Here is a 113,300-nt window from a genome sequence, read left to right as displayed (position 1 = left end):
AACCTTTATTCTGAAAATAAAATGAATAAAATATGCATATGTCAAATGAGTTTACTGATTACTGTATGTGTGTATATACAGGCAAGCATGACATTTCACTGCTTTAGCCTGGAGGGTTTATATAGAGGTTCTTCTTGAGAGCAGATCTGTATGGCAGACACATTCAGTTTGCACCAGTCTCTCATTTGTAATTTGTTTTTCTTGGATCAGGACGTTTTTTTGGACATGGGACATTCTTTTGAGAAAGGCACACCACTCTTTATCCTTTTAAAGAAGAAGAATGAATGAGTGGGAACTGTGCTTGCAAGACATGAATAAGCTTACTCAACCGATGCTTGGTGACTTTTAAAATCAGGACCCACATAGTAACATTTTAAAGTAACCATAGAACAGTTTTTTTAGTGCAGCTTATCAATAAGGTTGATTGTTCCCATGAACTTGATTGTGGTTTAGATCAGTGACTTGGAATAGAAATGGGTACTGGTATTTTACAAATTTCACCTGAATGTTGAGTAATTTGCATCATTAATAGGCTACTTGTTTTGCCCTCATAAGATTTCCTACAAGGACAAGTAATCACAGAGCTCTATCCAAATTCAAATCACTGGATGAAATGTATCATTGTGAAGTTTTTATACATCAAAACAACTTTATGACAGCATAAAGTATACACTGCTTTCACTTCCAACAAGCAAAAAGTTACCTTTCCATCCTTGAATCAAATATTTTTATTTTGGATGTGAATAAGGTTCCATTGTATTCAATAACATTCAATTCAATTCAGTTTTAATTATATAGCACCAAATCACAACAACAGGCACTTTATATTGTAAGGTAAACCTGGACAATAATACAGAGAAAACCAAAAGTCAGACAGCCCCCTATGAGCAAGCACTTGGTGACAGTAGGAAGGAAAAACTCCCTTTTAACAGGAAGAAACCTCCGGCAGAATCTGGCTCAGGAAGGGGCAGTCATGTGACTGGGGTGAGGGGAGGGAGACAGGGCAAAAGACATGCTGTGGAAGAGAACCAGGGATTAATAACTCATGATTAAATGCAAAGTGGTGTATAAACACAGAGAAAGTGAAGAGCGGTGAGGAAAGAAGATCTTAGCATCATGGGGTCCCCCCAGCAGCCTGGGCCTATTGCAGCATAACTAAGGGAGGGTTTAGAGTAACCTGATCCAGCCCTAACTATAAGCTTTATCAAAAAGGAAAGTTTTAAGCCTAATCTTAAAAATAGAGGGTGTCTGTCCCCAAAATTCAAACTGGGAGCTGGTTCCACAGAAGAGGGGCCTGAAAGCTGAAGGCTCTGCCTCCCATTCTACTCTTAAGTATCCTAGGAAGCCAGCAGTCTGAGAGCAAAGTGCTCTATTGGGGTGATATGGGACTATGAGGACTTTAGGATAAGATGGGGCCTGATTGTTCAAGACCTTATACAGGGGTTGGACAATGAAACTGAAACACCTGGTTTTAGACCACAATAATTTATTAGTATGGTGTAGGGCCTCCTTTTGCGGCCAATACAGCATCAGTCCGTCTTGGGAATGACATATACAAGTCCAGCACAGTGGTCAGAGGAATTTTAAGCCATTCTTCTTGCAGGATAGTGGCCAGGTCACGACGTGATGCTGGTGGAGGAAAACGTTTCCTGACTCGCTCCTCCAAAACACCCCAAAGTGGCTCAATAATATTTAGATCTGGTGACTGTGCAGGCCATGGGAGATGTTCAACTTCACTTTCATGTTCATCAACCCAATCTTTCACCAGTCTTGCTGTGTGTATTGGTGCATTGTCATCCTGATACACGGCACCACCTTCAGGATGCAATGTTTGAACCATTGGATGAACATGGTCCTCCAGAATGGTTCTGTAGTCCTTGGCAGTGACGCGCCCATCTAGCACAAGTATTGGGCCAAGGGAATGCCATGATATGGCAGCCCAAGCCATCACTGATCCACCCCCATGTTTCACTCTGGGCATGCAACAGTCTGTGTGGTACACTTCTTTGGGGCTTCTCCACACCGTAACTCTCCTGGATGTGGGGAAAACAGTAAAGGTGAACTCATCAGAGAACAATACATGTTTCACATTGTCCACAGCCCAAGATTTGCTCTCCTTGCACCATTGAAACCGACATTTGGCATTGGCACGAGTGACCAAAGGTTTGGCTACAGCAGCCCAGCCATGTATATTGACCCTGTGGAGCTCCCGACAGACAGTTTTGGTGGAAACAGGAGAGTTGAGGTGCACATTTAACTCTGCCGTGATTTGGGCAGCCGTGGTTTTGTGTTTTTTTGGATACAAAAACCACAAAACCACAAAACCACCCGAACAGTCCTTTCAGACAGCTCCCTCTTGCGTCCACAGTTAATCCTGTTGGATGTGGTTCGTCCTTCTTGGTGGTATGCTGACATTACCCTGGATACCGTGGCTCTTGATACATCACAAAGACTTGCTGTCTTGGTCACAGATGCGCCAGCAAGACGTGCACCAACAATTTGTCCTCTTTTGAACTCTGGTATGTCACCCATAATGTTGTGTGCACTGCAATATTTTGAGCAAAACTGTGCTCTTACCCTGCTAATTGAACCTTCACACTCTGCTCTTACTGGTGCAATGTACAATTAATGAAGATTGGCCACCAGGCTGGTCCAATTTAGCCATGAAACCTCCCACACTAAAATGACAGGTGTTTCAGTTTCATTGTCCAACCCCTGTATGTGAAGAAGGATTTTAAATTGAATTCTGGATTACGGAAGCATTAAATTATGATAGGACTTCTTTGTGCAGTCTTGTATGAATGGGGTCTAAAAGACATGTTGATGGTTTGGAAGAAGCAGCTATTGGATTTAACTCAGAAAGATCAATCAGAGAGAAAGAGTCTAAATAAATATCAGTGGTACTGAAAGTTGCTGTAGATACGTCTGTGAGATTGTTATGAATAATTTTTTCTCTATTGGTTAAAATTGTATTTGTGACGAAATTCATGAAGTCACTAGTTAAAGTTACAGGAATACTTGGCTTTACAGAGCTCTGACCCGTCAGCCTGGCTACAGTGCTGAAAAGAAACCTGAGGTTGTTCTTATTTTCTTCAATCAGTGATGAATAGTAAGATTTCCTAGCTTTAAAAGGGGCTTTTTTTTTTTTTTTTTTCTACAGAGCAACAAACATTTTTTCTAAACTTAAATGAAGAGCTTTCAAATTAGAGATGCCATTTCCTCTCCAGCGTACGGGTTATAAAACAGGACAGAAAAAAAAACAGATATGGCTCTCTAAGCTCATCACCACTGAAAACATGCTGCACTTTAGGTCTTTAGATCTTTAGATGTTGCAAAATTATGACAGTTAATTTGTTAAAAAGGACACAGTGATTTTTTTTTTTTTTGTATCTGTACCTTGTCTGTTGGACCATTTTCAATAAATCTGAGTTCAAATGTGTTCTTCACAGAAAATTAGTACAGTTGGGGTTAGAAAAAGCCACAAAACTGCAGAATCAGTCTAAATATATTTTGGTTGCTCTATAGTTGCATGTGCATTGTATGGATGTAAGTCACATATGTCATATGGTATGACATACGATTAAAGTAACCTGTTTGCTTTTTAAATTCCTTAACACAAAAGTGATATGAGTACATGTGGCTGACCAGGTTAGATGTCTACAGCCTTCTGTTGCTCTGCTGTTTGCTTCAGGCTGACACAAACACTTGGTTTCTTGGTAATAACAGGGTCACAGGTGTGGATTCCTCCTATCTACATGATGAAACACTCCTGCCTTGTCTGTGGCTCATTCTTCACAGTGGTTATGGTCTACATTACTAAGCAGGTGTCGACACTGCAACAGTAAGTCAGTCATTCAGTGTTCGTCATATTGCCTGGACGGATGTGAAATGCAGTGTGTCTCAAAATACAAGGTACCTCCTGTCACTGAGCTGGTCAGTGATGCTCAGCGTCAGTAACAGATTCCCCAGAAAACTTAGGTTACAGAGACAGAATGATATGGCTCTCTGTCAGTAAAGGACTGAAGGATCAGTCTTTCTAGGACACATTCCTGCTCTCTGGGATATAGAACATTGCATAGAGGCAGTTCACAAACCACAAGACCCACAGAGCAGATGTCAGTGGCCTCTGAGACAGTTTGGCACAATGTGACTTGTGCGGTACATAATATTCCACATCACTTACAAAAACAGAAACAAAAACAAAAACCCCACTCGTGCCTCAAAAGCTTCTGTATATTGGCACTCAAGGTAGTTGTTTTATAGATCTTTTGGATATACTTTGGAGTTTAAACGTGCCAACACACATGCACAGAGAGAGAAAGAGAGAGAAGAAGAAGAAAGAATAACAAATCTTAAACACATAGCCTAGGGTAGTCCTGAATCCCTGATGGCTGTAATATCATTGGTATTCACTGCCCTCTAGTGGTGAAACCGAGGACCCCATTTCAGTCCTGTGATAACTTCTGATGAGTACTTTTACAGAATAATCATAATAAATTATATTCGTTCTCTGGTACACGCATTTACTGAGTACACATTTTATATACACTTTACATAATTTCAGTGCAAATAATCTCGACTACATAAATATTCACATTACAAAAAACTGAACAGATTTTTAGAGGTATCAGTCTTGGTGTTGTCTGTACTGATGATGTAAGAATAAATCCGTATAATAAACTGTCAAAAAAAAGTCCAGTTACTTTTCCTGAAATGTGTGGCTCTGTTTCCTGTTTACTCCAAGAAAACATAACAGCGTTTAAAATGTACTCGTTACTAGTAAAATTTCATTATCAGTGATTTACTAGTGAGTCGTGTAGTGCATACTGTGACCACTAGAGGGTATTGTTTCACTCACGCTAGAGTTAAAGCACACACTGTATCGCTACGTTTTTCGATAATCACTTCAAAGGAAAGCCTAAGTAATTACTAAAAACTGTTATAACATCAATTCCAAGTGAGGAGGCAGACTTAAAAAGAAGAAATTAGAAAATATATTTATAAATGTACAGAGTGATCTTTTTTTTATCACTTTTCTAATATATGCAAATATTTTTAATACTTATCTGATAGGGACTTTTAAAATAAACCTTACAAAATTAGAGCAAAATTAATTAGATGCATGCAACTAGTGTGGGATAATTTAGTTTAGAGTGTAATATTAGTTCCTCAAGTGCCCAAGTTCAGGCTTTGTATTCAGGGCTTTTATTTTGAAACACTTGCTGCGTGTGTGATTCTTCCTGATGTGAGGAGTCTGGGACTGAATGACTGACATGTTCAGTGTTTAGCTAGTTAGAAGAGCTTTCTCTGGTCTCTGTTTGCTTTCTTAACAGATAAGTCGGTCTCTGTTATGCTATTGCTAGCTTAACCCGGCAGTCCAGCTATGTCGTCCCTCAGCAGCGCTGCTGGAGGGATCCAAGGGCTCCTTCTGAAACTTCACGAATCACTTGCAGACGAAGACATCCGAGCGGCAGCCTTGAAATGTCACGATATTATCGGTGATTTGGGACACGAGTGCATGGTAACACCAACCGAGAATGAGCTCGGTAAGACACAAAGTCCATGAAGTGCTCGCTTTGTTGTCCGCGCCGAACTCCCTTAACAATATGGCAATTTCATGTTTCTGGTGCTTCTGTTGCTGATGAGCGTCAAGCATGTTGCAATAGGGGTTTATTGAGGGGTTTAAATGGTGCTTATCTGTTCGTCATACAGACAGTGCTTAAGAAATATCAATAACTTTATTTTATCAGCCAATTTAATGCAAACTCTTCCGGCAAAACTCTGGTGGGAGTCCAAACACAATAAAGAAAACACGCGATTCTTTGACGCTAAAGACGGTTTCCAGGTGCACTGCAGCTCAGATGCACGTGTTCATTATTAAAGCTACGGATTTTAAATGTTACAGAATTACAAGGAAAAGAAAAGAGTCAGTTGTTTTGCAGCACAGTTCAGAGGTCTGCAGGATGTCGGTGTGACCACAGATTCCCTCCCGTGCTCTTTATTCCTCTCGGGGATTCAATGTTTTGTTCAAACACAGGAAAACATATAGCTGATGTTCTTACAAAACAGCCACAATCTTTGACCCTGGTCATCTCTCAGTCTGGGCTCCAGTCGCAGCGTCCTACCAGGGTTTAACTGCCAGTAACTACCTTGCACATGTTCTGCAGCAGAACATTTAAAACTGCATAGATATGATTAATATTTGAAGTTAAGTGCTGTTTCACACGTGCATATTTCATTATGATGGACCTGCTGTATCAATACAAGTATTAAGATTTCGGATTCCATCTTTGCATCTTCATCTCATCAAGCACTGCAGACGTCTTTATTGTTCTCCAAAGACTACGGGCTGCTCGCCTTCCTCAGGAAGTCCCTGGCTTTGGATGAGGTGGGTTTCATGAAATATCCAGTAAATAATTAACTATGCAAGTGAGTGCTAAGTTCTTATGTTGGCAGAAACATCTGTTTTTCAGCTGCGGGACACTCGGGTTGAGATCTTGGGATTTTTGGAGAAGTTCTTAGACAAAGTCTCACCAACGGTCAAAGGTTGGGAGAAGACTTACGCCACTGACATAAGAGTAAGTTGTCCATTTAGAACCAGAGGAGCATCACTGATTTATTTATTAATGTATTTTTTACATGTATGTCTTTATTGTGTGTTACATGATAAAGACAGGGCTGTTACTGATGAGAGAACAGGCATCATTGCTATATTAGCATTATTACTAGTACAGATTTGCTTTTATGTGTTTAAATATGTCATAAATTCTTTGCTTTCCAAGGATATGTGCATTGTCGTGTACACAAAGGAAAAAGTGGCCAAATCTAGGACCCCAGTGCTGGAGCTCCTTATTAAGGTTGGTTTCTAGTGGCAGATGATGTATTTTTTTCCCACAGGAACTGCCCTCAAACCTGAGGACAAGAGCCATTATAAACTGCAAGTGTTGCTCTTAATGGACTTTGTAATATAACAAGACTTAAAACTAGATGTACTTTTGTTCTTCTTAAAGATCGTCCTTGTTAATGTGTCTCTTTAGGTTCTCCAAACTACAAAGGCCTCCAGCGTTGCTGCAGACTTTAGAATCTCTGAAATATTTAACAAATATTACAGCGAACTTTGCCAGAAGAGCAAATTGCCAGATTCAGGTGAGTGTTCCTTTAATATTAAACTTTGGTTCGCAGGTCAGATGGAGGCAATAAAAATGAAAAGTGCTTTGAGTCATTCATTATTTTAATTTACTTTTTTGTGAGCTTTGTTATAGTTCTTGGAAAAATCTACGAGTTGCTGGGAGTTCTTGCGGAAGTTCATCCCAGTGAGATGGTCAACAACTCAGACAAACTCTACAGGGCCTACCTAGGAGAACTGAAAGATCAGGTATGAGGCATTAATGCAGAAAAGTGAAGGCAAAGTTAGGACTAATTAATTGCTGTCATGCACAGGGATTATTTCTCTTTCATTCCATAACTGAGCTACAGTTTTTTTTAATTTTCTGAGCATGACAGCAGCTGCTGGGGGTTTTTTTTGGTTGTTTTTTTTGGCAGATGACCTCTAAAACAAAGGAACCCAAGCTCTTAGTTGTTGCTGGATGTCTGAGAGGAGTCACTGCCCTAATGGTCAACTTCAGTAAAACCATGGAAGAAGGTGGGCGCTTGTGTGCTTCTGCTTAGATTCATAAGAACTCATCAGAACGATTTCTGTATTACTAGTAATTGTTTCTGATTCGCAGACCCGGCAACATCAAAGGAAATTTTTCAGTATGCCTTCAAGTCAATTAGTCCCCAGGTAATTCAATGAGGACAGTTTTTTTTGCCTGTCAGGGTTGGAGAAAGTTTATCATGGCGCAGCTGTTTTTTGACTGCCTATTTATTTATTTGTTGTAGATGGACATGACTCGCTATGCAGTCACATTTGGTAAGGCTTGGCATTTTTTTGTGAAAATGCTGATAAAAGTTTTGAAAAAAAATAGTCTCTCGCTGATCTGTTTCTTTGACAGCTGGGCTCAGGCTGTTCACCAGACACGCCTCTCAGTTCAGCAGCTGCCTCATGGACAACTACAAAGCTTTATTTGAAATCATGTCCAAGCTCTGTGGACACATCAACGGCGAAATGAAGAAGACAAGTTACTATGCGCTCGAGGCCTTCCTCAAACAGGTACAACACCTCAGGTCATAACCACAAAGGCACAACTGGAGTGACAAGTTTGTACAATGATTAAAAATAGCCTCCTTTTATATCCTGCTATTGTTATTTAGTGTATGTCTCTGCATGTGCCCACAGAGGTTAAGAGTCTAAATATTTCTCAATTCCATGCGGTGCTTTTGTGATCATTTTTTTCAGGTTGCAATGTTGGTGGCTGATAATATTGAGGAGCATAAAACCAAGCTGAAGTTCTTCATGCACAAGTTCTGCGGCATCATTAAGACCATGGACTCAACACATAAAGAGCTTTCGATCGCCATACGAGGATATGGATTCTTTGCAGCTGTATGTAAATGCAAAACATTTAAGTAGCAAATACAAAAAGTCTATCTCTGTCCACATTAATGAATTGTATTGTTATAATCTAAAAATCTGCCTGCATATAGTCTTTGCCTAAACAGTGCTTCACATTTGTCTTCTACAAGCTGTGGAGTACTCTTAAAGTGGACCTATGTGCACCAAAGCCCAGCATGAGATAAATCAATTAGTAGTATTTTGAACTGTTAATCGTGCAAAGCTACTCTGGTAATCTTTCAGCTGCTGTTCATCCATAGCCTTAAGTTCTTATTTATTTTGAAAAACCTTTTCTTGTAGCCGTGCAAGAAGGTTTGTCCACAGGACGTGGACTTGATGTACACAGAGCTGATTCAGCGCTGTAAGCAGATGTACCTGACAGAGTCTGATGGGGAGGATGACAGCTTCTACCAGCTTCCCAGCTTTCTGGACTCTATAGCCAGTGTTATTATTCACCTGGACAAGGTAAATAAAAAAAACAAACAGTTCCATTGCAGTTTCACTTGGTGTTAAACAGCAACACGAGAGGGCTTGTCTAAGGGGAACACTTCTCAGGGAAGGAAGAAAAGACTAACTGCACTGTAAATGGCTGTCTCCTGAGCTTCTGTTTGTTTCAATGGCCCCAGATTCCAGAGGTATATACGCCACTGCTGGAGCGCCTCCTTGTGGTGCAGATTGACAGCTTCCCTCAGTACAGCGAGAGAATGCAGATTACTTCCAGCAGGTCCATCCTTAAGGTGCTCGTTGCCATTGCCTCTAAAGGGCCTGTCCTGTGGAGTTTCATTAGCTCTGTGGGTATGTTGATCATGAGCGAATCAGACCTGCACCAAACACCTTTGACCATGAAATGCTGTCCTTTAGTGATTTATTGCTTCTTTTTCAGTGCACCAAGGCTTGATTCGTGTGTGTTCAAAACCCCTCACGCTTTCTGAGGTCAGGTTTATGTATATGTATACATAAATACCTGCTTGAGTGTCTTATTTGATGTGAAAATTATTTCCTCTTAAATAATAATGTGCCTTTTACATGTTAATAAAGGAGATTTCTCTGTCTTTGTACAGGACGCTGTGAGTGGTTCCTCTGAGTCCTCCATAGTTCGCACTGGGAAGTGGAAAGTTCCAGCTAGTCACGACTACCTTTCTCTGTATAAAGCACTTTTAGACTGTGATCAGTTGAAGGTACATTTATGTTCTTAGGTGTCATCATTTTAATAACATTTGCCTGTAATAATACACATTACATTCTATTTATATATTACATCTTGAAGACAGCGTTTACACATTCCATATTGGAAATGCCTCCCAAATTAATTTGTATCTTCTTCTGTCCTACTGTTAAACTACATTAAGTTCTGATGGTCAGTAATTAAAATTGTACAGAAGTACTTTCAAAGCCTCATATGTTCACTTTTGTCAATATTCAGATAGATTTTATTTTGAGGTGTGCTGTATTTGCTATTAACAGTCAAACTGTCTCTGTGGCTAGAAAACGTCGATTCAATAATCTGCATTTTATCTGAAGTCTCGTTCATTTGTCTCGTCCTCTGTAGGATTCCGGTTTTTTGGATGGAGCGTTTGAAAGTCAGAATGCAGCTCTCGGGTCTTTGAGCCGTCTCCTGTATGATGAGCTGGTGAAGTCGATCCTGCGCATTGTGGAAAAACTGGACTTGTCAGTGCAAAAAGTAACAACAGGAGAGGAGGTGGGGTCTCTAATGTTACATGTAAATGTGTTTTTCTGATATTAACTGATAGAAGGGGGGATTTAAGCATCAGTTTAAATACTGTTTCTGCTGGTTAACCCTCAGTCCCTGTCACTTGTCTCTTTCTCGGCCAGGCTCCAGATGATGCAGCCCACATGCTGCCCTCCTCCGACCCCACAGCTCATCTGTTGCCCAATAAGGTCAAAGACTTCACCGCCTTTATCAATCTGGTGGACTTCTGCAGGTAACTGAGGCAGAATTTCCACATCTCTTCCATATTTTCCACATGGTAACATAACTGTGTGGGATTCCTTTTATTTGTCTTTTTTTTTTTTTTTTTTTTTTTAACCGCTGGTGTAAAACTGGCTTTGAAATTTGGATCTTGTTACCTTAGACTGCACCTTGTTGTCTTGTTCACCTTACATCGTGATATGAAGAACAGACACCCACATCTTTTTGTAAGTTTACAGCTCCTCTTAAAAGAACTGAGGTGAAAACAGTTTTCTTTCCTGCCTCCACAGTGAGTTGTTGCGGAATAAACACATGGAGTATTTTCAGTCTTGGATGTATCCCCTAAGTCATGAGCTCATCCTCCACTCCATAAGAAATCCTCTCGTCAGTGGCTTTTACAAGCTGCTTTCTGTCACCATGAAAATTGCCAAGAGACTGAAGTACTACCAGGTAATGTCTCCTGTCTTTGTTGTTGTTAAAATCCATTTCAGGAGACCTTATAGGTCAGATAATTTGATTATTTATTTATTATTCGTTAGGCGTGTGATGATTGCTGAACTGAAAGAGAAAATTAATTGAAAAGTGCTGCAGTGTCTACAGTACAAATAATGCATATCTGCTTTTGAACAGGGAGTTGGGCTGAGAAACTCTACGTCCCCCCAGAGTGACTCAGTGAAAACTGCTTGTTTTGCACTCTTCTCTAAGTTTGGAAAAGAGGTAGCTTCTCATTACAGTGCATTTGCAGGAATGTGGTAAACATTCTTGCTGGGGCCATAACTTGAAATAGAGGTTTACTGAAAACTTTACAGGTGACATTATTTATTTATGTGTTTTATTTATGTGTTTTTCTTCCAACTAGGTGTGTGTCAGAATGAAGCAGTACAAAGATGAGCTGCTGGCATCCTGCTTGACATTTGTCCTCTCATTGCACCACAACATTGTAGCTCTGGACATCAAAGCCTATTGTCCTGCTCTTGAGGTGGGATTCTTTTTTTTTTTTTCCCCATGATATTTATGTGCAAAAAATACAAATGTACAGTAGGTGCAGTGATACTTGGGAGGGCATGGGAATATTGAGGACTAGCTTTTACCGCCTCAATTATCAGCAATACCAAATCAAACTAAGCATTGACTGAAAAAGATGATAACATCTGCTTTTAGATCCACTTTTATGTCATCAGGGAAAAAGCATATTTAAAAGTCAGGTTGCCTTTGCACCTTTTTGGGTGGTGCCAGTAAGGCTTTCTTATTTCCTCTGACAGGCCTGTGAGGGTAAACAAACTAGGTTGGAATACACTGGTTCAGTTTCACTGGTTTAATTTCTAAATTAATTAATTGCCATTTTTGCCATGTTTGCTGCCTGATTCTGAAAGCATACACACGTGTGTCTGTGTGCTCGTGAATGGGTCTAGAATGCTCTGAAACTGGGTCTGAGCCACGTTCCTTTGGCCAACGCTGCCTTAGATGCTCTTGAGGACTGGTCCTCCCACATTCCTCTGGAGACGATGCAGCCCTGCTACACCAGCATTCTTCCTCTTCTGGATGGATACCTGAAAACCTCCTGCACTGACAGTAAGATGGATGATAGCTGAGACAAATTACAGGTCGTCAACTGGACATATCATAAACAGTGTAAATTGGATGTTGTTTGCTTTAGACAAAGATGAGAGCAACTGGGAGGTGATGTCTTCTTCTTCTTCAAAAAGTGAGAGAGGATACAGCAGAGTGATGAGGAGGCTTCTGAAGAAATCCAATCAGCTTTCTATGGTAACTGATGAGAGAAACCTCTTTCCTTATTTTGGAAGCAGCTTGCTCATAAAATACTGGTACATTGTGTTTTTTCTTAGCCTGGTCTTGACTATGACTATTTCATTTTTGTTACATTCATAAAGTAGAATGAGCACAGTTTAACCTCTACAGTGTTTGATTGTGACAACCAAAACTCCAAAAGTAAGATTCAAATTTGAGTAAGAAGTTGTGTTTTTATTTATATGTCAACTACCATAACAGTTGTAGTTAATATACAGTCTGGTTAATTCAGTTCCATAGAGTAGTCTTTGTATTTTTATCTACCAATGCAAAACTAAGCGGTCAGGATGATTTCTGTTGAACTACTTTATATGTAGTACTGAGTCCAAACACTTTATGTTCCTGAGAACAATAAAAGTGTTGCATTTGAGCTCACTGGTAACTTTTGATTGCAGGAAGATGCTCCTCTTGTCAAGGTGAGGCTGAGGGTGGTGAAGCTGCTTGGTCACCTGGGAGGAAAGTTAAATAGAAACCTTGTAACTGGTAAGGATTTCAAAAACCACCTCATAGTTTTCTTCTTTCTTTTTTTTTTTTTGCATTGACTTGTTATGGCGCCGTGGGCGCTTTTTGTTGATCTTAAGCTTTTGTTTTGCCATTTAGTGGTCTCCTCAGAGGAGATGATGAAGAAATTTGTCTCCTGGGATGCTGAGAAAAGACTCAGCTTTGCAGTGCCGTTCAGGGACATGAAGCCAGTCGTCTACCTCGACCCATTTCTGCCTCGCATCAGTGAACTGGCGTTGTCCACAAGTGACAGACAAACTAAAGTATGCCATCTAACTTTTGTTTCTGAAGATGTTCCCTCATTACTCAGGGTAAAAAAAAAAAACGTAAAAGATATGTCTCATCTGCCCTCCTCGTCTTTGATGCAGGTAGCAGCTTGTGAGCTTCTTCACAGCTTGGTGGTCTACATGATTGGGAAGAGTGCTCAGATGGTTGAAGGGGAGAATAGTTTGCCACCAATGTACAAGCTACACAAAAGGCTGTTTCCTGTTCTACTGCGTCTGGCCTGTGATGTTGATCAGGTATTTTTTTTTTTTGCTCCATCAAATTTTCTTGATGGCAATCCCAGATACTGTTTTCATTGTCCATACTGAACTAAATATTAAGCACACTTGTTTACTGACTTTTTAACTGAGCCAAGGAGGTTATGCTGTTGGTAGCGTTTACATGTGTGCCTGTCATTTTGTCTGTAAACACGATGGCTCGAAAAGCTTTTGGAATGAATTCTGATCAAACTTTGTAGGGGTGTAGAGTGGGGTCATGTTAATAATCCATTCAAATTTGGCCTACATCCACCAGAGTTTTCAAAGCCTTAAAACATGGAAACTATGATCTCTTCAAGTGTGGCCTGTACCGGCATGTCAGACAAACATGTCAGATTTGACCTCTGAGCTACATTTCACATCTACCTTTCCTTCAGGTTGACCCCAAAATGTGTTATATCGTTACAGAAAGTGCTGTCAAGAGAAAGAGAATGAAGCTGCATGTATAAAGAATAAAAAAATTTTTTTACTTTACTGCACTACAAGCTTCTTAAAGTGTGTTTAAAAAGAACAAAGAAAACTAAATAAATGTATACAAAACAATAATATTCCCTTAAAAGTAAATACTGCCAGAGAGTGAGCTGCTGTATACTCCGGAGTGCTTCTTGTTAAACATTTTTTCTTTCAAATGTCTCTTTATTGATTACTGAAAATATATTGACAGATACAATACAAAGCCATGTGTAGTAATCAAATTTTAACAGATTTTAACCCACAAACAAAACCCCAGACTTGTTAAACATTTTTAAACATTGTTTTTCTTCTGCCATTGCATGTTGTGTATAATGCACTAGTTCTTGTTGGTTTGGTTTTATTCTGAGAATGATATTGTGTTTATTTCGCTGATACACTGATGTATCTAAGCCAGCAATTCACATGAACAAATCAGTGAACATGGAGAGAATGTTCTTTCCTGCAGCAACTTGTGCGCAAGGTATGTTATACATCTTTCTGAATGTTTTTCCCAGGTAACCAGACAGCTGTTTGAACCACTGGTTATGCAGCTCATTCACTGGTTCACAAATAACAAGAAGTTTGAGAGCCAGGACACAGTTGCTGTGCTAGAGGCCATCCTGGTAAGCTTTCCAATTCTACTGAAGGATTTCTAGGGTAAACACAAATGTGAGACTGCGCATCTATAAATATCACTACACTGCTCTCAGATTGATCACATAGAGTTGTTTCACTATAATAATTTAATTCCCTGTCTCACTTGGTTGCTTATCTTCAGGATGGTGTGGTTGACCCAATGGACAGCACTCTCAGAGACTTCTGTGGCCGCTGCATTGAAGAGTTTGTCAAATGGTCTATCAAGCAAACCACCCCCAAGCAGCAGGAGAAGAGCCCCACCAACATGAAGTCTTTGTTTAAGCGCATCTACAGCCTGGCTCTCCACCCCAATGGCTTCAAAAGACTTGGTGCTGCCTTAGCATTCAATAGCATCTACAGACAGTTCAGGTAGAAAACATTGCTGCCTACTTAAATTTTCCCACTAAACTGTTACCGCGGCAGTTAACTGGGTCCTTTGAATTTAAGGATATTTTGCTGTCCTGAATGCTGTCATCTTTGTCTCTCTCCAGGGAGGAGAATTCATTGGTGGAACAGTTTGTCTTTGAGGTTCTTGTCATATTTGTCGAAAGTCTGGCTCTTGCACACTCAGATGAGCGATCTATGGGTAATTGTTCTTTCACAACAGCCTTGCAGATAATCTCTATATCATAAGACTGATTATGTAAGAACTCTATTTTTAGGTTAGGGTGTCAGCTACAGTGCTGTAAGCAACAATTGGTGTGCAGCTTTCAATTATTGCTTAACGTGTTCTGCTTAGTAACATTGTTTGTTTATTTATTATTTTATGCCAGAATTTGCTGAAACTGATTTGGGGTTTACATGTTAGTGTGTTACTGAATATTCCTATAAATGTGTGCAATACTTGCACATATTTATACAAAGTATATTTCAAGTAAATGTGGAAAAAAATGCTTGTATTTAAATTTGGCCAAATAAGGTTAAGGGTATATTTGAATATTTATGAAGCTTTTCTTACTACTCCTTCATACTCAGGTACATTGCAGCAGTGTGGCAGTGCCATTGACCATCTAAAAAGAATAATCAAACACAAGGCCCCCAGTCTCAATCAGCACAATGCAAAGAGGCGCATCCCAAGGTTGGTACTATGTATGCATATCAGTCTCCAAGCTGTTGCTAACCTCCAGGCTCAGGCCAAGTAAAAATGCTTCCTACTTTTTTTTAAGTTATGCTCCCGCGCAAATAAAGCATCCGTCTGTACATCAGGTTTTACTTTTCAAGTCTAGAGACTCCAAATCTACAAGGAGTAAAGCCATGAAATTTGGCACGTGTTTTTTACACTTCAGATATATGAAACACGATATTCATATTCCTGGATGTTTAGTACGCTTTGTACACTTTGGCTGTATTTATCTGAAGTGGGGAGTAAACAACATGGAGGATTCCAGCCTGCTAATGCTATGATAATAAATGCTAATAATATGCAGCCTCTTTCTCATTCCTGATTGGCTTAGCCTAATCCTGTGCTCGTATTGTGTTGTGTGATTGGCTATACGTATTTGACCATTAGTGACAGCAATGGAGAAAGTGGGAATTCCCCATATTTAGTAGCTGACCTAGGTCACTGAACAGCTGACTTCTACATTTATTTTATATTTTCATTAATCACGGGAGGATATCCCCATGAGTGGTGGATCTTGTTGCTTTTATTAATTGTATATTCAATTTAGTACTTCAGTGATGTACATATTGCAGTATATCACACTATGACCTAATATTTCAATACTAACAGTTTCTGCCTTCTCCATATGAAAATGTAAAGAGGTGAACATAAAATAATTAAGGAAAAAAATTGATAGACTAATACATTTCACACACTTGTGTTCGTTCTTTTTTTCTCTCCCTCGTCTTTCAGGGGCTTTCCACCAGATGAAAAGCTTTGCCTGTCAGACGTGGTTTTATGGCTTTTGGAACAATGTGGCCGCCCTCAGACCGAGTGTCGCCACAGATGCATGGCGCTCTTGTATGAGTTTATCCCCCTCCTCCCAGGTGAGAACCAAGAGCTTAATTTTGTGAAGGTAGCCTGAAAATAGAAAAATGGTACACACAAAAAAAACCAAAAAAAACCCACTTTCTTATAAAATTAAATTTTGATTATCAGGTTAAAATAACTTAGTAGCAGAGAATTAGTGAATAGCTTTGACAGCAATAATTCATAACAAGTGTTTCAGCTATACTGCTGTTCTAAATTAACTTTTGCCAGACATAATATAAGTGAAATCTTGAATGTGTGACTTAGGGAAGAAATCTCCACCTCAGTGGTTGGATGGCATGCTGAAGGATCATGGCACAGATTTCCTGATCTCACGGTTTGAGGGCGGAGGTCTCTCGTCCCAGCCAACGCTCAGGGACCTGACAGGCCCGTTCAGTGTCAGAGCCACCCTGCAGTGGATGGACCTCCTGCTGGCTGTTCTGGACTGCTACAACACTTTCATCAGCCTACACATCATCAAGCCTCAGTACATTCTTAGTAAGTCTGTATTTGTGCAAAAATGGGATGATGATTAAAAAAAAATAGCTTGTTCAAGTTCAGTGGTGTAAATAACATCAAATGAAAACAAAAGCTTTCATTTTGACATCAGTGTTGATTCCGATTATTCCAGTTAACTTTATTTCATTTTCAAGGCTCAAAAGACCAATCGAGCTTTCTGAAAGCGGTGCATTTTTTTCTGACGGAGCTGGCCACTCATGAACTGGTAGCAGCAGAGAGCTGTTTCCCACTTGGTGAGAAGACCTCTCACTTCAGCCCAAGAGAGGTGGAGCAGTACAGCTACAGCAAGTGCACCATCATTGTCCGGCTGCTGGAGTTCACCACAATGATTCTTCTCAAAGGAGACAAGGAGCTTTGGAAGGTATCGTGGAATTATGAGCACTGACAACAAGAAACTCAGTCCTGATTCTTTCATTTCAAGGTTTTTACTTACTGTGTCCTAATTTTTATTCACAGTTTCTGGAACAAGATTTTTTTTGCTCAGTTTTTTTTGAGTTGACTGCGATGGTGGTGTGTGAGCCGTCCGGTGTAGGTTTCAACATGGCAGATGTGGAGGTAATGAAGAACCTACCAGAAGTGTGTGTTCCTCTTCTCAAGGCCCTGCTGGCCTCACCTTACCGCGGTCATCTTGAAAGCAGCTTGAGGACAAAAATCTCACGTAAAAGGTGTGTGTGTGCGTATGTGCTCTTTCACTTGGAGTTTGCTGTTAGAGGAAAAAGATATGGGGCTTTAATATTAATCGGATTATCAGACGCTTCAGTGAACATGAATACTAGTGCAATTATCAACACCACTAATGTTTTTTCCCTCTTAAATTTCTTTAATAAACACCGCAGTGTAGAGGATTTGTGCACTGTAGACCTGTACCATTCCAGCACTCTCAGCCACCATGACCAGATGGAGATGGTTCTGTCTTCCTGTAAGCAGATTAACAAAGCTGGCTTCCTCAGCTCCATCCTGCACAGCCAGGTATGAACATTAAACTAAAGTTAAACCATTCAGTAATCCTGTAGTCAAAACACAGAAGTTCCTTTGATTTATGTGCTGACATATTAGCTTATACATTTTTTAGAATACTTATTGCATCACCTTTAATGAAGGCACTGACATAAACTCTTTTGTGTATTAAGGATTCATCTTATGCCAAAAAACTTGGGTCCCAGCTTCTAATGACTGTGTATAAAGGCATAGCACCAGGAGAAGATAGGAAGGCACTTCCATCATTGGATGTAAACACCAGAAGGGTTGCAGATGGTCTGCTTCAGCTTGCCTTTTCTCTCAGTCAGCAGGTCAGTGCTGCCGCTGTAGGTGGGTCTGATAAAATCTGATGATAGTGAATCAGTCAACGGAGTCACTGGACTAGAGAGCAGATGTGAAGGTAACTAGTGTTTTACTGCTTCCTACTGTTGTACATTATTGCTATTTCTTTGCAGAGTGAGCAGTTGGTGGATTTGCTCTTGAACACCATCATGCTTTCTGTGCCCGTATCCGGAAGTCACAGCCACAACTTCCTGAGCTTCTCGCATGGCGAGTACTTCTACAGCCTGTTCCAGTTGACCATCAACACAGAGCTGCTGAGAAGTCTGAACACAACAGTGCCACGCCTGATGAAAGCTTCTTCTCAAAATCCCAGCATGGTAGTTTCGATTTTTAGTTAGTTTAAGATAAGGCAATAGCTATGGGCATGGAAAGAAGGATAACTGTTATTCCAAACATGAATTTTTTTTTTTTTTCCTGGTGTTCAGGTGAGCGTGTTGCTAAATGGTATGTTGGACCACAGCTTTAGAGAAAGATCAGTGAGGAAGACTCAGGGAAAGCAGCTGGTTGAAGAGGTGCTAAAGCGATGGATGAGTCTGCAGTCATGGTGGGAGGGAGATTCTTCCACTCCAGAGAGCAAAACTGCCATTCTCCTGCTGCTCTCCAAGCTTCTGCAGGTATCAAGAAGTTAACGTTACTGCTGCCTCCCCCCTGCCACAAAGCACTAAAATAGAATTGTTTAAATATATTAAGACCCTTCTAACAGTAACCATCAGGCTGTTGTCCAGTGCAGTAAAAATCCCTTCCTATACTGGTGTTTATCTACTGATGATGAATATTATTTTTTTTTTTGATTCGCTTTAAACAGATTGACTCATCTGTCTGCTCCAACATCAGTCATGAAGCGTTCAGACCAGTGTTTTCCACTTTCACTATGCTGCTGGTTGACATGAATCTGCCACTGAATCTCAAGGTAATAACATAGTTGATTTACTTTAAGCAATGGGACAGTTTTTAGCCTCTTATGTATTAAGTTCTCTTTAAATCAGTGAATCTTTGTCAGTTGTCTTGAATTTCCTCAACTTTTCAGAGCCAGGCCCTTCTGGTGTTGCCCTTCTTCACAACACTCCCAGAGGAGCCACTAGCTGAGCTGCAGGTGGCTCTTGACACCCTGGTAGCCTCGCACTTCCCCATGCAGTCTGATGAGTTTGCTAAGGGCTCCCTTCACCGCAACAACTACATGGACTGTATCCGTAAGGTAAGCCTAGGGCTTTAGAAAGTAAGGATGATAATCACTGACCAAAGGTTGTGCGTGCGTGAAATACCCTATTTGTCTTGACTATATAAGATTGGTTAAACTGGCAGTTTGCTTTCATTCATTTTCTTTCTTTTAGTTGCTGGATGCCCTGGAGCTTTCTCAGAGCCCACTCCTACTCAAACTGCTTGCAGGAATTTTGTGTCGAGACACAAAGCACATCATGGAGGAGCAATTCCAAACCTGTTTCCAAAGAATTGCCAAGCGGTTAGTAAAAGTCTGTGGGAGCTTACACAGAGCTTGAGGTTTCTGCTTTTTCTTTAGGTGTAGACACGCATTACAGCAGTGACTCTGACCTTCACTGTTCCATTATAGGGAGATGTATTAGTTGCTTTCACCATGTTAATGTCTGTTTAGGGCAAACGGTGAGCGGCAGCTCCAGCTGCTGTGTACAGTTTATGGGGTGATTCAGCAAGGTGATGTGCCAGTGAGCTCCATGCTGCAGGCCATGATGGAGAGAGTGCTGCTGCCTCTGGCCTCTCACTGCAGCACCAAGGCCCTGAATGACTTCTTTGTCGCAAATGTCTTTGACATCATTTCCTTCCTGCTCAGTCGCTTCACCAAGGTTCGCCTCTTAGCACAAGTTGTGTTGTTATATCAAATTGGTGCATGATTATTCCGTGGGTTCTTCTTTTCCCTCCAGACCCTCAAAAATGCATAATCTGTTCTATGTATTGGTTAGTATTATGATCAAGCTGCTGTGAAAGGAAATGCTATTAAATGTGTCTCATTGGCAAAATAAAAACTAAAATCATAGTGATTGACTATATTTTAAATGACTGACAGTGAGAAAGTCTATGCAACCTCTGTCCCATTCTGTTTTTGTTTCCCATATCATCATTATTTCATAAGTTGAAGAATCAGAGTGACATTTGCTCAAAAGATCATTTATTTATTCTTTAAGTCAAATGAGACAACCTTTGAGACCCAGTTGCTGAAGAAGAATGGCTGCTACAAGCTGATGGAGCTCCTGTATTCACGGCTTCCCAAAGAAGAGGTTTACTCGAAAGAGTCCCGCATTAATCAAGCCTACTGTCGCGCTGACAAACCAGAGGGAAATGAGATGTCCAAGACTTTGATCAAGTAGGACCTCCAACGCTTTGGCTGATTTTGTTCCTTTTTATTTCACGAATCAATGATTCATGGAATCATCACATTCATTTTATTTCAATTAGGTCGTGCTTTGAAGCCTTCACTGAGAACATGGCCGGCGAGACTCAGCTCCTTGAACTGCGGAGACACTATCACTGCGCCGCGTACAACTGCGCCGTCGCCGTCATCAGCTGCAGCTTCAGCGAGCCCAAATTCTACCACGGATTCCTCTTCAGTGAAAAACCAGAGAAGGTAGTGCATTGTTTGTGCTGTATAGACACAGTTTAGTACAAAGCAGCACAATTAATTACAGGCTTAAGTATATTTTTCATGTGCTGTAATCCATGTAAAATGGAGAATGGTAGAAAGTTTACTGTAAGGGAGTTAAGAGGACCTTATTGGCTGTTTTTTTTTTTTTTTTCTCCGGTTTTCCAGAATCAGTTCATTCTCGAAAACATCATCGACATTGAAAGGACTTACAGCTTTCCGATTGAAATTGAGGTATTATCTTTTTTTTTTTCCTTATGTGTACCTTGAGTTTTAGTCAGGATTTATTCATTTATTTTTTAAACATTGCAGGTCCCACTTGCAAGAAAGAAGAAATACATTATGATTCGAAAAGAAGTAAATGAAGAGAATGGAGGTAAGAAGCGCTCCCAGGCAGGGTTTAAACTTTCTGTCAGAGAGCAGCTTAAAAATGGATCTTACTGCACGTTCTGCCTCTTTTAAAAGCTGATGGTGTTTGTTTTCTGTGATTTATGTTGTGGTTTCTCCAGAAGCTCCAGTCTATCTGTCCTCCCAGTCGTACATGGCTGACAGCAGCCTGAGTGAGGAGATGAGTCAGTTCGACTTCTCCACGGGAGTCCAAAGCTTTTCCTTCAGTTCCCAAAACCCGGAAGGACAAAAACAAGCTGTTTCAAAAAGAGTTAGTTTTTCCTCTCTCTCTCTCTCTTGTTGTCTTTTAAAATGGGAAAACTGAGTCTAAAACGACTCTCACATCACAGGCCAAACATTTTTAAAAGCCTCGATGGAAAGCAGTGTACATATGTTAAGGAAAATGAATTTGCTGTTTTCAAATAGCTCTGGTTTTGTGGTCATCTGGAAGGTCTGTTGACATGTTTGTACATGTAGGAGACACCGGAGACGAGTCCATCCCAGGATGCAATGGTTGATCTAGAAATGGATGAGCTAAACCAGCACGAGTGCATGGCGACCATGACTGCTCTCATTGGGCACATGCAAAGGAGCAATATAACCCCCAAAATTGAACAGGTGAGGGGCAAAGTACAGCTGGCTTTCATTATCTGAACAGGTGACACTGGACAGGAGTCTGAAGGCCTTTCCTTCAAATCCAGTATTTTTTATATGCAATTACAATGATCTTATCAGTTTATGTGATCAGTCTGTGGTCAATACTGAGGTGCTTGTGTCAATCCAGACGTTCTCTCTTTGTAAATCAGGGAACTGTGCCTAGTGAGCTTCCTCCATGGATGAAATTTCTACATGGAAAACTGGCAAATCCAGCAACACCTCTGAATATTCGACTCTTCATCTCAAAGCTGATCATTAACACAGAGGAGGTGAATGTCCCTCACCGAATGCTTTCAAATACAGTGTTTGTTAATAAAATAGTTTGTAAGACTCACTTTGTTTGTTTTTTACTTCTTTGTTTGTATATTTTTTTGGCAGGTGTTTCAGCCTTATGCCAAGTACTGGCTTGGGCCGCTTCTGCAGCTTGTTGTCTCTGGAAACAATGGAGGAGAGGGGATCCATTTTATGGTGGTGGATGTTGTGGTTACAGTGCTGTCGTGGACAAGCCTGGCCAGCCCCAAAGTTGGTCATAGTTCCATTTTAAAAATGAAAATTTGAACATGTGCTAACAAATCAGTTGGAATTCAAGGATTTTTGCAGGATTTGTTGCCAGCTATAAGTCTTTTTCTTGTTTGTTGCCTTTTATGATATAATACATATCTTAAAATAAGTCTGTCATTAGTAACTTTTATCATCTAAGGGTAACCCCAGAGATGAAGTCCTTGCCAACCGGCTGCTGGAGTTCCTGATGAAGCACAGCTTTCACTCTAAGAGGGCCGTTTTCCGCCACAACCTGGAGATCATCCGCACTCTGGTAGAGTGCTGGAAAGACTGCCTGCACGTGCCTTACAGGTACTACCGACACAAGCTTAGTGCAGATGGCACATGTAGTACAAGATGCTGTTCTCAAGTTCAGGAGAGGAGGCATGGGTGATCAGTTATGAATATGATGTTCGATAATTATATGAATTTCATTTGGGAGAAAGGAGAAACTCTGTGCTCCTAACTATTATCAATGCAAAGAACCTAAAGTTCCTGCTCATAAAGCTTCTGAGTTGCCAGAGTACAACACTCACTGATTATCATGTCAGTGATTTTTGTCTCAGATGAAGTCCAGATAAAGTTAACAGTAATCAACACTACTGGATTATTTAAGCTGCTGGCATCCTATCCATATACATCAAAATCTGCATCTATTTACCAACATTTTTTACATAGGCTGTGGTGTAGACAGTGGGACTGAAGTGTGATGAACAGAAAAATGTGTGTGTTTTTGAATCGATCTGTGATCCTTGGCTTTATCTCTTCTCTTGCCTTCTCAGTCTGATATATGAGCGATTTTCTGGCACTGACGCTAACAGCAAAGACAACTCTGTTGGGCTTCAGCTGCTGGGAATCATCTTAGCAAACAACCTCCCTGCTTACGATGCGTCGTGTGGAATTGAATATGAGAGGTAAAATTTTCATGTTGGAAAATGCAAGTTGATGTCAAGTAAATCAGCAGCTGGGGGGGCGAAGGGCAGAGTTGGGTATATTTTTGGCAAATCCACCTGGAGGACATCCATCCATCCACAGTTCTCCTGCAGTATTGGTCACAATTTAATCAAACTTGCTGACATTCTGGTCTCGTATGTTGTAGCATACACATCACAGATGTGCTATGTTGCAAAAATATAATTTCTGCATGTGTGTGTTTTGTTTTTCCCGTTCTCCTTCAGTTACATCCAGTCTCTCACCAACAACATGTCCTTTGTAAGATACAAAGAAGTTTACTCGGCTGCTGCTGAAATCATCGGCCTCATCCTGAAGAGTATGAGTGAAATCGGCGAGGTATGAACTTCCTCTGGTTTTGGTGGAATTACAGTTAGATCTCATTTATGTTTATGGCTCACCCACCTATTAGATTTAGTTTGACATGTCTAGGTGGTGTAAGCAGGTGTTACTCCTGATGTTAAAATGTTAAATGTTTTTCCCTCGTAAGTATGACTTTGATTTTTTTTTTTTTTTTTTTTAATGTTCGTTGCTCAGCAACATCAAGAACTTCTCAGTCTTGCTGCAAGTAAGATAACAAACCTGAAGAAAAAAGAGCAGGATGACAAGTTCATTATTTGCTTGAACAAAGTGTCAAAGCACTTTCCTCCATTTATGGATCGGTAAGTTTACATTTCAAGTGTATTTATTGTATTCGTTTTTTTATAAATTTTCCTTTCACCGTACCACAGGCTTAGTTTAATTTTCTAAATTATTATGTTACCTTCCAAGCTATTGTTTTTATTTTTTTTTTTTTTTTCTTTTTCAGGTTTGTCAATTATGTGTTCTTCCTCCTGCCAAAGTTACACGGCATCCTAAAGACTAATTGCTTGGAGTGTGTTCTGAGCCGAGCTGATGTCATTCCAGACATCTTTCTGCAGCTGAAGACCACCGGCTTCATTCAGATGATGAGCCACAGGTGAGTTCCTTACTGGTCTTCATAGTCGCTGCCTCTGTTTATTTCCTATTTCTTTTCTTTCTTTCTTTTTTTCTTTTTTTTTTTACACATTTTTACGCCAGCAGAGCCAAAGTTTTGAATGTGTTTGAGGACTCAAGTAAAAATCATTTAAAAAAGCATTGGGAGAGCAAAGGGAATTTGACATTCAGGACATTCTGTCCTTAATTTGTGGATTAAATAATTATAAAAGCAGGTGCTGATAGAGCTCAATGGGTTAAGCAGGTGATCCATATGCCAAAAGGCTACTGCAGGGTCCTGGGTTTGATTCCCACTGTTCTCTGTCCAGGCCAAAAATAAATATTTTTAAAAAATGTGTAAATTAATAGCACATAAGAGGACTGAACTGTGTTCCTCCACATTTCTGTGTTCAGGGATGAAGCGAGGCAGAGAGCCTGCCTCGATATCATCCACAAGATTCTTGCCCGTCTGTCTCCGGTTGAGCTTCAAGAGCTTCTGGGCTCTGTGACGGCTTTCGTCTCTCATCCTTCTCCAGTTTGCAGAGAGAGGATGTACGACATCCTCATGTGGATCCAGGACAACTATGGGTGAGTCTTTTTGGCTTCCTGTCTCAAATAGATCATAGTTTATGACTTTTGTGTGTTACTACTTATTCGTGCCTTATTGTTTAAGGTAGTGTTTTCAGCTTTTGGCCCACTTGCTTTTTCAGCAGGGTCAGTTGACCGTATTATTTATGTGACTTTTTTCTCCAGTGATGATGAAAGCATGGAAGACAGCATATCACTGGAGATTTTCAATGCAGCTAAAGAAACACTGCTTCAGGGATTGTCAGAAGAAAATCAAGGCCTTCAGTAAGTAGAATTACTAGGTTTCAATTTCATTATTTCCAAGCTTATATAAAAACAGAGGATCTTTGTATTGTTTTATTTCATACATCTCTATTTAGTTCATCTTTTCTTTCCCCTTTGATGTTGTGTACTACAGTATATAAAATGCTCACTTGTTTTATCTTTACAGGCTTTATGTTTGTAACTTCTGGAGTCAGGAGAAGCGCCTCCCCACTGCTACCCTTGAGCGAATGTTGATGGTGCTTCATTCTCTGTACTCCTGCAAAATAGAGAGGTCTTTTTTAAGCTTGGTCACCAATCTGCTCCTGGAAATGACAAGCCAGAGTCCCGACTTCAAACGGAACATGTTTGAGTATCCGCTGTCCGAGTGCACCTTCCAGGTTGGGATATAATTTTCTTGGATTTCTCAAAAAAGAAGGAGCTTGAGTTTTACTTGCATGTTACTAAGGAGCCTGATTTGTGAATGACATTTTGATTTCACTCTATAGGACTATGTGATTGATTCCAACTGGCGCTTCAGGAGCACAGTAATGACCCCCATGTTTGTTGAAACCCAAAGCTCTCAAGGCCCAGAGAGCGTGGCAGCATCTCAGTCTGGCACGATGAAGGGAAAGCTCAGAGCCACACAGACTTCATTAGAGTTCAGCCAGACCCAAGCAGAAGGTAGTGCTGTGTTTCAGTGTCCCCGCATTGAACTGTCAGCTTAATCCAGAATTTGGTGTCAACACAACAAATATGAGTGTGGAAGTTAACACAGCTACGTTTTTCCCAGGTCGTCGTACTGCATATAACTGGCTGACAGGCAGCAGTGTGGACACGCTGGCAGAGTACACACTTGGCTCCGAGTCTCTGTCGTCTTTGCTGGTGTTTGATAAGAAGGCAGAGAGGCAAACCGCAGCAAGAAGACCAGTAGGAGAAGGCTTTGGCCTGAGGCGCCTCACTGCATCAACAGATGAGGTGGACAGTCGCACTAAAGGTTAGTTCCTTTAAAAAAAAAAAAAACCTGCATTATTAACTAAATTCATTTTCCATATTTGAACTAAAAAAGTTGTATATTAAATAAGCACCACCACAAACACATTTTGTTTTAGTAAGAAGAGACTAAAGTTTCACTCAGTGAAAAGCTTTAAATGTAAATTGTACTGTTTGTCAACAGCAGCAAATGAGCAGCGTGCTAACATCCTGAGACTGAGACGCAGATTTCTGAAGGATCGGGAGAAAGTCAGTTTAAGTTTTGCCCAAAAGGAGATCCAGCAACAAAGGCAGAAAAAGGTATCCTGCAGGCTCGGGTTCAACCAGGAGCCACTCAAACCAATATGCTGATTTTCTGTTTGCTGTCACTGACTTTCCCAGCCTGTGAGTGTCTCTAAGAGTTAGTGGGTCTGTTGTGTTTCCCACAGGAAGAAAAAGCCAATCAAGCCCTGAGAAAAGAGGCTCAGGTGACTTTGTATCGTAACTACAGAGTGGGAGACTTTCCAGACATCCAAATCCCATACAGTAGCCTCATCGCTCCCCTTCAAGCTCTAGCACAGGTAAGACTGCCACCGCCCTCTGTTTGCATCCAAAGTAGTATGTTGTATCAGTAATATTTTTTTTCTTGCCCTTACTAGAGAGATCCAATTTTAGCCAAACAGCTGTTCAGCTCCCTTTTTACTGGTATACTGCAAGAAATGGACAAACAAAAAAGGCCAGAGGAGAGCGCGAGGATTAAAGAGGAGCTGCGGTGCAACATGAACTCATTCCTGAGCAAGAGTACACTCTGCTTCCCTCCATTCATATCATGTGTGCAGGTAAGAAGCTGTTTTAATAGTTTAACTTCCGCTAAAAAATATTGAAAAATGACTTAATCCTCTGTTGTTTTGTTTTGTTTTGTTTTTTTGTTCTAGGATATGTGCTACCAGCATAAGGAGCTGCAACAGCTCAACCCAGCTGACATCAGCTCCACCTGCCTCATGAGTCTCCAGCAGCCATCGGGTATCCTGCTGCTGGAAGAGGGCTTGCTACATGCTGATGGCCCCACTGAGCGTCCTGCCAAACGGTCACGAGGACGCAAAGAAATCCCCCCAGACACCAATAAATGGATTAACCTCGCAAGGTATTGCTGTATAATTACTGCCTTACAGCTTTCATTTTCAATGTGTTTGATGGCTTTGAATACCACACTACTGAAAGATTCATCACTGTCACTGACAGTGGAATATTAACTGTGCTGTTTGCATCCTCTGTTATCCAGGCTTTACAGATCCTTGGAAGATTATGATGTTGTGCGTGGAATCTTTGGTGGTAAAGTTGGGACCAAGTCCATCACTTGTGCTGCACTCCAAGCTGAAGCCAACACGGACTTCGCAGAGGCTGTGAAGCTTTACAATGAGGTTTGGCATTTTCCCATGACAGTAGAAGCTGGTGGTTGAATTCCATTGTATACAATATGTAAATAATTGTATTGTAGAAGAACAATAAAGAAGTGTAGCATACAGCTAAGGTGGCTAGTGCACATACATTGGTACATTTTTACCAGATTGTTTGCAGTTTGTTTAAACGCTCTTCCTTACTGTCAGGCTCTAAACACTGAGAACTGGTCTGACGGTGAGCCCACAGACGCCGAGAAGGACTTCTGGGATAGAGCTGCTATGGAGGCATATAGTCATCTGACCGAGTGGAAGTCTCTTCAGTACTGTTCCACTGTGAACATAGATGAAAACAACCCACCCAACCTGGAGATGATGTGGTCAGAGCCTTTCTACCAGGTAACCCAAATGATTTTACAGTTTTGAAATTGCCATTTCCCTACCATTGAAGCCTGCATTCTTCCTCTATTGTAATGGCTCAAATTGAAAATCTACATTTTACATTCACAGCATTTGAATTTCCATTGCTTTCCATACCTGAAGAAAACAATCAATGTTTAGTTACTTTAGAATGAGCCCTTTATATCTACAGAAGAAGCAGACCCTTTAGCACAGACTCGGTTGTGTTGCACCACTTTATTTCTACAGTCGCCCTGATTACACAGACTATATAGTGGCTCTAGAGGGTCTCTTTTACTTTTTTAGCACCTGTAGGTTTTTCTACGTGTTTGTAAAGGAGACTAAGGGGTTATGCAGTTGGGTGCAATCTTCAACCTCACCACTAGATGTCACTAAATCTTGAAAACTGTGTCTTTAAAATTTAAAAGAATGGTATAGGTAGGATAACAGTGTGTAATAAAAGGCTTCACGGCATGTAGTGACATTTTTGGTCATGCTTGAATTGTTTTGCTTACATGGCTCTTGCATTTGTCCTAGGAAATGTACCTGCAGCACATGATACGCAGCATGTTGAAGCAGCTGCAGCTGGGCGAGAGGGACCAAACACTTCTCAGCTTCATCGACAATGCCATGAAGTTGGAGGAGCGCAAAAAGCTGCTGGAAAGCCATTACAGTCAGGAGCTTAGCCTGCTCTACATCCTACAGGAGGACTATGACCGCGCCAAATACTACACAAACTATGCCATGCAGCTCTTTATGGAGGTTTATTCTCACACTCATCTCTTTGTCCATTGCCTTTGAGTCTTAGATCAAAGGAGATCACTATTATTTCATAAAAGAAATGCAAAAAAACCTTGATTATATATGTACAGTTTATTGTTTTTAACTGTATAAGCAGAAAAAAATGTGTTATCTAGATTTAATTATTGCACATACTTAATCTGTTTGCCTCATACAGAGTTACTCCAGTGTGGATACGCTCCTGACTAACAGCCGGCTGACCATTCTGCAGTCAGTGCAGGCCTTGACTGAGATCCAGGACTTCCTGTTGTTCATTAAAGGAGAAGGTAAGTGGTTAATAGCTATTAAATGCAAATAATAAATATCCTAATTCCCCATCTCCTCCTTTTTTTTAAAACAATAATTGGGAATATTTTTTCTACAGCTGTCTTTATTTGAATTTTTTTTAAATATTTTTTGTCATGCTCTTAAAAATTTTGCAATATTTATTTATTAGTGTCTGTGAGCTCCCTCAAGTACCTCGTCAAATTATGGACTGAGCGGTATCCTGATGCTAAAGTGGATCCAGTGAATGTATGGGACGATATTATTACATCTCGGTAAGAATGCTCGGCTTGCAAATCTTTTAAATACATAAAGACAAATAACAAAACTTGATACAGCCTCAAATTTCATCTCTGTGTTTCAGGTGTTTCTTTTTGGATAAGATAAGGGAAAAGCTGAGAGGCCATGCTCTCTCTGACAGCATGGAGGTGGACGGTTCAGATGACCCAGCGGGTGACATTGAGACATTAGTAAATGACTGCAAGTTCAACATGAAGCTACGCATGGCTGATGGAGCCCAGAAGCAGGTGAAGAAACAAGTGTGGAAGTTACTTTATCTGTGCTGTCACACGCTATTCCAGCAAACTCACCCTGGACGACTAAATGCTGTTTTCAGAATAACTTCCCTGTGGCTGTGAAGCTGCTGAAGGAACTTCACAGAGAAGCCAAAACAAACAGAAGACAGCTGCTGCGGTGGGTCCACAGTTTTAGTCGCTATAGCCATAAACGGAGTCAGGCCCAGGGTCCTGTGGAGCAAATCAATACCATGGTGAAGACCATCCCGCTCCTCGGTAAGAAGGGAAAAGAGTGCCACACGTGTTAAGGGTATTCAGCTCTTAAAGGCTTTTGGCTTTTTCTCTCTCCAGAGGACCTTCAAGCTGACTGTCAGAGTGCTACAGCTAAAGTATTCAGATACCAAAAGATACTCCAGGGTACATCTTTTGACATCTTGGCCACAGCTGTAGGCAGAAGCCCCTCAGTCCTAGCAACTGTCGATGCTGACAAAGCAGAGAAAGTTGTGAAGCTTTCTGGAGCTGCTTGGCCCAGCGCAGATCCAAAGGTACTCTACTTTTTCCGAAAAAATACTAATTGTAGTGTCTGGCTAGAGACACTGGTGGTAAAAATATTTGTATGTAAAATGTTCTGCATGATTATTGTACTTTATATGAGAAATGGAAAATCTCAACTTTATTCCACAGCAGATTGTCACACTAAGCCTTCTTTGTAAGTGAATAAAAAAGATGAAACAACTAAATCACAAAGGATGTTTTTCCTGCAGAAAGTGGAAGTGGGATTGCAGTTAAAGGCACTAAAGTTACTGTGTGAAGCGACCAGAAAGGCTGATGAGGAGGTCCAGTCTTATTCTCAGAAGTTTGTGGAGACCAGCAGCATCATAAAGACGTACATGGCTTTGGCTAACTTCTGTGACAAACGGCTACGAGAGGAGGAGCAGAGAGATACTGGTGAGTAATGACATTACCTAAGTGTGCCATCTGTAGATATTTATTCAGATTAATGCAAATAAGCTAACAGTGATCTTAATGTGATTAATTACTTGGTATGAACAGTATAACTGTGTCCTAAAGAATGGTCATTGCCATTGTTTATGCTCACAGAAAGCCAATTTCCTGACCTTCTGGTATTGCCCGTGCATGTGGTGGAAAACATGTTGAAAGCACTGAAGATGAATTCAGAGGAGGCTCGCCTCAAGTTTCCACGTCTGCTACAGATCATTGAATTGTACCCATCCGAGACGCTGGACCTCATGACAAAAGAGGTTAGTTTATCTGAATATGCAGGAATTTTAATCTTCTTCTAGGGCCTGTAGAAATTTACCCAAAGTTTGTTTTTAGGCTTTGAGAATGTCTTTAATATTTAAAAGGTAATCCTGCAGATGCTAAAGGATAATAAACAACAAATATTACATCTCCACTCGACAGTAAGGCTGTGGAAACTGTTACCAATACCAGTACTTTGAAGCTCTGGAAGCATGTGTTTTAGTTGTAAACAGCGATGCCATCTATCTGTATTTAGATGATGTCTGTTCCCTGCTGGATGCTGATAAGCTGGATCAGTCAAATGGTTGCCCTACTGGACAAGCCAGAAGCTGTGGCAGTACAGCATTGCATAGGGCAGATAGCGGAGTGCTACCCTCAGGCACTGGTTTATGCACTAATGATCAGCAGTGAGAGCTACCAGTTTGAGGACTCAGCTACTGGACACCAGCAGCAGGAATTTGTCAACAGGTAAAAGTTTTGACTGGCAAACAAAGAAAAAAAATTCCACGTTGCTCAATGTTAAAAATATGTTTTCAAAAGCTTTGGTTAATTTTATGAACACCGTGCATCAACAGGCTCAGGAGCCTGCTGGACAAGGGAGGAGCTGTGAAGAACTTTGTGGAAGCTCTCCAGCAGCTGACAAATCCCGAGATGATTTTTAGGGTAATGAGAGAAACTTCCATCCACGAATTCAATCAAGCTGCCACATTTTGGTTTTTGGACCGACACTGACTGTTTTCATTTGGTCCGCACAGGATTGGTGGGATGGTGTGAAAATTGAATTGGAAAAGCCGACCTTTAACAAGAAGCAGATGGGTGACATGTATGAGGAGATGCGCTCTTTGCTCGGGGATCGTAACACAAATGGTCACGGGATGTTTCGCAAGAAATTTATCCAAGTTTGTCATTTCCTTTTTTGTCTCTTGATCTACTTCATAATTTATTTTTAAAAAGCTTCAAATGTAAATCCCTAATAATTTGTCATTCTGCACTTCTGTGTGTCTACATAATACATTTGGCTTCATTCTCATAAGCAGAAATGAGGAAGCTAATAGTTACAGCATTCACTGGAGACAAAACTGTGCTTTGGGAAACACTCAACAATGTGGATCTTCTACGCAAGGAAGTGTAATATCGTGCTCTTCCTTGCAGAAATTTTCCAAAGAGGTGGATAAACTGCTGGGACCTAACGGCAGCAAGCTGTTTGAAAAAAGGAAAGACAAACCCTTTTTGCGGCAAGTGGATGATCTGCTTTCATCCATGCGTGAATTTCGGGAATCTCAAAAGGAACCAGGGAACCTGAAGGAATACTCACCTTGGTTGAATGGATTTAAAGCAGATCCATTCAGAAATGAGCTGGAGATCCCAGGTTAGTAGCTGTACTCAAATTGATGTTTGATTTATATCAAACAAGCTCGTGCGTTGTGGTTTAATGGCCCATTACAGCTATTCTGTCCATTGATGAGGCTGTGTTCTTTCATCTTATTGTAGGACAATATGATGGACGATCTAAACCACTGCCCGAGTATCACGCAAAGATAACTGGCTTTGATGAGAGGGTACGCGTTTGTCAGAGTTCACGTTAAAACAGGAAAAGTTAAATGGTTTATTATTCTGAAAGCTCTTTGGGGTCTTCCAGGTGAAGGTGATGTCTTCTATTCGTCGTCCCAAGCGTCTCATCATTCGCGGGGATGATGAGCGGGACCACCCCTTTCTGGTAAAGGGTGGGGAGGACCTCCGACAGGACCAACGTATTGAGCAGCTTTTCGCCGTCATGAACATTCTGCTGAGCCGTGACACATCCTGCTTGCACAGAGGCTTGCAGCTCCGCACATATCAAGTCATTCCTATAAACACAAGGTAGTGGGCATGTCTGTCAGTCAGTATGTGTCCCTTAACACTAATCCTCATACTGGTTCACTGATTGAAGGTTGAATAAACTTTTTTCTATTTTCTTTGATAGGAAGAATATTCATCTTTTTATATATATTTTTTTTAGTATCTGCGCCTGATAATTGGTCCCATACTGACAGCTATACAAAATACTAACTAACAAAGCAAATTAATGTTTACAGAATTGGTCTGATTGAATGGATGGAAAATACCTGTACTCTAAAGGAGTTTGTGCACAACACAATGACTGGTGAGGAGCAGCAAAGTGCAAAGAGGTACTGTAAAAAAATGTATTGAGTTAATGTAATGCAGCATTGTTTAGATTATGTGATAAGTATGATGATATGATGGCTGTAATTTCTTTGTCTTGAAGATCTGCGAATGAATACAACTCCTGGCTCTCATCGTTTGCTCAAAAAGAGGGGAATCCTATCGCATTTTATGGACTGGCCTATAAGTGAGTTGAATTTTTACCAATATATAGCACGGGGTTCAACCAATTTGAATAATTTTATTGTTATCTTAAACAATACTTCAAGATTAGGCACCAGCAGGGTGGGAAAACGGTCAGTCTTGAGTTTACACTCACGCTGTATTCTCTGCCAGGAAAGCTAAACGTGACGATGCTGTGAGGAACTTTCTGAAAGTACTGCAGTATGTGCCCAGAGATTTGCTGAAGTAAGTTGTTTGTGTGTGTATAGCATAACTCCTCAGGATGGTTAACACTTGGAATAAAAACTTCTTTACTCTCTGTTATTTTCTAGGAGAGCTTTTCTGAAGATGTGCAACAGTCCGGAGGCCTTTCTGTCCTTGCGATCCCACTTCGTTAGCTCTCATGCTTTGCTGTGTGTGAGCCACTGGATCCTCGGGATTGGAGATCGCCATCTCTCCAATTTCATGATCAATATGGAAACAGGAGGCATGATTGGCATTGACTTTGGTCATGCATTTGGCTCAGCCACCCAGGTGTGTTCAGTGAAAGGAGCCTGTGAAAGCAAAATGTGATTAAAATGAGCAATAAGGGATTAATTTTCATGTGTTTAGGTTGGGAGAATGGATCATAGGCATCATCTGGTTTAGCTGTATGATTCTTACTGTTATGGTGACCAGCTGTATGAATGTGAAGCATGTTGGAACAGTCATCACCTATAAAGATAAATCTCTTTCTGTGCTGTCCTGTATCTTCTCCCAGTTCCTCGCTGTGCCTGAGCTCATGCCTTTCCGGCTGACTCAACAGTTTGTGAATTTAATGCAACCCTTGAAGGAGTCCGGTTTGATCCAGAGCATCATGGTTCACTCACTGCAGGCCTACAGGGCTGCGCCAGACCTTCTGCTTAACACCATGGATGTGTTTGTAAAGGAGCCTTCCCTGGACTGGAAGGTAACCATTGAATTATGGGTTGTATTCTGGATAGTATTCATTTAGAAAAAGGAAAAAAAACTCAAAAGAAGCTAAATTGTAGCTTGTGGTTTTGAGAGAACACTTACAGTTAAATACAGTTAAAGTCTGCTCAGCTGTGATTAGTCACAAACATTGAGACTACAGGTTGGCTACAAAGTGGAAACTAGAAAGCTTCTTAACCTTTACCTTCATACGTAGATATGTGTTTACTGAAATATACAGTCATGAAATGAACGTTTCACAGGACTCTGTAAAATTGCTGAGACTTCTACTCCTGGGAAGCTTGTGGCATTGTGTTAGCACACACCTGAATGCTCCAGACCATTAAGTTGCCAAAACTTCTGCTTTTATAGAGGTGCTCACGCTCGCTGATGATCAGTTAATCAAGTGAATCCAATTAGGAGCACCTAGCTGCTGTTTACCCTCTTAATTCATATGGAAGCAGTAAGGATGTATTTACATAGAGTCCTGTGAAAACAGGATGTGAGGCTGGATCATAAGCTGCTCGGTTATTTTTATACCTGTGCACAAAAATCAAACATTATCCAGGTTTCTGATTATCTCGGTCACTGGTATTGTTACTAGTGAGAGTGTGATTGTGTGTAGCTGCGGGATGCAGACAGCACATGCTGAATTTTTGATAATAGATCCAGACTGCATTGTTACATAGAGTCTGTGCTGTGATCCGGTTCATTTGTGGCTCTTGGTCATAATTTTGCTTGTGAAACTGAATAAATGTTGCTTCCTGCTACGCAGTAATTTTTCAAAATACTGTACAAAGAAATTGTGTTTTTGTTACCACGCAGAACTTTGAGGTGAAACAACTGAAGAAAGGAGGCACATGGAGAGAGACTGTGAACACCAGAGAAATCAACTGGTATCCCTTGCAGAAGGTTAATTTTGCCAAGAGAAAACTGGAAGGAGCAAATCCAGCTGCTATAACCAGGTATATCATTAAATCAGAATATGGAAGGCCAAATAGGACTTCATTATTGTTCTATGCTATTACATAAAGACGAAGAAACCCTGTGTTGGCATCCATGATGGTGGAAAGTCCCAATACTCAACTAATAGTGTCACTTTATCGAGTGAGTGTTGATAGAACAGGCATGTTATGGCAAATCAGAAACCTTTATAGCACAGTGTTCATGTTGTTATGACAGGGATCTTTCATAGCTCTCCAGTAAAGACCTGCATTGTATCCATTCCATCTTTATGTTATTGCTCTCTATTTTATTTTGGTTGTGACTGGATGTTTTGGGTTTATTTTGTCAGTGAGGAGCTGAAGCTGGGTTTTGAGAAAGATGCTGCCTTCCCGGGGATGCAGTCAGTGGCTCTGGGGACTGAGCAGCACAACATTCGTGCTAAACTTCCAGCCGAAGGCCTGTCAGTGGAGAAGCAGGTGGACTGTCTGCTTGACCAGGCCATGGACCCAAATGTGCTCAGCAGGGTTTGGGTAGGCTGGGAACCGTGGATCTGACTCATTCACAATAAATGAATGAATTGAACATCAGGAAACGTTTAGGAAAGTAAATTTAACAGCTTGAAAGAATCCTGTAATATCAAATATGCTCTCTAATGCAGCTGTGAAAAAGCTTTGTATGTCTTTTGTTCTTTTTATACCTATTTGCTTGGCAGAATTGTATAATCTCTGGAAAGAAATGAAGAAATAAAATCCTGTGTGTGAAATCAAGGTGTAAGATTACTATATTCATACTGTACTGTATAGTTATAGCAATGTTTTATTATGCGTTCAGCCACATGTTTATAACTCAACTGATCATTTTCTAAGTTGCAGTTTTAAATATTCAGAAGTTTGTGTGTGGGGTGGCTGTAGCTCAGGAGGTAGAGCAGGTCACCCACTGATCAGAAGGTCAGCGGTTTGATTTATGGCTGCTCAAGACTGCATGCCAAAATATCCTTAGCTTAGTTACTCATGGAAGTGCTTGTGTAAATGGGGTAAATGGAAATGTGTTGTATAAGCGCTTTGAGTGCTCAGAGTAGAAAAGCACTATGTAAGAACTAGTCCAATTACCGTCTTTCAGATTTCATTCAGTCCTTTATTTTTAATGTGTTTAATTTAAAGAAGCAGACACCGCTTCCCTGAAATCACACTTTATGAGCTAGTGATACAAATCCCAAAACCTGAGAATGGAAATGATTATTCAGGGCAGAGGGCAGGTAATCAGTAAACTTTCACATTCAGAGCAGGATTTATTTTGGAAGTTTATAGATGAGCAGCATAACTGATTATCACACATCAGTACTACTGTGCATTTTATGCTACAAGTTGCTGAAGTCTGTCAATTTCCATCCATCCATCCATTCGCTTCTGCACATCCTGTTAAGGGTCGCGGGGGGGCTGGAGCCTATCCCAGCTGTCATAGGGCGAGAGGCAGGGTACACCCTGAACAGGTCGCCAGCCTGTTACAGGGCCAACGCAGAGGGACAGACGACCTTTCACACTCACATTCATGCTCTCATTCACACCTATGGGCAATTTAGATTAGCCAATTAACCTAACCCCAGTAAGTGCATGTCTTTGGAATGTGGGAGGAAACCGGAGTACCCGGAGGAAACCCACGCAAGCACGGGGAGAACATGCAAACTCCACACAGAGAGAGGGAGAGGCCTGGGCCAAGGTGGAATCGAACCCAGGCCTTCCAGATGGTATTCTAACTGTGAGGCAGCAGTGCTAACCACTACGCCACCGTGCTGCCCAGTCTGTCAATTTATTAACCTAATATCACCATGTTAGTTTTGTCAATGCAAACATTTAGCTAATGCATTGTTACACCCAACACAAAACGAGCTGAAGTGCATGAAAGTCATGGCTGTGTACTTACTGGCTTTAAAATGTGAAATCTTTCCTGATTGATTGCCTTTTCTGATAACTAGCATTAACAGCTTTAAAGTTAGAATAATGTCTCTCTCTCTATGAACTGGTTGCCCAATTACTGACACTGGTTTTAACCTAACTGTGAGTACATCTCCAAACTGAAGTGGCTCACACAGGCGTGTCTGTGACATCTCTTTAAATTTCACTTAAAGCCAGAAAGGTTGTGTATAAGATGGCCAAACATGCTTCTAAGAGACTGAGCTACTCTTATTTTTTTAAGTACTATTAAAATGAATACAAAAGCTTACAGGAACTAGTTTCTTTCTATATGACTCATAAATCACACTTATTTAAACGTATTCAAATTTCTGCAAGCTGTAAAATGAAATGGCTTAGGACATGAAAGTCTAAACCTCTTTTGGATAAAAGCAGAATTTTGGTAAACTTTGATCTGTGAGATGTCAGGCTGCTTAATGTACAACTGGAAAGTGTCTCACAAAAGCAGAAGTAATGAAGCATGTACTGATTACTGAAATGCTTCAGCTCTGATGTGCAAACTCTTGCTAAAGCAAAGTTCTGCTGAACACTTGATGCAATTTGTTGTCTCACTTCCTTTTTGCAGCATGTGGAACACGTCTGTGTTCAGTTTACTGATCTAGAAAAGAGGCAGATGAAACACACTGAGCCCTCTAGTGCTTCGGATATTGATTACTGAAATCTTAATCAGTCTCTTCTCAAACACAAAGATATTCTTTACAATCGTGTCAAGTTTTGCCAGAAAAATGGCTCCAATTAATTAATCAATAATCATTGTATTTGTCTATCAGCTGAACAAATCATCCAGTCACAGTGGAAGACGTCCAAAATGAAAGGTTTACTATGCTCAACACGAAGTCAGTTTTAAGACCAAAAGTTCTTCACTACAACCAGAGATGACTAAAATATATGATGTAAATTTTGGAGAAAAAAAAAGTGCCCAAATGGGGGTAGGTACTAATTTTCAGATGGACACTCTTCTAAACTGTTCATCCAGCTTGGATGAAATTGGACTGGTAGGAACTGTTAATGTATCAAGTACAAAAATTGGACCTTTTGGCCTCTGCTCTGACCTTGGATTTGACCTGGAAATCTGTAATGCTACAAAGTTAAATGTTTTTTTTTAATGTCCCTAAAGTAATTTTAACTTTTACAATATGTTGTTGAAAGCACTGACTCACAGAATCTGAACATAAACAGGCGTGTAGTCAGGTGCTGAAACCAACATGTCACAATATCCATGGTAACTGATGAAACTGATGTTTCTGCATGTCACAACATCCCACCTAGACACTACCAGCCGGTTTCCCAGTCATGGATTAAACATGGTCCTAGACTAAAAGGAAAAAGTCAATGAAGACCAAAATAGGAAAAAGTATTTAGTCCAGGATTAGACATAATCCCTGTATGGGAAACTGGGCCTCTATGCTGGACTGGACTAGCAGGCTGACCTCTAATATTTTTGGGAATTCAGGTGGAATACCCCACTATGTTTTTGAATATAATATAGTTTCATATTAAATCTTGTCTATTTAGACCCTTTTTTCTTATATTTAAATTGTTACACTATTAAGAAGGCTCAAATATTATATGAAGCAACTATGACAACATAAGCTTACAATTTATGGTTAAAACATCTAAATAATGTACAAAGGTATTATATGTAAAAAAAAATTGAATCTTGAATCATATTTAAATTCATCCCATCAAAAATCAATTAAATAGCACATTTTATCTCCAAAGCAGACAATCTCTGGGAAATTGATGATCAGACCTGTTGCAGATCTAAATTCTACTAACACAACTGGACTTATTGCGTAGCAAAATCTTCATGCTGTTGCATGACAAAGAAGAAAAACACAAGCACCAGTTAATCCATGTTTAATAGACGATACAATGCAAAAGGGGAAACAGTTCAAAATGAAAGACAAATATTCATAACTCAACATTTAAGTAATGCTGTCAAACCCAGTGTCACAGTCTTTTACCTTCTTCTTGCACTAAAAATGGCAACATTTCATCCAGCCAGTGATCCAGAACATTAAATGTTACCAACACATAATACGCTTTGGTACTGACTGCATCACAATGGTGGATTAGTGGGACAGGGCTGGTTGTTGTAGTGTGCTCACAGTTCATATCTCAGAATTATTCAATTTAAATTACTGGCTTGGAATAATTTCTTTGGCATGCAATTTTCAGAAATGAACACTGTGGGATTTTCAATACGCATAATCCTCCACTGCTTCCTAGTTCCTTTACAGGTCTCTTTGGAATGCCATGGCTATTGCATGAGATGTTTATACTATATAACAAGAGTTTCTGGGGACATAAGTAATTTTCCATAACAACAGTGATACTGAGACATTATCTTTTGGTCACTGTCCATGTAGTGTGAAAGAGATTTGTAGGTATTTTTTCCCACTGTGACCAAGTGTTATTTTAATGCATGAATTTATAAACCCAAGTAGAACCCACATTTTACAGAACTATAAAAAACAAAAAAGAAAACCCCAAAAGAAAACTGAAATTTGAACATAAGCTTTTTCTCAATAAAAATAATCTCAACATTAGTAATCATTTTATCTAAAAAATTATATTCAATTTGCACTTACATACAAAATAAAAAAATATCAAGTCAAATATGTGACACCCCACTATAAAAACTGTTGGGTGGACGAAAAACAAAACAGCTGTTGGCCGACAGACCAGACCCGAGTTGTAGAAAGGCTGTTACTGCTGAGGCACCTTCATCTATCAGCCACAAGAATGGTCTGAGAATAACTCTTCTGCATATTCTGCATTATGTTAAATTACTGCATAAATTACTCAATTCTGAATCAAGGGTATAAAAAAAATTGTGTTACTAATACACACAAATATTTCATTATAATAGATCATTTTCAAGTTTAGCTTACATGCCTCTGGGGTCTGGACAGATACCAGTTGTTAGTGTATATTCTCTGACAAAAAGAAAATGTTAAGCCAAAGCGAAATATCAAATAGTTTAAGGTCTCCGGGTTAAGGCGCAGAAAAAAACTATTACTTGTTTCTTGCAAGTATTGTAGGTAACAATTACCAATACATACAGTGAAGACAAATGAGTACCCTTGCAATTCAGAAAAATGTAGTGCATTCACTCCCTACATAAACACTCTTATCATTTATATTTAACGACCTTAACTGCAATCATTTAATATGAAATCTACCAAAGTGCATGATGCATTTAATTTGTAATTCATACTGGGTGTTAAGATCTTTTGGTTATCTTCCATGTTAGTTTTAAAGTAAGGACATAATTTGGTTAGGTCATGAGTAATTCTTTTTCAGATACAAATAGCCCAAAGTTATATTTAGCTGAGACATTTAAGGTTACAGTAAGTAGAGTTCAAAAATAGTACACAAAAAAAGTACAAAAGAAGAGCTCTTGCATAAGAAATGTCACTGCTAAACCTTACTGCACATTACAATCGCTTGAGCTGGCTAACTGTTGTCAGCAGTTATATTAAGGGGAAGCAATTTCTAATGACAAACAAAACCCTGCTGGATTGACTGCATGTAATAATTAATCTTCCAGAGTTAGACAGTAAACCAGCATCCTTTCACCTGACACCAAATTGATGCACACTTCTCCAAAAGCTGATTTTTCCTTTTGAATTCGTTACATTCCATTTAGACATGGAAAATCAAATCACATTCAGATCCCATGTGTCGCTTTTATATTCCATTTTGGAGAAACTGTACATCAGTGTGACACCGCATGGTTAAGGACATGATTTTCATTTACTTTTTGTAGCCATTTAAAAATGAAAAACTCCAAGTGTACAACTTGGAGCTAGTTTTTTTTCACATAGAACAATTATCTCCTAATACTTGTTGGCAGTGGGCTGGGTCTTTAGCTTAGTAGCTTTCTTTAACACTTCGCTGACCTCAAAAGAGCAGTGAATGCATAAACTATGCAAAAACAACTTATATATTATATTTACTAAATGCAGCCAATTTTACATTTTTTTTTTTCCTTTTTTCTTAAAAGCATCCGTGGATCAAATATTTTCTAATTTGTGCTCTTTTAAACATCCAGCTAATCGCAGCAGAATTGTGAGACTCTTCTTTAAGAAAAGACAGCGTTGTCTTCAAGTAGCTTCCCAATTAAAATGATAATGCTGATGTCTTTCAATTCATTGGCTTAAATTAGTATTTGTGCAATGACATGAACACCAGTGGGCTGAGGGAGAAAAAGAGTGAAAGTGCCAAATGATCCCATTCAGTTAGCAAATAGCAGTTACAGACTTTTAGTGGGCTGGGAAATATTACCCACTTGTCTTCCCCACCACGTAGTAACAAAGAAATAGGTCCATATTATACAAAAAGAAACTATTTGTGGCTTGATGTGCATAGCGTACATACTGAAGGCATGACATTCTCAGCTTTACAGGATTTAGTGTTACATACTGTTATATCTTGGGTCTCCACCCATTTATGAACTGCATGAGTTTTTTCACCTGCAGTTTGCTTAGCTTGAAGTCCTCAGACAAAATCTCCTCAGTGAGCTGCAGGAGAAGATTCCCATCGATCTTCTCCGACACAAAAAGAGAAACAATGTCATCTGGCAGGCCGATAAACTTCAGACACTTGGAGACCTCTTCAATAGAAAGGCCAGCCAAGCTGGATGGTGGCTGCCACTGTGTAGTGTGCGAAAAGGATGGACAGTTCAGTGTTAGAGAGTTTGAGATGGAATATATCTCTTTTGTGCCCTGCTCGTGTGAGGAATTCAAAGTTTCTGGCTTACTGTCGCAGACTGACTCTGACAGTACATCTGTGCACTTCTTTATGGCATTAGATTTTGGTGTTCTTGGTGGTAAGATTGGGCAGGAGAGGCTCTGCTGGGCGTTAGATGCGTGTATTAGCTTGTCACTGTACATTTCTGAACTGCAGCTCGAAGATTTGTTGCAGAACGGATTCAGAGATGCTTTCGGCGAGTCAAAGTCCTTACTGCGGTGTGCATACTCTCTGCCATCAAAGTCAAGAAGGCTGGTTGTACAGGTTTTTGGGGTGCTTGGGGTTCTCTTTCTGGGGTAACTGTAGTAACTTCGACAGCTTGTAGGCAGAAACTCCTCCATGCATCGCGATTCTCCTCCACTGAAATTGTTTGGCCAAGACAACCGTGAGGAAACCCCGTCTGACAGCAAGCTACCACTTGGTGAAGTAGCCTTCGGTTCAGTGCTGCTGGAATTAGTCCAGCTGCAAGGGTAGCATACGTGGCTTTGTTCTTGTGGGTCAGCTCCCTCTTGTTCACTTGTTCCACTACTTACAGAAAAATATAAAATATAAGATTAATAGTAGTATAAGAATAACCACACACATAAACATCGAACAACTTGACATCTTATAGCATTTACTGTTAGAATGTGGGTAAAGGAAGATTAAGTTTTACTGTGCTATGAAATAGGTTGAATTCTTACATGTTGTGGAGACCAGAAGAATAATAGGAGAGGGTTGGACTTGGAGACCGAGTGTCTTGCTGTCGTGGCTTCAACAGGACAGGCACTGATGGCATCTGTTTCAGACCTCGTGGTGGGATCGGTGGTGCATTCAAAAGACGACATTCTTCCTTCACCTGGGATGAAAAAAGTTTATGTTGAAACAGCAACAAAAGCAAACATTACATTCTTAAAGAGTTTCACACAATCCGAACCCTTGCATTCAGCTTTTTATCTGCAATAGGCAATCAAAGTATTTGCATTTACCAAATACTATATATAGTAGTTGTAGTAGTTTTATTGTTAATAGTGGAGTCCGCTATATAGTAGCTGCTCATGGTGGCTTTTGCTGTACTATCAAAGTACACTTGCGAGCACGGATACCATCAAATAAACTAGAACTACAATCTTGGGAATGATACAATAAATTATACTCACAGCTTCAGACTTGGGTGGGACAGGTGGAGGAGTAAGAGGCACATCAGAGCTGGTTATTGCACCCAGAGGACAAGTGACTGGGTATGTCAGTGCAGCTGTTGTAGCACAGTCACTGCTGATGCCTCGTATTCCTTCACTTTGAGAGGGTTTTGGGATCTGACTTCTCAAGTGATCCAACCACAGCTCCTCATAGGGAACGTCCAGCTTGTTGAGCGTTGGTTGTTGGTTTGTGCAGTCCAGCAACTCTGGGAAAAAGTGTTCATTCTCTTCTGACGGATGAGTATCAGAAGGCAGAAGAGCCCAATCTCCACATAGTGTCATACAGCCCTGCAAGTTGACCTCACTGTTACCGTGCAGGTTGCTGCCATACACACACACAGACAGTCGGTGGAAGGACTGGGTGAGTTCATCTCGGGCGTAAGTCAAAGAGCTGGGAATTTGCATATGATTGGGACACCCGCTTGAGGTCCCGCTTCCCACGCTGCTACAATTACCATTTCCACTGCTTTTTTTGGGGCTTTTGCCATCTTCATTCCAGTCTGTTCGTACATCCCGGACAGCACGAGAATAGTCATCAATGTCAAACTGCTCCTGGCAGAACGCAAACCAGCGATGCACCATAGTATCTAACCACAACTCTCCTTGCAGCAGTTCCTCTGGAACAATAAATCTTGGCATGGCCATATGAAAAGGAAAATGGATGGGGATAATTTTGTTGCTTCGCAGAATGCAGCACACAACCACTGTTTTTGTCTGAATGTTGACCAATTTGTAGCGATGACCCTCCCTAATGAGGTGGAGGTCATACTGGTTGCGCGGTGGGGTACTGGGTACTGTCACATTAACTGGGAGACGGGTTTTCTCCACGATGTTCCTGATGTTGTGCTCGCCGTCTTGCATCTGAAGCTCTAGTGGACTGCAGGTGCTGAACCTGCCTTTACACTGGAATGGCAGGCTGATGCTCTCATTGGTGCGATGGTTCATGCAAATCAAGCAAGGCATCTTGCCTCGACCGATCTTACTGATGGAGTTCAGCTTCCCAATCTTCTTAAAAATGGTGTTGAATCTCGATTTTTCTTTGGAGCTTTTGGCATAGAGGATCTCAGCTTGGCCCATTAATGTCAGTTCATCACCAGTGTTTAGCGTAATGTTGTAAACTTCTGTGTCTTCATTGCATTCCCCTGAAGCCATCTATGAAAATATTACATTTATAAATTTTTTTGAATATCTACTTTACCAAACTTAACTGGACCCTTTTAATAGATCAAATGTACCTTAACATTGAATGTGATTTCCTCCATGACATATACCCTTTCAGGAAATGCTTTGGCCACCTCTTCCACGCTGTTGAAGTACTGCACAGGCTCTTTGACATCTCTGTCCTGCTCCAGCAACTTGAACTGACCTAGTGTATGTGAAGACACATCAATGGCACTAGCAATGTAAGCCAAGAAATATCACATTTGGCATCAATGCCGATCTAAAAAACTATAAACTCATATTTTCATGGGTTAAAAACTGCTGACTTGTATACTTTAGTGAATAATTTTTCAATTTAGGCAAATATCAGACAAACTGAACAAGCATCTGCTGTATGTGGTGGCACCTCACCTTCATAGTGAACTGGGATCTCTATTTTGGGCCCAATGACATAGTGTCCCTCCTCCAGACTGTGAGCAGTAATAGTTGTCCACTGACGGCAGGAATGAATCAAGAGGTAGTCATTGTCTCTGAGCCCTTCAACCAACTGACCTACAGAACATAAAATCACACTGTTTTCAGAGCAGACAACAGCATCATCTGCATAATTATAGTTTTAACTAAACTGCCAAGTAACGACTAAAATTTCCTGCAACAAAACATGTGAAACACAGCATGTTTATAACTAAAAGGTCATGACAGCACTAATGAACCTTAATGACTACATAATTAAGGTACAGTTAATATCATATAAGAGGAATATCACTGTGACTGCTTCCATTTTTATACCACTAATGAGCCTTACAGTCCACTCCATCCAAACTGAAGTACTACTTACTAAGCGCACTCAAAGTCACTAACCTCCATGAGCAATGACTAATGGCCTAATCCATACCTCTCTAAAAGCATGCTCTATTATTCAAAGTACAATACACCACTAGAGTTTTCAATAAAAAGGTTAGTAATGTGTCAGGTGTTTGTACAATGGAAAGAAAGATTCATTTTAATGCTGAGCTATAATGGCTTTATCTCCAAGTGCAGGCCACAATCACCATGCTTATTTTAGGGTAAAGCTATGGGGTAACGAAGTTGTAAAGACATATTTTCAGACCCAATATTATAATAACATATAGTTTAGTTGGAGGGTTATTTACAGCACTGTGCAAAGGTCTTGAGCCAACACTCATCTCTTTATATTTTAGTAAGAAAATGGGAAATGGATGCACCAATTTATTGAAACATGTGCAAACCTAAATGGAGTTTGGAAAATTCTCACAACACTGAAATGCAATATTTGGTGTGACTACCTTTATTCTTCAACACAGCCTGAACTCTCTTAGGTAGCTTTTTTGTCATTTCTTTAAGTAGTCTTAAGGAATAGTTCTCCAGGCTTCTTAAAAGACATTCAAAGCTCTTCTTTGGATGTTGGCTGCTTTTTGTTCTGTTTTCTAGATGATCCCACACTGCTTCAATAATGTTGAGGTCTGGGCTCTGGAGAGGCCAACCTATGACCTATATTGTTCCACTGTGTGGTTTTCTGTCCAGGTATTCTTTTACTGCATTAGCAGCGTGTTATTTCATTTTCATGCTGAAAAATGAAGCCATTAGCATTCAGATGCTCTCCAGATGGTACTGTGTGGTGGATCAAAATTTGATGGTACTTTTCTGAGTTCATAATTCCATCAAATTTTATATGTCCCCCAACAGCACTGGCTCCATCACAACTGTTGCCACTGATTTTCAGACCAGTTCTTGTGTAATCTGGCATACCTCAGCCTTTTCTCCCTGTTTCCCTTCCTTAAGAATGGCTGATAGTCACTCTTCCACTGACACCATGTCTGATAAGGCTTCAGTGAAGAGAAGATGGATCTCTCATGTCCTATATCAGAGCTTTGCTGGATTTTTCCTGTTTCTTAAGGACATGACTTCCAGACACTGTTCATCCAGTCTCATTGTACATCCTGTATAATGACAATAAAGGGAGTCTATTCTATTCTATCTGCTCTACACAGTTTATTTTAGGCTACTAGTTCTTAGAGTATTACTTTGTCAAACTGTGACCTTGTCAAACTCAACAAAATAAAGAGGAACAAATTGTGTGCTTTTGTGACAGGCTGCTAGTAACAAAGTGCCCAAAGATACAATTTAAAATGAGTTCTTTCCTTAGTTGTCTGTTATGTGTAGACACAACACTGGTTCATCCCTTGAGATAGGCGCCTTTTTTTGTGCTTGAAATAAATAGACAGATACAAGAACTGGACTGAAAATGAGAGAAAAAGCTGCCAATGTCCAAAAAAGAAACTTGGAAAGACCTTCAGAAAGACCACTTTTTAAAAATTCCACAAAGTCTCACTCCTTGGAAGTAAAACAAAAACAAAAAAAATTTACATTTAAGAAGACTAGTAAAGTCACATGTTTAGTACAAAATGACTTCACAAAAAGAAACAGATGCGTTGTGTATATGTTAATGATGTGTACAGTACAGTTAATGCTGAAAAGCGTCTTTGGTCTCATTCTGGGGACAAAAAGATATTTAAAAAAATAACAATAATAATTAAAAAGCAATATATGAAGAAAGACGATAAAGTTCAAGTACTGTGCAAGTGTGGAGCTAGTCTCTGTGTTGCATATTTTCTTCATAGCCTTAAAAAACGAACGGCCATAGGGTCTACACGTTTAATACAAAAAAGTTGAGGTCTGCACAACGGATGCAAAGGAATTTAAAGTTTAAATCTCATAATACGAAAATACCTGCTTTGTAATGTAAGACAGACAATACTGTGCCGCAATGGTAGGTCGCACTGACAAAAAAATCAATCGCAAAGATTTATTTTGCAGTTTAGTTTGCCTTTGCTACTAGCTAACAGCTAGCAAACACTGGGCTGATAGCGTGAAAACAAAGTTACTTGCCGTTGTCCAGCTTGACAATTTGAGGCAACTTATAAGCACTGACGAGTTGATCTAATGGTAAGGACGTCGTACTCCATGTAACATCTTTCAAATTGTTGTACAACATTGTTCCAAGGTCCATTTTGCTAATTTACATTAGCTAACTGGAGCTAGCTATGTGTAAACACGGTCACAAAAGGCTACACTAAGCTAACACACTAAATAATACATCAACTCTCCGTCCACGGTGTCATATCATGCATGGCGTGTTTCTTATTCATCGTCGCATTTTTTCATTTTAGTTTGATTTACGTATCATAAAGAGTCGCTGTCTGGTAATGTAGCAGAGCCATGTTTGTTTAGCTATCGATGGAGCCAGCGCTAGGTTGGATTAGCCGGAGGGAGGCAGCGCGCAGGAAGCTCTGCTGTGATTGGCGGAGAGCGTCAGAGTAGGTGGGCTCAGGCGACAGAGGACCAATCCCGCTGCGAGGCAACTGGACTACAAGAAATATGTGTTTTCTTCTTATAATAGAGAATAAATAGTTTGGTAAACAACAGAAGAAAACGCAAAACAAAAACCTACTAACTTCAATCTCAGTTTTGTATAATGACACTCTCTATTACACTCTATTTGTTCCTAGAAGTATATGGCTAAACATCACATGTATGATATACTTGGTGATGAGAAAGTATACCAAAATTAGATTTGCTTTATTTAAACACCACAAACAATAAATTGTCATGCAGATGAGTGAGCATCACATTGGGAAAAAAAGGCGCCTTTGCTTTATGACCTGGTGGTGCTGTGATATATATATATACACACCAACCCAACAATGACTTTCATCACACTTCCTCTTCTCACTGGTACAAATCTGAGGAACTTCCTTACTTTGGTCTATAGCTCAGTTTACCCCAAACCTGCAAACATGTCTTTTGTGGACACTCTGCGCCAGTGGGATGAGGCTGTAACATGCGTTGACAGACAGGATTTCTCCCAAGCACTCAGGATTTTCTTGGCTATCCAAGAACCAAACTCCAAAATTTTTTTTGACATTGGCTGTCTCCACCTTCTTAACCAAGACCTTGATGCTGCTGAAAAGGTATGTCTGACCTACAAGCTAAAGCACAATACACAAATATTAACGGTTGCTATATTGTATTAGCACATTAGCCCAAACAGGAAATTCTTTTGGAAGAAGCAGACATAAAATTCTTAAAGGCTGTGCTGTCTGAAAGTGCAAGTCGCTGTGAAAGGAGAAGTCGACTTTACAATTTTTCCAGAGGAAGTGACCGTTTTTGTCTGTTTCTCAGGCATTTGATGGCAGCATACGCAAAGATGAACATTTGGCCATTGCCTTCTTTCAAAGAGGAATCACCTTTTACAAAAAGAAGAGGCAAGACACACCAATTTTTTTTTTTTTTTAAACTGACCATATTTATCTTTGATGTTTAACACTACGATTTAAAAATGTTTCATAATATATCATATGCAAAAGTTTTAACTTCATTGTTCCTATTTAAAGGTATGAGGAGAGTTTAGCTGATTTCCAGAGAGCCTTCAAAGCACTCAGGGGCAACCAGCTGATAGATTACAAAGCGCTTGGTCTCAGATACATACTATATGCTTGTGATGTGAGTATTTTTGATAAGCCACCCTATTAATAATCCGGAACACTTCATCCAAATAATTCATTCTAAAAATCAGTGTTTCCATTGCTGATGTGAGCTATTCAGTCATAATACAATTTAGCGTTTTTCTTTCCTGGACAAGGACACAGGATGAGACATTATTACCAATTCTGTTATCTGCACAAGAAATTTATAAGCCAACAGGATAAAAATAGTGACAGGCTTAATATCTCCACAGGTTCTCCACAATATGGCCTTGGTTGACGCTCATCTGGGTAACTGGGAAAAGGCCCAGGGACACCTTATGAGGGCTCTCGACTACAAGACAGAGGCCAAGTTTAATATCATCGACAATGCTCTGCATTCAGTCCTAGTCAGTTGTGATACAATCATTATTGTCAACATAATAAATGTATTTATATTCATCATAGCAAATTTTGTATAGTTTTTTCATTCAGTTGACCTACATTTAATGACGGCTAACATGCACTGATCTAATTTTACTTTAAATCAGTTGAAGGGTCAACAATAAGACATGAGCACTATTATTTACACACTGGTATTTTAGCCACTGGCAAATATTTTAAATAGCACTCATAATGGAATTTCACCAACAGAAACAGAAACTTTTCAAACTGGTCGAGTTCCCATCAAAAATGCTGTTCAAACCAAATAAGCACTATGTTGCAGAGCTGGAGAAGAAGGACTACCTGGGCAAAGCAAAGGTAACCCTTTATCCAATCTAGTGTGATTAAAAGCCACTAAAACTGAACACAACTACATCGTATCATGTTGGGTAAAATGTCACTCTGTTTGTGGTTTTATATTTAGACAGAACTCACTTTGATATAATTTGGAGAAAACTAAATAATTGTTCAGTGATATCTATAAACTTCTCTCTCTCTCACCCCCCTGCTATCATCAGGTTGTTGCCTCTGTTGTTCCTCAAGATGAGTTCTCTGGATTTGCCCCATTACAGCCACAGGTGACACACGGGTTCTTATCGACAATAAAACAAATTTTACAGTCGATACAGTTGTGCTGCATTATAGAGTAAATGAATTCATGAAAGTTCTGTTCTATTTGAACATGTAATACCTGCTTTACAATGATAAAAATTACTGTTAGATTGAACCTATACATACTGCTTTGCTTCAGCATGGCACTGACTCTGGTTTTGTTCACATCTGACAGGTGAAAGATGGTCCAACTTCTCCAAAAGAACCAGAGGTTCTGAGGTACAACAGTCACTTTGTATCCATACATATCTGAAACGCTCTAAACAGACTTATCTTAGTATCTTTTAAATGCCTGACTATTGTAGTTGGCAAGTATTTGTGATATATGGATTCTTCACTGCACATGTGCACAAAGCAGAAACAGAAAATGGGGGGAAAGCATCACTCATGAGCCTTTCGCAAAGAGGAAATATGAATCAAAGTGCAAATTTAATAAATAAAACAAGAAAATAGAAATGTACAGTTACACAGTAGTAACTGTAGCTTCTCTGTCTCTTGATGCCATGTGGACATTTCTTGTCTTCACAGGGCTTTGGAAGGAGAACCGCACACTGTGCTGTTTGAGTTTGTTCCTGAGACCAGTGATGAGCTGGCTGTAGTGCCGGGCAATATTGTGTTTGTGCTGCAGAAGGGTGCTGACAACTGGGCATACGTGGTCTTCAATGAAAGAGTAAGGCCTCTACATCTGAAGCTTTTCTGCTACTGTGCAACTTTACACCATATTTCCAGTAAATTCATGTTTTTATGCTCATCATATGTACTTTCATGACTCAAATCGTGCCTTGCTATTGTCTGCTCAGAGTATAGATCACTGTGCTGTCTTTTATAGCGGGGACTCGTTCCTTACAATTATCTGGAACGTTTGGAAATCTCGTTGGCTTCTAAAAAAAACAAGGTAAGAAGTTATTTTTCATTATTCTGTCATAATAATAACTGCAGTAACATTAACACTAAAAACATTTTAGTTTCCTTTCAATGTGTTTCTTTAAAATGTGTTCTAATAAATTCCCAGCAGTCTTACTGACATTTCTATGCATACTTTTCAAATTTTTAAAATGGCACTTGTTTTTTTTTTTGTATTTTGAATGGGAACAACTATAAACAGGGAATAACGCCACCTCCAAGCCGAGAACCACCCACCAGACCTGAAAGGATACAAGGTAGACTTCTCTGGCACAGCGTACAAAAACGAAATCAGGATTTTCCAATGATATCGGAGCCTGATGTGAAAAATCTAATTTTCCACATTTTCTGTACGTAAGGTCTTACTCCAAGTGAAACAAGCAGTGGAAACCGTCAGCGTAAGGTATGCCAAAGAAAATGTGAAGTACTGAAATGTTTTGTGTTTTGATTTTTTATTTAATTCCACTTATTTCCTCTCATTAAATCCAGTCTCCAGACAATTCCTGTATCGTCAAAGTGCACTTCGTATTCAACTTTGTCGTCTCAGTACCGCGTGGGTCACCCTACGTGATACTGATTGAGAAAATCAGCAAGAAGCTGAATCTCCCTTCTACTGCGTTCACCTTGAGGTTGAGCACTTCATTAGGAAAATAGAAATATTTAAAATGGTTGGTATATTCTGCTCGAATACATAACGGAATACCTTTATTTGGTTTAGTTTAACCTCTGAGGCAAGTGGACAAAGTGTACTCAATGCCAACACAGACACTGAAAAGCTGTGGAGCCGTGCCAGCGGTGGGCGCATCACCTTGTGGTGTAACGCCAAGGAGGTAAGGAAGTGACGATTTATTGCTGTTTTATAGTTAAAAAATATTTCCAGTATTGGTGTAATAAAGTACTATTAGTATCTTTTTTTTTTTTTTATGTCTCTTACCACTCACTGTATTCTGGAGGACAGAAGTCCCAATTCATTTGATTATGAACTAAATCAACACAGCCACGAAACACAGAATAATGTGCTGGCCACTTTCCAATCATTGCACACTTTTTTACATTTTGTGCAGCTTTTAATTAAACTGAGTCGATAACCACTGTGTGTGTTGTGATTACAGCAAACCGATGGAAAACCTCAGGAGGAGGAGATTCAGCTGGTGGCACTTCACTCCTATGAGTCATCAAATCCAGAGGATCTAAATTTTCAGCAAGGGGATAAAATCACACTTCTCTCTAGAGGTGAGACCAGATATTATATATTAAAACCTATAATGTGACAGAATATATTATTCTAATTTACAATTTTTTTATATTTAGTTAACCAAGACTGGCTGGAAGGGCAGTGCAATGGGAATACTGGTATATTCCCTGCATCCTTCGTGGAAGAAGCTCCCGGGAATGGCCAGTGATTTATGTAAATGTGAGAAAGGCCAGGTACTAATCTGTTATAAAAGCTGAAAACACTGATCAACAAGTTTTCAAAAGTTGTCCAGAAAATCGGCCATTTCTTATGGATTTTGATGTACTGAATCCAAATATGACAAAACAGCTGATTATATTTAACATTTCCCACTTATGTCCATTATTTACATGAGTTTTAAATCATAAATTGTAAGGTTATCTCTTCTCATTTGTTTATATTGCTTCATATGATATTTCTTGCATGTGTGTGTGGGATGTTGCGACATGGAGAACCATCAGTTTCATCAGTTCCCCAGAATTTTATGACATGTACAATGCTGAGCAAAAGTCTTGAACCACCCCCACATTTCTTTGGATTTTGCGTCCAAGGAGCCAGACTTCATTGTATTTTTTTTTTTAAGTGCTCTTGCGCAATAGTTCTTCAGGCTTTCTTAAGACCTTTCAAAGTTTGTTTAGGACAAAAGCATGATAATCACCCCAAACACAGCCAATGCAGTTAAAGCATGGAAAGAAAAACACTATCAGTCATTGATTGGCCTCCCCAGACACTGGACTTCAACATTATTGAAGCTGTGTGGGATCATCATGACAGAACAGAACAAAAGGCAGCCAACATCCAAAGACTTGTTAAAATTATACAAACTCTGTTTTTTGCCGTACATACTGCATTTCCATGCATGTTTCAGTTAATAACTGCACTTCTTTGCCATGTTCCTAGCTAAATATAAAGAAATGAAATATACAGTACTGTGCAATACTTTTGCACAAAAGGTATTTTTTTATTTATCAATGTAGGGCACCAACACAGGAAATGCAAAGGTTGCATGCAGTTCACTGGTGCAGGCTCTATGAGTCACAGTACGTTCTCCAGCATATTGTTAGAAAAAGAAAAATATGACTTGGATACTTTAATATGCTCAGTGAACTATTTAACTTTACTCTGCTGCATTATAGATTTCCTGCTGCTACAAAGGCGATATCCAAGGTCAGTGTATAGGTCAAAAGGTCAAATAGAGATAATAAGATTTGAAAAGTGTATTTCATACTTGATAGATTTCCATACAAGCCAATTTCATCCAAATTGGATGAAAAATTTAGGAAGAGTGGCCGTTTGGAACCTACCCCCATTCAGGATCTATTTTCCAACATTTAAAAAGTCATTTTTAGTTTAGTCATTTCTGGTTTCAACTAAGAAGTTTTGGTCTATCATGATGTCATAACCGATTGAAACCAATGAATCATTGATTGCTGTAATTTAAATAAAGACTACCACAATCTAGTACTGATGTTATTACAAAATACATTTAATAATGACTTTCAACTTCCAGTAAATACATGACACATTTGGTAAGTTTGCAAATTAATAAATAACCTGATGAAGATCTTGTTGATTATTGTTAAATCATCACGAAGATGTTCCCTCATCCTCGTAGGCTATAGCTATGCCTCTCCTGCCCTCTACTGCCTTCACCACAGGTGTTTCTCCCAGCTTCTGCTCTAAGCCACGCCAGCTTCGACCTGCCAGAAAAGATGCTGAAAACAAAGAAATTTGTGAAATGTAATACAACATATTTATATGGGTCTATTTCTCCATGGAAATACATGTACTATGTTGATTAGTGGCATACCAGCTGAGTTTGTGTTGGCTACAGTCAGCGTCTGGTTCCTCAAGACCACAGAAGACCCATAAGAGGGCTCTGCAGGCTCACTGCTCAGGAGACTGTGGCTTCGCAGAGCACCCGTGATTAATGAAATGTCAGTTTGATCCTCCGCCTCCTGCTGATCAGTCAAAGGTACATGACTCTGTCCACCTACAGCAAGTTTGGGAAGAAAAAGAGGGTGGGCATAGAAAAATTAAATAACATTCGTTACGCTACTGATGATAGAAATCTAAAATTTCCTGTAAGTTGGAGCTACTGAAGAGCTGTATTCCTTTCAGAGCTACAAAAACATGACAGGAACTGCCTGTTTCTAAATTAACAGACCTATTCAACCTATTCAACTTGAAAAATAAGACAGACCCCTTTTATATGAATTCAGTGTTTATCCAATCTGAAAAAGATTAAACAGTCTCCCATACAAACCAAAATACAGCACATATACCCAACACCACATAAGCTACTTCTGGCTGCTTCCTTATTTACAAGGAGGTCACAGCAGTTAGCTCTGCAAACATGTAAACCTTTACAGTAGGGAGCTGTATAATCAAACATCCTTAACATGAAAAAAAAAAATGCTTTGAGAGTTTAATAACAACTAATGAGAAAAGATTCCAATCAAACCTGGCAGGAGATTACGAAAGTCTGTGACGTAGTCCTCTGACCATTCCCTCTTCTTGTTGCAGGCCACCTCCATCTCAAATGGTGTCACTACAGGTTTATAAAACTCACTCGAGTCCAAAAGTGAGCTCTCTGGACATGCAATTACGACAAAGATGTCAATTTCAAGAAAGTTTGCTAGTTTGGGTACGTTCAGTTTCCCCACTGCAAACATGTAGCTCTTCTTGCCAGCTCTCTTGATAGTCTCCTTCAGCTGCTCTAGGATGGAGAGGTAATCGGCCACCCCGAGAGTGCCAACCAGGATGCCAACCACATTGGCATCCTTGGCCCTTTCTATAGCATAGTATCGCTTCATCAGTGCACGGTTGATGCTTATAGACTCAACCCTTCCCTTCATTGTCACAGGGTCAAAAGAGCAAAATGAGCAACGATTCCAAGTCATCATGAAGTTTCGCAGGGTCGCTCCCTCCTGGCCCACATAAAACATACTATAGTCCGTGATGCTTAAACCACTTTTCAAGGCGAACTGACGTCCAAACTGATAGATAACCTGGCTGTCATCTTGCTCAGCATTATCAGCTTGTCTTTTAATCCGGCCGTGACTGTAACACTGCTCCCCTTCAACAAGTAGTTCTGAGACAACAAGGTTTGGATACTCGGGTGACAGGAGAGCCAAAAGATTATCTGGGGGAAAAAAGAAATTTATACTTGTAAATATCTGTGGACTGATGGTATTGACAGTTCATAATCTGTCTTAAAATGTCATAATTCTGTGAAGGATGGCACATAACCATTTGAAAGATGACTGCTAACTTACTAATAGCATGAGCATAGTTGACATCATAGAGGATGATGATGTGGCTGTGTTTGTCAGGGTAGAGTTCTCTGAAGGAGGAGGCACAGTTCTCCACATCCACTGCTCTTTTCTCAAACACATATAACAAGGGCAGCCTTTTGGAGGGGCTGAGGCAAGCACTGCCATAGTGCACAATGCAGTCAGCTCCAACATGTTCTGCAGCTACCTCATCCACACAGCAACTGCCCATGAGAGTTCAACAAAAGATTGTTAAAAAAAATAGTAGCAGCTTTATAAAACTAGTCAACACCACTAATACATGAAGCTTTTACTTCCACATGGTTTTATCTAACACTGAGTAAAGCTTATATATCAAAATAAAACTTACAGTAGTGGCTAAAGCTGGTGTTAGGCAGCTTTACCAAGTATTTAAAAATATGTGGTGAATACTTTTAATGTATGAACATAATGTCACTCTCATAATTTGAGAGTGACATTATGTTCAATAAATGAAATTAAATGAAGCACCAAATGTTTAATATTGACATGTACTGAAATGCAGAGCTGACATTTTAAATTCAAAGACTGACAGGTGAGGTGTATATTTGAGTCTACTTGATGACTCAAAACCATAAAACAAAGATTAAGTTTTTTAAATCTGTTGTGTTACCTGCCATAGGAAGTATCACCCAAAATATACGACTTGGCATTTGTGTTTCTCTCAATCTCTCCTGCAACTGCAACCGAATCCACCAGCAGCTCATCAGGAAACTGCAGAGCTACCTGTACACATGAACCAGTTTAATGATGAGAATATCCAATGCATATGTGAAGTACTGCTTCACATTTTTCGACTTCAGTTGCTTAAATAATTTTTAAAAAGTGGTTAAAAATGTCTGACTACAAGACCGTAAATACTGTTGTAGACAAATGGGAGTGAAATCATACGGAAGTAAAAAGTTATGGCCCACCTTTTCAAATCGATGCTCGTGTATAAAGTCGCAAGTTTTCTTAATCTGATACAATTCTCCCAGTTTTTCCGCAGGGGTGCTCGTTTTCGCTGTGACGTCCACCACACGTTGAATTACCGTTTCCGAGCTGCTGCTGAACGCATCAGCCATGTCTGCGCCGTGAACGCGTAAAAATGCCTGCAAAAAAACCCACAACAACCTACATTCAGCAAACTCAGTTAAATCTAATGGAGTTCTGACCGACGGTGACGAAAATCTTAACACTGAAAACAACAAAAAATGCGGAAAATGTAGTTTCATTGCCTGCTAGCTTAGCTGGAGCTAATTTGAGTACAGGTCTCTGCGGAGCCTCTGAACAAATTAACTGTTGTTTATAACTAATCCGATTGTGTACTTACATGACAACACACAGTATACTTACAATTCAGTGTCATGAGAATAGCTACTGTCTTGTAAATGCTTAATTGACAGCTACACACGTGTCGGTAGGGTATTCCAGTACTTCAACTATAAATCACTTCCAGGTCAAGTGTTTTTCAAAATAAAAGCCATTGAAATTCCTCATCGGTTTTTAATTTTTAATGGCATAATTTAAAAAAAATTTAATAAACATGTCTTGCTCGTTTAATAACCACGACCTCATTAAAAATATCTCATTTGTAGCTCACTGTGTTACAAGACAAAGCTTTCCCATCATTTAATGATCAAGGATTATCACAAAGAAAATGAACCTTTATGACTTTATAAGACTAAAAGGATGAGCATCACAAACAACAGCAGCATCAATTTTACATTTACTGATAACACATTTTATTTAATTAATACATATGTCCCAGAATCTTTCACACATTTCTGAAACAACGAAATGTACATTAGTCTTTGTGCGTCTTATGATAATCTTTCCAGTATCTAAAGACTGACATATACAGATACATATTTACACATGTTCAATAATTACACATTGGAAACTTTCACTAAGTGTATTGCCAGCTTGGTTCCAGCAGCCATAAAATAACAATGGGCAGCTTTAAAAAAAAAAAAAAAACTAATTGGGTTGTGCAGTCAAACTTTCATTTATCAAAAACTTCCACTACAGACCAGGTGGGGGAGCTGTCCTTCCATAAGTTTTACTTGTGAGAAAAACTCAACACTGCCCTGGAATTAAATTAATGCACCAAGACAGCGTCAGAAGTGAAAGGTGGCTTGTTTGTGAATGTTAGTACATTCAGAGGATGCAGAGCAAAGTCAGTGTCATAATATGAATGTCATAACCAAAGTCCTGCTCACATCCAAATACGAAAGAAACCCAAGACCACAGTGAGGCATGTGAACACTGAACCTGCAAAAGAAAAAAAACAAAACAAAACATACAATTATCTGTACCAGCCGTAAGGAAAAAGATTCACATGGTTACTAAAATCCATCCATCCATTTTCTTCCACTTATCCAATTCAGGGTTGCAGGTGGGCTGGAGTCTATCCTAGCTGTCATACGGCAAGAGTCAGGATACACCCTGGACAGGTTGCCAGCCTGTCGCAGGGCTCACACAGAGAGACAGTCAACTATTCACACTCACACCTATGGGCAATTTAGAATCACCAATTAAACTAACCCCACTAATGGCATATTTTTAGACTGAGGGAGGAAACTGGCGTACCCAGAGAGAAGCCACGCAGACATGAGGAGAACATGCAAACTCCACCCAGAAAGGCCCCAGACCAGACTTGAACCCAGGACCTGTGAGGCAACAGTGCTAACCACTGCACCACCTGTAACTAGAATATCTACTATATTTAACATGCATGCATACCTGCAAGGTATTTTATAGTATCCAGTTTATGAGACTCCAACATGGTTTTCAAACCAGCAACTTCAGTGTCTATTTTCATGTTTGTCTGAGTCAAGTAGCATTCTTGTTCTGCAGTCTGCAAAACAAAAGGCAAACAGACACAGGCAAGAAAGACCCACCAAACAGCATTAAAAACCTTTAATGGACTATAGAAAAATGACTGAATATAATGTGTTATAGGTGTCCTGCATATAATACAAACCATTTCCATAATCTCATTTCGTGCTTTCAGAAGTTTCTTATCATGCTCTGCTCTCTGAAAACATAAACATTTGAGTTACAAAGGGTTTGATTTAGCTTTACTATCTATTATTTAACTATTTATTTCCCTCAGCTGAGGGCTAATGTGTGTGTATGTGTGTGTATATAAAACCAATCAACAGTGACTGGCTGTGAGCGATTTTATCTTTTGTGGTACAGCATTGGTACAACATTCACAGATGAATTTAAAAATAATATTTGAGCAACTGTAATATCAGCGCCTAAAAACATTAACATAATTATGAGGAGAATTTCATGTTGCAACAATAAAGCGCTGTCATTTTAAATTCAGTCGACCAACTTCCAAACAATATTTGAATTGACTCTTCTCAAATATTTACCAGTTCTTTTACTCGGCTCTTCTCCAAATTCATGCCCAACTTATTGTCTGAACGCACTTTACTCATTACATCCTGACAAAAGGGACACACAAAAGAGAGTCACAACACACATGCTGGCAAATAAGTCAGATCAGATTAAATGTTTCTAAAAAGAAGGATTTCTACCACATTAAGGTAAATTAAATAATATCAAGGAACGGTAAAATGCTATTCATGAAGGTTAATATGTTCACAATAACCACTTACAGCTAGTTGGACCTTGAGCTGTAATAACTGGACCTTGAGTTTCTGGGAAAAATGGCAAAACACTGGAAATATCAGATTAGAAGCATAAAGAAAGACACTGCGCAGCCATTCATGTTTCTACTATTGACAAAAAAAAAAAAAAGGATGGGAGTTATATATGACACATTGCCACTGCGGTAACTGATCTTTATCTAAAATGACATTCATTGATCATTTGTATGCAGAAGTAAAAAAAAAGGGTCAGAGTTAAAGCACGGCAACTCTCGAGCTGCAGTTTATGTACAACGACCACAGAGATCATGAGAACTGCAGTGAGCTTCGACGTGACAAATACTTTTTAGAAACCACTCAAGACATCTCAGAAAAACACATTTACCTCATTCTCTGCCAGCAGAGTAGAGAACTCGCTCGTCTCAAGAATGACCATGTCCTTCTTTACAGCTTCTATTTGCGACATCACGCGCTGCAACATGATCTCCTGCCAAGATCACACAAAACGTTAAAGGGTTGATGATCAAAATACAGTACGCAGTGCAAGTTCAAACCACTAAATCTGGCAGACTAAGACCAAGATAAAAAAAAAAAAAAAATTCCCATGCACAGCTGGGGGTCAACTGGGCACACTTCCTCCTACTGTCTCACCTGCTGCACCTTGGTTACCATGTCACTGTAAGTGACTTCCATGTTAGAGTCTGTCATCTTCATCAGTGCTTTGACCATGGCTTCAGACTGAGATGTAGTGAAACCTGTTCATAGAAAAGAAAAAGAAGGTTATGTATGAAAGAAATCAACACAGCTTGTTATTAAAAAATGCTGGAAGTTTTTAAATGATCCAAACCATTTTCCTCTAGGAGCTGCACCACCGCATGTGTATCAAAGAACAGCTTCCGGCTTTCTGACGTTGGTGCATCTGGTTTTAGATCATACTGGAAAGCTTTGACAGACGTTTTAAGTTCTGAAATCAATAAATAAGAGATTTTAGCATGATCTCAACACAGGAATTACCTACACATTACTTTCCCTTCTTTTCTTTTTTGGCATCCACTAAATATTAGTTCAGTCTCTTTTCTGTTGCTGGATGTAGCTTCTGTTTTTTCAGTCCATTCTTCATTTGAAACTGTGTTTATGAAAATACAGTGTGGGATGTGGGAAGTGGTTCATCTTAATAAATATCACTTTGCTGGTCATAAGACTTGCAGAGTAGTTTAGGTAACCTGCAGCAGTCTCTACTTTGTCTTCTATATTAACAAAAATCTAACTGAAAATCTAGACCAGGTCTAAACTTAGTCTGGGCTGGTGTATTTAAGGAATATCATTCAATGCGTTTAACTGTTACTAATTTAAAGATTCATCCACGGTAGTGATGCCTTCTCTCTGCATCTGTCCTTTGTGACCGTGATGAGGAAGTGCTAACCTAACAGCACATTTCACAGCTCCCACTGTGGCATTTATTTTATCTGTGTTAACTATTATGCAGTCAATAAAGGTTTATCGTTTTGGTTAAAAAAAATGACGATCACAGTCCAGATGAGGACTTTTATTTTGACATTCAGCAGCTCAGCTCCAACAATGGGAAAACCACAAGACCTGCAGCCACTTAAGTCCCGCGTCAGAGGGTTTGAAGGGCGTCTAACTTCTGTCATCGGAACTAATAAAGCTCCGGGTCATTTGGCCACTTTATGTAAGTTGGCGCATCACAGCCTACTACCACAAACTGCAACTTTTATAGGTCGTGGCGACGTTAAAAGTGGCTGAGATGAAGTAAATGATTGATTTATGCTGTGAGCATTTTTTTTTTTTTTTTACCTCTTACGGACATCTGAGTCACAGCAGAAAGGTGCCTAACGTTCACTCCTGGACCTCGTCTCCGTCTCAGTGGTGTCTTCTCAAAGTCGCGCACAGATGGAGCGATGAGACTCCGGAGACGCCCTGAGGTGTTGACAGCTGTCAGACTCGGCGTGCTGGAGGAAAAAGTCGCTGCTGCCATAAAAATGCTAGCTCCGTCTTGAGGGTCATACCACTTTTCTGGGCGGTTAAAAAGTTTAAGTCGAGACTGGCACTGTTTAAGCACCATCATCAAGGAGTGCGTCCCACTAGCAGCGAATTTTACCAAGGCTGTACTTCCGTCTGTGAAGAACCCTAGATGACAAACTTTCCTAATCGTGCCCGCACTCCCCTCTTTCACCTTTATTGTTCACTCGACTAGAATCCAGAAGAACTAAACTACCGGCCATCCCTTTCAAAATAAAGCACGCATATCAGTTTGTGTTGGCATACTTGATTAGGACCTAAATGCTGCTGCATATTTCCTGTAAAATTAGTACCAGTGTAGTCCCCGCCAAAATACAAAACAAGTGTACCGAATAAGAATGAATACAAAGCTTACTATATTATACTAATTAAAAAGAAAACTGTACATTTGATGATTCATATTTCAAACTTTCAGATTAGATGTTCTGGATACTACAAAATCACTTCACTAAGAGTCTGCTTTATCTCAACTTAAAATTGAAAACATGTTGGTCCAAGATGCAGATTTACTGTGGTTTCCCAGAACAAAAACAAATCTGATTGATTACAGTAAGGATTGCTTTGAGCTGTGAATAAGGCTGACTTCAGACAAGTGAAAAGGCAGAGTAGGTATATTTTAGGGACCTGTCAGCCTGCAAGAACTTCTTTGTGCAACGCTTTGGATGCAAAGTGGCAAATTAGTATAGTTTGACCCACAATTGTAAGGTACCCTTAAAGACGATCAAACTGTAATCATGTTTGCACGTTTAAAACTGAAAATAGATTTTTGACTTCAAAACTATATTAATTCTGTCCATTTGTTGCTCCATATGCAGTCATTTAGTGCTTTGAGGTTTAAAAAAAAAAAAAAAAGTTTCATATCAAAGTTGATACTTTTATATTGTATAATTGTACTAATCAGTTCTCTACAGCACAGATTATATATAAAATAAATGATCGTATTAACTAACAAGCATTTGCACATATGTCTTTTTGCAATAAGGAACAAAGTGCCTTTCTGGCTGCTTTAGTGGATCACAAGCTAGTCAGGAAAAAGTACAGAACAATGTTGGTGCCATCTTTTTACAATTGTACAATTAAAATAAATCTATCATAACAGGCAGTCAGGTACTTTGTGTTATTGAACAAGTATATGGCAGCTTTGGATTCACTGCAAGAAATGGCAAACAGGCTTGCATCCAGATTTCAGCATGTGTAGAACCATATCTTATATACTAATAAATTAGTCGCAATTATAAAAAGGTACCTTTTTTTTTTGTAAAGAGCATAGTTAAGAGAACACTACTACACCTGCAAAGCTTGCCATTGTTACAGTAATAGTGAGCCTTTCTGAGGTTGCACAGGAAAAAAAAAAAATTATATTAAGGTTTTGTTCATGAAAAAAGGACAAGACAGACAGACAAAGTGGCTGCCACCAAAACAACAGCAAGTAGCAATAAGAGCACAAAGATGAAACTGCGCTGGAATAGAGGCTCGTGTCCAGGCTGCTCCTCATCAACACTGACCAGAGCTAGGGAGGCGCTCTCAGTGCTGCTCAGCGGGTCCGCGTACTGTGGCCCCCGGGGCTCCACCATCCAGCGCAACACGTTCACTTTCTTCTCCATGTCATCAATCATGTGGTCAATTTGGCTGATTTCCTGCTCCATGGCTCTCTGCTCCTGGCTCTCGAGGCCAGCGGGAAGGGTTGGAGGCTCCTGGTTCAGGTCTGCCAAACTGAGTGCACGAGCTGCTACTTCACTGCCTCCTCCTGCATTACCAGAAATTTTAAGTTTAGCTATCCAGTCACTTTTGGCTTTACAACTCAGATTTGTAAACTGTGGCATATTATTTACACTTCATCATGAGGAGAAATGTGAATATTTGTGCAAATTTTTTAATGTAACTCAGTGGCACTACAGGGGGATAAATAAATCAGGCAATTATTGAAATCAGGATTCATCATCTGGGGTCCATAATTATCTGTACAGGCATCTAAAAGCTGGTGAGATTTAATTGTAGATCATTGTGAGGACCAACTCAAGTACTGGTCCACACACTTTACGGATTCCTGTCACTAATGGAATAGATGGATGGATAATAGTCGTTTTGCATACAGTAGTAATATGTGAAAGGCATTCATTTACCTTGTAGGCCAGTTTGCACCAATGAAGCAGTGTTAGTCAGGGAGAAGGTGTCACCTATGTTGAAAACCTTGCACATGTCAACATGGAGAAGCTCTAGACTGGAGGTGAAGGCCACCCAGAGGAGCTCCATCTCCTTGCGCTGGTCCTCAGGCAGGGTCTTGTCCCGGAGATGTGAGGTTAGATGACGACAGATGGCCTCAGCCAACGTTAGGGCCTTTTCTCGTGTCTGTCTCAACTCGTCCCTCAGCTGCAAGCTGTCTGTGCAGCCACCGGCACATGAGGCCAAATGCCGGTAACATGCTACCACCTGTAATAAAGATTTGATATTGCTCATTAATATGCAGAGCTTAGGGACACAGTTACACACACACAAAAAAAAAAAAAAAAAAAAAACAAATGTACAGAAGATTGTCCTCCAAGGTGGGCTAACTCCAAGTTTCCAAGAGCAGTGGACTGTTTTTGCATAGGTATGGACATGCCCTTGCTGTCCACATCACCTGCTGTATTTAGACCACTAATCTTAATTAGGTATTGCACATCATTAACCTTCTGAACAGCTATTCTCTGCTAAACACTTCATCAATGAATGCATGTATAATCAGCATAGCAAAACTGATTGAAAACTTAGAAACAGGTTTGAGAAAAAGCTGAATGAGCTGAACATTAGTCATCTGCTTGAAACAATAACTGGGAACTGCTGAAGAGAGCACACCTTTGGTTTTCTGATCTAAATCATTCAGCAAGAATGATTTAACAATGGCCTATACATCTACCCCGGGGGATTAGCAGGTGGTTTCATTCATTAAAAAAATAGAAATAATCTCATTATTATTGATCTATTTCTAGATAAGCCAAAGCAACCTTGTGTACTCCAAGTACAAGTGGCCCATTTTCCTGGTGTGCACCAGCAACAATAAAACCACAGATGTGCTATATAATTGCAGTATCCTTTACTGTGTTTTAAAATTGGGTATATTAATAGTCTTAATAGCATCTAGTCATTTGTGCTTCATTTGTGATTGTATTTCAAAAGACTAATTTTTGCGAGCAATGTTCAAGCTCTTGGTACTAAGAAAATTTGGTGTAAACTGCGGCTGCCAAATTTATTCATTGTGTAAAAATCATTTATCAAACGGACAAAAATATTACTTTAAATTGTAGTTAAAACAAGTAAACAGTTGCTGTTAACTGGGGGGAAATGTTAGACATGTCCATGGCATTATCTAAACACAGGAGAGTCACGCAGATTCAGTGGACCAAGAAATTCTTTTCAGAGAGAGAGAGTGCACTTTTAGCCACAGGGGAAGGGAATAAAGGGCATTACATTTTTTTGTGCGTGCATGTTCAGTCTGTAAAATCTTAATGTGGTGAAGATGATATGAATGCTGAACCCAAATAGTCAACTTTATATGCACTTTATATTCTCATGCATTGCTCAACTCTTTTTACATTTCTGTAAATCCCAAATATTTGCATAAAATTCTGTGGATTGTTGCTGCTGCATACAAGTGCATAAACTTATCTTCTCACATTCAGTCTCACAAATCAATTCGACCGGTGCAAATACAGTGCACAACCGAGTCAGGCCAGTGCTGTCTTTATAACCTGAACAGAAAACTTGGAGCAGCTTACCTTTATCACAGAATCCACCAGTGCCCTTCCATCAGCCAAATTCTTGTCTGCGCCAGCTGTGCAGTCATTACCCACTTTGTTATTTACAAGTGGCATGAGGATGACTTGTCCAGAGTCTAGGACTCTGCCACAGCAGGCAAGATTTTGGCCCGGCTACCCTTCACTTCTCTGGCTCCCACTGCTCCTCTTCGTCCCCCGGAAGATTCTTCATTCAGTGGCTGATGGTCGAGACGGACTCAGTCCCAAGGCAGCATGATGTGCTACAATATTCCCCCGCAGCAACTATATTGCAATTGCAGGTGCTAAACATGCTATGGAGGTTGTAGTGGGGAAAGTCAAAGTAATGAAGAAAATAAAAATGATAAACTGATGTAACTCTTAAGCAAGGTGCTAATCCTGTGATTGACCCCTTTGCACTGACGCAGGCTTAGACAGGCAGCTAATCTCATTAACCGTCAACGATACCAGAGAGAAAGGAGAGCAGCTGGCTGCCTACCACAATGGCCCCTTCACTAACTGAGGAGGAGGCTGTGCTGTTACTTCAAGCACACCACACTCACTACACCTCCTTCACTCATCCGCAAAGGTCAAAATGCTACATAAGATTTTATTACCATGCTGGAAATGTGTTATACTGGGTGAGAATGAAAGATCTTAATTGTATGTAAAGATAAACTAATAAGCAGATTAGAAAGTAAACAGTGATGCACTTAAGGGTATTGAAAGTTGTAGATGGTTGCCTTGTCCTGTCAAGCTTCTTTGTGGGTTACTTTCCCCTCAGGCTCTAGAAAATGGATGCCCTTAATGAACAGGTCCATGTACTGAATGCATGCTTGGATGAAGCATGTTATATTTCCATACCAGTAGATGTATGCTCAAGAAGGTTTTCATGTAAGGCGGCAGCAGGGGGGGGAGGCAAACTATACACATCACAGCAGTGGAGCTTGGAATTAAAGAACAATCCAAAAAGTGAAGGAGATCATACTGTCAGTGCTTAACACATGGATATATGCACAAAAGCTTATATGCGTGAAAGTCTAAAAATTTTTATTTTAATTGAAAAAAAAAAAAAAAAATTGAAGTAAAAATATAACAAGACGCACACAAAAATTAGTTTTGGGGCATTTTTTTCTTCAAGCCCATGAGAAGTTCTTAAAAAGCAAATGAGATCTTCCCCAAATGCTGGACTTTTCAATTGTGTACAGTCTTGACTGTTTTCCTCAGTGTTCGGGTGGACGTACCCTTCCGTGGTGACGTGACTGCCTCCCTAATGTTGGCGAGCAAACCGCGCTTGGTCTTGGGCTGCACAGGGGACTTCTGGGAGAGCTTGACCACTTCTGCCTTGAGTGAGGCAATCTCCTTGTCCTTTTCTACATTTTGGCATCTGATCTCTTCCATGGATTTTGTCTTTGTTTTTTGTTTTTGTTTTTTTTTTTTGGGGGGGGGGGGGGGGGGGGTGCAAAAAAGGGGAGAAAAAACACATGCAAACATTTCAAAAAACACATACAGCAACATTCATCCTCGCAGATCTAAAGATGTTAGAAGTCTCATTTGAAAAACTTGCATCTCCATGTTGTGCATCATCACCTCACCAGATCAGCAGATGTCTTCTGCAGAGCCTCTAGATCAGCTAATTTCTCCAGAAAGCCATCTCTGATCTTCTCTAGTGTTTCATTAAGCTCCATCAGCCTTTTCTCCAGGGACAAAATTACCTGAAGAGCAAACATTAGCACTGACATAATTAGATAACCAACCAGAGTCAGTGTGTAACTGGAAAGTTTTGTCTTTGGTACCTGTTTGTCCTCACACATCCTCTCTATGGCACATTTTTCTTTGTAAAGGTGTCGGTATCGATCATCTCCTGTGTGGATTTGAGTTTGTTGCCATTTTAATAAATGCTGAGCTCGTGGTGAAATAAAGCCAAAACATTATACTTGAAGCATGAACAATAAATGACAGCAACCCCTAAAACTCTGATGCTCCATTTCTCAAAAATCCTTGAATGTGTGTACTTTCTAGGCCAGATCACTTTTGGAAATTTTTAATCTCAAGATTAAAGCTCAAAGTTTGCCCTCCAATCAAGTCTTGATTGTACACCAGCACAGCTGATTTCAAATGAAGCAGAGGCAACCTTTGGAAATTTCTGCCTAAATGGAAATGACTGCACATCCATGAAAACGCAACCGTATGCCAACCTGCTTCTTCTGCCTCTTTAGATGGTTCAGTCTGGCTCGACTGATCCACTCTTGGAGCAGCAGGAACTCCTCCACTGGTGCTGGAAGTCAAGGCCTCCAACTCTGCCACCTTACGTCTGAGGGCCTGCACAGCCACAAGAGCCAACACTGATGTATTAATGATTAAAATATTTGGATACGTAAATTATCAGCACGGCCAATCTGTAGGTTAATATTTGATCCATTATTCATCCCTTTGCATCAGTACAGAAGCTCATTTAGCAAAATTCTGGGTAAAATTTAAGATCTGTGATACAGCCAATCAAAACACACCTCAACTTTCTCCTGCTCAGCACTGAACTCGTCGAGCGGGACGTAGTCATTCTCCAGATTGGTCATAGCGCTCTGATAAGCATGTTCTTTCATAGCATCTTTGTACATCTCAAACGTGTTTTCCAGTTTCTCCTGGTAGCTCTCCTTCAGCTCTTCAATCTGACGACTTTACAGTGAAAAGGATCTCTTTACAAATCAACTTCATATGAAATCAACACTGACAGCGAATGCATTTATCAAAGATCACTGCTCTACTTTTGCAAAACTAAAACACATACTTGCGGAGTTCTTCACTTTCCATGAGCTGCTGTAACATGGCATCTCCCATTTCTTTGCGAATTTCCAGTTCCTGTACCAGGTTTCTTCTTCGCTCAGCCAGTAGTTTTGTTCTTAGATTTTCAACGATATTCAAAAGCTCCTAAAAAGTTTGAAATAAATGAAGACGGGTGTTAGAAAACAGGCATGCTACTAGCTCTTTCCAGCTGCTGTTAGGTACAGTGCATGCTTTCAGCTAAATCATAATGTGACATGAGAGACTATTTTTACACTCTGTGGCAGCAAAGACATGTCAGCCTCCTCTTCTTCATCAAGCAGCTCATCTTCAGACAGATAGCTCTCCAGGGCCTCACTGTCAATCACCCCATTCCTCACCAGAGGCTTCCCATCACGGCCCACCAGACAAGGAGCCAGAGATTCGAGAGCCTTGTCTGGGATCACCTGCACCACCTGCAGAAAGCACAGGTGGGGTTAGTGCTCCAGCTCACCGAGGTTCTTTATAATGACCATTGTGCCATTTTGTACTCAGGCTAACTTGTTTGGCAACAGCTGAGAATTTCATAACATGGAGAGTCTCGTCATAGGTAGAAGCACACTGGTTGATGTTGACGATCATGGATGCGCTTCCTTTGCCACAGAAGAAAGCCTGGAACAGCTTGGTGAGCTTGCTTTCTCGGAAAGGGATGTTGCTGCTCTTCATTCTTATGGACAACAGCATGAAAGCACACACACACACACACCAAAAAAAAAAAAAAAAAAGCAGAACATCATTAAGGTTAATTTTTACAAAAACAAAAATCACATTACTTGAAATACAGTTTTTAAGTTTTAGCATTTTGCGTTAACTAGTAATGATCTCACTGTACCTGTCGGTCTGATTGTTACGGAGTGCAGTGATGCACTTTCCCAAAATGAGGAGGGAATTGTTAATGTTACCCGCCTCCTTCAGCCTCTCTCCAAATGTCTTTGTTTTGTTGCATCTTTCTGAGCCAGCCAGGTCACAGAGAGAGAACCTGAGACAAAGAGCAACTTTTATGAATCATGCTAACACCCAGTGGACGCGTCAGTGTCCTATTTTCAGCTATGAATCGGACTTTCACCCAGTAACTCCTGTTGAAGACCCTCATATCATTCCCTTAGTCAAACTCATTTACAGGGCTCATACACCTTTTCCAGAATCAAATTCAAGCACTTCCAAGGTCCATTTTCAAGATTTTCCAGCACATTAACACCGATACATTTTTATACAAATACATACTCAAAATTATTTCAAATTTTTTAAAATCACATTAAAAAGATGGTGTTATGCAATAAGTCACTTGACAAAAAATAATAACTACTGATAGTTAATTTGGGAAACTTTACTCTCCAGATTGCAAGCAACCTCGCAGTCATCTATGAAACACTCCAAACTGCACTAACCCACAAGAAATGTGCCATTACAAATAAAGTTTGAGTGATCCGTGTATGTTGGGAATTTTCCATGGTGCCCACATATTTAGATAAAATGTTGATTTAGATTTATTTAAATGTTAGTGGCTGCAGTGACTTTTGCAATGTTATAAAATCCTTTTTTTTTTTTTTTTTTTTAAACAGTACACAATTTTTAAACAAAAAAGTGAATATTAATGAGATACTTACTCAGAGATCCTTTCAACTGTCCCTTCACTGATCTTCAGTAACTTCATGGTAAATATGCTGTGGCTGTAAGGAAAGCCTGTATAAGCGTTGAACATTATTTAACACCAACTAAGGGAAAAGATTAAGTCAGTTTACCTTCGGCTAGATGACTGGTTCATCTTTGTGGCTGCAGCACTTCTGTTTTTATTCCCAAACTTTAGCAGCTTGGAGGCTTCACCCAGGTTCTGGATGTTAATCCACCTGAGGTCTGAAATTAAAACAAATTCTTTAATTCGTTAATGCTGACATTTATGACATTAAAAAAAAAAAAAAAATGGGGTAAGTTTGCTTCCACACCTTTAACATAAGCATTTCCTGCACCGTCATCACATACACGGAGAGATGCACGTTTCTTGGATTTGGAGCACACGGATGGCTGGAGTAGATCGTACACACACTCATTGTAGATTTCAAAGAAGGCCACCCATAAGGCAAACTGGCTGTCATTTGCTTCTGCTGGGCTGCTGATTAACACTAAAGCAGGAGCACAGAAGGAAAAATAATTAAAAAAAAAAAAAAAAAGAATCTACAGCATTTATCACTATTCTTGTGAACGATACCTGTCTGATTGGAGGATAAAGAAGAGGATGAAAGACAGGCGGCTGAAGACGACTCTAGAGAAATACTGACTTTGAGAGGCTCACACTCCTGGACCAGAGAAAACACATTTGCATGCAACATGTGATTCATTCCAGTTATTTCCTCTTTTCAGGAATACTTGTACAAGAACCGAGTCCTTACTTCTTTAACTGAAGCAAATATGGCAGCTTTATTGCTTCGTTCCTGCTTTACTTGGTCAAAATCCAGAGACTGCACATCATTCCTGAGGTAGGGTTTCAGGTCCATTCCCTGATACTGACGTCCTTCAGTGTATTGAAAGGTGATTTCCAGCACTCGAGGCAGTATTCCCGGCTCTTTTGGTGTTCCTGCGCCATTTCAAAACATTAATAGAAGAACTCTGCATGACTTGGACCTCACAGAAATATTGTGCTTCTGTCTGTACCTTGGATTGTGAAGGTTTTCCCAGCATTGGTTACACCATAGCTGAATATTAATGCATTTTTCCCATCCAGAAAGTCACTCATTTGGCTTTTGACCGTGTTCTCAAACAGCTCAGCCTGTGTCGTCTCTGGTCCGAAAATCTAAAAGCAAGCAGAAAGATAATTATTGCACATACTTGGCATAAAAAGGGCAAAAAGGTCATTTCAAACATTGCTGACCTGTGAGAAGGAAAATTTGCGGAGCGACATGCCAATTCCTTTCTCACTGCTCTTCATGGTGGCAGAACCTTTGGGTGCATTCAGCATCACCGTCTGGCTGCTCTCAATCACAACACAACCCTGAGGAAGAGGGCGAGGAAGAGTAGCTTAAATGAAAAGAAACAGTTGACAGCAAAGCAAACCTTTGGAAATCTAGTCTGAAAATCTAATCCAGCTCTTAACCAGGCACCAGGTCAGAAGTAGCATCAGTGCTGCTATGCTGGTGGAAAAGCTGCATTTATGTCTCAGCTCAGATGCTCTTTACATTGGTTTTATTTTGAATGAAAGCTCTTAAATATTAGGCTACAAGATCATCTAATCCAAGCAGGGATATGGAGCTCTCTTTCTGTTTAAATACAAAGTTTTCATCCAGTCCCTTATCTTGGTGGATATTTTGTGAATGTATGTAAATTATGGGCAGGTGAGCGAGAACACATGCAGAAATAAGAAAGGAGTATTACACAGTGATATTTTAATTCTTCATTGGTAACCCTGGTATGAGACAGATCATTAAATGTTTGAGTACCTGATCCTCATCGTCAGAGAGTTCCTCTTTAGAGAAAGGCCTCACTCTGAGATAAACCCGCATCGTCTGCGGTTCGGCTACACCAGGCGTCTCAGTCTGACAGCAGAAAAAAGACAAATCAGAGCAGAAACTGGGGACGGGACGCAATGTCTTAAAAATTCTTTTGACAATTTTTTTTTTTTTTTTTACATTTTTTTTCTTTTTTATTCTGGTGTAAATATCTCAAACAGGACAAGAAAGGTTGAAGGTCCAAAGCATCAGACTGAGTAAAACATTACAGCCATGTTACAAGAATTGACATCTACAAAGGAGTTTTACAGCCACTTTAAGAAAAATGTTTTTAAATTGTGCATTTTGAGAATAAAGTCAAAATTTTGAGAATAAAGTCAAAATACTATTTTGAGATTAAAGTTGCCATTTAGTTCAACACCTGCCACGGCTGCTATACCCGCTACAAAATGCCTTGGGTAGATGAGTTAGTGAAACAACTCAATCAGCTATCTTATTGAGTCTTGTGATTCAGCATATCCCCTCTATGCTGCACAAAGGTGCAACCATCGATTTTCTGTGTTTTTTTTCCAGCTTTCCGCACCATCTCTTTAACGTCCTCATACTTATCACTACATCGTGTTTATGTACTAAAAGAGAAATAATTTCCTTGTTACTATAACCGATTCTGAAGTATCGTTTCACTAACTCATCTAGAAGACACTGGTGAGGGTACAGCACACGTGGCGTGGATGTTTGACTTATTCTCAAAATGCACAATTTAATTTTTTTCTTTTAATGTAGCTCTAATACTCATTCGTAGCCATCCACACCAGTACAGGTCGCAAATAAAGTTAAAGTTTGTTCATGGCTCAGAGTAAAGGTATTGGTCAGTCTGAAGATGGCTGTTGTGATTGGTCAGAATTAGCCCAAGAAAATTTAATGTCAGCCTTTTTTACAGAAGGAAAGATTTAGGGCTTTTTTCTTATTTTAAACATTTTGTATTAATAGAAAATAAAGCCAAACGCTACACGGCGTTTAAACCTTATGACACGAATTTCCAGAAAGCTTAAAGCCAACAAACACATTCCCCCCTAACCTTTCTGTGGCAGACACCCCAAGTAAGAACTGATATTAATATTATTTAATTAAAACAAATATATTAAAAACAAGCAAATATTACCTGCTGGAATGAAGTGTTGCCAGAGGGAACATCACAAGTCAAGTCCATGTCAACAGACTGCATACAAACACTGTCTTCCTCAGTCATTTCAGCAACTGCACTCATCTTGAGGTAAATCAGCTAAAATAATAATGATAAAATTTTTGTTTTATTTGTTCAACTGATGCACAAGATATACTGATTTAACAGATTTTGACTACCTTAACCTTGAAATAACTTACTGCACCTTAACAAGAGCCAGTAGATCTGCTGGTTTTCCTCCACTGAGAGTCAGGGAAAGGTTCTAATCACTTCTAATTGGAAGCAGACGTGAACTCAAGCAAATCAACAGGTATGGCCAATCTGATGCACAGGTATGGAGGTCCCTGTGTATCAGATTCTTATTTGATGACTGTGTCACAGTACAAATAGGTGGCACATAAAGTAATTAAGTTGCTGGGTCACAAGAACAGCTTCTATCTGCCTTGGCACTGATTCTTCCAAAATATACTTTATTAGGGGTTTGATTTTGGCGATGGGAGCGCTAAGACATCAGTCCAAAACCTCTCACCGTTCATTTGGTTTTAGATCTGCAGCCAGTTTCACAAGCATTATCTGTAGAACTAGACCAGTCTTTTTTTTTTTTTGCTCATCAGTCAGCCTAATACAAGTTAGACTGTTTCACACAAACACCAAATGTGTGTGTTACCATGGAATCAGTGGCAACAAAAAAAGAGAAAAACAACTTAACTGTTACAGAGGAATGAGAAATACGAGTTTTGTAACAGTGAGGACACGGTCGCACACGGAGCCTATCCTGAGCCTGACTGAAGAATTACTAAGAAATACTGCCCCCTGCTGCTTTAAGAAGCCACAGCATGCAGGCTCTGCTGCAGGTTTGAACTATAATGAGATTTTATGCAGCTGGAAGTTTCCTACATTGTTTAATGTTTAATTTTTCATTGAACAGGTAGTGGGGCATCTCATCAGTCTGATTCAGCTCTGCTGACACAAGGACAGATACAGGAAATCTTTCATAATGTCTGTCAGAGAATCAGCTGCCAGATAATGTATTATCTCATCTTCTCAACTGTTGAAACAAAATTTCCCCAAGTATTTCTCATCTCATACAATGTTTTTCAGTGATATAAGCCAATTCAAAAGCATTTATGTCACTGGAATCATTTCCGGTTCTCGTCATGGCCCTCTATCCTCCAGCCATGTGCTCCAATGTAATGCGATTATTGCTGTGGTCACCCAGTACACAAACCCTTTAAAAAAAAAAAAAAAAAAAACAAACAAAAAAAAAAACCTAGAAATCACATTTTGCAGTGTTGTGGAAATGACCCCAAGAGACAGGTATGCTATGAAATAAATGCATAAACACTAATATATTTTGCAATACATAAAAGCATTTCATTAAAACGGATTGTGTCAAAGTAAATTTATAAATATTGCTTTTGAAACTAGAGCCACTTAGTGAGCTTGCATAATTGCCCTTTCAGGTTCAAACTGCATTTTTTGTACCTGTAGGCAGATTTGGGAAATTCACTATCTAGATCTAATCCAAACTGAATTTCCCCATGGTGAGACTAAAAGGGATTTCTCTTTCAAACATCACCAACAGAAGCCCAAATAACACCACGTCACATTTTCCTTGTTAGTTTCTTTATTGAAAAATCATTTATGCATCTGCGATGGTAACTTCGACCTCGACACCTGGTTCGATGCTGATGGAGGTGATCTGCTTGACGATTTCAGAAGGGCTGTGCAGATCAATCAGACGCTTGTGAATCCTCATCTGGAAGCGATCCCAGGTTTTAGACCCTTCACCACAGGGAGTCTTTCTGGTGGTGATACGCAGAGTCTGGAGGGAGGCAGAGAAACCGATTTTAGTTTTAACTTATAAAGCACCTAGGATAGCCTATCTAGCAAACCAATATTAATTCCAATGCATTAAATTCAGTACCTTAGTTGGCATGCGGACCGGTCCCTTCACCTTCAGGTTCTTCTCCTTAGCCCCACGGATCAGGTCTGCGCAGACTGCAGATCAGAAATAAAACACTTTTGAAAACACAGGCTACCATCACTTCCCAGACAACACTTTTCAAGCCATGGCTCAGAATAGCGTATACATAAATCAGGGTTCATCAGTCTGATTTTTGTCCTCATAGCTCAGGTCATCATTTAACTCACAGCATGAAATTATTTGAGCTTAATTACCCTTCTCCAGAGATTTGACGTTACGGCTGGTGAGGGTGATGCGGATGCGGTGGATTGCAACCTCTGTCTCAACAGGTGCCTTACCGGTATCTTTAAAAGCCTGTATGTGAGGAAGAAACAGCAGTTACTCAAAACATCTGATACTGCAGCTCAGAGGATTACACGGCATGACTTACAGTCAAACTGACAACTCCTAAAACACAAATTTGGCAAGATCTCCAGAGTACGTGCTGCAAATACTAGTTCAGGTTATAGCACAATAACCTGGAGGCCTGGGCATAAGCACCCAAAAGTAACACAAGTGAAATACAAAGGATAATTACAGGTGTGATATAACTGATTTACAGTCAGTAACAACTGGCCATAAATCAGTTTCTTTATTTAACTGTAATATCCCCAAAACACGTGAGTCAAGAGAAAGCTTGGACTTTAGCTAAACGAGTCTCCTGTCACAGTGAGACGTGTGAACTGTACTTTAAACAGACAGGAGAGAGGCTCTGTCATAACTTGCTTCTATTATTTCCAAGCGGACTGTACATTTACAGTCCGCTTGGAAATACTTCGACTACAGCGCCATTAGCCGCGACACTCCGTACAACTCTGAGAGCAAATTACTCCACAAATTACCAAAACATTAGCAAAAACCAGCTACATACTAGTTACTCGCTGACATATTCAAACAGCACGTACCATTGCGAATATTCCTGACCGACTTATTCGGAAGAAATTCAAGCGAACAGCGGTGAGCCAGGAAAGGGAACAACTAACGTGGTTAGCTGAGGGAGAAAAGAGCGAGCGCAGGCGCGTTTCCTCCCTTTGTACCGCTCATCCGGGACCCCTTGCTTCCTCGTTGGTGTTTCAAGCTGCTCTATGATCAACAGCGACGTCTAGTGGACACGCTTTAGTATTATGTTGTAGTTCGTCTGGAGGGCAGTGGGCGGCGCTGAAGTGCACTCTTCGGAACAACAGCGGTCACACTCACCCACCAAAATCACTGAATTCAGGTGTTCCAATCACTTCCGTGGCCACAGGAGTATAAAGTCAAGCACCTAGGCATGCAGACTGCTTCTACAAACATGTGTAAAAGAATGGGTCGCTCTCAGGAGCTCAATGAATTCCAGCGTGGTACCGTGATAGGATGCCACCTGTGCAACAAGTCCAGTCGTGAAATTTCCTCGCTACTAAATATTCTACAGTCAACTGGTCAATGGTATTATAACAAAGTGGAAGCAATTGGGAACGACAGCAACTCAGCCACGAAGCTGTACGCCACGTAAAATCACAGAGTGGGCTCAGCTTAAGCTGAGGCACATAGTGCACAGAGGTCACCAACTGTCTGCAGGGACAGTCGCTACAGACCTCCAAACTGCGTGTGGCCTTCAGCCTTTAGATGAGTTCAAGAACAGTGTGTACAGAGCTTCATGGAATGGGTTTCCATGGCTGTGAGCCAGGCCTTCTCATCCAACATCAGTGTCTGAACTTACAAATGCTCTTCTGGAAGAATGATCAAAAATTCCCATAAACACACTGTGGAAAGCCTTCCCAGAAGAGTTGAAGCTGTTATAGCTGCAAAGGGTGGGCTGACATCATATTTAACCCTAGAATGGGATGCCACTCAAGTTCATATGCGTGTGCAGGAGACAAGCAAATACTTTTGGCAATATAGTGTGTGTATTTTTGGTGTTCACTGAAGAAAGCAATAGTATTTCGACTACTACATACTAGAAGACATTGGATACTGTATTTGTTAGTTGTTTTGCTTACATCTTTATTTGATTGTTATATTTTTTATATTTTTTAAAAACTGAAGGGATCACAATGTGTTTGGATCAGTTTTGTTTTATTATAAGTGTTACCTATATTATTATTCCAGTAATAGTGATTTGTATAACTTGACAATGTCACAAAGGTGTTACAGTTGTTGTATTTCCCCACACGTGCCACTGGAGGGCAGTGGAAACACCTTTTCGCGGATCTGATCAGCTGCGCATCGCCAGGTCATAAACAATAACAATTGTGACAACCTTAAAAAAAATAAAGCAAAAAATGCAGTGTTTTTAACACTCTGTTAACCTCTATACATTCATAAATATTAAATAACCTCAAAGTATGTACATCAGACAGCAACACCAAAGGTAGACATAAAAACCCGAGAACACTTCCGGTCAGAAACCTTCCAGAATAATACAGTCATTGTTGCAATGACATTCAGAGAAAGTGATAGGTGAGTGAATAATATGCTTATATATACTACACTTTTCTGAGGAAGACAACCCTTTTGATAATTACATTTTCAAATTGCAGGATGTGTCGCTTAATGGCGTCGTTGAAACAAATGACACATTCCACTTTGTGTAAAAAAGTAGGCTTTTGTTTTGAAAGACGAAAGCGGAAGCTGTACGCTGTGTTGCCGGAAACATGACGGTAGTCAGATTCCTGAACGAGTAACGGAACCGGGCAGCGCCGGCTGTTTGCCAGAAAGTTGTTTTATGTAGCACATATGACTAAATGTAGAGACTGAAGAGGAGATCCTTGGTGTATTGTTTGAAAGGAAGTGGGTTAGCCGTTAACTTGAAACCTGAACTTCTTTTTACTGTGCGTCATGATTTCCAAACGCAGGCCGCCGCTGAGTGACAGAGGAGAAGTTTTCCCCGTTACCCTCGATGAAACAAACTTGAGTTGATTGGAGACGGAATAACACAGGGAATAAAGACATGAATTTCGGCGTCCCCGCCAATTCGCTGCTACTTTTACGTGCCTGCGATGAGGGGGACTACGAAACGGCCCGTGGCATCCTGGAGCCCGGAGCCCCGAAAGAGTCCGGACGGCAGAGCAGGCTGCGGTCAGAAGCGGGTTCGGAGTGTGACACCGCGGACATGTTGGCTCTGGTCCCGGTGGACTGCACGGACGAAGAGGGAAACACGGCCCTGCAATTCGCCTCCGCCAGCGGCCACGAGAACCTGGTCCGGTTCTTGCTCAGAAAGGGGGCCTCAGTGGACAGCCGCAACAACTACGGCTGGACCCCGCTGATGCAGGCTGCTAGGTGGGACTGCTTGCTGGAGCTCATATGACAAGAGGGTCGCACGACACTGTTAAAAATGTGTTTAAAATAAAGACATAAAGTGATTTATGTTAGAGGGCAGAAATCCTCTGGCGCTCATGATGAAGCTGTGAGGATGCAGATAATAAGTTCCTTTTAGTGTTAAACTGTTATATTTGGGTTATGTTGTGTTAGTCTTGCTGGAACATTTGCCAAGCGTCGTGGAGCCATTTGAGATCGGGTTTCTGAGTTTCGTGCTGTCCACAAAGGTTACATTAATGTTCACTAAAGGTTCAAAAGAAACCAAAATCAAAGAGTCCTTACCCACCATTAGAGTGCTTTGTAACAAATTGCAATACACTTTAATTTGTTTTCTTTTTGTAATTTTGAGCATATTCATAAATTTCAACTATAGCCCTTGCTTAAGTGCAGCGGCATGCCTTTTTGACCCTCCGATAGCTGATTCAAGTTTTAAAGATCATGCTAATTCACCTGGAGCAACTTCTACATGCAAAGGTCTGCTCTGTCCTTTCTCTGTGTCTTATTTCTGCTCCCAGGTTTGGCCACTTGACTGTTGCTCACATTCTCTTGGAGAACGGGGCAGAGATCAATGGACGCAACAGGCTTGGAGCAAGTGTCCTGACTATGGCAGCTCGTGGGGGGCACGCTCATGTAGTCAAGCTGCTTCTGGAGAGTGGGGCCTATGTAGATGACTTCGATCACCTGGCTGTTGCTGCAGAGGTGGTCTCTAATGGCAACAACAACAACAGCTGCAGGTTTTTTTCTTTTTCAAATCAATTTATTTAGAGAACATCTAACAGTTCAAATGGCTGCACATCTGGTTAAAAAGGATATAAAGTCTAAACCTTTCCATGACGAGTCCATCACTGTTTATAAGTTATGTGGCCATGTCTTTTTTTCTTTTCCTTTTTTTTTTTTTACAGTGGAGCTGGTTTTGGACCTGGTGAAGGCTGTCTGGGAGGAGGAGGAGGTGGCAGAGAATTCATGGACATCACAGCGCTGATGGTGGCGTCTCAGCATGGTCACGAGGCCACTGTACGCCTGCTGCTAGAGTGGGGCTCTGATGTAAACTTTTCCCAGAAGACCACTGGCTGGGGGCCACTGATGCTGTCCACTCTGAGTGGGAAGGTGGGGTTTAGAGGATGGATGGTTGGATAGATTGGATTAAAAACACAATATATAGGTAGCACATTGTGGGTACATTAGTGGCATTTGGGAATGTTTTTTGTTTAATGTTTAAAATGCAGTGTTTTGAAAAGTAAATGGATGGTATCTCATAATATTTGAATTTAACAGAATGACCTGGGTTGTTTTTTCTGAATGAGCTGGTGATTAAAGGTGTGTGTTGTAAAGGTGGCTGCGGCTCAGCAGCTGGTGGAACGTGGAGCTGACCCAGACCGAATCAACGTTCTCTCCAAGACGGCCTTTGAACTGGCCATGCAGCTGAAACAGAGAGACATCAAGGCCTATTTGGACTCAATCACTACTGTCAGACCACAGACAGGTACGGCCTTCCTTTGATTACTGATTCAGACTTTGCTTTCTTGGCATGATGATGGCATACAGTAGCACCAGTAGCATCTTATACATGTCTTCCAATTGCAAAAATTCAGAAACAAACTAAAACCTGTTGAGAGGCTGAGACTCGGCCTGCACTGTGTGACATGTTCTCCAAAAAGAACAAAATCTGGCTCTCTTCCACGGTGTTTCTTTTCCTGTCTCCCTCCTGTCACCCCCAATCAGTCGCAGCTGGACCTGGTCCTGTTTGAGGGTTCTTCCTGTTAAGAGAGTTTTTTTTTTTTCTTCCTGCTGTTGCCAAGTGCTTGCTCACAGGGGGTCGTCTGATTGTTGGGGCTTTCTCTGTATTATTGTAAGGTCTTTACCTTACAATATAAAGTGCCTTGAGATGACTGTTGTTGTGATTTGGCACTATACAAATAAAATTGAGTTCAATTGAAATAATGACTTGCTGAGATAAAAAAAAAATACCTTTAAATCCTTATTAGTGAAAAAGAAAAAAAGTGCTCAGTTATTGCCAAGTGCAGAAAATAATAATAAAATTCAGTGAACACCAAAAGGTGTCAGTTAACAAACCCATCCACCCCCTCTCCCCCTGCCTGTCTCAGAGTGAACAGGTGCCTAATGTTAACAGTCAGTAACACTGCCCCAAACCATGTGACCAACCACAAAGTAAATCAGCCGAAACAAATATACACAAATCACACAGATAATATCTGTATAACTTCACCGTAATCTGAAATTCATTTATGGCTCCCATACAGAGCAAATGAAGGAAACAGTTGTGTCCACAGTGCGTACTGTGTTAACATACTTCACAATATACTATAAAATGTTTTTGAACAAGAAAGAATACCACTGTAATGTAACGGTAATAGTGAGAAAAATGGTTTCAAAGAGACAAAATAAAGTAAATATTTGACTTTTTTGTGGTTTCTGAGCATGTGTGGTATTTTTTTGAAAGCTTTTGAGTTTCATCTTGGTAGTACTATGTTAACAGGGCAACTCACTGCTGCAGGTAATGAATGCACTGCAGTTAACACTGACCTGGGAGGGATTGGTGGAGCTCAGCCTCTTTGATGTATAATAGCCTTTCTCACAGGTAGTTCAGGTTTTTAGCTCAGCTTACCAGCGCAGTCACACACAGTGTACTTTTAAAAGCTTTTAATTGCAGCATGCACACAAGGAAGTATCTGAAAAAGCAAGTCAGGCATTTCTTTTCATTTATGCCGGTTTTTATTTCTAATGGTGTACAGTATGCTCTGGTTAACACATGAGGTTTTTTATTGCCTGTAATTTATCTGAAGTTCAGGAGTGGGACCACACCTCAGACATTTCCCTCTGCTGTATTACCTCTACAAATGCCCCCCTGCCCTACACAAATGTTTACTCTTGTTTCTGTTCCTCATCCTCTCTCATGGGAACTTGGGGGATCTGTCAGGCCCAGGAGCTGCTGCCAGCCTTCAGTGGGGGCTTACCCAAACCACAGCCTCTGGCCTAGCTCGTTGCTTCTCATCTACCTGTGTCCTTCATTATCAGTAAACACTGTTAAATCACATTTGGGGCTGTTGTCTTTGCTAGTGAATGCATCTTTCACTTCTCTACTTTTCTTTCTTTCTCTGCAGTCACCGACATAATTTATAACTTGTGTGAGTGTTGAGCTCTGTAGTATTTAGCATTTGTGTACTTAACCCCACACGCACACACTGACTGATTTTGCTGAGCTACGTGGAGTCAGGCCAAGCGGGGCTGTTTTTCCAGAGCTCTTTTCTCAGTCTTGCTCATTTCTTCCCAGATGATGAGAGAAGAAGGCCAGATGTGTTCAGCGCTCTCAAATTAGGTGAGCTAAATCGGATCGATAAACTTTTCGGAAGTGAAACGAACTGGTTTTTCTACACGTTTGTGCATTTATGTATCCATAAATGTGTTTTCTTGCGATTCAGGAAATTCACAGCTGGTCAAAGAGATCCTAGAGGAGGATCCTGCTCAGGTGAATTTGTCCAATCAGGAGGGAGCGACGCCTCTCATGATGGCAGCGGTGAGCGGCCAGTTAGAGGTGGTTCAGCTGATGGTGGAGAAGAATGCCGACATAGATAAACAAGACGGTGTCCATGGGTGGACCGCTTTAATGCAGGCCACCTACCACGGGTAAGGAGAAGCTGCTGGTTTATTTCTACCAGAGTTTGTTTGTTGGTTTCTTAATTTAAATGATTTTGGTAAATGTATTGATATTAAGTTTGTCTGCACTGTTGTTGTCATCTTGTTTTGCTATTCTTGTGCTCCATAAATAAATGTTAATTTTAGCAGGTTTCTATTAGAGAGTGATTAAAATCTTGATACTATATTTGCTATGAAGACATTTGACCTCCAGAGTTGTACATAGAGCATGTATCTTTTCCTACACTATCCTTTTTTTTCTCCCCAGCAATAAAGACATCGTCAAGTACCTGTTGAGTCAAGGGGCCGATGTCAACCTCCGAGCTAAGAATGGATACACAGCCTTTGATTTGGTTATGCTGCTCAATGATCCAGGTAATCGTTCTGTTTAACAGTCTACTTAAGATGAGGATACAGGAAGTTAACTTTTGACATTGATAACTTTTTATAACATCACAATTGGACAGCAGCGCCTAAATGTAGCTTATCTGACTTTCCATGCTTTCTTTTTTTTTTTTTTTTTTTTTAATCTTCATTTTTTTTTTTGTCTTCTGTGGATTTTTGTCAGACACTGAGCTGGTACGCCTGTTAGCATCTGTGTGTATGCAAGTAGACAAAGATAAGTCAAAACACCGCGGCAGAACTTTAATGACGCGCTCCAAGAGTCGACAGTCCCTCAACAACGTCCCGGTGCCACCTGATGACAAAGGAGGCCTTAAGGTAAAGTCGTCTGAACCACCAAAACGCAGTTTGCAAAATAATCAGGGATATAATAATAATCTTTATCGTGATGCTCTTTGCATCTTTGAATCCGCCCTCTTCCAGTCCTGGTGGAGTAGGATGTCGAATCGCTTTCGTCGGCTTAAGTTGACTCACACCCTGAGGCACGGCCTTTCGTCCAATCGCCTGGCTCCATTTCCAGATGATGCTGAAAGTTTGGATGCCACAATGAAGGCCAATAGGAAGTCCACTGCTGTGTCTAATGGTGGGGCGGTGGCACCTACACCTGCTCTAGCAGGGAGTGACACGAGCACCACCTGGGCAGTCAAGACCAAAGATGCTGGTGAGTCATAGTTTCCTTAAAATTATGAATACGTTCATGACATCACATGTCCATGACATCAGATGTTTAGGGTAAATGTAGCTGAGCATGTATCCAGCTTTATGTTATAATACAGCATGTGAGCAAGGCAATGTAGAAATGTGATGTATTCTCCATTCAGCAGGTCACTGCAGAGCGTCCTCAGAGAAGGATGACTTTCTAATAACCACAATGGTAGGAGCACTTTCATGGAATATGGTTAGTATAGTTTTAGTTGTGTTGCTTGACTGTTATGTGTCGGTCTCCTTTAGTTGAGAAGTGGTGCCCCCTTGACTCGGCTGCCAAACGACAAGCTGAAAGCAGTGATTCCTCCTTTCTTGCCACCCTCCAACTTCGAGCCGTGGAACTCGGACCGCTCACGCCTCCTCAGGGAGGGGAAGAGCGAAGCGCCACGCTTGCCCATGCCACCACAGAGGAAGCTTAACAGCAGTGGAAACTCTGATATTGTGAGTGCTTTTGGGTGTTAAGGAGAGAAGGTTTTAGCTCAGATTGGAGAAGGTGAAATTTATCCTTATGCTGCTCTTCATCACAATCTTCTCATTCAGACATCCATCAGTCGTGTGGTCAGCAGGTCCATTAAATTTCCCAGCATCCCCAAGGGGCCATCCTCATCCTCTCCTTCGAACTCTGGTCACTATCACTCCCCTCACTCGTCTGGAGGCTCAAATGGAGTCGCGGGGCTCAACAGGGACTCCCACAACCGTTCAGGTTCACAAATAAACACATAAAAACAAAACATGCTGCAAGAAAAATAGCAATCATTAAACATTAGTGAATGCATTACACAAGAGCTACAAAATACAACACACTTTGTCTTTTCCTTACACCAGGGGGCAGTGCAGACAGCGTTCTCTCCCAGATAGCAGCCCAACGTAAAAGAGCAGCTGGCCTTATAGAAGTAAAGGCTCAAGCCCCAGAGAAACAGCACAGCCAGACCCCGAGTCAAGCCCCACCACCGGTTTCAGCACCTGGTCTGCCCCTGCCTGATATCAGCCTTCCTGACATTCACTCCCATCCCAGCCTCGTTGCCTCCGACATCCATTCCAGAAAGGTCTCAGCTTTGTTTTCTCTCTCTAATTGCTCTCTGAGCTGCAACTTTCTTTAACAGGTTTTCTTTGACAGTAACTCTTAATGTCTTCTTGAACATATTTTCCCTCATGACTTTCATAATTGTGTAAAATATTCAGAATTGAACAAGTGCTTCTGTTCATGCCATTCATCCAGTGCTACTGTCCACCCACGATTGTCCTTCTTTGTAGAAGATGGAGTTGAAAAAGAGACCTCAGTCAGGAAATTCCTCTACTTCCAAGAGCACATCGCCCACCCTAACACCTTCTCCTTCCCCAACACCCAAGATTCCCCCCATACCAGGAGACTCTCTGTCCTCAGCATCATCTCATCCACGCTCTAAGAGCAGCGGAGGTTCCAGCAGTGGAACCATCACAGATGAAGGTGACAGCACATTTTATTCAGTAGAAGCCCAAATCATCATTGTGCATATGCTGTGTGCTTTGATGTATTAATAAGTGATAACTGAGTGTTATCAGTTTCTCTTTGAAAATATTGTACTTTTTTCCTTTTTCAGATGAGCTGTCTAGTATTTTGAAGAAACTGTCCCTTGAGAAATACCAGCCTATATTTGAGGAACAAGAGGTACTTCATAAATTCTGTCTTGGGTTTTTAACCATGCGCTTTCAACCTTAATGCCCATAAATGCATCACTAAATTGTAGTGCCGGAAAAGACTTTTAATTTTTGTTTAAGTACATTTCATAACATGTTATTCTTTGTTTTTCTTTTCTTTTCCCCTTAGGTGGATATGGAAGCATTCCTGACTTTAACAGACGGAGACCTGAAGGAGCTGGGCATTAAAACAGACGGACCCAGACAGCAGATCTTGGCTGCCATATCAGAGCTCAATGCTGGAAAGGTACGTTTGGTTCTACACGGTTATGCATTTCAGAGTTGCTTCCAGCAGTGTGTTTCTGTGCTCTCTCTGTCTGCACGTGCAGTATTTCTGTCTGATTGAGGTTGCTGTTGTCTGCCATCAGGGCCGAGAGAGGCAGATCCTTCAAGAGACCATCCATAACTTCCAGTCTTCTTTTGGTAGCAGTGCTAGTAACCCCAGGCAACCAGGACAATCACGCTGTAAGTAGTAAAACTGTGCTTGTAAGCTTGATGGAAGAGCTCATAAAGAAAACATCTGTTTATCTTTCTTCCCACTTTCATTCTTTAGCTCCAACAAGCTGGATGAGACACCAGGTTCGTTCCGCCAGCAAAAGGTAACCCCCACGGACCTGATGCACATGAGGAAGCACACCAAAGGTACTTAGAGTAAGAGTAAAATGCTGCTGACATCCGAGAAAGATGCGAGCGACATGGAGTCTTCTAGGTGGACGACTTCTTGACCACCAGACGTCTTAGTGCAAGGGGACCCTGCAGCAAAAAGGCCAATCAGGTCCTGATAAACTGCCTGCGTTGGACCCTCCTGGACCAAACTGCCTTCATTTTTTCCTCTTATGGATTATAAAGCAGGGGAGATGTAACAGGGCTGGCTGGGTTCAGTGCCCTGCTGCTTTTAACAAGCACATGATGTTTGGCAAATAAGGTGAGGCAGTATGTGATGTTCACGGTACGGTGACGTCAGTAAAGTGCATTACACAGGCGTTAATATCAGGGGCAATGAATGTTAAAGGTAATGAAAGAGAAATTGTTTATTTCTTTTATTGAACAAAGGCTTTATTGAAAGTAGAACTTATGTTTTAAATGCTAAAGAAATTATGAGCAAAAGTAATCCTCTTTAGAAATAGATAAAACTTTCTGTGTGTGGCCGAAGCTTTTGAGTCTGGCAGGTAGTTGAGGTAGAAAGGAGATGCACCTGTGCAGGTGAGATTCTCTGTCTTGTTGCTTTTTTATAATACTGTGGATACCTTTTAAAACCCACTGCCACCTTAAAGGCGAAATATATTTTTTGGTCTTTGTAATGCAGCAGCCGGCTATATTGCTAAAGCAGCAGCTGGGTTAAGCAGAGAGCTGGGATAGTGAAAGGCGAGGTTAGAAACACAGCAGCGGGAGTGAGTTTGAGCCATGAGAGACTTTTATTTTATCTCAACGAATGTGAGAGGTGCAGCAGTTGTATTGTAAATGTGGCAGGTGAAGTTCGAGAAGAAAGAACAGCTGTTATGAGTCTAACACTTGACTGGCTGAGAAGGTGCACTGATGAGGAGCGCTAATAGAGAAGTGAAAGTGGAAAGGAACTATTTTTAGTCAGCCAGTCCCTGGGACTGCTTTTACCAGATTATGTGTTGAATTTACAAACCACTATATACACAAATGACTTTAATAGAGACTGTGCTGTCATGAATAAAAAAAACATTATGATGATGTAACAACAACATGTGTATATATATATATTTTTTTACTCTTTAATGCTTTATTGGATTTGAGATGAGAAAACTTTGGCAAAAATATTTTGGGAACATTTTATGAGGAGTATAAATTTAGTTTAAGTAAGGTACATTGAGCAACAGTTTCCACTGAGCCTGCTCCCTTCATCCCTCCGGCTCCATCATGAAACACGGAGAGACAGACGGACTGCTGCAACATTCCTAAATATCAGGTATTCCAAGTCTTAAATCCAAATGATGGGCTGTGGTACTGTTCAGGATCGGTCGCTTAATGTGAGATGACACTGATGTAATATCCTGTTTAGTCATGCTCTGAGTCTAGGAAATATAAATTGGAGGATGAATAGCAACAAATTGAATAAAAATGAGTGTCCAAAATGAAATAAGAACAGAATACAAATTGTATTCTTTGGTGCTTCGGTTTAATAACTGGAAACCAGGTTTCAGGTCAAACTTTGCTCGTTTAAGAATTTTAAACAACCAATGTAAAACCATCTTCCATCCACAAGGTGGCAGCAACATCCAGTTGATGCAATAAGTTATACCTGTTATAATACTTGTCATGTTTTCCTCCACAGATTTTGGTCTGTGCTTTTTAAATGAGACACATTAAAGCTAAATTTAACCCCATTCATGCTCGTAAAAAGTATTTTACAGTGGCTAATGTTTTTGAAGCCAAGGAGTCCAGTTGTGCGTATATCTGAATCAAAAACTGAAACTTAATATGAAATATAAAATATTACGCTACTGTAATCATTTGTGTTTGATATAATTTTTCCACAGCAAAATTTAAATAAAGCATTCAGATATAGCCAAAGAACAAAAAAGAGGAAAAAGAAGCAAGTATGTTTTTCATTTCTAAACTTTAGCCTCTGCAGGTGAGATTAATTTCATGGACAAGTACATTGTCAGTGCACATGCACCGGAGGTTTCACGTTTCCACATCACAACTGTGTAAAAAGTCTCCCTTTATCAGACAAATCTAAGAGCTCTTCCATATTTTCTGTGCGTTGTAGTGTGTATAACTGCATGTGACAAATAAACCTTATATCAAACTTTGCACAAACATCTTTTTGCACAGTGAGGCTCATACAGGATGGGAATAAGTAATAAGGCAGTGAGCCAAACATGTTCTTTTTTTTCCATTTGAGAAAGGCTTTAAAAAAGAAAGAAATTATTGTAAGGGAACAAGCAGTCAAAGCACATACGGGCACAGGTGCACATTTAAAAAAAGAAAAATGTTTTATTGTATCCAAAAACAAAAATACAGAACCATGAAAATATGCTATTTTAAGAAATAAGCGGGCCCATCAAAGGGGCCAAGTGAACACAAGTGCTACTCAAAGAATACTGCTTAACAAAACAAGACATAAACTCAACAAACTGACCTAACCAAATAAATGAACTGAAACTACATGCTAGCTGAGGAAATGATTTTTAATGCAAATGCAAATGGGGAAACTACAGAGAGGATAGCAGCAGATGGTTCAGTCCATTTTGTTGGCTTCTGCATTTCAACCAGTTCCACCTTTGGCCTCCCCTTTTACTCAAACCAGGTGGGACTGGAGCAGCAGACAGGTAACTCAAAAAGGTTGAGAAGAAATGTACTTAATACAACTAAATCACCGACAAAACAATGTAAACCAGAAAAGAGGTGAGTGGAGAAGAAATGCTCTGTGGGAAGGCCACAGCTGCTTGAGCCTATTACAGCGTAACTAAGGGATGGTTCAGGGTCACCTGATCCAGCCCTAACTATAAGCTTGATCAAAAAAGAAAATTTTAAGCCTAATCTTAAAAACAGAGAGGGTGTTTGTCTCCTGAATCCAAACTGGGAACTGATTCCTCAGAAGAGGGGCCTGATGGCTGAAGGCTCTGCCTCCCATTCTACTCTGAAAAACCGTAGGAGCCACAAGTAAGCCAGGAGTCTGAGAGTGAAGTGCTCTATTGGGATGATACAGTGCAATGAGGTCTTTAAGATAAGATGGGGCCTGACTATTTAAGACCTTGTCTGTGAGGAGAGGGATATTAATTTCAATTCTGGATTTAACAGGGAGCCAATGAAGAGAAGCCAATATGGGAGAAATCTGCTCTCTCTTTCTAGTCCCTGTCAGTACTCTAGCTGCAGCATTTTGGATCAGCTGAAGGACAACCTGATACAATAATAACAATAATTACAATAATAAATAAATCCATGAACTAACTTTTCAGCATCACTCACAGACAGGATGATATTGTGCAGCTGAAAGAAAGCAGTCCTACATATTTGTTTAATGGGTGTTTAAAGACATATCCTGGTCAAAAGAGACTCCAGGATTCATCACAGTGCTGTTGGAGGCCAAAGTCATGTCATCTCAGTTTTCTAATAATATTACCTAAGGGAAGCATGTATAATGCAAGAGGTACTGGTACCAGGCCAGAACCCTGTGGAACTCACATTACTAACTCCCATGTATGAAGAAGATTTCCCATTTACATGCACAAACTGGCATCTATCAGAATACAGTGTTGAGTCATAAAGTGTATTGAAACAAATTAATGACAGTTAACAGTTTAAACTTAAAAGTACCAAATTGTTATTATAATTGTGTTGTTGTGGATACATAACTATACAATACCCCATGTTAATATTGAGTGAAATCCACAATGCAAACCTGGTGTCTGTCACCATTGCCTTAAAAATGAAGTGTAATTCCATGAAAAGTCAGATATTTTTGTGATATGAAACTGCTGTGAGCATGTGAGTAAGATCAGTGGAAAGATGTGTTCAAAGGACGAGCATTTCAAACCACATTCTCTGAGGTTCGGCTGCACAGATGATCCCCTAAACATGACCAAATAGCAACGCACTGGCATTGTTGAAATCATTATTGATGACCTGGATATAGACTGGCCCGACAGGCAGGCGACAAGGTTCCTGTAGAGTTTAATGAAAAGCATCACTCAGCGGAGGAAAGCAGTCCTCTCCAGGACTGTGGCAGATTGAGTGCTCAGTCATGTGTGAGCTGTATGAAACTGGTGGGGAGAAAAGTACATTTGGAATATATTAACATTGCTGTGGCATGCGGGCAGCAAATGGAGTGACTCATTCAATTTCCTCAAAATTGTTTTCACTCACATAAGGTTTCAATTGGATTGAATAACATTTAATAATATTGTTTGTAGCTGTCAATACAGTAGTCATGCAGTAGTGAGGAACAACAGACGTAGATCATGGACACAAACTGATTTAAGATGAAGACAGCCATTTCTTGAATCATTAACGCAACAGAAACCTTTTTTCTGTTTCATCTATAATTCATTAGTAACTTAATTTTTGGCTGTATTTCTTACTAATATGACTCTTACTGTCTTAGCCAAGTTTGCCTCATAGGCTGAAAGTGGTCTCCTGTCTGTGGTAAAACAGGCTGACTGGAGGAACCTGACTCTTTAATGTCTGTTTTCAAGCCTAAAGATCCCCAGCAGAGCTCAGTTTTCAGTTCACTTTCTATTCCCTGTGCTTTGCTGCATAATACATACACTCACATATTTAAAAGAGAAAAAAAAACCCTGTTTTTACAGGACTCTGTGCAGTCCTGTGGAAAAGTAAGTACACCCCATTTTCAAACCTGAGTCATGCTGCCATGTTCTTTTTAGAGAGAAGAGGCTTTCCTCTGGCAACCCTTCCAAGGAATCCATACTTTTTCTAATTGTTCTTTCATGAACTTTAACATTTAACACGCTAACTGAGGCCTGTAGAATCTGAAATGTAGCTCTTGGGAGTTTTTTTGCAGTTTCTCTGAGCATTGCACAGACCTTGTGGTGAATTTACTGGGACGTCCACTCCTGGGAAGACTGTGGGATTGAATGCTCCAGAACAGTACACTGCCAAAACTTCTGCTTTTATAGAGATGCTCACACTTACTGTGTTTTTTTTTGTTTGTTTGTTTGTTTGTTTGTTTTTTAAACCTTTATTTTACCAGGTAAAATGTTTGAAAACCAGTTCTCATTTACAAACGTGACCTGGCAAGTGCATTTGATTAGCAGCTCCTGGCTGCTGCTTACCCTTTTAATTCCTATGGAAGCAGTAAGGGTGTACTTAGTTTTTCCACAGACCTGCACAGAGGTCTGTGGAAACTTTAATTTTCACATTGTCTATTCCTCTTAAACATCTTAAAGATGCTGAGGGCAACGTAAAAAACGAAGTTAACAAATGTGCCGCAAAATCTTGACAAGTGACTTGCTTTAGATTGATTACCAAGGATCATCTCAAAAACAGCCACCTTTAAAGCGGGTTCATCTGTTTTTCGAAGTGTTAGAAAAAGGAGACTCAAAGGATGGGCTAATACTTCAGAATTACAGACTCTACCTATCCTAGTTTCATTAACCTGCTAAAAGACACATTTTTTTTTCCAACCAGGTCCTAAACTTAATGACCTGTGATGGTTCTCTGTGTGTGTGTGTGGAGATATTTGGGATTTTAAATGACCCAGCTTCTGCGAGTGGTGACAGTTTGCCTAAGCTGACAAATATAAAATACATTTTCCCAGCATTTGGAAGTCTTCCCAAAAAGCTTTGCTCCTTTGCCGTGAAATTCATTTCGTGGCCATTGGCCTTTGGCTGTACAAGCCAGTGCGGTTTTCAGAAGCGTATCACCTAAGGCAATGGCTTCCCTACACCGAGTGTGTATGTATCAGTGTGTGCATCTTGTGATTCCTCTGTTGTGTAGTAAGTAGCAATGATTGCAGGTTTGAAGCCTCTGGAGCTCTCCTGCCCACTGAAGACCTGTCAGTTTGTTAAGAAAAGCTAAAGTACATCCAAAAAAGCAGCGTACATAACTATCATAGCCTTGTGTATTGTTGTGCAAATGATGTACAAGTAAACAGTTGCTGCCTGAGTTCACATTTGTGCTCCACTGTCAACATTCATCACTGCAAAAGTGACTCATTTGCTTGCAGGGTTTCCCAGCATCTTGGGTGTTACACAACACCACGGCCCTCTCTGTCGGCCTCTCTGTGCCCTTTTTTTTTTCTGTGCACTTCACACAGATAGAAGCAGAACCACAGCTGTGGGATGGAGCAGAAAAAGGAGGCAACCTCCATCTGACCCTTGTTCTGGCCATAAAATGACCTCTGAAAAAAAAAAAAAAAAATCTAATCCAAATATCAACAAAAGATTATCCCTCCAGAGTCCCAACACACAATTTTCCCTCTCAAACCAATTGACACAGATCTCAATACAGGGACCGACATACACGTGACAGCAAAGCACGAGCTTTAAGACGTGTCCATAGGCTGATCTTTTGAGTGTGTGTGTGTGTAACCAGCAGAGCAATTATTTAGAGACGCTGCATTTTTGTCCTGATGTTGAATTGCATGTTCGACATCAGGACAGATGTTACTGTAAGCTGGAATCATTTGATCAGAAAATGAATGCAGACCATCCACATGACACAAAAGCATGTGTTTAAATATTTCTGATTCAAACCTCGATCCTCGTCATGCTGAGCATAAACGAGCTCGGTAGCTGCACAATCCCGCCATAAAATGATCACTGGGATCTATGCTGAGTCCTGAAATACTTCCAGTGGTTAAGCTTTACATTGTCAGTGTTTTTCCTGCATCCTCGACTTTTTCAATCTGCGTCTTTGGGATTTGTTGTCAGATTTTGTCCCAGATTTGAGGTCCATGGTTTTATGAGATCAAAGGTGATCTGTTCATTGTCCCCAAACAAACATAAGTCCATTCAAATGTGGTATTAAACACTTCAGGGTCAGTGTGTGATTCTTGCAGCTTTTCTGCACATGTAGGAAAAAAAAAAAGAACAGATGAAACCTCGCTATTGTTTTCGTGCGCACAGTATTTCCCTGGTCCTAACTTCTCAACCTCTATTGCTTCAAATACTCTCTGCCGCCTTTGCTGGCTCCACAAATCCTGACAATGCAATTTGTGCTTTTCAACTGCACTTGTCAGGTTATGAACTCTCCTCATGCTCTGTAGTTCAGGGTCCACTCCAAGTGGGGTCAACACCTCTGCTGACATCACTTTTACAGGGATTAGCTAAAATGATGTCTGAGATGAAGGTTTGAGCTTGATAACATTGCACAACAAATAAAATCCTAATATGCATGCTATCTGTTGTGCCGATCAATCTGTTGGATTAAATGCAGGTTGTTAAGTTGTGCTTCTTGTTTTCTTAACACCGGGCAGTCATGTGGCACATAATGGACAAAGAGCTTGCTCTAAGTGACAGTGACAGTGAGGGGAAATGAGTGTATGTTTGGTACTTTCTGATATCGACCTTCTCATCAATTATAAATGTCCATTAGAATCCGACTTGTCGTGTCACAGCTCCCCATGTCTCCTGAAATCCCACACTGATGTCAACAGAGACATTTTAATCAATGAAAGCCACACTATTGCACCTGGCAGATGGCTTTCAGCGAGTCCTATTTGGCTTGTCGGTCATTCTGAAATTTCTATTACCACATACACATACACTTCTTAATGTATGCGCACGATAATGTGCACCCGCGCACACAGTAGACAGTTGCGTGCAAAGGTCTGCCCCAGCAGCGCTGCCAGAGCTCTAAGCCCGGGCTAATCTGGAAGGCAGCTTGGATAGTGGTGCCAGCGGATTTGCATTGATACCAAAGCTCCTTGTAGCTTTAATGGTAGCCACTGACAATGTTTACAGGACATGAAGATCTCTTTAGATCCCCAACTACGACTGTCACAACAAATAAAACGCCTCTCGTCATGGACACTTTCAAACAACAGTGCACTAGACAGCCATTTGCTCTGTCTATCGCACAGTCTGATCTTTGTGTACTTAAAACTGTAGATGACATATTAAAGAAATAACAGCAACAAAGTGTGTTACTGCTGTGTTTGGCAACCAGTTGTCACCTGAGTAGCTTAAATGCAGCTTAGCACTGGGTCTCCAAGTCTCTTGAAATCTTCTAGGAGGATGAGGAAGCATTCTTCTAAAAGCTGCTTCCTCATTTGGTGTTTCGACGATGGTGGTGAAGAGGACGGTCAAACATGTCAGTCCAGAATCTCCTATAGGTGTTCTCAGCTGGGTTCATAAACATCATTTTCAAAGGGATCAGAGCATTCAGGGAGTCCTCACCTTTTTACCCTTTATCTCACGGTTCATTATAGGATAACAGACTAACTGTGCGCCCCCCCCCCTCCTCACTGTAGGAACCAAGGCTTCAGTTTTCTTCATGTTTCACCCATCAACATACATTCCACAGCAATCTAGAGACTAGGTAAATTACTGACAAATGTATCTTGTCATGTCATCCCGCAAGCACGAGGCCACTGCTGTCCTTGGATGTTGTTTTACAGGCTGCATACATTAGTTCTGACATTACTGAGGACCAGTGGTGATTAAACAGTGATTTACTCTGCTCTCATCCTGTTGCCAAAACGCTCGCTGGCTGCTGTATGCTGTCAGACTGCTTCATTAGCTCACAGATTAAAGTTTTAGTTAGACAAACATTACTAAAAGCCTTTCAAAAGTAATCCTATTGGGTGACATAAACCCTAGTAGGTTGAGCCACATCACATCACCACATCTCATCCATGTGGCTCCAGAGTATCTTGGTGTATTTACAATACAGTTAATATATTTCTGTTTAACTCCACGTGTCCCCTTTTCTTATTTTCTCTGTTCTTGTGTCAAAAGGAGTTTTCCAGTGGGAGCTGTCCATCAACAGCAGAGGAAACAGAGTTCACATAATATCTGGGGGTATGTAGCACATCACAGCTAAAGGTTTTCCCCTCCACTGTGTCATCTTTATTGTGTTGCAGTGGAATTTGGCTTGCATGATTTACCACATATTTAATACACAGCCAGCTACGGTGCTTTCAACCATTTGCTGTGCATGATTTGTACACTAGGGTGCGGCAAAGTAGACTACCGGGAAGGTTACGAGTGTTCTGGTGAGTGTGATGTGTTTCAGTGAGAAAACAGCATATTGGGAGTATACTTTATTAGGTTAAGTTTCACAAATCAAAGGAAATGTTAATTTCTTTAAAACCTGGAAGTACATTTAAAACATTTTGATCTCATATTTAATGCAAGATTTGCCAATATGTCTTCAGTAGTGTAAAATATAAGAGGAGGGATTTCTGTAGCAGCAGTACTCTGCTGTCTGCCTATTTTTGTAAGCATTTTGTAGGCAGTTATAATTACAGCCCATAAATAATGTAGCCCAAATTAAAAATATTCTTCTGACTTCCTCTGTAAATTACAATGCAGTAATTTTGTGCCTCTATTACTATAAGCCGTGCTTCCTTTTATAGTTTAGCTGAAATAATCAATAATTGAATGACTTTGACACATAAACGAAGCGCATAAATCCGTCATGTTCAGATTCACACAGCGTTTCCGGTTACAAAACTCACAATGAGAAACTTAAAGCCACATTCAGTCAAAATTCTCCATTAGCTAAAGAAACTGAATAATCACGAGCCTGTCTACTTCTCACACAGGCTTTGTTTTTAATTCTAGATGTTCTTCACGAGCCCCCCCACACACACACACACACACACACACAATCACTTTCTGAATCCGCGACACATTCCTGCTTTTGTTTTGAAGGCGCAATCGTCTCATTTCCGGTGTCCGTCGTTGTGTCCGAAGCTTAACGTAGGGCCAAATTCGGCCCTCACAGCCCGTCTCTGGAAGCTGCGCCGCTACATTACCAAGATGCAGCTCTGTCCACTCCAGTGCACCATAACACTTCAGTACTGCGGGTTTCTTTTATAAATGTGTCCGTCTCCTTAGCGGTCAGCGTGCGGAATATCCCTCCGATCCGTGAGCAGCCTCACCCACCAGCAGCCTCGTCTTGAAGGGGCAGATTTGCGCCTGCTCTGCCCTTCGCGTGCGACCCCTCCCCTCGCTGCTGCCCTCCGGTCGGGTTGGGCTAATGCTACGTTTAAGGACTCGTCGTAAATTTGCAAACTTATCATGAATTTCAAAGATTTGTGATAAGAAAATACACATATTTTCACAAATACCGCACCAACTCAATATAGACAGTAGCTCTTGTCTGTGGCGCCTTTATCAAACCAAACAGAAGCGCTACTCTACACAATAAAGACAAAATGACATGCAGCTTTTTCATGCTGCCTCAGTCTTGATAGCAGCCCGCATTTATAACAAAAACAATCTTCAGCTGTTATTCATTCATATGAATGAGAGCAAAATCACTAGATTTCTGCGAGTGGTGACAGTTTGCCTAAGTTGATAGATCATTGCTCTTAAAAAATAATTCAAATAAAGCGTTGGCCTATATACAGACAGGCCCTGAAAGCAGCATAAGCCTGTCGTGTGTGCGCTCTCGCTGTGTTTGTGAGGCAGAGAGTTGCGTGCGAAGAGCTCGACATGTCATTCAGAGGAATCCGCCACCTGAAACGCGAGGAAGTGAAGGCGACTCAATTGGGTATAAAGCATCAGCCAACATCTGCCTGGAGCAGTGCAAAGCTGATGAAAACATCAGCTCGGAGCTCAGGCAGGACCACAAAGATTTATTTGATTTCCCTTGGATTTATCGCTGGAGTCGGTGCACCCTGCGAGACGCATCTCTTTTCAGCACTTAAAGTGAATGTGACTCAACAGCCAACACTATACTGGAATTAACAGAAAGCCGCAGATATCTTAGGTTAGTGCGTGCATTTGTGGCGTTTTTGTGTGACTTAAAAAAATTTCTAGTTTCTTTATTAATTTATGTCTTATTTTCAAGGATTCCGCATGTCGTCTGCAGTTTCGTATACAGTCTGTCCAAGTTGCACCGGCGTGTTGTGTATTTTTATTATTTAGTTTTAATTAGCTTTATTCTACCTATTGGTAATTAGATGTTTGCTATTTCTTAATGGCTGTTGAAAAATAAAATAATAATAATAATAATATTAAGCCTAATTTGCTAATGCCTCAATAAGTTTTAAAAATTTTTTGTAAAGCACATTAGGCTATTTTGAGAGGATTGTTCCATCTACTTTTAGGAATGCTGGAATTTACTACATATTTATTCCAAATGGAGGACTTTCAGTGACATATGGGCAACGACGAACGAGAACATATTTGAATGCACTCTCCCTTCCACGTGTGTTAGGTGTATTTCTTTCTCCAGACTCACGTAAAGTTTTTGTGTGTCCTCCACAGCGCACCTGTTACCTCCACGGAGCGCAAGATCATGATCCCTCCTGGAGACTGCATGTATGCGGGCAGAAAGAGGAGGAAGCCTGTCCAAAAACAGTTAAGAAGCGCTCTACAATATATAATTATTATTATTTTGCATCTGTTTTTTTTTTTCTTTTTTGCGCAAAATAAACTCTCTGCGCTGTGATTCAGAATTATATTGAATCACAGGAAGTTGCATGAAGGTGTGAAAATAATGGAACAAGCCCCCACCAGTTTTAATAGAAATGTAGAACTGAATCACAGGTTAGCCACATCCATAGCACCTTCATTTAACACACATAGCACACTGTCAACAGCTCAAGAACCCGTTTTAAAGTTACTTATTTATATGCATCTCATTACCCACTGTTGGCTGTCCAAATTTTCTTACACACATGTTTCCAAGCAGACACTAATGGGGCTGATTGATCAGTAATAAAAAGCAACTGAAGCTTTTGTTTTTTTAATGAAGCCATAGGAGTCTCATTTGCTCAGTTGTGCTTTAAATGTGCATGCATTTTAATCCCAGGACAGTTTTTGTTGGACAGTTGTGTCAGCTGATGTCATGAGTACCGACTGGTAGGTTGTATAAGATTTTGAAGAAGGAAGTGGTAATTTAACAAGGCCTGTAGTTTCTAAAGTTTTCATGTTGTGCCCTGCCTTCACTGCTAATATGAGAGCAAAACTTTGCCACGTCAAACCAAGCCTGCTAATTCTGCCACTAGACTTTCCAGGATTTAGAGTTGCAAGTAAAGGATAGTTTGAATTGTTATTTAAAATTGATGTTATTATGTTATTTTGGGAACTCAAAGTTTTTTTTTAATTTAAGTAACAGGTTTCATAAACTTTAGTTTAACAGAAAAAAATCCTACCAAACCTTGGCATTTCCTTGTATTTCTTTATACATTTTTCATAAGCAACAAGTGCAAAATATATTAAAATAAAGCAAAGTGTGACCATTGTAATGCAAAAGTGTCAGCGGGGCATGAATCAAAAGGCTGAAACTTTCAGCTGTGGAAACTGGAGCTGACCATTACATATGTGGATCGTGTTAAGGTCAGCTGGTAAAGCTGTAGCACGCCATACTAACGTACACAAATAACTGGGAGAATTTTCTGTTCTCTGCAGCACTGGGAAAGATCGTGCCGTCTGTGCCGTACCTTTAATGTCATATCTCTGTAATGTAAACCTACGAGATTCGTGTCGGCCTGTGAAGTTACAGGGACACCTGATGAGAGAAAAAAGGCTTAAATCACTTGTTTTCATCTGGTTGTGAAGGCACAGATCTTTTTTTTCCTTTTTTTTTTTTTTTCTTTTAAAGGAAGCAGAGATGATTGAGGTGCATGGTGTGTTGTGGGAGGCTGAGTCAAAAAGAACTACGGTTTAAAGAAAAACGGACTTGTACACAGTGTGGTTTATCTGGTCATGCGTCTGTCCTTGGTGTTGGAAGTTGCCATGTTTGCCGTATGTAAACAAGACAAAACACCATACTATTGTTTGTGTCATCAAAATGAGGAACAGCTATTAAGCAAAACTGATAGGTATCTGTTTAAAAAAGTCCTCAAACGGTGCGTCAGCAATCACTTCACTGTAACCTCAGAGAGCCTGGCACTGAGTTGATCTGAGTGTGTTTTGGCGCTTTTGTGGTGTAGCATGTTAAAAACTGTCTTGTTAGCCACACTTTATATTTTATTTTTTTACTAATACGATCACCAAGTGCGTGTGCTCTATAAAAAGGCCTGCACTGTGTAGTTTTATGCTGTCTTTGCCTTTTACCAGTAGCATAGCGCCAACAAGTGAAGTTAAACAAGTTAATCCCTTTCTCTGCGCTGCTGCTCGCTGCTTGCTGCTTTTGGTGTTGCTGCTCAGTGTCGTCAAGTATGTAAAAAGCAACACGATTATGTTCAGGGCCATAAAGCTAAAATACTCCTTATTTTACGAATCCACACACACGCACACACACACACACACACACACACACACACACACACACACGCACACACACACACACACACACACACACACACACACACACACCCCAATGTTCTCTCAGCTCTAGTATCTGTCTTTACCCCGTGTCCATCTCATCATCAGGAAGCCATCTTCTGCCAATGAGAAAACCAACCCATCCAAGCGGCACCGGGACAGGCTGAATGCTGAACTGGACCGGCTGGCCAGCCTGCTGCCATTCCCCCCGGATGTCATCTCTAAGCTGGACAAGCTGTCAGTGCTTCGTCTTGCAGTTTCCTACCTCCGCGTCAAGAGTTTCTTCCAAGGTAAAGCAGGTACAAAAGGCGGCATTGTTGCAATAGCGGTTTAGGTATTTTGTTTATGTGGAAGTGTCTGCGGGTGTGTGGCTGTGAGTTAGTTTGAAGCTTCTGAGCTGATGTGAGATAGGCCAATAAATAGCTTTACATTTAAAAAATATATTTATATTTTTGTGTGCGTGAGGACAGAGGTCTCTGTTATCCACTTCTGATTCAGTTTGCTGGAATTCATTTTCAGAGTGAAACTGAGTGTGCTGAAGGCCTGTGAAAAACTTTTACATTTGATCCCAAAGATACATTTTGATAAAATGCTACGTACTTAACTATGTAAGTAAGTAATAATAAGTAAGTAAGTAAGTAATAAAACTATGAGTGGTAATATCTTGCTTTCAGTAGATGGAAGAATTCGTATTTCAGAGGTTTTAAATGTCAGAAATACTGAACTTAAAAAAGCAACCCCAAATAAAACCATGTATGTGGTTGAATCTGTGTTATCTGTCTTTGCACTTTTTCTGAGAGTATTGGGATAACCTGTGCACGCTTTCTGTCTTCCTCATGAGCGAGACTCCCCCAAGCTCCATGGCAAGGACTCAGATAAGATACTGCCTGAAAAAAATTGTTTTGCAGATGTCTCCATGCTGCCTTTACGCTTCAGATTACAATGATTTACAATTTGAAAATACTTTATAGATACGAGGAACCGCAAATAACTACTATTACTTTTATGTCTTTTAATCGCATGTAATTAGAAGGCATATTGAGTTTTCCCACCCTTCCACTGTCAACTGAATGCCTCTTATCCTCTCCTCGTGTAGCTCCACGATTTGCTTCAAATATTTATGCGCTGCTTCAGAAAGTATTTTGTTGCCAGTGGCCTTGGCAGCTGCCTTATCAACACAGCAGCTACTGGCACAGCTGGATGTGACAGCCCTAAAAACAAGAGGCACCTTTTTTTTTTATATTACAAGAAAAAAAAAAAGAGCCCTCTTGCAAGGGGAAATTCTTGTGAAAAAGCATTAGTAGGATAAAGGGGAAAGGCAGGGCAGTGAAGAAGAAGCAGCAGAGGTCCTGTGAGGTTCAGTAGCTCCCCTTCCCTCGGGGCTGAAAGAAAATTCTCACTGAAAGCTCTTTTCTTGGAGGAGACAGCAGATGAATTTGTAAGGCTCTGACATGCTGAAGGTTTTGCATCTATCTCCTCTTCAAAACATCTGGCTCTGCTCTTTAACCTTCTCCTCCTCTGACCCTCAGTCTCCATCATTTGTTGCCTTGGTTTGGCATGGCACCCTCCAGCCCATTTAGCTTAGCCATCATACAGAGCTGGGCATGCAGGTGCTAAATGGAGTTATTAAAGGGACATTTCCCAGATCAGGGGTCACACAGAGATAAAAACACAACTGCTTCTTTAGCGAGGAGTGATAGTGGGGACTGTCGATGCCATCTGAGAGCTGCAAAGGGGGAGAGATGGTTCAGTCATGTGTGGGACGCTGCTAAAAGTGTTGAAAGGTGTGTAGAAGCTGTTGAAAGTGAGTGATGATACTGCTGGTTGATAGCTACCCCCGGAGTTCTTGAATGTATGTGCATTAAAAAAAAAAGGGAAATGTGGAATGCATAATTTAAGAGCTTTTATTCTGAACTCCTTGAACATGCATTCAGGCCAACACTTCAGCTTGTTTACACCACCTCTGCTGGGTGCCTTGTTATCAGTGGCAGTTGTGACCAGCTTATCTGTCTTTTGATGCGTCAGTAATGAGATTAATTAGTGTGATTTGGGTCTGGAATCTCTGGCCCTCCTTCTTTTGATAAACTCAGTGGACCCCCACCCCCCCACCCCCATGTAGCATTTCTTCCACTAATATTTAAATGGGGAGTGTGATCAGTGCTTTTCCAGATAAATCTAAGATGAACAACAAGTACATATCCACATCCTTCCTGTGGTTTTAAGCGACCGTCATATTTGTCTGCTGTTCTTTTTGTTTTTTGTTTTCATTTGAAAATGAGTCATTGACAGAAAAACACGTTATGAAAGCACAAACCCAGCAGCTTTAAGTTTCATTTGCTTTTAGAACCACTTTCTGGGGGGGGGGAAACATTATTAGATGCAGTTACTTTTTATTTCCACCGGAGGGACTGCGTGAAGCTGCTACTGAGCTGAGCCATGGCTGATGTCCTTTTCAGTTTGTTGATACACAGTGGGTATGAAATTTGACTACAGTTGTGTCACTTCATTTACTTTTATAAAAGCCTACATTTATTGACTTAATCTAAGACTATTTGGGTGTGTTATGTAAGGTGTGCTGAAACGTTCAGACAGGCAGGAGAAAAAGAAAACCATGCAGGAGCAGGTGATTTGGAAGCTCCCTGAGATTATGCCGGTTGTCTTTGTTGCGTGACAACTCAAAGGTGGAGCTCACAAAACAGTGTGTACTTCATGCAAATATACCCTAAGGCTGTGTGTGTGTGTGTGTGTGTGTGTGTGTGTGTGTGTGTGTGTGTGTGTGTGTGTGTGTGTGTGTGTGTGTGTGTGTGTGTGTGTGTGTGTGTGTGTGTGTAAATAAAAAGCTACATCAGTTAGAAAAAGCTTGCCCGACTCATCATATTCCATGGGGATCAGAAATGAAAAATTTAGATGATTTGTTTAAATGCCCATGACTTGCACTATTTCATATTCATCCACAATAGAGAAAACAAGCAAACAAATCTAAATAAATAAGGGATACTATTAGAAATGTTAACTTGTACCTTAGAGTTGAAGCTAATTTTTAATGGTAACCCCCACCGTGCAAGCATTTGACCTTGTAATTATTACGAACTTTGTAAAATGCACAGAACACTTTTCGCACGTCCTCTAATACCCAATTGCACACTGAAAACTTAACTTTGAAGGCAGTCATTACCTAGTTTCATTTTCTTTGTTAGAGTCGAGTTCTCCTGCCACAGTTTTCCCCATGTCGAGACAGGATGCAGTAGAAACTCATATTATCCTCTTTCCATAAACCATTACTCTAGTAGTAAAGTTTGCCGAGCTAGTGAAAACGGGCCCCAGAGGGGCAAACCTCTCCTTTTAAACATAACAAAAATTATAAGAATAAAGAAAAAAAAAAATCATCAGTTTGTAGCCTACAGGCTGCGTGGAACTCTTTGTCTCATGTTTTTCATTTAAATTTGATTTTAGGCCAGAGTACCCTTTTTAATTTTTTTCTCAGCCTTTTTTAAGCAGATGTCCAATCAGGTAGGACCACATGAATGTATGTGTGCGTTGACAGTCGGCAGCTGTAATTCCCTTTTTTTCTGTTAGGTCTCTGCCCTCGCTGTAATTGCTGAGCTTGTTAAATATTTACCCTTAGGATTAACTATCCTTTCTCGTTTGTCTTTCTGGCCCGATTGCCTGTATTTCTCCTCTGGTGCATATGTGTTTTTACCCTGTTTGTGTGATTATGTTTCTCATTATTTTAAAGTAGAATATTATGCTTTGTTTTTTAAATTTTAATAAGGTTACTGCAATTTTTTTTTTAAAGGATTAGGTAATTAAAGGCAAATCTTTAAGGGAGATGCTGGCAGGGGGTTGTATTTTTGTATATCAATGACATTAAAGCGATCCTGATTAAAATAAAGCAGCTGGAAGAGGAGTCACCGCTTTCATTAATGGGTTTCAGTAACATTTATTTCCTTTTCCTCCTTCTTTCCTTCATCCTCACTTTCCTTTGAGCAGTTAGGAATTCGATCTGACTCTAAGGAGAGTAAAAAGTCAGCAGTGCGATTGATAAGAATCGAATCGGAGTTTTAGGCCTGGAACCTGTTAATAAAGGCAACATCTTCTTTGCTAATGCACAGCCTGCCTCCCTGATAAATATGCTTGAATTCGTTGCACTGGTATAGGCTTTATATTGGTTGATGTAAATTATACCAATGCACTAATACTAGCTGTTGGCATGACACATATCTTAAAAATGTCAGGCATCATTCTGCCCTGTTTGTGGTTTTTGTTTGCTTGTAATGTGGTCACACATTTGCAAGTTGGAGTGCAGCTCGTGGTCGAAATTCTGCTGCAGCCACGTTCCACCTCAGTGTGTCTCTGATAAAACACAGCATTTTTAAATGTGAATTGTCTTCTGGGTGTCTTGTCCCTGCATGTAAGGCAGTAGACCACCAAGAGACTGGCTTACCAGAGAACATGGCATTAAATAAATATTAAATTATTAAGCCTTCCTCTATTAAACTTCTGTACTAGAAACAAATGGTTAATCATGCCACACTCATTTCCTGTGTGCATTTATTTGCAGTTCTTTTTCAACACCAACTTTTTCAGTACTTAGAACTTATACCTGCTACCACACTGAGTATTAAACCTACAGTATGTATTGTATACATTTATATGGATAATGGAAATTTACATTAGTTGCAACATAGTTAATCTGGTGCTTGAATGTACAAAAATGAACTTTTGGGGGGCAATATATGCTTTGCATGCAGCAAGCAGTTGTTTGCACTTTAAAATGTAATCAACTAGGGACATCCAGTGTGTTTATTGGCTTTCTGTGTTTTTAAAAAAATCCATCTGAAATCCTCCCAAGGACTGACTATAAAACTTTTTTTTTCTTTAGCAGAAATATAAATACTCACGTAAGCACAACCACAGGCATCCTTCAGTTTGCTTTTATCCTTAATTTGTACCCACTCTTGCATAGTAAAATATATATATATATATATATATATATATATATATATATATATATATATATATATATATATATATATATATATATATATATATATATATATATATATATATATATATATATAATAAAAATCTACACATTGTTCTCAACAACCTGTAAACCAGTCAGATGACTTCAGTGCAAGACTGCTTTCCTTTCAGTAAATTATCTCATCTAAAAATCAGTATTGTCTTGCACTACGTATCATAACACCCCCTAATGTTACCAATAAAACAGATCTCAAGCCCAAATATAAATGCCTGTGACGTAAATGTATCCACACTGCATTGAAGTATATTTAGAAGTGTGTGTGTGTGTGTGTGTGTGTGTGTGTGTGTGTGTGTGTGTGTGTGTGTGTGTGTGTGTGTGTGTGTGTGTGTGTGTGTGTGTGTGTGTGTGTGTGTGTCTGGAAGTCCTCAATTAAAACTCAACCTTCCCTTATAGCTGTCATCCAGTCAAGGTGTTGACAGGGTATAAGAACACACCCAAACAAATGTGACGAGAGACTTTGGTGCACGTATACCTATTTACGCCAAGTTTGGTAACTTGACATACCCGTCCACTTCACTGGTATACTGAGTTCCACTAAGCAGCCATCAGTGCTTAGATCTTCTTATTTCAAGCCAGTTTAAATATGCGTGTTGTCTGTCTCTAAATGCTGGCTGAGCTATAATAAAAGAGGAAGAGAAAAAAGCCAGAGAGCCCACAGACTCACGCCAGGCATACACCCTTTGTGACGTCCGCCAGCAGACAGGAGACAGTTTTGTAACTCATTCACCATCGTGCAAATGAGGAAGGATTGAAGAAGACTAAACAATCGGACTAGATTCTTATTAGATCCCCTACTAATTTAAGAGAATTTCATGGACATAAACCAACCTTTATTGCTAATTGGGTTAATCCTTTTTTATGTCAAGTCTGTATCAAATCCAGCCAATAAAAGTGTGGATCATTTGATTTCCCAAAGAGGGAAGTGCTGCTGCGTGATAGCTGTTTCTGAATGGCGTCTTTGCCCATGGGTAAAAATGTGTATCAGGTCACATTACAGAAGGACTTTAGTGTTTACTAAACTCTGAGTGACCCCACACTCTTTCCTTCCTTAATACTCTGCAACCCAAAAGCAGACAAGACGGCAGGGCACAGTCCGAGACAAATCAGCGAGCTGAGCAGACTATAAATGAACTGAAAAGGTTTAGCAATAGAAAGGTCAACGTGTGGACAGTTTGTTGTGATTTTAGTTTAGGAAACAAAATGCCTTCAATTTCAAAATTTCCGGTGAATCATAGACTTTGTCTGCAGCTCTCCCATTTGTAAATCAGGATGTTAGAATGCTTGTTCGATTTGTATTTGACCCATTTTAGTATACATATATGGATCTATAGATGTTAGTACCATAGACTCATCACACATCTTTACTCCTCTTACTTACAGTGACTGTTCAGTGTTACATTGGCCTTGAGCCCATTAGGTGGAAGGCAGAGAAATGCCCTCATCAGATCCATCACAGTAGATTCCTGTTCAGTGTGCATTTAGTCAGAGGGCAGAGACAGTACCCTAATTAGTTTATGCTGAGTAAATTTGCATTTTTTTTCTTTTTTTTTTACTAATTCCTAAATAAATCTCTGTACACAAGGGAGAAGGCCAAAAATCTAATATTGAATGACTTGATCTTTGGAGCAGAATTAAAAACAGACATGAATCTGATGTGGAAATCAGTGCATGAGCCAGGGAGCAGCTCTGAAAACTAACAGTGTTTCTGTAAATGCAAGTTAAAACCATGCAAACAAAAAACAAGCTCTAGAAAAGCCACTGTCTTCTCTGGAACCGAGCTCTTTTAAGATGGACTGAGGTGATGTCCTGGCCTGTTATGGTAAAGGAGTGCATTATTGTGCATGGTATGTGTAACTTGCACATTTGTGAAGCCCCCATTAATGCTAAAGGATATCTGGAGAGTTTGGAGCAACATATGCAGCCATTCAGGTGTCTTTTTCAGGAAAGGCTTTGCTTATTTCAGCATGACAACACCAAACCACATTCTGTACATACTACAACAGAATGACCCGCCACCCACTGAAAAGTTTTAAGTATTGCAAGAAGCCCCAAACATTTTTCTCTCAGGAGTTAGTCCCCTCAGATCCCAAACACTTGTTGCTAAAAGAAGAGTTGATGTCACACATTGGGGAAACATACAGACACCCACTTTCTTATGAAATGTTTTGCTGGCATCAAATTCAGAATCTCCCAGCACACAGTGCATCAAAACCAATAAGATGCATGGATATTAACCCGTCTGCCATTTATGTCTGTTAAATGTCACATGTCACAACAAGACACACACAAACTGACTTGCCAGTGCTGTGCTGGTGCCGGAGGCACAAAATCTCCAGTTCATACCGAGCGATTAGATTCTAAGACTTTCTGAAAGTATAAGTAAAAGTAGGAGAGCGAAAGCTGACGCTATGAATGACTTGTTTCTGAAAGTGGACAGAAGCTTCCTTTGAGCTTTCGTGACACAGACTAACCAGAGCTCCAGCCAGCAAGTCACATTCTCACGATTTTCTTTCTGGACAGTTCATTAAATCATTTCATGAAGCTTCTCATCATTTTATGATCAACACACATCAGTAAACCCTCAGAAGAGCTAGTCGCGTATTGATCACGAGCATCCATGGAGATAATGGGTCACAACATCCCCAATCTTTGCGTGCGTGTGTGCTGTTGATGCAGAGAAATGCATGATTATCGTCTTCAAATGAGGGTGCACAGATCCACCAGGTCGGCCCACCCCTTTCTCCTTTTATTACCCATCTCTTTTTTTCTTTGCCTAACATTTCTTTCTTTCTTTTTATCTGTGGCATCTTCTCTTTTTTTTTCTGTTGGGTTCTGCCCTCCTGTAACTTTTGCTGACCTCTTTGGAAGAAATTCACCTCTCATTTCCATTTGCTTCATGAAGAGTGCGTGATCAAGCTAAATGCCAGTGCTCAGGCTTTTCTTCTTCCTCTTTCCCCTGCATGCGATGTCTGTATACAAAGGTAGATGTATGGCCCCTTAATACATTTCCAGTGTAAATATTAATGTGTTCTCACTGTTATGACTAACCTAATGCCTGTGCTCAGGTTCTTATCATTCCTTTCCTTTATTTTGGCATGCAAAAACCCTGTTGATTTGATGGGGTAAGGGTCTGACAGGAAGGATTTATACACACTGCAGTAATACAGATACTTCTATTGAATGTATTTATTTTTAATGTAAATACTTTTTCCCCATAACTTTCCCCCCACAGCCATTGGTAGATCAAAAATCAAATCCAAGATAACGAACTGGTTTGACCCACTGTTAGTGTTATTTATTGCTTACTGTAAAACATAATAGATTGCAGAGTGTCTGCTCCAAGTTAAACTAGTGTATCGTCCCTAATTTTAACATCTTTCATCATTAAATTCATTGTCAAAATCACACGAATCAAATTGTTTAAGGTGGGATAAGCACCTTAAGTGGGTGATACCATTTTTATTGCATAATCCCCACGTTTTAAAAATAAACTTGCTCTGGATGCCTGCATAGTTTTAGCTTCAAGTAGTTTTGTTATGCTCCCCGTGTTGTAGCTAACATAGAGGCATTATCTACCCAATGTCCATGTTTAATAGCACATTAGCTGCATGTCAGCTCACACTCCCACCCTCTTGCATGTGTTTTCCCTCTCTGCAGAAATCAGCCACACAATAGCTGTTAACTAGTGCAACTGGCCAACCATGCTAATCCCTTGTATATGTCAAAACCCGTGAATGGAAACGCTGCCGTATGCATTCAGCATCCTTACAGCTAACTCATTAGTTTCTTGAATCAAAAGCATGACACTAGCTTTGTCTCTGCTTGGCCTCTTGTGCCATAGACACTGAATAACTTGAGTGGAGTTGGACTCCAGGGGGCCACAAGAGTCCCTTGGGATCACAAAAGGCCATAAGTGAATTACTCAAATCAATGCCGAATGGGGACCCCCCCTCCCCTGTTAGACGCCAACTGTAACAGCTAGTGCAGGCTGTGCAGTAATGGGAGGTGTGTGTGTGTGTGTGTGTGTGTGTGTGTGCGTGTGTGTGTGTGTACGCAGACTGACGAGTAGAGTGTGTGTTTCAGTTTGAGTGAGTGTGAATAGACAGCTAGGGCTCATGCAGAGGGAGCAGCAGCCTTTGTTGGCCCAACACTATTGTTTGAAGCTGTCTTGTGTAATCACTGTCACAACTACCGCTTAATGCGATGCTCGGCCTGAGCAGGGGGAGGCAGGGGGGGAGGCAGGGGGGGAGGCGGGGAGGGAGGCAACAAGCAAACCAAAGCCCCTGGAGATTAAGTTGATAATAATATTATGGGAGCACTTTAAGGAAGCAGCGCGGCTACAAACACACTGACATATTCCAGCTGGTGTTTTACATTGTTTAGAATATTATTGCATGCCATTAGAAATCTTAACGTGCTACTCTGAAATCAAGGGTATTTTAAGTTTGCGGATTATGCAGTTTGCAACTAGTCTACAGTTATGGTATGGTCACACTATTGGCAGCCATATTTCTCATTAAAAACATTTGCTTTTCTTTGGGTTTGTAGCGTGCTATTTTTGAAGGCATGCCATTCCAGCCCCGCTTAACCCCAACTACGCTCTTTTTTGGATTAGATTAAATAATTTTGCAATGCCAATTTATATTAATTCCCTCACAAAACAAACAAATAGACTTTGTTGATGTCCATGCAAACATGGAATATGGCTTACAGATTTAGTACTCCCTAAAGCCACATGTTGAAAGCGCATTTGATAACTCATTAAGCCTCAGAGCAGTCTTTTTTTCTTTTTTTTTTTTCCCCGTGGCGTGCAGGCATTTCAACAGAAACAGCTTCCTGTAAAAGTTTTGCATCTGTTTATTCAGGGATTACTGGATGTCAGAAAACTAAATCCATATTGCAGTAATGCTCGAATGCATAGGAACCAAGAAGAAAACAAAGGTCAGGAATCAAACTCTTATTGTCATTCTTGTCTGTATGACTTTATCATCCTTTCATGGCTTGACCACAGTCATTCCCCATATGCATGATTTATAATCAAAATGGACACCCAAGGTTTATTAGTTACATTCAACATAACTAATTCAACATGGGCACCCACATAAAAAAGCTCACTGGTGTCAGTAATAGAGTCTAATCATGCAAACTGGGAGACTCTTCACAGTGGCTGAATGAGAGGTCAACGTTGTGCCAAGAAAATCTGTTAAATAACAAAATGAAAATAATAAAAAGGAATCAGCAAGACAATTAAGGCTAGATTTAACAAAACCACTTACAGTCCACAGTTGCACCTGAATGCATCGTCATTATGGACTCCTAAATCTGGTAATTTGGCTCAAAAAAGCTCTACAAATACCAGAAGAAATGAGTTGTGGAATGAATGCAAAGGAACTAAAGCATATGCCTGTTATAAGCAATATTAGTAATAATGATCATGTTGGTTCTTAAAAGAAGGACACGTGCATGGCATGACTACCACATGTAGTACATGTCATCAGGCTGCGCTTATGTTCTGGTCGCCTGAGCATACTGTACATCAGACCGTTTGTTTTGTCTGTCACCTCCATTTATCTTAATTGAAGCATGCTTCAGTGTGCAACAATGCCCAGACCCGGTCCCTGCTGTTGTTCCCTAATGTAAATCGATATGTTTCCATGCGGTTGGAAAGATCACTAACCAAAGGTGGCATCTGACCCGATACAGCTCGATACGCTAACTACCGTCAGCCAGATGAGGTCCCCTTTCATCAGCATTTGATATGGGAAAACAGCAGCTTGAGTAAAAATAGTTCCTTAGATCATGTCATATAAAGTTAGGGTTATTTGAAGAAGCTCTTGGGGGAGAAGTTTTTTTTTTTTTCAGAATTACAGAGAGTGTGTTGCAGATTCACCACACAAATTGAAATAATACTAAGCGAAAACATCTTCCTGTAAAAGGCATACATTCCAGTGAGAAAGGGCATAGTAAGGACTAATTAAAGAGGACAAGAGACTGTGATGCAAGAGTGTGTTTAAAAGGGTTTGTGTGTTGTCTTTTTTTTTTTTTTTTTTTTATTGGCTTGCAGGCCGTTGCTGCGCTCTGCGCACCCAGAGCAGATTGAACTCTGAGTGAACTCCTGCTCGCTGCCGAATTATGATCGAATGAGTGAGCCTGACAAAATATTTTTAGTTTGGAGATAGACGCAAGCAGAGGGTACAGCGAAAGGGAACGAGGGTAATGGCAGGGCTCTTTATCTCACACACACAGAGGTGCACACACAAACACACAAACACGCACACGCACACACACACACACACACACACACACATACACAGTTGTACTCAGGCATTGCAAAGAAAGACGAAGAGAAGCTGATCATCATTTAACAGCAGCAGAATTGTCTGTGACTTGACAGCATCCAGGCGCATTGTTAAAGAGGAAAGGCTCTACAAGGGGCAAATGTCTCACCAAGGCAGCCAGGTATCCAGTCAGTCTGGAAGAAGAAAGTGTGTGTTGGAGTGAAGAAGCGACAGAGAGAGAGAGAGAGAGAGAGGCAGTTGCGTGACTTGTGCTCGGTTCAGCCCTCAAGCCCTCCGGGTGTTATTTGTTAGCCAGGAGAAAGGAAGGTATATCTTAAGTGTTCTACAGTAAACAGAGCCGTGACGGGGGAACCAATGCTTACTGGGATTTATTTGGGATGTGCACATTTGTGTCTGTGTGCGCAAACAAAATGATGAGAAGGGCAAGGAGTTTCATCTTGTATCCGCAGTGTGCTAACCACGCTCTAAACTTCATCATAATGTCAATCAGGAGAGCTGAAGTGCGGATTATAATGTAGCATAACCACACACAACTAACACCAGCATTACAAAATTTGAGAAAGATGCTGTTAACACAGGAAACTCAAACAAGTGTTTCCTTTATTTATAACTGTGTTCATACTAGTTCATTCCTCTTCAGAGCTTGAAACCAACACAGTTTTCCTGTTAAGGATGGATGGGCCCCACTGGAGGTTTTCACTAACATCACTAGCAACCAAAGGCCCACTGGGGGGAGTTCATGGTAAAAGCTCTCTGAGGCTTTTTCAGTGTGCTGAACTGCAGTTTCAACTGAAAATAAAGGAAGAAAAGCATAAAAGATGTAGTAACTGAATAATGAAGGGGAAGCATGCTATTTTTAACAGCTGCGTTGCAGTCCTTTCTTGAGGTGGGTTGTGGTTGTTCTCACTGTTCTTTACATTCTTTTTATTTTAAGGCACAAAATGGACCTAATTCTTTACGGAGTACACAAAGATATGGCTAAGAATAAAAAAAAAACATTTTCCCCATCACTAAATGATTTTTTTTTTTAACGCACATGAACACACATTTTAAAAGGCTGTCAGTGTTAATGCCTTATTAAAGAAGATTTAAAATATTTTTAGTGAGACGCTGGGACCCTTTAGTGTTTCATCTCCACTCTTTTCATCTCCTCGAAGTACGCTTCAGCTGACACGTTGAATCTTTGCGGGTGTCAGATCTTCGCTCCCAAAACAAACCTCCCGCAGGTTTTCTGATTTCACAACTTCCTTTGTTGCTCCTTTTACTACAGCTGCTTTCATTGTTTACACTTCAGCCAACTTCAGCTGACACGTATGTTTTCTTTCACTTTATGCGGCATCCGCATCAATTTCTCTCCTATAGACAAGCTAGCGTTTCAGTTCCTTTCAGTGATTAAAGTCTAACTTAGCAAATTTACCTCACTGCATCACTCACACTTAACCTTTTTTCAGTATTTGTGTCTCGAGTACCACTCCTATTCTAGCTCCAACAATTTGAAATATTTGAGCAAGGTGCAGGCTTTTCTACTTAAATATGATCTTTTATATCTTGAATACTTTGGCTGTTTCCTGTCACCATGGTTTGTGACCTTATTAGAAATGGAGCCACAGGCACCAAGCCTGTGGACCTTCCAGGGACAAATGCAGCACTGATCTCATGACTTATTCATCAGGCGCAACTGACCTCTTAAAGATGGTACATGACACAGAGCAAAGGGATCAAGTCAAATTAGGTGCATGAGCTCATTGTGTATAGCGCAGCGATGTACGTAGGTGAGTTGCGCTGAGAGCCTTGCACACGGCAAATATTTTCGACAGCAGGAAGGAAAAAAAAAAAACGAAGAGGAAGGAGAAAAAGACCGAAAATGACAAAGTGATGGTGAAGAGAAGCGTCGGACTCTGTTTCTGTCCCTGAGGATTGTTTAAATTGGCATGCTGTTGCACTGTTAGACTGGATTTAAACAGCTGCTGGCTTCACCCACAGCAACACACACACACACATACAGACTCACGCTGGGGCCCTCCCCTGCTCTAAGTTTGCGTGCGGAGCTGGGAAATTATCCATGCTAATGTGCCAGGGTTTGTTTTCATCATCAAACTGCAAACGTTTTAAATATGCATCGCAGGCACATACGCACACACGTTTAGTCACATTTATCTAGTCACAGCACCGACACAGTCTAATCTGTGTTTTCATATGCTGTCATCTGTCAAATACAGAGCTGGAAGTGGCTTCCACCAGTGTTTATTTTTCATTCACCACTCCCATAATTTTTCAATCATATTTGATTTCTTACACAGGATTCTTTTAACTATAATGGATCTCAATGCTTTTCTTGGCTCTGTTTCCAAATTAATGCATGCAATGTTGGATCACAATTAGTTTGAGCGCAGGGAGATTAATGGGAAAAATGAGCAGTGTGCTGGCATCTTTATATGGTGACTGTAAAACCCACAATGCAAAGATTTCTCTCTTCAGATTATATTTGACAGTGGTTTTCAGCGTTTTTTTGAAATAAGTGCATATATACTATAGAAAGACCTGACACAAGTTAAAAAGACAAAAAACAACAGCTTTACGGCAAAAACTCAGAAAATAAAATTTTGACAAATTAATGTGACTTAAAAAAGCCATTCTGATGTTTAACCCACTTTCTTGCTGTCAAAAGTCAGCATGGCCCAGCTCAAATTCTGACACCCAGAAGATGTTGATATGACAGCCTGCGTCGACGCTGAAAGCCGGTGTAAATATAGCACCAAAATCAAAGCCGAGTCACTTCCACTCGTCGTCCATAGCTGTCTGATCCAAGTTCAGAGAAGCTCTTTTCACACATATTTTTACTGCACCAAACCAAAATATTGTAAAAAGTTTGGTTTTGCTTGGTATGATGTTGAATTTTGCTACCGCTTACACATTACTGCCTTTCAAATGTTTTCTTCTGGGGATATAGACATAGACACCCCATTTAAGGATGCAATGGTGTGAAATGCTTGTTTGCAGAGGTTTGGTTAAGAGCCGAGTCAGTGTAGGTTATCGCTTTAAGAGTAGCATAATTATCACAGCAGAACTTTTTCATGTATTTTTCCATTACACCCTACCAAATTATCCTTGTTTACCTTTAAAAACGATGATGATTTTCCTTTTTTCCTCCACTGAAAACCACATGACTACAATGCCCAATGTTCTGCACATTCTGTTGCTCACTGACATAAATGCAGTTTGGCCACATGAAAAGGGAGAAAAGGGGATTGTTGTAGCAATAATTCAGTTTCCATCTCTAGAGGGAGTGATAACAGAAAAACATCTTATTTAAACTGAAATTGAAGCAGGGATTCATCCAAATCCTACCATGAGTAATAGGAGGATAAACAACAGTTCACTGGAGACTCCTTCCTTGTGACTCATGAGCAACAAGTTCTCAGAAAGAAGAGAGAGAGAAAGAAACAGTCTTCAGGGAAGGGTGGTGGGGGGTGGGGGGCATAATAACATCATTGTGGCTGTTTGAAGTCGCATCAGGCCTATTTCCCACATACAGTAAGTACAGGCTGTCTACATGTCTACTGGCCTCTCGCCATTCAAAGGCCGCATTCATGGAGGCATTGCCATCCTCACAGAGGGCAATTGGATCCACCAGATACCCTTCCCTTCTCACGCAATGTTGTGTAAACCCGGGGAAAATGACCTCAATATGTCCTAAACGAGTTAAGGATGAAGATGCCGTGCCCGCTCACATGTCTCAGGCATGATAATGTGGTGATAGTTTTATAAATACCCGCTCTCATGCACGCACGCACACACGCACGCCAATACTGATTGTGTCTGTCAGTGTATCAGACTTGAGCTGAAGCTGCTGCTGGATCTCTGAACGGCTAACAGATCACTCCGACCATCTGTTCATAGTGGAATCTGTTGCCTTTCATTCTTGATTTTATCCAGCTACACTGGATGGGTTTACCTAGCAAACCAAATTGAATTATTGTTATGCAGATGAATCTAATATAAACCCTGATTTGCTTTTAAAGAGCCAGAAAAAAATATGCAAGTGAAACTATTTATTACACCTAAGATTTCACTTGGACCATGTTTTTCTTAATTTATAATTTTCTGCAGTTCGTATCCTTGAAGTGAAGGCAGGTGTTTTTTTTGTTTGTTTTTGTTTTACTGGCTCTAATCTTGTTAATCTCCCATTTAATCCTTCTTTTCTTGTGGTGCCACCACACCTTGGCCTGGAGGCCTGGACAACTTCAGCCTGACTTCCTAGTGGTGTGGCTTCAGCAGTTTGTTTAAAAAAATAAATAAATAAAAAATCCCAGTAACTGAATCTGCACACTTTTTATTTTTTTTTCTTGCTTGACTCACGCACCCGTCGTGTTGCCCTGGACTTCTTCCTGCTATTCCAGTAAATATGAGAAAAAGAAAAATTCAGAGTTATTTCATAACTGGATGCTTCTAACAAACAGGTCAACGTGTCACGTGTCAAGACCCGGCGCCATAAGTGATGCAGTGTTCAAGGGAGGTCAGTGAGGGTTGGAAACATATGAAAGG

The 113,300-nt window shown here is 40.3% G+C and overlaps 10 protein-coding genes and 1 non-coding gene across 17 annotated transcripts in view; 4 read left to right on the top strand and 7 right to left on the bottom strand.

The window, feature by feature from the left end:
• Positions 1–5,383: 5,383 nt before the first annotated feature.
• Positions 5,384–35,699, top strand: prkdc (protein kinase, DNA-activated, catalytic subunit). The gene is made up of 86 exons (XM_030756882.1): positions 5,384–5,546; positions 6,312–6,388; positions 6,474–6,578; positions 6,783–6,857; positions 7,038–7,146; positions 7,263–7,375; positions 7,543–7,642; positions 7,728–7,783; positions 7,882–7,912; positions 7,995–8,152; positions 8,339–8,485; positions 8,795–8,959; positions 9,121–9,289; positions 9,378–9,427; positions 9,556–9,672; positions 10,044–10,193; positions 10,328–10,437; positions 10,715–10,874; positions 11,055–11,141; positions 11,284–11,403; positions 11,837–11,996; positions 12,082–12,191; positions 12,629–12,716; positions 12,834–12,997; positions 13,103–13,255; positions 14,245–14,352; positions 14,508–14,734; positions 14,857–14,951; positions 15,341–15,443; positions 16,221–16,354; positions 16,605–16,835; positions 16,991–17,217; positions 17,313–17,521; positions 17,693–17,825; positions 17,987–18,145; positions 18,290–18,493; positions 18,602–18,790; positions 18,982–19,086; positions 19,204–19,371; positions 19,508–19,635; positions 19,786–19,993; positions 20,333–20,511; positions 20,604–20,772; positions 20,956–21,021; positions 21,100–21,163; positions 21,297–21,445; positions 21,652–21,792; positions 21,981–22,100; positions 22,210–22,353; positions 22,532–22,683; positions 23,154–23,285; positions 23,550–23,661; positions 23,860–23,984; positions 24,131–24,280; positions 24,691–24,864; positions 25,030–25,128; positions 25,295–25,505; positions 25,614–25,788; positions 25,898–26,101; positions 26,282–26,397; positions 26,526–26,657; positions 26,736–26,915; positions 27,012–27,220; positions 27,359–27,497; positions 27,684–27,872; positions 28,410–28,634; positions 28,831–28,939; positions 29,110–29,212; positions 29,302–29,464; positions 29,554–29,728; positions 29,804–29,997; positions 30,217–30,400; positions 30,554–30,714; positions 30,972–31,183; positions 31,291–31,378; positions 31,471–31,614; positions 31,868–32,084; positions 32,207–32,274; positions 32,355–32,575; positions 32,791–32,883; positions 32,982–33,065; positions 33,215–33,286; positions 33,373–33,574; positions 33,801–33,989; positions 34,817–34,956; positions 35,286–35,699. Exons 1-86 carry the CDS (start codon positions 5,384–5,386, stop codon positions 35,488–35,490), a joined length of 12,345 nt encoding a protein of 4,114 aa, XP_030612742.1. The 3' UTR covers positions 35,491–35,699.
• Positions 35,700–38,757: 3,058 nt separating this feature from the next.
• Positions 38,758–47,173, bottom strand: garem (GRB2 associated, regulator of MAPK1). Of its 2 annotated transcripts, none has more exons than XM_030757143.1 (6): positions 46,914–47,173; positions 44,415–44,555; positions 44,078–44,208; positions 42,804–43,994; positions 42,348–42,502; positions 38,758–42,192 (listed from the first exon to the last, which is right to left on the bottom strand). In XM_030757143.1, exons 1-6 carry the CDS (start codon positions 47,032–47,034, stop codon positions 41,340–41,342), a joined length of 2,592 nt encoding a protein of 863 aa, XP_030613003.1. In that variant the 5' UTR covers positions 47,035–47,173; the 3' UTR covers positions 38,758–41,339. The 2 variants fall into 2 exon arrangements, with proteins under 2 accessions (XP_030613003.1, XP_030613004.1); XM_030757144.1 differs by having other exon boundaries at positions 38,758–42,189.
• A 638-nt stretch (positions 47,174–47,811) lies between these two features.
• Positions 47,812–53,132, top strand: ncf2 (neutrophil cytosolic factor 2). The gene is made up of 15 exons (XM_030757242.1): positions 47,812–47,995; positions 48,207–48,289; positions 48,419–48,527; positions 48,763–48,897; positions 49,142–49,249; positions 49,450–49,509; positions 49,719–49,762; positions 50,072–50,213; positions 50,373–50,438; positions 50,649–50,703; positions 50,806–50,849; positions 50,936–51,075; positions 51,165–51,276; positions 51,559–51,679; positions 51,758–53,132. The coding sequence occupies exons 1-15, from the start codon at positions 47,822–47,824 to the stop codon at positions 51,847–51,849; spliced, it is 1,485 nt and encodes a 494-aa protein (XP_030613102.1). The 5' UTR covers positions 47,812–47,821; the 3' UTR covers positions 51,850–53,132.
• Positions 53,132–56,433, bottom strand: dph2 (diphthamide biosynthesis 2). The gene is made up of 7 exons (XM_030757243.1): positions 56,330–56,433; positions 55,909–56,085; positions 55,608–55,720; positions 54,959–55,179; positions 54,145–54,825; positions 53,491–53,673; positions 53,132–53,395 (listed from the first exon to the last, which is right to left on the bottom strand). The coding sequence occupies exons 2-7, from the start codon at positions 56,056–56,058 to the stop codon at positions 53,268–53,270; spliced, it is 1,476 nt and encodes a 491-aa protein (XP_030613103.1). The 5' UTR covers positions 56,059–56,085; positions 56,330–56,433; the 3' UTR covers positions 53,132–53,267.
• A 269-nt stretch (positions 56,434–56,702) lies between these two features.
• mcur1 (mitochondrial calcium uniporter regulator 1) lies at positions 56,703–60,848 on the bottom strand. Its single transcript, XM_030756610.1, has 9 exons — positions 60,412–60,848; positions 59,444–59,560; positions 59,248–59,351; positions 58,982–59,083; positions 58,606–58,647; positions 58,360–58,431; positions 57,960–58,013; positions 57,719–57,833; positions 56,703–57,247 (listed from the first exon to the last, which is right to left on the bottom strand). Exons 1-9 carry the CDS (start codon positions 60,680–60,682, stop codon positions 57,192–57,194), a joined length of 933 nt encoding a protein of 310 aa, XP_030612470.1. The 5' UTR covers positions 60,683–60,848; the 3' UTR covers positions 56,703–57,191.
• A 641-nt stretch (positions 60,849–61,489) lies between these two features.
• Positions 61,490–64,955, bottom strand: rgs9bp (regulator of G protein signaling 9 binding protein). Its single transcript, XM_030756611.1, has 3 exons — positions 64,392–64,955; positions 62,760–63,066; positions 61,490–62,383 (listed from the first exon to the last, which is right to left on the bottom strand). The coding sequence occupies exons 1-3, from the start codon at positions 64,485–64,487 to the stop codon at positions 62,010–62,012; spliced, it is 777 nt and encodes a 258-aa protein (XP_030612471.1). The 5' UTR covers positions 64,488–64,955; the 3' UTR covers positions 61,490–62,009.
• A 553-nt stretch (positions 64,956–65,508) lies between these two features.
• On the bottom strand, positions 65,509–72,742 carry LOC115799580 (kinesin-like protein KIF20A). Of its 4 annotated transcripts, none has more exons than XM_030756803.1 (19): positions 72,037–72,742; positions 71,811–71,930; positions 70,640–70,735; positions 70,075–70,194; positions 69,858–69,996; positions 69,596–69,780; positions 69,415–69,502; positions 69,152–69,328; positions 68,951–69,062; positions 68,816–68,878; positions 68,041–68,187; positions 67,710–67,875; positions 67,445–67,624; positions 67,177–67,316; positions 66,899–67,064; positions 66,587–66,710; positions 66,185–66,252; positions 65,984–66,103; positions 65,583–65,798 (listed from the first exon to the last, which is right to left on the bottom strand). In XM_030756803.1, exons 2-19 carry the CDS (start codon positions 71,913–71,915, stop codon positions 65,583–65,585), a joined length of 2,412 nt encoding a protein of 803 aa, XP_030612663.1. In that variant the 5' UTR covers positions 71,916–71,930; positions 72,037–72,742. The 4 variants fall into 4 exon arrangements, 3 of the variants coding, with proteins under 3 accessions (XP_030612664.1, XP_030612663.1, XP_030612665.1); XM_030756805.1 differs by having other exon boundaries at positions 65,624–65,803; positions 72,037–72,738; XR_004021599.1 differs by having other exon boundaries at positions 65,771–65,798; positions 65,984–66,123; positions 72,037–72,736.
• A 698-nt stretch (positions 72,743–73,440) lies between these two features.
• On the bottom strand, positions 73,441–74,859 carry rps20 (ribosomal protein S20). Its single transcript, XM_030756785.1, has 4 exons — positions 74,703–74,859; positions 74,013–74,112; positions 73,759–73,832; positions 73,441–73,656 (listed from the first exon to the last, which is right to left on the bottom strand). Exons 1-4 carry the CDS (start codon positions 74,703–74,705, stop codon positions 73,474–73,476), a joined length of 360 nt encoding a protein of 119 aa, XP_030612645.1. The 5' UTR covers positions 74,706–74,859; the 3' UTR covers positions 73,441–73,473.
• Positions 73,902–73,967, bottom strand: LOC115800002 (small nucleolar RNA U54). Its single transcript, XR_004021634.1, has one exon. It is a non-coding gene; the product is annotated as a small nucleolar RNA U54 (small nucleolar RNA).
• A 1,581-nt stretch (positions 74,860–76,440) lies between the features above and the next one.
• Positions 76,441–86,237, top strand: anks6 (ankyrin repeat and sterile alpha motif domain containing 6). Of its 3 annotated transcripts, none has more exons than XM_030756650.1 (18): positions 76,441–77,055; positions 77,610–77,828; positions 77,997–78,201; positions 78,427–78,577; positions 80,387–80,431; positions 80,535–80,739; positions 81,017–81,123; positions 81,317–81,468; positions 81,574–81,811; positions 81,972–82,024; positions 82,102–82,296; positions 82,396–82,558; positions 82,681–82,901; positions 83,110–83,302; positions 83,436–83,503; positions 83,663–83,779; positions 83,901–83,997; positions 84,086–86,237. In XM_030756650.1, the coding sequence occupies exons 1-18, from the start codon at positions 76,727–76,729 to the stop codon at positions 84,133–84,135; spliced, it is 2,808 nt and encodes a 935-aa protein (XP_030612510.1). In that variant the 5' UTR covers positions 76,441–76,726; the 3' UTR covers positions 84,136–86,237. The 3 variants fall into 3 exon arrangements, with proteins under 3 accessions (XP_030612510.1, XP_030612512.1, XP_030612511.1); XM_030756651.1 differs by having other exon boundaries at positions 76,727–77,055; positions 81,975–82,024; XM_030756652.1 differs by lacking the exons at positions 83,436–83,503; positions 83,663–83,779; positions 83,901–83,997; positions 84,086–86,237 and having other exon boundaries at positions 83,075–83,250.
• Positions 86,238–94,623: 8,386 nt separating this feature from the next.
• Positions 94,624–113,300, top strand: part of ahrra (aryl-hydrocarbon receptor repressor a) — a 65,177-nt gene continuing 46,500 nt past the window's right edge. The window contains exons 1-3 of the mRNA XM_030755990.1: positions 94,624–94,905; positions 95,406–95,498; positions 97,518–97,699. Coding sequence (XP_030611850.1) covers positions 95,437–95,498; positions 97,518–97,699 — 244 coding nt within the window. The 5' untranslated portion in view covers positions 94,624–94,905; positions 95,406–95,436. The remainder of the gene's footprint in view (positions 94,906–95,405; positions 95,499–97,517; positions 97,700–113,300) is intronic.

This window comes from Archocentrus centrarchus, chromosome 20 (genome assembly GCF_007364275.1).
Source record: "Archocentrus centrarchus isolate MPI-CPG fArcCen1 chromosome 20, fArcCen1, whole genome shotgun sequence".
NCBI classification, from domain to species: Eukaryota; Metazoa; Chordata; class Actinopteri; order Cichliformes; family Cichlidae; genus Archocentrus; species Archocentrus centrarchus.
Note: the sequence above shows the minus strand (reverse complement) of the source record. Positions and strands in the feature narration are given on the sequence as shown.

Excerpts from the sequence above, each read along its gene's own strand:
- rps20 (XM_030756785.1), bottom strand. Across the intron at positions 73,833-74,012 it reads CGTCAAATCTCTGGAGAAGG|TCTGCGCAGACCTGATCCGT; the intron begins GTAATTAAGCTC and ends TCTGATCTGCAG. Across the intron at positions 73,657-73,758 it reads CGGTCCGCATGCCAACTAAG|ACTCTGCGTATCACCACCAG; the intron begins GTACTGAATTTA and ends GCCTCCCTCCAG.
- anks6 (XM_030756650.1), top strand. The coding sequence starts at position 76,727 with ATGAATTTCGGCGTCCCCGCCAATTCGCTGCTACTTTTACGTGCCTGC. Across the intron at positions 81,812-81,971 it reads AGTCAAGACCAAAGATGCTG|CAGGTCACTGCAGAGCGTCC; the intron begins GTGAGTCATAGT and ends TTCTCCATTCAG. Across the intron at positions 83,780-83,900 it reads CAGAGCTCAATGCTGGAAAG|GGCCGAGAGAGGCAGATCCT; the intron begins GTACGTTTGGTT and ends GTCTGCCATCAG.
- mcur1 (XM_030756610.1), bottom strand. The coding sequence starts at position 60,682 with ATGATGGTGCTTAAACAGTGCCAGTCTCGACTTAAACTTTTTAACCGC. Across the intron at positions 58,648-58,981 it reads CTCTGCTGGCAGAGAATGAG|AAACTCAAGGTCCAGTTATT; the intron begins GTAAATGTGTTT and ends CATTTTTCCCAG. Across the intron at positions 57,248-57,718 it reads TACTATAAAATACCTTGCAG|GTTCAGTGTTCACATGCCTC; the intron begins GTATGCATGCAT and ends TTTCTTTTGCAG.
- LOC115799580 (XM_030756803.1), bottom strand. The coding sequence starts at position 71,915 with ATGAGTGCAGTTGCTGAAATGACTGAGGAAGACAGTGTTTGTATGCAG. Across the intron at positions 70,736-71,810 it reads GCAACACTTCATTCCAGCAG|ACTGAGACGCCTGGTGTAGC; the intron begins GTAATATTTGCT and ends TTCTGCTGTCAG. Across the intron at positions 65,799-65,983 it reads AGAAGACATCTGCTGATCTG|ACAAAATCCATGGAAGAGAT; the intron begins GTGAGGTGATGA and ends CAAAAAACAAAG.
- ncf2 (XM_030757242.1), top strand. The coding sequence starts at position 47,822 with ATGTCTTTTGTGGACACTCTGCGCCAGTGGGATGAGGCTGTAACATGC. Across the intron at positions 50,439-50,648 it reads TGGCTTCTAAAAAAAACAAG|GGAATAACGCCACCTCCAAG; the intron begins GTAAGAAGTTAT and ends AACTATAAACAG. Across the intron at positions 51,277-51,558 it reads TGTGGTGTAACGCCAAGGAG|CAAACCGATGGAAAACCTCA; the intron begins GTAAGGAAGTGA and ends TTGTGATTACAG.
- rgs9bp (XM_030756611.1), bottom strand. The coding sequence starts at position 64,487 with ATGCCACTTGTAAATAACAAAGTGGGTAATGACTGCACAGCTGGCGCA. Across the intron at positions 63,067-64,391 it reads TGGTGGATTCTGTGATAAAG|GTGGTAGCATGTTACCGGCA; the intron begins GTAAGCTGCTCC and ends TCTTTATTACAG. Across the intron at positions 62,384-62,759 it reads GGTGCAAACTGGCCTACAAG|GAGGAGGCAGTGAAGTAGCA; the intron begins GTAAATGAATGC and ends CTGGTAATGCAG.
- dph2 (XM_030757243.1), bottom strand. The coding sequence starts at position 56,058 with ATGGCTGATGCGTTCAGCAGCAGCTCGGAAACGGTAATTCAACGTGTG. Across the intron at positions 55,721-55,908 it reads ACGAGCATCGATTTGAAAAG|GTAGCTCTGCAGTTTCCTGA; the intron begins GTGGGCCATAAC and ends TCATGTGTACAG. Across the intron at positions 53,674-54,144 it reads CTTTCGTAATCTCCTGCCAG|GTGGACAGAGTCATGTACCT; the intron begins GTTTGATTGGAA and ends AACTTGCTGTAG.
- prkdc (XM_030756882.1), top strand. The coding sequence starts at position 5,384 with ATGTCGTCCCTCAGCAGCGCTGCTGGAGGGATCCAAGGGCTCCTTCTG. Across the intron at positions 7,643-7,727 it reads CAGTAAAACCATGGAAGAAG|ACCCGGCAACATCAAAGGAA; the intron begins GTGGGCGCTTGT and ends TCTGATTCGCAG. Across the intron at positions 22,684-23,153 it reads TGCCTGCACGTGCCTTACAG|TCTGATATATGAGCGATTTT; the intron begins GTACTACCGACA and ends TTGCCTTCTCAG.
- garem (XM_030757143.1), bottom strand. The coding sequence starts at position 47,034 with ATGGACCTTGGAACAATGTTGTACAACAATTTGAAAGATGTTACATGG. Across the intron at positions 44,209-44,414 it reads GATCCCAGTTCACTATGAAG|GTCAGTTCAAGTTGCTGGAG; the intron begins GTGAGGTGCCAC and ends CACATACACTAG. Across the intron at positions 42,193-42,347 it reads TCTTCTGGTCTCCACAACAT|TAGTGGAACAAGTGAACAAG; the intron begins GTAAGAATTCAA and ends TTTTTCTGTAAG.